General features: G+C 40.0%; 3 protein-coding genes across 5 annotated transcripts; all 3 read left to right on the forward strand.

Annotated features, from left to right (window-relative positions):
- Window positions 1–826: 826 nt before the first annotated feature.
- On the forward strand, window positions 827–26126 carry sh3bp2 (SH3-domain binding protein 2). Of its 2 annotated transcripts, none has more exons than XM_061734520.1 (13): window positions 827–1169; window positions 13742–13881; window positions 14029–14131; window positions 15596–15713; window positions 15985–16052; window positions 16851–16936; window positions 17025–17102; window positions 17673–18366; window positions 21242–21365; window positions 21780–21835; window positions 23091–23166; window positions 24732–24791; window positions 24918–26126. In XM_061734520.1, exons 1-13 carry the CDS (start codon window positions 1069–1071, stop codon window positions 25077–25079), a joined length of 1866 nt encoding a protein of 621 aa, XP_061590504.1. In that variant the 5' UTR covers window positions 827–1068; the 3' UTR covers window positions 25080–26126. The 2 variants fall into 2 exon arrangements, with proteins under 2 accessions (XP_061590504.1, XP_061590505.1); XM_061734521.1 differs by lacking the exon at window positions 827–1169 and adding an exon at window positions 12310–12491.
- Window positions 26127–41124: 14998 nt separating this feature from the next.
- Window positions 41125–96240, forward strand: vldlr (very low density lipoprotein receptor). Its single transcript, XM_061734522.1, has 19 exons — window positions 41125–41601; window positions 56857–56976; window positions 61410–61532; window positions 72157–72279; window positions 75200–75408; window positions 76058–76220; window positions 76728–76850; window positions 76945–77067; window positions 77935–78054; window positions 79080–79205; window positions 80448–80619; window positions 81460–81681; window positions 82702–82820; window positions 83212–83351; window positions 84870–85011; window positions 85521–85670; window positions 93312–93389; window positions 93565–93734; window positions 95218–96240. The coding sequence occupies exons 1-19, from the start codon at window positions 41349–41351 to the stop codon at window positions 95251–95253; spliced, it is 2712 nt and encodes a 903-aa protein (XP_061590506.1). The 5' UTR covers window positions 41125–41348; the 3' UTR covers window positions 95254–96240.
- A 1754-nt stretch (window positions 96241–97994) lies between these two features.
- kcnv2a (potassium channel, subfamily V, member 2a) lies at window positions 97995–107918 on the forward strand. 2 transcript variants are annotated; one of them, XM_061733495.1, is made up of 9 exons: window positions 97995–98366; window positions 99371–99508; window positions 100465–100643; window positions 100781–100952; window positions 102936–103127; window positions 103684–103938; window positions 105617–105733; window positions 105871–105996; window positions 106818–107918. In XM_061733495.1, the coding sequence occupies exons 1-9, from the start codon at window positions 98235–98237 to the stop codon at window positions 107091–107093; spliced, it is 1587 nt and encodes a 528-aa protein (XP_061589479.1). In that variant the 5' UTR covers window positions 97995–98234; the 3' UTR covers window positions 107094–107918. The 2 variants fall into 2 exon arrangements, with proteins under 2 accessions (XP_061589479.1, XP_061589480.1); XM_061733496.1 differs by lacking the exon at window positions 99371–99508.
- The last annotated feature ends 13864 nt before the right edge of the window (window positions 107919–121782 follow it).

Raw genomic sequence — 121782 nt, forward strand, 5'->3', positions numbered from 1 at the left:
TGTAAGAGTGCTAAGATACTCAAGCAAACTGTATTTTAATGTCTTCCCAAAATGGGAGTGGTCTTTATTTTCATTGTCTACTTGTACTATAATTTCTGTAACATAAAACGGAATTTTTATGAATGATGCTTTCATAAACGGGCATCACTAGTTCTCTTTCATCTCATATTCGGGGTGAGAGCTGACAAGACCTATTGACTCAGCAGGATCTTGGGTAGAAATGGTGTTAAACCAAATATTACACAATATATTACCCTTTTTTTTATCATGATCATAATTCTATATTATCATACTGTATATATAGTCATATGTGGTTCACTATGTCATGTTAAGGATGGATTGTCTTAAAGAGGTGTATCTTATTTCACTGCTGAAAAGTGAATCATGTATCATTTACTTCAAGGATTCTTTTTCCTCAATTGATGAATAATCCCTAAATTTAGGTATTTTATTGCATAGTAAATATATAAAATAAGCACACGCTGAAAGTAGCAAGAAAGTAAACCTATAAACTCACTTGGGAATGATATGTGTACGTGAGTGTGTGTCTGTGCTTGACCTCTTTATTCTTCCCCCGTTATAAAACGGAAAGTCCCCGACCAGTTTTACGGGTCTTTTTTGTCTTGCTGTGTGTGGATTTTGTGTGTAGTGGTGTGGGTTGTGTCCGCCAGCCAATTGCGTGCTATCACTGAGGAAGCAGGAAGGAGCATAACAAAGTCAGCCAGCCAATCGGAGACCAAACCGTAGAGGAGTAGATGACTTCAGGAAACGCCTGGTGGTGTACAGGGGGTTCAGAGCACCGGAGGCTTCAGAATCGACACAGCTGAAAGGGATATCACTTTGTCTTGCGTTCACATGTGTCTTTCGATTTTCATTCTCAATTAATCCTTTTAAACATCTGTTCTTCCGTCTCTAGTCTCTAGTGTATGACATGCTTCCATATCATACTGCTCTTTTGATTTGGAATCTGTGACTTGATCCATTTTACTCTCACCTACATCCGTTTGCCATCCTGCCACACGTTGGCTCACCAAGTATGGTGACACATTGCACTTTGCTGCTGCAGTCATGTCCGCTGGCACGTCCATTCATTCGATGAAGAAGAAACCATCTGCTCATAGCTGCAGGCCAAGCACCAAGATGTGTATTCGGGAACAACGGGGGTTCATGTAAGTTTTTACCTTTTATTTGGTTTCTGCTCAGCCTACCTTAGTTTGGCAATCGCTTCTAGCCCTTCTTTGAAGGAGTGAAGGGTTTCGGCTCGTTTGGGTTTTGAGTTGGTCTGGTCTTGGATTCCTGGAATATTTTGGTTCTTTGTTAACGAGGTGTCATCAAGTGTCACTGTACATGACTCAGCAGGAGGTTTACATCATTTATACTTGTTAGTGTGATTTAATAATTACTCAACCGTGACAAGTCAAAAACGTAACCGCGGGATTCCTCAGTCTCTTTCCAATGTTCTGGTTGCATCTTCATCATCATTTTCAGACACTCTGAATATTCTCTACAACTATACATATATTGCCCATTATCTTTCTGCAGTAGTGGGTGACGCGCTAGCTGCAGTAATAGTAATAGAAGTAATTTATGAAAAAATAAATAAAACATTTTCACATGTCGTATCAGGAGATTTATGGGGGGGGGACTAATCACTGGACACCAAAGCATGGAGCTTGCGACACTTTGTTGTGATCAGTTTCTTGGGTCTACTTAAAACAAGAATTAAAAGTACATAATCAAGGTGATAAATATGCATTAAAATGCATGTTATTGGAGAAGGCTTTGCCATGGTGACCTTGAGCCCAGAAGAACCTCTTCTTACCAAAGTTATGCTTTGGGATACAATACATATTCAAAACCAAATTCTTACTGGACTGGATCAAAAGTAGGAGGGGACAGGGAGGAACCGCTGGGCTGGAAGTCAGAAAGACAGTTATAAACATTTGCATTTCCACACAACACTCTTGAAATATTATTTTTTTTATACTTTTTGTCACCTTTCAGTGGGTGTAAAGCTGTTCTGAAAATAGCCATAGAGTCGGTCTATTTTAAGAAGCCTGAAGAAGCACACCTACACTACAGGTGGAAGTGAAAACACACCCACAAAGGCATTAGCAAGATCATTTAAACTCATACTTACTGTAATCAGTGTTTTGTGTGTAGTTATACATTATACAGTATATACAATACCAGTGAAGCAAGGGATATTGTGTATCTGGTTAGGCTTGGCCTTAATCTGGCTATAGATGTTGAATTTTGTGGAAAAAAATAAACTGTAGAGCCATCAATTCAGGCTTCTCTTCTCTCAAACACAAGAAAACATACTTGTTTTATAGGCCCCTCCAATAAACATGAAAATTACTACAATTACTACTCTTGCTGGAATATACTGTCACCAACAAGAATAAATAGTTTTTCAGACCTTTTTCAAGCAGATACACTTCAAATTTGTCCTATATACCTGACCTTTAGGATGCGTCACCCACTGCTCAACCACAGTCTGATGAGCGAGTTTTGGAGTGACCAGGGAGCAGCATGGCACAATGTGGACTATGATAGAATGTGTCATTATTTAATTTTTCTTTTATGTCTTTTTTTTATTTTCAATTTCTATGTGGTGTTGCGTAAAGTACTTGTGAGTGGTCATTGTCTTACCTGCAGTACTGTAGGTAGCGCTTTCAGTTTGGAGAACCAGGGCTGAATGAGAGCCAGTTTTCTTAAATAATTCACATCTCATTAAGGTCATTGCCGTTCCATCGAAAGCTGTGTTGTGGGGTTGTTTCACCGTGCCATTTTTGTCTTGTAACAAGTTTTGTGTTGCCACACTTTGTCACAAAGCGAATCATGGCTCTCCAACTTTCAAGAAAAAAAACTGTCCAGTACGAAGGTGACACATTTAAAGACGTCTTTCTTTCAAAGATTTTTTTGTGGCTCTAGTGGCCTTTATTAAAGGTAAATAGGAAGGGGGTAGAGAGAGAGAACGGAGACGACATGCAGCAAAAGATGGCAGGCCAGGACTCGAACCTGCAGCCGCTGCAGGAGGACTGTAGCCTCAGTACATGGGCTGCTTGCCTTAACGACTGTGCCACACAGCGGCCCGAAAGATTTCTAATAAAACATTTGCTCAAATAACAAGGAAACTTATGAAGTTTTACCTGTTTACATGGTAAAAATGTCCTTCTTGAGTATTCTCATTCTGAGTAACTGCTAGCCTTGCTTTCATTATAGTTCATCTTTGATTCTCCGCATTCCTGTTAATGGTGATTTAGTGAAATTAATTGATTGCTTCGTTGCCATGCGCTGTCCTGCTGCCTGCAGGTGCGATCTGTTCACCCACTCCTTGCAACAGTTATCCCACCTTGAATACAAACAAGTTAACCCTTCTAAATGGAATAAAAATACCTTTGTTTGGCAGAAACTCTGTTAATTAATCTTTACAGTTACATAAGCATTTTTCTTGTTTTGAAGCCAATGCATCGCTCAAGTACTCAAGTTATGCAAAATACTTTTGAAGGTCATTTTTTTATGATAATGACTTCAAATTCAAGGCAGTAAAGTACAAGCAGGGTTTCATATGGTGTCCAGATGGTGCAAACATTCAATTCTGTACCTTATCAAAGGTCTCATTTTCTTTGTTTTGGTTTTTTTCTTGGTGATAACACTGCTGACACAGGAATCAGAGGTGAATCGTAGTGTGGTGGCTTTTCCGGCTGGTCAGTTCCACTGTATTTTCCGGTAGAGGGACCCGATAATGTGAGAAGTTAGTTGTTGCCACGGTAATTCCTCTGCAGGGTTCGCAATGGAAACAGATCAGAGAAAAGGAGCCATTTACAGGAAATCTCTTCTCATTGCCGACCCCTGTTGTGGTGGGGAACGGAAGGCGGGCCTATAGCTAAAGAAGAGCTAAATCACAATACTCTCTTTTCCTGCCTTGCCGTATTTCATTATTATTTATTTTTTATCTTTGAGGTTGGTAATTGAAACCGTTAATACATGCACACTATGGATTTGACTTCTTTGATCAGTCTTAAAAGGATATATGTGTGTTTTGGGTGCATTAGTCTGAGAGGAATCCCTCCTCCAGCCCTTACGGACATGCAGCGATGATGCAGTTCCTGTTCAGTGGTTCTTCCATATTTAGACATAGGAACAAACACAGGTAGAGAAAGAGGACATGGTCTTCATGAGCCCACTAGTACAAGTTAAGTTTCTTTTTCTGTTCTGTTTTTAAATTTCTGTTTGTTTAACAGGAACCAAAGAATATTACGCTTTGTTGGTCATTTGTACGCTGCCTTAATCTCACACAACATGCATACATACTTTAAAAAAACCATATAAAACATTCAGATTTTTCTGATTTTCACAAAATGTGTAATTAAAGAGCAATTAGAGCATTCTTAAATTAATGTGTGATCTGTTTTGAGTCCCCACCAGAAGCTGACATAATTTGTGCGAACATGTAAAAGCTGGAACAGGAAGCAGTCTCTCTCCCTTTTTTCCCCCCTCAGACATGTTATGTAAAGAAACGAAAACTTCCCCTCATACAAACTTATCATTAGCTCATTTTCTTTTGTTTAAAAAGAATCAAAAGGAAATGTGGGCCTCGTCTCTGGAGCTTAACTTTATTACAGTTCCGCGGCATTAAGAGAAGCGCACAGACCCTAGGAAGATTACAACCCCTAAGTCTTGTTCCTGTGACAGTGGCAAATATTTTATTTTTTATTTTATTTGTATCAGAGTTTCGGTTTTAGCCGGTACTTGGACTATTTCACAGCCCTTACAGGAGATGGAATCTGTTATTATTTCACAAGCTGACACAATTTCCTGACGTGTTAATGACAAGTGATGCAATATAAGATCTTGGTTTTCAGCTCCTATTTATAAATCAGGCTTCCTGCTTGGAGCTATGAGAAGTAAATGCAGGATGATGTGAAATTTTGTGTCACCGTATCTTGCAGATTTGAATTAAATTGTTGTTTAGCAGTTGGTGTTCATTTAAGACAGGCGTGTCCTGACTCCAGTCCTCGAGGGCTGCTGTCCTGCATGTCCGTCAATGTCTGCAAAAGTCTGTCAACAACACCGTCATTTTTATTAATAAATACATTAAATCATCCAGTGTATTCACAGTGATACAAAAAAGTATTAAATACAAACTTGGGGGCGGTGTTAAATTTTAATTTATTGTATGTAGTATAGTAAAAATGTTGTGTTTTTTGTGTGTGTGTGTGTATGTGTGTGTGTGTGTATTATTGGCTTTGTAGGCTTAGCACACAGCTCCAGCAGCAAAGACCCTCATTATCAATATGAAAGAAACAACCTTTTTTCACATTGACACGTCAGTGGAAAAAAAATGCCATTCTTACAAATTCAACAGCCCCTTACAGCAGCTGGACAGAAGAGGAAAAGACAACCCACTCATTTAAGATGAAACTGTCTCACCCTGCTCACTTTAAGTTTCTATTTATGTGTTAACACCTGCACAGTGATGTCAAAGAACACAGAGTGAATACTTTCGGACAGTTGTGGTCAGATAGAGCAGAAAGTTGCTGCAGGTGCAAGTGTATCACTGTATGACTGTGTCTTTAAGCAGGGTTAGTGGTTAACCTATAACCTTTGCAATGCGCACTAGAGCCTAGAGCTACTAGGCTTCGTGATTAAGTCAGAGTTTCAAGCATGCATCTTCTCAGCGCATCGGTTAGCCACATTCCATTTGCTGCAGCAGACACCTGACAGCTGTGGAGATTTGTACCATGTCTTGCAGATACTGAGGTACTGCTTGTCATGTATGTTTAGAAAATGTAAAAGTGAATTTTTAAACTTGAAATTCAGTAGAAACTGAGGCTATTTCTGAATTTAAACCCACCACCAGGTCACTAAGAAAACCTTCTATTAAAGGCTTTCACAGTAACAGGAACAGGGGGGGGACACATCGAAGCACTGCACAAGGATACATTCAATCAAATAGCTAAATTAGGATAAATCAGGCCTTTAAGCACCACATACTGTTACTTGTCTGTAAAACCTTGTAGGCTGGGTGTAGTTATAGACCGTGATCTTAACTTCCACATGTTCACAAACCAGGTGCTTCCTGCTACAGCCGGACTGTGAAAACCTGCTTGATAGGTTCATCTCTAGAGCGACTTTGGTATACGCTTCTTTTCTCTTTTACACACTGTTCAAAGCTCATGTGGGTTTCAAGGTAGACCTCGTCATTCGTGTCCCTTAAAATAAAAGTTGTTAATTGTCCATCTTCTTCTGTTAACATGCACTGTGCAGGTGCAGGTGCAGGTGCAGGTGGGCAGCATATAAACAGATGTTTTAATGGTGACAAATCAAAGAACGGACCCTTTGATATATCTTATTGTTTTTATGAATGGCTTCAGCACTTCCCACACTGTAGGCTTGTTTCTCGAATGCATGCTGGAAAGATCCCTTAGATCAGTGGTTCCCAACCTTTTTTCCTTGTTCCCCCCCTACTTGTGTCTAAGACCAGCCGGGCCCCCCGACCCGTACGTACTAGCACCAAAAGAGTAAAGTGGTTCGTTAAAAATCTTTAATTGAAAAAAAATTTACATTAATTATGTTTTTTTGATACATTTCTCTTTGGTTTACCCTGTACTTTGTTTTGTCACTTTCCTTTTGTGTCACCAATGTATAAAATACGCACAAAAAATAATTGCAAGGACATAAGAATATTTCTGAAAAATGTCTCTTTTAATATGAGAGCAACATTTTTTAACATTTTTCCTTTAACAACCTGTCGGAGTAGTAGTATGATTAAATGTTGAATAATGATATAATAAGTTTTTACGTTTTTATCCTGATAAATAACTTAGTATTTTAAAATGACCAAAATATATTTCTAAGTGAGTTTATAAAGACTTGGATTACTGTATTCCATTACAGTAGGTGTGTTATTGTGATTTTTTATTTATTTAACATGTGCAAATATAATTTTTACAACTGCATATCCACAAAGCAGACAAAGTTTTGCGCCCCCCCCAGGGGGGGCCCGGACCCCAGGTTGGGAGACACTGCCTCAGATCATCAAGTGAAGTTCTCTTGCGATAGTGACTGTTAAACCAGCTTTTAGTGACTACAGTCATTGTAGTTCATCATAGTGGATTTAATCGCCATTAAACAAGGCTTATTACAACAATGTCCTTTAAAGAGTTTATTCCTCATAATGAATACTCTTTTATATTGTTAAACTGTTTCCTGAAGCATACTACTGTAAGTCTGCAACGGTTATGTATTCCGTTTGATCGGCTACAGTTATCTTATAGGCTACGGAGTTCATTTAACAGGAATCTTGTCCTGCGATGTAATTTTTGCAGGGTATCTCCATCTTATAGATTCTCTATAATAGCGGTGGGGCTGCTGCGATCTGTCTGCAGCTCTTCTTTATCGCAAATAACAGCTTTGGGGGGAAAAAAAATGTTTTTTTTCCTGAGATCTTGCACTCTGTTGTCTCTTTGATAGGGCGATTGCGATACGATCACACATGTTGTATACACTTGAACTGCTTTCTTTATCTGTTTTTCCTTTTGTGAAAGCCTGGTGATCATGAGTGGTCATTTATTTTTGCACACTCCGATTACCATGACCTATTTGGGTGGGGCATGCAACTGCAGGGAAAATACTTTGGACTCATAATGCATTCCTATTTAAAGCTCCATTTTCTGGAATTTTCTCCCTGAGATAACAAAATTCTTTGGAGCAGGACTTCGTTCTGCACTTGGTGAAATTCCTAGTAGTACTTATCAGTCTTCTTGATGTTGTGTTGCCTTAATATGCAGCCCTTTCTCATGTTTATCTCATTCGTTTAACAAGTGGCATTTAGACAGACATGTATTTGAACTGCTCAGACATGGTGCTGCTGTGTATCCTAAGAGGAAGTATGTTTGAGTGAGGCCGGTACGCAGGCAGCTTCTGTGCTTCCTTTCCTGTCAAACAGCAGTTCTCTCATTAGCATCTCTGGCTCATTAAGGCAGGATGGAAGGGAAAAAAAATCTGTACGTGAGGTGAAAGGGTTCAAAAGTAAAGAAACAACATCTCATACTGAAATCACGACATTTAACAGGAAAAAGTGACAAATGTTACGTCTGACTAGAAGTGTGTGCTGACTAATCTTAGAGCCAAATGACAGGAGAGGTAATACGATGGCCAGTTCTGATATGAGAGGTTTAATGAAAAAAAATTGTTTATTCTTATTAACAAAATGGAAAAAGCATTATAATTATATAATAAATGTATTGTAACTATTTTTATTCTGTAAAAGAGGGAAATATATTTTCAAAATATATTTTTTTAAACATGAAGATTTTTTGCAATAATAATAATAGTAATAAAAACAAATTACCTCTTATTTACTGTAGTCTTATCAAAGTATGATTCTCTTTTAAAAGCATTGTTTCAAAACATTTTTTATTAAAAATGTTGTTGTGCATCTATTGAGGAAAAGCTTTGGGATTACTTTTTCCAAGTATATTCAAGTGAAATGCATTTATGTAAAAACAAAGCTGTTGAAGTATAAGTACTTAAAGCGAGTAAACTATAAGTGATGCATTCAGAGACGAAAACAGCTGAATGTCAGATGAATGATTAACCAAAGGAAAGCAGAAGCTTTTGAAACATCCAATTTTATAGGATTTGGATAACTTGTTTCAGAGAACCTACTGGGTGAAATTACTAAAATGATATAAACGCTCAGCGATCCTCTTCAAATATGGATTGTTTATGTTTTTAATACCTTAATATATAAAAAAAATAAAACGGTTTCACTTGCAGCTCAGCATGCAGTAGACAGAAACTGTGGATTTGGTGCACAAAGCTAGAATAAAAGTCCGGATAACAGCCTTCTTTAGGCCATCTTTAAATAATTTTATACCAAAGAATGTCTGGTTTGAAGTGTGAGTTTGACAAATATTCAAAACCCAACTTGATCTCTTGATCTTGCCTCTGGTCAGACTGAGGGTAGTTTTAGCCACTTCCTATCATAAACATGAAAGTGCACGATGACAGCGCCATCGTGTTGTTTCAGTGTTGCCTGTTGGCTCTGTGCGTGTCATGCAGACGGAGACTTCAGGAAATCCTTATGCGGATGATAAGCAACTGCTGACCTCACTGAGGCTGAGATAAGTTAGTTACAACAGTATTGTCTGTGTTTTTCTGAGTATGTCTCTGCTGCTCATCAATAAACTCTACATGGGACACCAAGAGACCAAACCACATGACAGGCTTCAGATTCTTTCCTGATGTCCTCATTCACACTCAGCGTGGCTGGGTTACAGGTCAGAAATGGGTCACAGAACCACCCCAGTGATTTACTGTTGTAGCCTTCATGGTTTATCATCTTCTTGCTCTCCCTCCCTCTCTCTGTCAGGCCTGTTTCAAAACTCCTCTTTTCTTATTTTCATTCTGAAGATAAAATGTCATAATTTTTGCCAAAATGCCTTTAGGGTTTAAAAAAAAGCAACAACAAACGAACGGGCACACTTTGCACGCGCAAAGTAAATGCTCCCATGCTCAGACTCATGCTTAGATATGCTTATGGATTTCCCTTAAATGTTATTGATTTGCCTAAACATGATCATAAATAACTGATTGCTCTTAAGTTTCTTGTGAATATTAGTTGTCTCCAAAGTTTTGAAATACTTTACTAATTATTTATCAATGCTATGAAGCTTTTTTGTGGTTTTTAAAAATGTGTCACCTCTTATAAACCTTTGTTAAACTTAAATAATTTATTTAAACGTCCCTCTGTGAAGGATTGTCTGAGAGTTTCTTTCACTCAGACCATCCGTTGTTGCTGTCTATGTTGTTGGCATTAATGTTCTCACAAGAGCCCCTTATCCTGGAGATACAGGTGGACCTCTGAATCCTGATGAGCTGACCTTTTCTTTGTTGTGCCATGAGTTCGTAAAGCTGTTCCTTGGATTGTGCACCTCTCCCTGCACTGGACTGTGTAGAACGCAGAGTTCCTGTTTGAGGGTGTTGTTATGTTTGAAATGCACCAGGATGTTGTGTCTGGAGCAGAGCCGTCTGGGAGATTTGTGAGGCCCTGTGCGAAATGGCTGGGGGGGGGGGGCTCGAAATTTTTGGGTTTTTCGGGTCGGATCGGGTGTCTCTCCAATCAGCAAAATACTGGATACCTTCACCTGCCTCATCATCATTTGACTTGCCTCGACGCGGGGCCCCACGGCTGCTTGAGACCCGGTCGGATTGGTGATTTTTGTAACAAATTTATCAAACGAGCCTTTCAGAGAGGCATTAAACTCTTCCATTTTCTTTAGTTTTTTTCTTTTTCCATCCCCTGATGGAAATTTCCTGAATCTGTCTCGTTCTCTCGACATTGTGTGACAGTTTGTTCCAACTCCACCCGTCTGGATCAGAGCAGCTTGTGTCTGCGCTTGGTCTGATCAGTTGTATTGAACAACAGACACGCGTCATCATTGCACATATATTTATTGATATGCACAGACTAGTACACATTTAGGTCTGTAATGGAACGTGACTGTTGATATTTATAAGGGAAAGAAGGGAAAAAATTTTAAAAAATTAAAAAATTATTATTTTTTTTTCAAAAACGGTCCATAGCGCGAGGCCCCTTGGGGCGCGAGGCCCCGTGCGGTCGCACGGTTCGCACACCCCTTGCGGCAGTCCTGGTCTGGAGAGGATCCATCTAAGCTTCTTAGAAACTCCTCCCACATATGTTATGATGAATGAATCAGCCAAAAACAACGTATGAGCCTACCTATTCTCCCCCAAGCTAAAGAGGACACTTTTGCATTGATTCTTTTCTCTTCTAGTTTGTATTTTTACTTTTTATAAGTTTGTGTTAGCTCACTACATTTCCATTTGAAACGTCCTCTTCCTTGCTGTATTTTTTACGGCTGAACTGAGTTTACGCTCTGCCCGCCAGTATCACGGGTACAGGCTGTTTAGTGCTGAACCAAGAAACGTTCACAACGTGGCTGGTCTTTTACGTGAATGGACGCAAACATTTGGGAAAACTGCAAGTATATTCCAGCCCTTAGACGGTTGACATGGTAGGGAGGGAGATACAAATAGAAGCTTACGTACATCACTTTCTAGAGAAGAAAGAATTGGATGTTTTTCTCAGGTTTCTTTTTCCTCATTCCTCTAGTTCATTTAAATGTAATTTGGCTGAAACAAAATCCCTAAAGACAATTAAAAGACAGTACAGTTAACTGTACTGTCTTTTTTAACATACAAAAAACTTATATGTAATGCTACATACTCATATAGGTTTTTTTATACTGGTTTTAGTCATTTTAATTAGATGACATATAACAAACTTATATAAAACATTAAAAAAAGCATAATTCCCTTGCAAATTTTGTACACTTTACATACAGAAAACCTGCATATAATGTTATGTTTCCATATATGAAAAGCATATGTCTTGAAAACTGACATATAATTAAAAACTACAAAGATTATATGAAACATGTATGGAAAACATAATTTGCTGTTCAATTTCCTTATAGACCACATACATTATTTTAACTTGATTCATACTTAATTCTTTTTATTATCTTGTATGAAAAGAATGCAAAAGAGGCCACTTTCAAGAGTTTATCATAGTATGGGACTTATAAGTCTTATAAGACACACAATACATTTTATATTTAAATTGTATTTCAAAATGAACCAGTAAATCAGAAAATTATTCTTTCATCGGTGGGTAAGGGAATGCATTTTGGTCAAAAGTCCTACAAATTACACACACGTGCACACCCTTTCTGTCTGAGGTCAGATCTTGCTGATAGACTGGAAGTTGCACATAAACACATTAGAAGATGAAGAACTTTATTATGGGTGTTTACCTTTCTGTCTTGTGCACACATGGTTGCGCACACACACACACACACACACACACACACACACACACACACACACACACACACACACACACACACACACACACACACACACACACACACACACACACACACACACACACACACACACACACACACACACTTACGCTAAACCTTGAACTTATAAGCAAAAGGACTCAGGATGTTATGTGTTTCCTGTCTGAACCAAAATGTGTGATCATGCAGAAATCCATGCGTGCGTTTGTCGAGGTGTAGCCCACTATCTCAGTTTGAGTGTGTTTATGTGTGAGGGAGAGTGAGAGAGATCAAAATCAACAAGCGCAGCCCGAAAGAGAGCGAGACAGGGAGAGAGACATCAACAGAAACTCTTAAAAGAGCTCTGGAGATGGGCGTGAAAAACCAAGCTTGATCACAGAAGGAGGAAAGTCGGACGAGTAAATCCTTCTCAGTCTGGATCAGAAGAAATGTCGACTGACACCAGAGAGGATAGAAATAAAAGAAACAGTCCAGTCTCTTTTTTACGTCTATCATGGACTTCCTGCCTTCCACAGTGTTCTCCTCCACAGTCAGCCTGTTGAGGGAGAGCTCTGCTCTTCAGATCATTAACAAGAGGCTCAACAGGAGGTAGGAAGCATGTGAGCATGTTAAACCCAAACCATGATAGGTGGAAAAAAAAATTTATTTTTTAGTTTTTTTTTTATCTTATGCTAATAGAATGGCTGTTTGTGTAGTCTATCCAAATCAAAAGATTTTTTCTGAGCAGCTCAGCAGAAAAAAAAGGGCTCTAACACCAAATTAGACATGTTTTATTTCTGCTAGTTCAGAGATTGGTTTTAGTCTTTCATACTTCTCTCTCTCTCTCTCTTTTTAACCAATCAATGCAGCTGTCTATTATTTATACCCACTATTCAGGGTAGGGCTGGGCGATATATCAAGATTTTAATATATATCGATATATTTTCAAACACGATATGGTACGAGACAATATCGTTTATATTGATTATTAAAAAATATATATATATATATATATTTTTTTTTTTTTTTTTTTTTAATTTTGATATAGCTTATTTTGTGACAAATTGACTTGAATGTTTTATTTGAGATTTGCACAAATGTTTTGTTATTTGCACAACTGTCAACCTCAGTGGAAAAGTCTGCCTGTTACTGTCTACATTGTATTAATTGCACAGTGTATTTTAATTTAATTGTTATTCAGGAAAGGGATATTTGTTTTATTTTATTCAAGAAGCATTTTTATTCTATATATGCAGGCAGTTTATTTTTATTTCATTTGTTTTATACATTTTGATATTGTGCAGACCTCTGTTAATAAAGGTTCCTGTGTGACATTTGGCACGAGGCTTTGTATTAAAACTGACTGTTTTTTTAAGTGTTTGCCTCAGAAAAAAATGAAGCTAACAGAGATGCTATGCTATAATGCTTTGGGGGAAACCCCAATTACGGCACAGAAAAAATATCGATATATATCGAGTATCGCCATTCAGCTAGAAAATATCGAGATATGACTTTTGGTCCATATCGCCCAGCCGTAATTCAGGGTCACAGGGATCTGCTGGAGCACATCCCAGGGCTTTTTGGACAAAAGGCAGGCTATGCTCTGGACAGATCAATCACTCAAAAATAAAAATGTATATATAAATTACACAAGTTTTGGGGTAGTTTCTTTAATTTTTTTGATGCAAATTTGTTGATTTAATTTTCTCTGAATCCTCAAACGTTTTTTAAATAACAGTTATCCAACAAAACACTTTTTTGTTTACACTGACATGGATTTCTTCATTCCCACATTTTTCTTTGAGCTGATACTTTCACTCCGTTCCCACCTTCACTCTTCTGTCTTTGCTCTCCCATAGAACGATGTCGTCTGCAGAGGTAAGCTGGCCGGTTCCGATGCGAGCCATCGGGGCTCAGAACCTCCTCACCATGCCAGGAGGAGTTTCCATCGCAGGATACCTCCACAAGAAGGGAGGCAGCCAGTTCAGCCTCATGAAATGTGAGTTCAGAATAAACAGATTAAATGTGAATATCCATTAAAAAAGGAAAGAAAGAAACGAAAAATAGTCCGGTGCTGTAATATCCAGGTATACTGTGTGTATGGCTTCAAGAATAGAAAAGCACTAATGAGATATATGTCTTTCAGGGCCACTGAGGTACATCATTATCCACAAGGGCTGCGTGTACTACTTTAAAAGCAGTACCTCTGCTGCACCACAAGGAGCGTTCTCCCTCAACGGTTATAACAGGTCAGTTATAACAGCTCCGTCCTAATCTTTTACTCAACTTCATGGCTGATTCAAACCTTTTATTCATGAGCAGCTTCCTCATAAACACTCAACGCTCAAACCTGCGTCAGGTCCAACAGTTCTGTAAATACTGAACAGGCAGTACTGGAGTTGAGGGGGGATGAGGGGGGATGGAATCCCCCCTGAAATAAAAACGGTCCAAATCATCCCCCCTGTAAAACTGACATCCCCCTTTCCATCCCTTATGTCATTTCATCAATTAATGTGGTTTTACTGCTATTTCAACATTTAGAGTCATCACCAGAAAAATAACACCAGAAAAATGTGACAATTTTCACCTTTTTCAGGTAAATCTTCACTTGAAATAAGTAGGAAAATCTGCCAGTGGGACAAGATTTATCTTCTTATTACAAGCAAAAAAATCTTGTTCCACTGGCAGATTTTTCTACTTATTTCAAGTGAAAATCTACTTGAAACAGGTGAAAATTGTTGTTTTTTCCGGTGATAAGTCTTGTTTTAAGTGTAATGAGATGTTTTAACTAGAAATAAGACAAATATTCTTGTTAAGATTTTGAGTTTTTGCAGTGATCCATTTTACTTATCCTGTGAAGGACAGAGTCATATTGATAAGTTCAGAAAACTGTTTTTTATTGTTGTGTTTTGATGTATTAGATATAAGCCCAGTGGATATTTAAAGCTTACAGAAGGCTGCATTTAACTGCTGCTATGTCATTCCTGCAGTATTTCTGCAGGTGTTTTGGTCACTGCTATTATTTGTAATATATTATATTATTTGTAATCAGCACAAATTATCTGTCCCCATATGATCAAATCCACCATCCCCCCTGATTTTTTTTTACAACTCGAGTACTGTGAACAGGGTAGGTTTGTCCTCCAGCTGGACATTGGAATGACCTCTAGCTCTGCCAGATGTCAAGGTGTCTGTGGACCTGGACACAAAGTCACACTGGTCCTCAATTTGCCTACTGGAGGCATGATTGTGAAGATAACAGAAAAATATGGCTTGCTGTGCTGTTAATTGTACTGAAGGAGCTTCACGGCTAGTTCTGGGTCGGCCTGAAAGGGGCACGGTTGGGTTGTTCGCTGCTGCCACATCTACGCTGTCCAAAGAGCCTTTATTCACAGCTTTAGTCATACAGGAGGAAGAGGAGCTAAATAGAGTCAGGTGAATTAATACCAGGAATTATTGAAAAGTTCAAAACACAAATAAAATTTTTCTTTCTAATAACACGCAGTATGAACTTGGAATTTATAAACTACAATCATTCGTTTTCTTTTGCTAGCTCAGAAGGCTTAATATGTTCAGAATAGTCATTGTCTATCGGGCTTGAGAATATAGATTTATAAACAACAGACTCTTAAAATGACTTAAAATATCCTGCAAAGCAATATATTATTTACAGTATTTCAGAGCATGACTCTTACTCATATCAATGTCAACAGGGTGATGAGAGCAGCGGAGGAGACAACTTCCAGTAATGTTTTTCCTTTTAAGATCGTCCACTTCAGTAAGAAACACAGAACATGGTTCTTCTCTGGAGCCAGCGAGGACGAGAGGAGGGTGAGAACAGCACTGCTCACCCTGACTCATGCACAAACATTTTTATCTATTTTGACTACATATGCAGACTTGTATATTTATTTTTTAATGATATTTTGTATATATATATATATATATATATATATATATATATATATATATATATATATATATATATCCCTGTAGTAACTGTAATTTTAGTGCTATTTCATATAATTTTAAAAGGTTTTAGTTAAAAGTTTTAGAAGAGCCTATATCATTTATATTTTGTGTTTTACTCTTTGTCTTTCAGAAATGGATGCGATACCTGCGAAAGGAGATCAATTACTATAACGACAAAAAAGAATCTCACATTTCAAGGTAAACTCCACAAATGATATTATAGTCTGATAGTACAACTGTACAATAGCACAGTTAACTAAATGCATTGGTAGAAGTCTGAAGTATGCCTGGAAAATCACTTCCTGTCATTGTACAATACATGAGACTTCCTCACAGACAACCGGATGTCTTTATTGATGTGATATTGATGAACATGTGAGCAATAAATCTGTGCCAACTTGTGCAATGTTTCTCCTTTGTGGCTATATAAGCAGGGTTCATTCATGTATGACTGTATACATTTACAGTTGTATTTGATAAATAATTTAACAGTTTAACAGTTTTTCATTTAACAGTTTTAATTTGTATTATTCATACCAGGCCGTTATTGGGAAAGATAATATAAACGATGTAGTTAAAAATACACATTTTCAGTTAGCAAAGCGCACATTTCTTTCGATAGTGTGATGAAATGCATGGTCAAAATGTTATGTCCATCAGTGTTTGATAAATTGTTGGCTAGCTTGAAGACCAGCTTATTGCAGATAGTCTGGAAAGCAGTACAGAAACTGGACATACGGAAGTGTTCAGCTGTTCCAAACCCAGAGAAGTTTCTGTTTCTCTTTATCTGTGCATCCGTTTATTATTTTACTGTAGATAGATAACGTTAAGGAAAGGTCTCTAGGTAGGAAACCAGGTAGCTTAAAAAAGATTGTTAGCTACCGTAATAAGGGAATTTATGAGGGCTACCTTAGAGGATATTTGCAAACCTACAGTACCATACACAGTACACATATTATTGTCATATTAATGATAACATTTTCTTTGTCGCCACAGTGACAATGATTCTGATTCAGACAGCTTTTATGGCACGATTGAGAGGCCCATGGATATTAAACATTCTGCTGACACCACAGAAGATGGTAGGAGCACGATGACTGATGCATAAATGTAACATGCAGCTTATCTGTGGAACTTCTTTTTATTTTGAACTTCCTCTTTCATTGCAAGACTACGTTGAAGATGATGACGATGAAGATGAGGAAGACTATCTAAAGCCTGACGATGACTGTTCACCAACATCTACAGGTGACTGTGTGACATCACGCACAAATCCCACACAAACACACACATATACATACTTTATACAGCTGAATTAAAGGGAAAGTTTCGTTTTTTACAACCTGGACCTTATTTCTGGCATTTTTTATGGTTGTATACTCACCCAGAAAAGTTTGGTGTCATTTGGAGTCCTTCGGAAGATATTAGGAGTTTACAAACTGATTTCCTTGTTACACACACAGCCCCGGATGTAGACAACAGGTCCTGGAAGATGCCCAGAAGCAGATCTAGTGATTCATAAAAGAAATGAAAGAGTTTCGCGGCAATAATGTGTTATTTAGACGCTGCATTGTCTGTGTCCCGCTGTGCCTCCATTCGCTACCGTTATATGGAGAAGCGGCTCGCACAAAACTCCTAATATCTTCCGAAGGACTCCAAATTACACCAAACCTTTCAGGGTGAGTATACGACCATAAAAAATGCCAGAAATAAGATCCAGGTGGTAAAAAACAAAACTTTCCCTTTAAGTGGCATGAAGATAAGAGAGAAGAAAATATTTACTTAACAAATGGATGTTTCATTTATGCCCCTCTACAGGTAGACCAACAGCGCCACCCCCCTCCTATCCTCCTCCACCAGTGCCGGGAGTTTTCCACCCCCAACAAGACTGGAGCACAGGTTTCCATAAAGGCCCGCCTCCAGCTGTTCCACCACTCAACAGAATTCCAACCATATCTCTTCCCAAAAACCCACCCCCTCTTCTACCCCTTCCCCCGCTTAATAGGGACCTTGGCAAGGGTCAACTCCCTCCTCCACCATTTCCCCCTCCAGTGCACAAGTCCCCATCTCCTACTCGTCCTCCTAGTCTTCCTCCTGATCAAAGAAGAACTTCTCAATGCAGGACAACTTCCACAGCGGGGGGCAGGAATGACAGTAGAGACTGGAGGCCTCCTTCAGTGTCAGTGCAACTGCATTCCCCTGCCACTCTCCCCATCTGTGATCAGTTAGAGACCAGGATGTCTCTAAATGGTTCGGTCCACTGCCCCTTTAATTCTGTTGGGAGCCAGTCATTGGGAAGCAAACATCGCAAACCAAGTGTAACACCTCCACAAACTGCAAACATTGGAGGGTCTTCTCTGCCCCACAACCAGACATTCTCTAATCCATCAATGGGTGGACGACCTCCAGTCTCACTGCAACCTAAAACCGGAATGCACAATAAGCCAGTGATACCTATTCCATCGAAACCACCTTTGGTTGCAGCCAAGCCCAAGCCAGGAGCCCCCCTTCAGTAAGTTGTACTGTTGTTTCAAAGTTTATTTAGACGGGACAATGCATATTCATGAACACTACATTAAGCAGTGTAAATACACCAGGTTTTAGCAGAATTGCTAGTTTCCACCCGCAGTCCCCACAAACAACCAGACACACTCACACTCACACCTACGGGCAATTTAGAATGATCAATTTACAGTACCTAGCATGCATGTTTTTGGACTGTGGGAGGAAACCGGAGTACCCGGAGGAAAGCCACGCAAGCACGGGGAGAACATGCAAACTCCACACAGAAAGGTCCTGCTGTGCCTGGGAGTCGAACCGGGAACCTTCTTGCTGTGAGGCGACAGTGCTAACCACTAAGCCACCTTGCTGCCACCACCACTATGCCTGGGCAGGGTGAAACCAGAGGAAACTGGTGGAGGCCCGTAGCGGTCCTGACGTGCAAATCGGTCGTCCGACCTGGGTATAGGGGCGAAAGACTAATCGAACCATCCTACAATCGTACAATACAACGCAAAGTGCTTTACATAAAAATATTGTTTTAAATGGATTAAACGATATAAGAGTTTAAAAGCAGAAATTAAAGTCAGACCGACATAAGTAAAAAAATAATTAAACGAATGAGATGCAATAAAAAAGGATGTTGCAGTACATTATGGTGGATTACTGATGTAATGTACCAATAAATTAAAACGTGTTTAACCTTTACTGAGAGTCTCAGCAGTCCTGATGAATTCTGGGAGTTTGTTCCACTGGTAGGGAGCATAAAAGCTGAACGTTGCCTGATCGTTTTTGGTTCTAACTCTGGGTATAGAAAGTAGGCGTGACCCTGACGACCTGAGGGTTCTGGTTGGTTCATAATGGACCAGGAGATCAGAGATGTATTTTGGCCCGAGACCATTCAGATATTTATAAACCAACAGCAGGATTTTAACATCTATTCTGGGACAGACAGGAAGCCAGTGTAAAGATCTAAGAACTGGAGTTATGTGGTCCACTCTCCTGGTCGTAGTGAGGACCGGACCCGGGTCTCCAGGTCTTAGTTAGGACCGGGTCTCCTGGTCTTAAGCCGGGCATACACTGTGCGATTATCGGCTCGTTTTGAGCCGATTTTCCAGTCGTGCAACTTTTTTTTGATCGGGCCAGATTTCGACCCAATCGTTGGTCGTGCCTCGTGCAGTAAACGTGGGGTAACGACGAGAGATTAACACCTCACGACGAGCTCCCGATCAGGAATCGTGAGGTCACAAAAAAATCAAGCATGTTTGAAATCCTGGTCGCTTCTCGTGAAGGAATCACACAGTTGAAGCAGCTGCGACCCGATTTGCCTCATCCTTTCACAGAGAGCATGCACAATCTCTGATGTCACGTCAAAAACTATTATTTGTAGTTTAAGTGTTGCAAATTCATATTACAAATCATGTTTTAATAGCAAAAAAAAGACCGCATTTCCACGTACGGTGCGGGTTGCCGCGTACCCTACGCCGTAGGCTCTGCGTTGGTGTAACGCGGAACCATAAATCAGTCTTTAGTGTGTGCTCTGTCTGCTGTTCGGAACAACTCTTTTTTCTCTTCTCATTTTGCTGGGACGTCGGTCCCTCCACCGAGACACAACTTTTGCGGTATGCGTTCTTTGTTGTGTCTAAAAATGATGCGCAGTGCTCACCCAATCAGAAACGGTACAGATATTTTGGGATTTTTTTAATGTATATATATAAAAAAAAAAAATTATAAAAAAATAAAGGATCCCCATAACCTTTGATCGGGTGGGCAGGACGCACGTTTGGGTTGGAACAGCCCATCCCTGCCCCAAAACCAGCCTCGAGTTCCAGTAACAGAGGTCCGACGGGAGGATTATGATCGTATAGTGTGAGCAGACGGGTCGTACAGTGTGAGACCATAAATCGTGGGCTGTGAACTTTTGAACTCCGCGATCTAGTCGTGCAGTGTGAGATGGGGCAGTCTCATACGATTTAAAATATCGCACAGTGTATGCCCAGCTTTAGTGAGGACCCGGGCAGCAGCGTTCTGGACTAACTACAGCTGTTTGATGGACGTTTTAGGGAGACCCATGAGAACATCATTACAGTAGTCTGCTTGAAACTGAGTGCTGCCTTTTATTCTTTCTACCTTGAATCCACCACTTTTATTTCGTTTTTGTCTTCATTTAACTGAAGAAAAGTCTTATAGTCTCCTGGTGAAACATTTATATAGATTTGTGTATTATTTGCGTAGTGCATGGTAACACATCTTGGTTTTTCTTTTCATGTTTTGAGCGAGTGGGAGCATATACTGTAGATGTTAAACAACAGAGGCCCCAGAACTGAACTTTTGTAACCTATGTAGTTACCAGTTACCATGATGTTGTGGTCGACCGTGTCGAAGGCAGTGATGTGATGTGGCCAGAAACGTGACTGAAAGACATAACAGTCATTTACTGTTGAAAGGTTAAACAACTGTTGAAAATAAGCTTTTTCTACGATTTTGCTAAGAAAGGGGAGTTTGATACAGGCCTGTAGCTGTTCATAAGTGACCTGTCTAGACCATTCCTTTGTAAAAGTGGCTTAATGATGGCTGTGTTTCAGCACTTAGGAAGGAAACCTGAAATCAGAGACGTATTTACAGACATGTATGTTTACTTTAGCTTAACAGATTGGTTGAAAGGGAAAACTTGGCTCCATCCAAAGTGAAAACATTTAACTTAACAGTATTATTCCATTACTCCTTATTTAAACACCTCCATCCACTCCTTGTCTTGCTGACTAAGCAGGTATAGAGACAGACATGTGGAAACGTGGTTTGTACTGTTCTCCAGTACAAACCGCAGTGTATAAACATATTTCTTTAACACCTGAAGCTCCTGTGACTAATATGGGCTTTTTCGTCAGAAGAGCGTCTCCAGATGGCCAGAGTATCCGCTCACGGGGGGAAGAGACAGCCCCCGAGTTCAGGAGGAAACGAGACAGCGCCAGAAACAGCAGAGGAGAAGATGACGATGGCGACTATGAGAACGTAAGAGAAACTGAAATCATGTAACTTGATATTTACTTTCACTTCCGTTGCCCGAATGACTGTTATGTACAGTTATTTCTTCCGAATCAATCAAACCAAAATCAGCTTTCTGAATGCCTCATTCATTTCAAAAGCCTTATATTTGGTCATTTGATGGTCAGGATTCATTTAAAAGCCTGTGATTTTAAATCATAACACATGTAGTGGCACGAACATCAACACATAACTGAAACTCCTTTTCTCAGCTTTTAAAGCCAACTTGAATCTAAATATGAGTCTTCATAGAACCTTTGCAGAATCATATTTTGTTTATTCTAAATACATGTTTGCTTTACTATAATTAAAGTATACTATTGAATCTCAACAGATGTGAATTGTTTTATGTCTGGTATAATTAATTATTTGTTTCTGCAGATGCATCTGCCAGACTCTGTGTTCATCGATTCCACTGAAACCACCTTTGTAGAAAAGTATGCCACACACGCGCACACACACACACTAACACACACACACACACACACACACAGAGGTGGACAGAGTACTCGACCCCAGTACTTGAGTAAGAGTACAAATACTACTGGTCAAAATTTACTCCGTTACAAGTAAAAGTAGCTCAGTCAAAATATTATTCGAGTAAGAGTAGAAAAGTACTTGCTTTTAAAGGTACTTAAGTATCCAAAATTAAATGCCTTTAAATTTACTTTAAGTAAGAGTAAGAGTAAATTTCTTATTTTCCACATCAGTAAATTACTATATTTTTTCTAAATTAATTTAAGGATCTTTTAACTCTTGTTTCTGAGAATTAACTCTTTCAAACCAGCTGCACTGATGTGCTGCTTTTAGAACCACAATGTTATATAAAACCTGCAGAAACACCAAAAACAAATCAAATGAATGGGATCATAAGAGGACAGCAGATGATGCAGAGTTTATTAACAATCATGAACTGAAACCAAATGAACCTGCACCATCCAACTAAGTCTGGATCCCCCTCAAAGACCACTGCTTTACAAAAAACTACATCTCTGCTTTCAATAACTCAATGTTGTAGCCATTGTTGCGGCTATGTCTTGACTTGTTGCTCTGTCTTGACAAACGCAGGCTACTTTGGCGGTACCGTTTTGAGGAGGCTTGACGTATTTCCGCTTTACGTACATCCCAGTGGAGAGCGTGCACTGTGATAGGTCTCCTCCTTTGACAAAAACAGCTTGTGTCCAATAGGATTTTAGGGAAGAAGAAAAAAGAGCAGACCTGAAAGTAACGAGTACTTTTCAGCCTTCCTAGAAATTTACTTGAGTAAAAGTAAAAATATTTGTCTTGGAAATGTATTCAAGTAAGAGTAATAAGTACCAAATAAATCTAATACTCAAGTAAAGTACAAATCCTCTGGATATGTACTTAAGTACAGTACTCAAGTAAATTTACTCCGTTACTGTCCACCACTGCACACACACATTAGATATTGATAAGAGTGCTGAAAAATTGCTTGCTTCCTTTTGGAGGGTCCTGCCCCCTACTGGCAAAAAGAACACCCTCTGCAGAATTTCATTATGTTCTTAATGATATGAATTTACATCTAGATTCAGCACGTGATGCATTTGCTACACTAACCCTTCTTAAGGCTGGCTTAGATGTGTCATTTCATCACAGTTGCACCTTCACCATCAACTTTAAACTATGCCCACCTTAATGATCAAAACCTTACGGTGATGTTTGTGTTTGCAGGCTATTCAAAGAATGGGCCATTTCTCCACCAGATGGACTGTATGGCATCAGAAACTCAGGAACAAAAACATCAAAGGTAAAAAACAAATAAACTGCTGAGTCAGTAAATAATGAAATAATACTTTTGAAAATTGCTTGTTGCTCTTATTTAGGAATTTTATATCACAAGTTAGTTCTGAAATGCATCATATAACTAAATAAATCATGTGTCTCTATGGACACGTTGACAGTTTTAATGATCTTCCAAATTTCCATCTAGTGTTATCACCAGATCTCTACTTTGATCCCTCAGATACCTTTCCAAATATATGCATGGATATGAAATAACAGCACAGATTATAAACATCATACTGAATAATTTCATCAATATCCCATATTGATATTAATCAATATCCGCACAATCCCAATTGATACTGTGCAAATAACGATCAATAATGTACACATTGAAAGGGTGTATGAAAATACATTTCTGGGAGTGATACTGGATCACAAAATCTGCTGGAAACCCCATATAAATCATATAAGAACAAAACTGGCAAAGAGTGTAGCAATATTGGGGAGAACAAGATACATGCTGGATTATAAATCACTGTACATTCTGTATTCATCACTAGCATTACCATATCTGGATTATTGTGTGGAAGTGTGGGGCAAACTGCAAAAAAAAGCAATCAGGATATTTCACAATGTGGGATATAGGATCACACAAACACACTGTTTTTAAAGTCGCATGTGTTGAAATTCTGGGACATTGTCAAACTAAAAACTCTACAAATCATATTCATTAACTTCCAGGCAATTTACAGAAAATGTTTTGTGACAGGGAGGGGGGTTATAATTTAAGAGGAAAATATAATTCCAAAAAACAATGTTTTCATTCTAAAAGGAAAAGCATGTGTATCTCAGTTGTTGGAGTGGATCTATGGAATGGGTTGGGTGATGGGTTGAAGCAATGTACAAATATAAATCAATTTAAAAAACAGTACAAAAAGGAAGTTCAGGGAAGTTATTTGGTTGAGGAGGAGTTATGTTAAGGCAATATGGTGTTTGTTAGCTGGTTGGGTGCAAAGGCACAACCAATGGGAAAATCGGTAGCCTAATAGGTAAATTGCAGCCATTTATTATTAATATTTATGTTTAATTTATGATAGAGGGGCAAAGGGGCAGGGTTAAATAAGTTTTACTTTTGCCTGCTCCTTTTTGGACACTGTTTTTTTTCCCCTGTTTGTATTACGTTTTTGTTGTTGTTGCTTTTTTTTCCGTATGTTTTGAATTTGTTTTAAAATCTTATATTTTTTTCCTTATGTGTTCGAAATAAACAATTCAATCAATCAAATCAAATCAATATAGTGAACAGCAGCTTAATTCTGCCAGAGTGAAACCATTATCGTTTGTATATTTTTGTGTGCAACACAATGGCTGTATATGCAGTCTTTGTCAAAGTTTATTATTATTAAAGGTTATTAAGACGTCAAAACAAAATGGCATTTGCTTCATGTTACACCACATGTGGGAAAAGCATTCTCAAACTTTACAAGAGAAAGAATGTCTGGGGCATTTTTTATCAAATTCTAAGTAATGTTTTGGTGCCTTAATGTTGCCAAACTGCCAATAAAAAATAAATGTTGATGTGTTGTCCAGGTCCTGGTGGTTTGGGATGTCAGTATAAGCAAAGCCAGAAACTACAGACTGTTTGAAGAGGTAAGACACCAGGGACGTTTCTTGCATTTTGCTTACTAGAGTATTGAAATGTGTGTTTACTTTGCACAAACTAACTCTTTACATCACACTAATGATATCTCCTGTTGACTGTTGGGGGTTCAACAGGGGGATTGCATATATCTGGAAAGTGAAGCGACCTTCCCCAATCTGCCAGTTCTGATTGAACACTACTTCAGCCATCCTCTTCCTCACCATGGCTCACTCTGCCTGCAGCAGCCTTACACAAGGACGCCCAGCTCCCTAGTACACTCAAAAACAGCTTATTAAGACTCAAATGGCACCAACTGGACATGTAATAGATGCTTTAACAAAATATTTTACAAAAGAGTGTATCCCATATAGGTATTATGAAGTGTTAATTTATTTGTTCCCCTGTTTGTATTGGGTTCTGGATGGACATATCTAAGACTTCCATTTTTTCTGTATGCTTAGGAGTTATTATAACATCTTTCCTGCTCTCTGCTAACCATAAAGAATCAACCTGAAGCGAGAACAGAAAGGTCCCGTCTGGTCAGTTTGACGGGTGTATTGCACATGTCCACAGAGGGGCGCTGTGATACCACATTTCCAACAGTATACTTTAGCCAGATCAACCTTACAGCCTTATATTTCAGTATTTGTGCACCAAGCAAACATAGCATGTCATTATTTTGCATGGCATTTAAAAAAAATAAAATGACTCAATTCTTTTGATGCATAGATATGCACTGATGCAATCTGTCTCACCAAGATTAATATATTTCAGTTTCAGAGATAAAGATTAACGATGCCTTTTTGTGTTAATCAGTATATTCTTATATAACACACAATTACCTGGTTTGCACATTTACCTGGTGATGCATAAAAAGTATTTAGGTATGTTACACGTGCAGGAGCAAAGTAGAGGAGCAAATGAATGTATCTACTCGTCATATCCTCAGCGATCGTTACAACCAAATAAAACAATTATGTGTCACTCCAAGAGACAGAAATAATGAAAGAATGAATTAGAGGGCTGCAATATCATTATGTACTCTGTATACTCTTATTTCTTTATCGATTAACAGGCAATCTCTTGTTCGGGTGCTGAATCCAAAAAACAAAAGCGAGTGGTATTTAGCAATATTGGAAGATGTCATAAGGTCAATAACTTCCTGCTTATGAAGAAAAAAACTAAGTTTAATTTTTTACTTTTATGTCATTGTAAAATGTTAATAATAAATGTGTTGTTTTTTTAAGCGAAAAATTCTGCACAATTTGTTAATAATGGATTTTCTCATGTAAAAGTTTTGCTTATGTATTTATATTAAAAGTTTGTATGTATTGTACAAAAACACAACTGTAAAATTGTAAATATATTGTTTTCTATAGAAATATATGGGAGTTTGTGAGTCTTTGAGTAAGTTTTTTCTCTTGTTTTTAATGTCAGTTCTAAGTGCCTATCAAGTTGTTAAGAAACACATCACAAGCAGCTCTACTTTTAAATGACTGTGTGAGGGACCAAGTCGAAAAATCAGAGCTGCACAGAAGATTTAGAAAAAGATTCTTTAACATTTATTTGCAAAAAAAAAAAAAAAAACTTAAAAAGGGAACATAAAGGAACTTTTGGACTCATAAAAGAGGTCAACAAAATAAAACTTTAACCAAACCAACCATAGGAAACTGAAGCATACATTGACGCATGAGGAGACATATGTACTGGCTGATCAGGCCATTTTGACACAAAAGGGGGAAACAGAATATTTACTTAATAAATGACAACTAAAAACTATACTTCAATACAGTACAGTTCTAAACAGTAACTCATGGGGAAATTAATCTAAACAACCAAACTCCACAAATAAAGGAAAAAACACAAAACAACCAAAATAGGAAACCTAAACACTTATCTACAAATATAGTGGATTAGTCCAATTAGGCCTCAGCCCCATTTGAACAGATTTGTAGCAGCTGGGCTTCTTTTCAACAGGCCTGGCAACCTCCCCTTCACCGCAGCCTCTCCGGAACTGGCAATTCAAAGGAAGATGTATTACTATTAGAATTGCCAATCAACAAGGTGACAAAATAAATAAGTCAACTAAATGTGTGCACCCAATCAGTTAACTATTGCCAAAACCTATGAATAAAAAAGATGAAATATACAAAATAATTAACTGTATACCTAAAGTATTTGTGAATTTAAATTAAAAAAAATGTACCAGACTTTGTTTGGTGGATGCTTATACAGCCAATTTTTAACAGACTGGTTAAAAGTATCCAAGATTAGCTATTGAGTACTTTTTTTTAACCAATCAGGGATTTATGGTAGCTTCAGACAGTATTCAGATCCCTTAACTGTTTGACCACATTATAATATAGCAGGTGGAGGAGTGGATAGCATGAATGTTTCTCCTGATCAATAGTAATCAGTCATGACAAAGTAAAGACATTTTCTTTTTTTTTTTTAATGTGGCAGTAACTCAAATCTTTTTTGGATCATAGACAGGCTTGTTGTAAAATGTTGTATGAAGTTAGTCTTTTACTCAAGAACCCAGAAACATATCTAGATCCAAGTGTAGTATCATCTTGGTGGGAGTTCTGTCCTTGCTGCTCTACAGCAGTGGTTCCCAACCTTTTCCAACTCAGGGCCCACATTTTTGTCTCAAAAATGTTCGCAGCCCACCTCCGAACTTTTTAATTCCCCCTGTTGCTAGCCAGCTATCCATCTTTATACTCCAGTTTCAGGTATCAGCATCAAACGTAAATAAGTCAAGTGCAATGCAGTCCCGCTGCAAAGTGGTCCGACCGATAACAACAAAAGTTCCTATCGCTGATTTGCTTGTCACATGTCTAATACTTGAAGGAAAACAAAACAAAATAATGAAAATAATATTTAAAAAATTTTAATATCATTTTAAACATAACTGAGTTTTAACATTTAAAACATTATTCTGTATATTTTTATATAATTATATTCCCCCTCGAAAAAACAATACTTTTTTGGAAATGATTTGGCGGCCCACTTGCAATACCTCCGCAGCCCACCAGGGGGCCGCAGCCCACAGGTTGGGAATCACTGCTCTAAAGTACCCCCATACAGTAGTAGTATACTACAACCACAAGGGTTCACTGTGGGGAAGGTTTTGTTAGGTAAGGAACAGTTTCTAGTGTTTGCCAAATTTTAAATTTAGACTTAAACTAAAATAGTTTTTGACCAGTTAATACCTTCTTCTCTGCAGTCCAGCAAATTCTAAAGGCTGCTATTGGTCATTTGTCTAGTACTCTAGCTTTCATCAAGTTGTTCTTCTATGATAGCTTTGTTATCGTAGAAATAATACCAATGTGGTCATCCTGTGGATGTCCATCTCAGAGAAAACCCTTGTTTGGGATATCAAATAAATTCTACATTGAAAGATCCCAGGCCCAGGTGGTTGTTGAAAGAAACCATTTAGCTGTAAGGGCCACCTTGCTGCCACCATGGTGTTTATATCATTTTTCACATGTATACCATACTTTTACTGAGGCATCGAATAGGGACACAGGTTCTACTTTATTAAAAAAAGAATAAACAACAGTGACAGGTAATCTCACAAGCCCTTTCTCTTTATAAACTAGAATATGGTGTTTGGTAAGAATGCAGACAAATAATAAATCTTAGTTTGACTTGGCTTCTCCAAGTGAGTCTGGGCATATTTCTCCCTTAATTTTGATGTCCACAAGCTAGATTTCCTCAATCCCTGTCCCCTGTGGCTGCCTGATGTGAGCTACAGTAGAATTCAGTTTTGAAATGGAAATAAAGAACTGACATAAAACATGTGAAAGAGTGATGCTTTGTCCAAAGTCCCCGGTTGAAATAAAACCAGAGGTTTTGTAGTGTATGGTGGGTGTCTTCACTCATAATTTATAGAGAAACCCATATAGAAATCATTTTCATGTTTGTGAAGTCATTGCTGCTCTTCAGAGATTAATATGATAATAATAAATGTATATTACTTTTTTCAGGTCCATGTATCCTCAATGGTGTAATGTAAACAAAACATATTTTATAATAAAAAAATAACAAAAAATTATATATTTGAAATTTTAAATATTAAGTCATCAGCAACAGAGAAGGATGCACCATTCTGGTCTGTATTACCGCAGTGATTCTTACTCCAGCAGTTATCACTGCTACTATGTTAGAAAAAAAACCTAATTCCACTAATTGAGTGTGATTTTAATCAGTGGCATTCCTAACAGATATGCATATTTAAACTGATAGAATCAGATGAAAGAAGTGTTGCCATATAGCAGAAAAAGGTGTCAAGAAACTATAACTGATAAGTACCATAGGAGCTAACAGCTCGATCGCATCAGTTTCACTGGTCTCAACAAAACATAATTACATATGCTTGCATCATCATTTAACTACCATTCTCTTCTAGGTCTTTGACTACTAAAACTTTTGCCTCAAGTACTGGGATCTGATTAAAAAAGATATTGAATAATATAAATACTATTTATATGTCAAACTGTAATTTAAAATGTTGGGTAAGTGTAACCTGGGTTGTCTGTCGCTGTCTCTGGTCCTGAAGTTCATCCAGTCAGAGCTCACAGAGAATATGTTTCTAAAGTTATTATTTAACCATGTGTATGCTTTGTATTCTTTTTTCATAATACATTTTTTAAGATAGCTTTTCTTTTTTACTTCTCTTTCGTGGAGGTAAGGTCTTATCTGATTTAAAGCCAAGAAAGGATGCCTTTTGCTGCTGAGTTGTTGAAAGAATAACAAGTTTGGTAAAAAAAAGTTGTTTGATGTTGTTGGATGAATGCTTAGTTGTGCCATAAAATCACAACTGAACATTCTTTGTCCTCTCTGCTTCTTGTTCTAAGGGCCACATAGAGAGAAAACAATAACCGCTAAAGGTTATGCTCTACCCAGCTTTCCTCTGAAACTTAGATGAAAAAAAAAACTCCCCTCTCGGCATTGAGCATCTTCAGAAACTTGGCCCAGATCTAGGCATGATTAAGTATCTGCTGTCAGCCTGTGGTGAACTCCCACAGCTTTCTGGTGAGATGATAGAGCTGTTTAGCCTGAGAAAATATTGATATCTGTAGACTGCACGAAAGCATCTGATTTTTAAATGTGTCCTCTTTGTTAGAATTGAACACTCATTGCAGCTTCATAATTTTATTCAGAAAATACATTTTTTTAAATGCATTTTTTAAATGGGTTTTATGATTAATCTGAAGTTGAGTGCCTTCTGGGTTTTTTTTTTCAGTTTTTCAAAATTTGTTCTTGATCAATTTCAGCCAAATTTTCTCACTTCTATTTTGCTAAAATGGCTGTGTCAGACAGCTGCTGGATATTTACTATTCTCAGTTTAACTTAAATTATTTATAGTTGTCTTTGCTTTGAGAGTTTCAGTGCATTCAAGCATGATAAAAAGAAATCCAAGCAAGAGTCGAAGTGTTGCAGGGAAATGAGTCTTGAAACAAATGGTTTTAAATTGTTTTTGTTGCCCCTGATTGCGTGGATGTGGGGACTTTTATACGAGCAGAGTAAATAGCTGTTGCAGCAGCGCATCATAAGGACACACACTAGACTACAGCATTAAACGCATGACAATCTCAACAGAACAAACACACGCACATCCATATGCATCACGTTCACAACTGTAAAACCATGTCAAGCAAACAATGATCGTTTCCTACTTCATTGCTATTCTCAACCAGAAATGTCTGGCTTACGGTACCTTCAAAATTGGAAACAGAAAGAAAAGGATGAAAAAAAAACTGATGGATAAAATAAATAAATAAAAAATAAAGCCAGCACCTTAAGATGCGTTACTGAAAACAACTTTATTGTGCCTTTTATTTGAATAGCATCAATTTGGGAATACATAATGTGTAGTCCTGTCAATGATTTTGGAATGGAACAAGAAAACTATGGGTAGTACTGTATATAAAAACAGTCCCATATAATCAAGTAGATTTTAGAATAACTGTTGTATGACCAACCTTGACGACACAGAAGTTTATTAATTAGCATGGAATGATTTCAAATGTTTGCACACCAAGGCCAGAGCATTGTGCTGATATGGAGAGACAGTCCAGTCGGTGTAATTGTTCAAGTACATTGTACCTATTTAGTTGCAGAAGGATTCCACTAGGGGCACACTTGAGAACTCAGGTGTAAAACTCTTTACTGTAAGTAATAAACATGGTGTTGTCAAAGGATATTAATATTTGGTTAGTTTAAGTAGGGAGAAGCTTTATAACCTTGTATCTTTGTAATGCTGCTGAACATGTCACCCAAGACATCTAATCGCATTTCCCTCTTCACTGCTTGCATTAGTATCGTGCAAAATGTATCTTCATTTCTGACAAATGATGGAAATCCAAAGTTTAAAATAAATGCAAGACAGCCCAATGTCCAGACAAACATGTAGTTAAGAAAAATCATATATCTACAGTATATGAGCACTACTGAGAGTGGTTTTTCAGAGAATAGCAAATATGTGGCCAAAACCCTGAAATCTTAATTCATTGGTCAGTGATGAATAAACAAAAAGAGAGATAATTTGTGTTTGGTAGATTATTACTACTACTATTGTTGTAACAATACTTCTTGGCAATAAATCCTATAGCATTGGAAACTCTGTTTATTCCCCTTTTACATGGTGCCAGATTTGCAAGGAAAATGCATTTGTAGGACGAGCAGCAGAGCTGAGTATGTTGGCCGTTGCCCACTAAAACTGTGTAAAATCTTCTCTGCCAAACACCAAACAACTTTGACTGTTGTTTGATGCTTGGTGGATTGAAACAGCATATATTGGCAATTTAACAATTTATCTATTTAACAAAACAGAAAGCTCAGGAGCATGTGGAGGAACCATACACAGCCGCTACAGCCTGGCACCTCCTCTTCCTGCTTGTCACCAGCCTGGTCACACACTGCTGTGGGATGACATCCCATTCTTCAACCACCATTCGTAGGGGTGTGCAAACAAGGGTACCTCACGATTCGATTCGATTTCGGTTATTGGAGCTTCGATTCTTCGATTCTTCGATTCTAACGATTGTCGATTCGATTCGATTATTGGTGCCACGATTCTTGGATTATTGTGATTTTTAATGCTTTTTTCCATACAAGATTGATTTTGTCTTCATCTGTGGCTACATTTGTAAATAAATAGCCAATCAATTAACTCAGTTCCTCTAACAACACTCATTAAGTAAATAACAAGGTTTTTTGAACATTTGACATGTATTTTTCAAAGACACAAAATAATTTATTTTATGACTATGTAAACATTTGCTCTTTGACTTAACTTTGACCAGGGAAAGCTGCACTTGCATGAGAGCGCCCTCTATTGGTGGAAAACACTGAAAACGATCAAGCCCTGGATTTAATGAGTTCATTAATTCAAGTAAACAAGATATGTACTTCCATCAAATTTATTTAGTGTATTTCAAGTGAATAAGAAATGTGTATTCTTGAAAATGAAGTGATTCAGCAGCTTATTCAGTCTGGAATCTGGATAGGATAACTTAAAAAAAAAAATAAAAAATTAATTTATCGATTCCAAATCATCATGTGACGCATCGCGATGCATCGACACATCGATGAATTGCACCCACCTCTAATTTGTGGCAAGTCAGCCAACATGGTTGTGATGGTCAGTCTGACATGAACAGCACACCCAAGCTGATCCCACAAGTGTTCAGTGGGTCAGGACTGCTGGCAGGCCATTCCATCCTCTCCACTCCCAAATTCTGGAGGTGTCCTGGAGCATTTTCATCTTTGAGAAGAGTTCGTCCCAGACTGTGGAGATATGGGATTTCCACTGGCTGCAGAATCTCATCTTGATATCTTTCTGCATTGAGATCGCACTTCAATGATGGCAAGCCTCGTTTTTCCCGTGAGGCCAATACTGCCCTACATCATCACACTGCCTATATACAACCAAAGGATGTTACTCTATCAGTGCAGCAATTAGCATAGTGTTCTCCGTGCCTTCTCCACACTTCGATCCTACGATCCAACTACAGTAGACAGAATCTGGACTCATCGCTAAACATAACGTTCCATCACATGTTCAGTTTCCAGTGCTCATGTTGCCGACACCAACTCAAACGGGCCTGACAGTGAAGGGCAGTCCTGCCAGGCCATCTATCAGCCCCATAAGACCGGAGATTGGCTGCGTGCAGCCTCTTCCGGATTGTCTGGGCAGAGAGCCATCAGCCAAATCATCCTGCAAATCTTGACTGCAAATCTGTAGAAGTTTAGCCTATGGTACCGCTGAAAGGGTGAGGAAACTGGGGGTACCAAAAGCTCAAAACAAGAGTCAATAGCAACAGTAAAATGAGCTGTTTGGCACTGGCAGATCTGGCAAATTTTTCATGGGAACAACCCACACACTCAGCTCTGATGCTCATCCCACAAATGCATGTTCCTTTCAAATATGACACCATTTAAAAGGGAAATAAAGAGGCTATCCAATTGCCAAGAAGCATTGATACAACAAAGAAATAATCTACCAATACAAATTTCCTTAATTTTTGTACTAAATTTAGTTATGCCTGATAGTCTTGTCAACCATATGTCCTGGCATCCAGTGACAACTCAAGGACGACATTGATTTGTGTACCTCAAATGAACAACATATAACCTTTTTCACCGTGCCATTACTTATATAACTAAAATGGAGCTGAAATAACTCATTACTAGCTCTTGGTGAAGTGGTCATTTTTAGGTGAGCAGATTTCTAAAAAAAAAAAAGGCTGCAAGCACTTTACTGGTCTGGCGCATTCAATTATGTCTTAACAATATGCCAAGAGGTAAAGATATAACAATATATACAATATAAACTCTTAGAGACATTATTTTGCTGCACATCTACTTGGAAAGCGTTTTAAAACCATGTCCAAATAATCTGGAGTTCAACATTTTATAATAAGAAATATTATTCACTAACCGAAAGCATTCAAGACACTTTGGAGTGGACTTAACTTCAAATTTACCTCGAGACCTGATACTATTATTGGGTTCAATTTTTTGGTCTTAATAACGCAAATAACACAGCCTAGCAGGTTCTTGAAACTACCAGGCAAGGCAAGTTTATTTGTACTAGATGTAAAAGACAATTCAAAGGGCTTTACACAAAAACATTTAAAAAAATGCATTTACTAATAAGAATTTAAAGGCAGACATAAGTTCAAAAAGGATAAAACAGATGAAATGCAAGAGCTAAAGGCTTGACTCAGACACAGAGATTTATAAACCAACAGCAAGAATTTGAGATATATTCTGTGACAGACAGATAGCAGAATAGCTTTGCTATTTGAACAGAGTGCTGCCCTTTAATCTGACTTTGTTGGCTCCAAACACTATTATTTGTCTTTTGTCTCCTGGATTATAGTCTCCTGGTGAGATGGTTATATAGATGTCTGTGTCATATATATATATATATATATATATATATATATATATATATATATATATATAATATAATATAATTTGAGCAAGTGGAAGCATAAAGATGTTGAACAACAGAGGTTCCAAAATGGAACCTTGGGGAACTCCACACGTTATTTTTTTAAGCTCAGATTTGTAGTAACCTAAAGATACAAGGTAGATCTTGTCTTTTAATCAATACTTAAACCAAATAAGTGCTGTGCCAGAAACTCCCACCCACTTTTTCAACCTGTCTAGCAAGATGTTCTGTTCAGCCATCTTGAATGCAGCACTGACATCCAGAGCAAGACTAACATCTTGGCATTATCCATAATGGAGTGGATGTCATTAAAGATCTTCCTGAGAGCTGTCTCAGTGCTGTGGTGCAGAAACCAGACTGGAAGATATCAAAACAGTCATTTGGTGCCAGGAGGTTGCATAGCTGTTAAAAAACAACGTTTTCTATGATCTCACTATGAAAGGGGAGGTTTGATACGGGCCTATAGCTGTTCATGACGGACCTGTCTAAGGTTGTTCTTTTTTAAAAGTGGCTTAATAAGTGAGGGTTTTACAATCTCTAGAAGAAACAAGGCCATGAAACACTTTGAAAAACCCTGTTGGTATACTATCATGACAGCAAGTCATGGAATCCAGGTGGTCCATGATGTCATCCAGATTTTTATGAGTGAATGGACAAAATGATATACTGCACCTAACAAAGGTGCACTGAATGATTGTCTAATTAAATTGTCTAATCTAAATAAAGAGGCAAAATCATTGTAGGCGTGGTTGGACTGAAGTTCAGGGTCTACTGACTCAGGGGAATTTCCTGTCAACAGTAGTGAGCAAAGTGCATGCATTATTGTTCATAATCCACATGCTCATAAACTCACTGATAGTGAGGAGTGGAGTGCAGAGGAGAAGATTTGGATGAACATTTCACTGGTATTTGGACCTATTTTCACCACCAGCTTCTATTGAGATCAATAAAACTCTCAAAGAAAACACAAGAATGGTCAGACAAATCAACCCCTGTAACCATAACCTTAGAGATTTTCAGACCTTATTACAGTTTTTCTCGATTGCTTTGACACATTTTGCACATCATGAGTCAACTTTATCTAATGCTCACACCTTCTTTGCACAGCAAGAGTCCTCTCTGGCGAATCAGTTAACTATTTCTCATTGCTTTCACACAATTTTCTTGGACTTTTAATACACTTTTCAAAACAGTTAACACACTTCTCACAAAGAGACATACCTGATTTACCATTGGCAACACATTGCAGACACTTTGTAGCAGCTAATTGGAACTGCTCTCTCAATTCAAAAAATTATCAGCACCTGTGTGAACTCTTTGCAAAACAAAGCAAGTAGTCCTCAACCTATCAAAGAGGTCAATAGCTTGAAGTTGACACCAAGCATGGATCGAGGAGGACGTGGATGAGAACATGTGGATGAGAACATGTGGCCTGATCGTCAGGCCCGTGTCGACAATGCGTAATTTTCCTGTATTTTTATTTTTTTCATATTTACAGGGTTTCATTTCATTGTGTTTCATTTACAGTACTTTCTTTGAGAATTGACCTTTGTTGTACTGCATATTGAACCCTGTCATTTTGATTGCTTACAGTATGTGCATGTGACAAGTACTGCAATAAATATTTTTCTGTCAGAATCTTGCCATTTTGTACACAGTAGAACAAATGTAAATCAATGGTGTTGACAGGAACTTCAGCAATACAAAAACAGATCTACAATATTTTACTGTATACACATTTTCTGATTTTACTGTAAATACTCTGTGACAGTATAATTCAAGTTATATAACTAAGTTAGAGTGCTCAATACAAAACCCAAATTGTAGTATGTTGTCAGTTGTAAAATAGTCAATACTATGAGGGTGTTGAACAAAAGTTGATATTGATAGCTGTGGTTTCAATTTTGTTATCCATTGTTAAATAAATGAGAAAACACACATGTTCAATTGAGAAAAAATTGTAGGTTTGATGGAAAAGTTTGGTTTTGATGGATGTGTGACAAGTTTTGAGAAAGTGGTGTCATTCTGCAAACATCATAAAGTGTTTTGGTTATTTCAGCTTCTGTTAAGGGCTTTGTGTGAGCTGTTTTGAAAAAGTAAACTGTGAATGGAAAAATGGGCCAAAACGATCGAGAAAAACTGTAAGTTGATACAATGTCCTTTGTTATGTTGTTTCTTCCATCACATGTTGAGTCAGTCCAAAATGATCAAGAACACAACACAATTCCTTGGTCCACATGTCCTGAGGGTTGTCAACATGACAGGTAAAATCACCAACAACAATTACACAATCAAAATCAACACAGATGACAGACAGCAGTTCATAAAAATAAACAAAGAAGGTTGCATGGTAATTAGGTGGTCTGTAGACATTGAGAAACTACAAATGGGATGAGAATTTCCAATGAAGAGCCACATGTTCAAATGTAGCATAGTTGCCATGAGACATCTGTTTATGGGAGTCATTGAGCGGAATAGCTACTCTTTCCTTATTCTGTCTAGGTTATTCTGTCTACAACTGAGTGAAGAAATGTACAATGTATTACTCAGACATGGAAGGGTGGTGGTGAATTGTGGTCTTCAATGTAGACAGTTGGTGGGAGATAAATCTTGAATGATCTAAACAAGAGGTTCCTTCAAAATTGAGTGAACTCTAAAATGGGAAAAAGTGTTTCATAGTGAAAGTAAGCACATGTACAATGCCCATATATTAGTCACATATCACAACAGTGCTTTGCCAATAAGGCTCTTCCCTGTTTGCTTAGCCAAATGCTTTTATTTTTTCAATTGCCTTCAGCCTGGCAGTGGCATTATTTGTCATGACTGTTGCATTCATTCTTGGAAAGTAAAAACTCAACTTCTTTTCAGAATCCTTTTAAATTTTCAAATCACATTTACATTACAAAATGCAGGTGGTTATTGTTGCATATGTTGATTTTCTACAACTGTAGATGAAAAGGAAGGAATTAAGCCATTAAAGGACAGCCATTAAAAACAAACAGTTTATGTTGAGAGATGACTGCACGGAAAAGGCTGTTAGATAAGCAAGCAACCTCTTCCTCTTACATATTTATACAGGGGTTTGTGAGTTTGTGTGTATGAATGTTTTCAGGGTTTTTTTTAAATCTGGGACAGAATGAGCCTTGGGGTGTATTAGCAACCATCAGCCATCAGTGAAAATGAGGTCTGATAAGAACTATGAATGTCTATGAAACCCAGCAGCACACAGCCCTCTGGAAATTCTTCAATCCTCAGTCCTGATGATCAAAATGGAGGGAAATAGCATCTGGCAGATGCATGAAAGGAAAAATAGTAGATGAAGTTGTCTGAAAGATTTCATTTCCAGTGATTCAATTCGGCAAGTCAGGTTGTTTTCTTCTTTTCTTTTTTTTTTTTTACTTTGGCACATAAGCCTCAAATACTTTCGATAAAGACTGGATTCCCATTTGAAAAAAGTCAAGGAGGTGCGCTGCTTTTAGTTAAGTCATGGAATTTTTTTCTTTTCTTTGTCTTGTTAAAATTACAACTTGTGGCCAAGGTGGTCACTCCTGGACATTATCTGACATTTAAATATTACAGCCAGGTTGGAAAGCCCTCTGATGGGCTTCAAATGGTGGCCATTTCAATCCAGTGATGGACTTCATCTGATAAACCTGGACGTTTGCAGTTACATGCACTAAAGAACTGCCTTTTGCTGCTGTTTGGTAAAGACAGAGGGATTTCATTGCTTTGAAAAATGTCTCACAAATAATTGCCCCTCTCTTCTATTTTCTATTACACTGTAAAAAAAAAAAACTGCGAAATTTACGGTAAAATACTGGCAGCTGTGGTTGCCAGAATTTCACCGTAAAAAAATATGGTAACAATGTATATGACATTACGGTACGCTTTTCAGGCAACCATAAATTTCCATTAAACCATTAAACCATTCAATTTCAATTACTATGAAAAACAGACATATTGTAAACCTGTTTATGTAGAAATTACAGTATGTTTTTGCATAATGTTGAACAGTCTTATACTGTAAATTTAAATGTAAACATCAGATAAATCTGTAATTTAGACAGAATAATACAGTTAATTTTAAGGTAATTACATGCTTGTGATATTACGGTATTTTCACATTTTTTACCAAAAAATTATATTTTTACATTAAAATTGTGTGATTTCTACATATTATTACAGTAAAAGGTATATGTACTCTTTCTTGATTAAGGGTAATATAATGTATCTACTACAGTGATGTACTATTTTGGATTTTACGGTCTTTTACTGTTGCTATTTTACAGTTTTTCACTGTCATTTTTACGAACATTTCCTACAGTGTAGACAGTCAACTGAAGATCTATACCATATACTTGCTTATTGTGTATTGATGTGCCTATTATGTGCGTCTTTGAGTTTATGGTGTAATATTATGGTTATTTGCTTTATTGTCTTTAAAATAATTGTCATTATGTTTGGGAGGATTGGTAGTATCTTTGCTGATTGTTTTTGCAGCCATGTGGTCATTTGTGTTATTGTAATCACTTTGCGCATGTTTCCTCAATTTTGTTTAACTTTGTCGTGATTCTTGCTTGAATTGTTTTGCATTTGAGTTTGTTTTTCTGTGCATTTATTATTTTGTCTTTTTGAGTCTTTTTTCCCATTTATGATTTATATGATAATTTCTTGCTTGTTTAAGCGGATGTGTTTTGTTGTTGTATCTCGTACAATGGCTTAGTAGGGTTACCGGCTTTCTTTGGTTGACCACTTTAATACATTAATACTCAGAAGTTCTAATTAGTAAAGTCAAATTGAAAGTGCAAATATTTCAAGAAAGTTTGCAACTAGTTAAACCTCTACAAGAATGTGATTAACAGTATCCGTATCTGTTCTCATTTCTGTCAGATCCATACCCATTTAAAATAAAGAAACTATGTTTGGCAACCACAACAGGATGTAGAATAATCTTGAGACACTGGAAGTCATCTGCTATGTGTAGTTTTAAGGAATGCATTGAACTAATGTGAGTAATGGGGAGAGAGGATATCTGCAACCAAGTTTGGGGCTCGTTTTTGACATTAATAGAGGGGATGTCTGATTAATTATGTGGCACTTAATAGAAGGGATTGTTCAATATAAGGGTCAAATGTACATTAGATGCAAGGCACATGTTTTTTGTTTTGTTTGCTTTGCTTCTTCTTGTATGTTTTCATTTAAAAGACAGTGAACATGTATGTTTTATAATTTTGAGATGATATGTTTGTTCTGTCGCAAAAATATTAATAAAAAAATAAAGAAACTAAATTATAGGTGTGTCTTATTTTCAGAATTTATTAAGGAAAGCCCCTTGAGATTTGCCATCTCATTTTCAAGGGGGTCCCAAGAAAACATACAACATTACAATACATCACATTACAGTACAGACATACATGACATAAAACAAACACAGACATCTTGCTCACCCCCTCCCACACACAACCCCTACCCACATAAGTCTAGTTACAAAATAGACGAATTGAATTGTCATCTGGATCTGGTTTGTTGTGGTTCCCAAGAACCAGAACCAAGCAAGGTGAGGCAGCGTTCAGTTATTCTGCTCCTCACCGGTGGAACAAACTTCCTGTAGACCTGAGGTCTGCTGCAACTGTAGATCCTTTAAATCAGGATTAAAACATTACTGTTTAATTAAATACTTACCTGCTGTACTCTACTGCCCTTAGTTTTAACAACTTGTGCTTTTTATAATTTTACCTCTTTTCTTATCAGTTTATTTCATTTATTTGTTATTTAAGCGTACTCTTAAATTAAATACTTTCTGAAAACCGCGAATGAGATGTGTACCTGTGGTACTCTACTGCCCTTAGTTTTCAGCAACTTGTGCTTTTTATTATTTTACCTTCTTTTCTCATAATTTTATTTCATTTCATTTCATTTGTTATTTACTGTCTAATCATCAGAGGTGTCAAGTAACGAAGTACAAATACTTTGTTACCTTACTTAAGTAGAAATTTGGTTATCTATACTTCACTGGAGTAATTATTTTTCAGACGACTTTTTACTTTTACTCCTTACATTTTCACGCAATTATCTGTACTTTTTACTTCTTACATTTTAAAAACAGCCTTGTTAATCTATTTCATTTCAGCCTTAAAAAAAAACTTAAATTGCTCCATCCGGATAGAGTGAATTTGGTTGTGGTTGTTTCAGATGTTCTTGTCCAGTTTTGTTCTTACATCCGTTCCCTCAGATTCCTGCAACTAAACTTGGATGTACATTCCAATAAAGGTTAGGATAAATGATAACATGCCTCTGAAGTTTGACTTTTTGCACCATTACAATACTTATAGGCAACTAGTCATCATATCTCCTGCTCTCTGAAACACATGTTAATGCTCAATAGTACACATATATGGTTCATAATATATGTATATATATGTATTAATATATTTGCATTATACTAAGATGCATTCAGTTTCAATGGCTTTTGTCCTTAATGGCTTTTTTCCCCCTTTTACTTTTATACTTTAAGTAGTTTTTAAACCAGTACTTTTATACTTTAACTTGAGTAAAAAACTTGAGTTGATACTTCAACTTACAGGAGTATTTTTAAACTCTAGTATCTATACTTCTACCTGAGTAATGAATGTGAATACTTTTGACACCTCTGCTAATTATGTCTTGCCGCTTTTAATGTCGATGTAAAGCACTTTGAATTACCTTGTGTTGAATTGTGCTATATAAATAAACTTGCCTTGCCTTGCCTTGCCTGGAAAGGACAACGTAACACAAATCTACATAATAATAATTATCATTGCATGTGGGTAGTGAAGGGTTAATGTTTTTCCAGTACGTGCACCGAATGAGGAAAAAAAACAAAACACACAGCTGTGACAGGCTGTGTGTGGCACCGCTAACGAGCCAGCTGACCACTAGTTCACTAGTTGACGTTTAATTTTAGGAAATGGCGTGATTGAACCCGCAACACGGGCCGCACGAAGCGCGTGACGGACGGTGGGAGGTGATAAAAGCCTGCGGGGACTGCGCGTGCGACTCCAGTGGCGCTACTCGGTTCCTTCAGTCGGCAAGTGCGACGGCTCTGTCCTGCTCGGTGTGTATGTGTGTGTGTGCTACAGAGAGAGAGCAGCCGGTGCCCGTGTGTGTGTGTCTGTGTGTGTGTGTGTGTGTGTGTGTGAGAGAGAGAGAGAGTGAGTGTGTGTGTGTGTGTGTAGAGAGAGGCGGCTCTCTCTCGGCTCTCTCGGCTGTAGCAGCTGCACCAAACACGCTCCCAGAGATGGTCGCGTCCACGCTGGTGGGGATCCTGCTGCTGCCGGTGCTGGCGTGTCTCCTCCGCGGCCGGGACGTCCACGGTGAGTGTCGGACCAGGACCGGGTTCGTGTACGTGTATTTTGCGTTAGCGAAGCTAATAAAGGCTGAATTATGGTTCCGCGTTAAACGCGGAGCGGAGCGCCTACGCCGTAAGGTACGGCGTAGGGTACGCGGCGACGCGCAACGTAGGCTGCGTCGATTTAACGCGGAACCATGAATCAGCCTTGTGCACCTGTGCCTTGGCTGCACCCTTGGCTGGTCCGGCTCCAGCTCAGCGATAAAACACGAAACCTGGAGCGTTTGAATAAAACACTTGCTACTTTAATGTGGTTCAGTGTCATTTATTGGGTTTTTTTTTTTAAAGTTGTAACCTAATATCGGGTCGGGATTTTCAGTAAAGGAAGATGGAGAGAGAGGCCCCATTGGCTTGATCTGCTCCTATTGACGTTACATCCAGTATTTGTGGTAGATTTATTTTTTCCCTGCACGAATTAGTCCAATGGTCAATTAACAGCACCTTGAAAACAAAAAGCCCTCTATATCCCTGCTTCTGTGCCGTGCTTGCTTGCGTGGATGTCTAGCTGTGATTTGAGTCGCTTCCACTGTGGGATTCTCCCATTCTCCCATCATCACCACCCCCAGCCAGGTTCATTATTTATTTATTTATTCCTGAAGTGAAAGCCGAGAGAGACAGAGAGAGACATACCACAGAGACAAAAAAAAAACAAGGGAAAACCGTGCAGTAGCATGTTAAAAAAGGACTGAAATCGGGGGTAGCTTAGCAGCCCTGTAGTCTGGGCAGCAGCAGCTGAGGGAATAATGGCAAAGCGGTGACCAAGGCCAATTACTGACCACAGGGGATGTCAGTGGACGTCTAATTAAAGGCAGAATGACTGTGTTCAAATCATAATTACCTGCTGGTATTAACTGTGTATCAGTTTGCACTATGACTGTAGGTACTCATGTACTATATCATGGGCTTAAAAAAGGAAATTAAGTCACTTTAAAATGACACACACACACACACACACACACACACACACACACACACACACACACACTTTTCAAAAAAATAATATAAACATATGTGGGGGGGCATATAGGTGTATTAATTGACACAAGGAAAGCTTTGTAGGAGATGGGGGTCATAAATACTGGCGGACAATGTAGAGGTTAATTTAAGAACACAGATATGAACATTCTCTCAAGATTGATTATAAGGTGGCTCTTAGAAGCAGATGGCTCTTTCTCTGGTTGTGGTATGCATATATTTGTCTCCCCAAGCTCTTGAATTTCCCACTTGCAGTAAAAATGACCTATGGGGGAAGCAGTGACTTGAATGCTTATCATGTGCGCTTACTCCAAATGGTATACAGTCACCAGTAACACAGGCTCCTCATTCATTCCATTTCCAAAATCAACTTAAAACGCCTGTTGTTTGAGATTGTATATGACTATTTACACAAAATGCCATGCAAAGTGGCTAGCCACAAGAGCAGCAGGTACAATGCAAGGCTGATTAATTGTTTTTTTTTTTTTTTTAAGTCTCCTTCCCGTGGTTGCCATGCTAGACCTAGATCCTCAGCTATGGGAGGTGTGTGTGGTTCTTGAAGTAGGCGGAGTGGTGGGCAGGAGGGGGAGGAGGAGTGCACTGCAACTGTTTTGTTACTGGGGAAAATTATAGCACCATGACCTCCATTGTAGCAGCTTTTGTAAAGCACACAATGATTTACTATTTTGGATGGGAGATGGCATTTTTTTGCAGCTCGACATCTATGGAATTATTTTTCTTGGAAGAACCTGGAACTACTTGGATTATTTTTTATTTTTTACTTATTTTTAGATAGTGAGAATCACATTCATCCCTGTACTTCTTTTTTTAGGGATGTGTTAATGATTGGCTTTTCAAGCTGCTATTATCCCTTTTCGATTTTAAAAAAATTGGCCAAAGTAAATTTGGGTGGGAGGAAGGTGTAATTTGGCAGTATCATTTATAGGAATAAGGAAAAATGGTGACTGGTTTTCAAGGAGTCAGTAATGCTATAGCTGCATACACTTTACGATGGTAATTGAGCTGAATTGACTTAAACATCCTGTTGAAGGTGTTGCAACCTGTTCATTAGAAGCCCCACTGGATTCACAACATTCAGTTTGCATTTTCCATGTGGATGCTTGTAAACATGGGGAAAAACGCACTCCAATAATTTAAACTGAAATATTGTGTGCGTGCGTGTGTTCTAGAAAAAAGTGATCCAAATATATAGTATTCTCTGTTTTTGGTATACTTGTGCATTGTGTTTGTATGAACTTCATATATTGGTGGAAAATGTGAGTGATATCATGGTTTTTGAATATGAATTTTAGAGATGGCTGAGTTACTGCAATGGTCAGTAACTTTGTGTTCCAGATGAGAACTCATGTTTTCCCAGCACAGCAAAATTTGCTTAATTTGGGTATCATCTATTTGTCTCTCAGACCCAGAAAGAATGCAGCGTATGAATTCTTGCAAGGACTACTGAAATCTGGGATGCTATGCTCTTAAATGCTAAACACGGCATTTGAGACTTATACCTTACTGCCCTCCCCCTTTTTCTAAGTTGCATAAAGTTGTGAGTTACTTTTTTTCAATTTCACGATGGTTGGAAAATTAAGAAATTACTGGCCATCCCTCAGGCTTTTTGCACAATGTTGACTCTTAGGTGGGCAACGAAACCAGAAAAGCAGTTACACAAATGCATTTGGAAAGGCTTTTTCTTCTCAGAGTGCAGTCATATGAGGCAATCTGTACCATGCTCAAGTGCAATTGACTCTTTAATCTGGATTGGCTAGTGTGAGGCTACAACCTGTCTATACAACAGGATTTTTGGTCTCTGGCACATTAGAGGTGTGCTTAGTTGTATTAGTTGCATATGATAGCATAGTTTATTAGCACATTCTTGAGACTTGGATGCAATAGTTTCTTGGGACAACCATTAAACGTCACGGTATAGTTGAAATTTAAAAAAAAAAAAAAAAAATTGTACCATGACAAGTAGTGTCATGTGAGTTTCTGTCTGTTTACAGTGAAGTATGTAAAGGTGGCAATTGTCCTAAGGCAGGACGATAACTGGAGAAATGATAACCAGGGGAGCCTGGTCAGTTGCATGGTCAATGGGAGTGCACACTTGGATCCATACTTTCTCATGCATGAGAGGAATACTTCTTTGTTTGCTTGTTGGCAACTTCTAGCCTTTTTTTCCCATCCCATTTTTAAGCAACTTTTTAAAAATTAGTAATGTTAACTACTATCCCTTCCTTTGCAAAAATCATTTGTTGTGTTTCTGCTCAAAGGCTGTGTAACTGTAAAGTAACTTCCCATTTAAATACTTCTAGAGCACAACAGCTTACTGACATCAGGGATCTCTCCCAGCTCCAATATTTTGCTTAGTCATTGTATATTGATCTTTTATATAGTACATCACAAAACTACAGTGGGTAGGAATAATGGATTGCAGCCATGATGAGTTGATGAAAGCTTAAGCGGCTCTTGTATGCTGCCAGAGCACAGTCTCAAAGGTTTAGGCTTGGTGTTTGCTCAAAACTGACTCTGACGCTGCATGGGAAAGAATTTGCTCATGCAGGTTCGTATACTTGAGGTTGCCTTTGAACCCTTTTGTGCTGATTTTTGATTAAAATGCAGGGGATGCAATTTTCCAGGCAGTAGGTCGATGGGTGGCTTTAGCCTGCATAAAGACTGGAGTAGTAGTTCAGGGTAATGCATGTTGGCAAAAATAATCCACTTCTCAGCAACTTTGTGTGAGTGACTTCAGGTAAAAACTCAATTTGGTCATTTAAAATGGAAGTGAAGCACTGAAATAAATGCAAGTTTATAATAGGGCTGAATGATTAATCGCATTTGCAATAACATCACGATATCATCATAAAATGCAATTTTTATAATCGCAACATGTGCGACTACAAGGTTGTCACGGGACGCAAGAGTGAATAGAGTAGTGGATCAACTTTTGATGTTACGTTTAATCTGTTGCGGAATGGCCTTTGGCTTGACAGAACAGTCAAAAATTTGGATCAGTTGAAACTTATGTCTAGAAGAGCAACAGCACATGCACATTGTGGGATTATAAAAGATGCTGTGCAGTGTCATGTGTTTAGAGCATACCGCTTGCTACATCAGAGTAAAACTACAAACGTGTTCCAGCACTTAAAAAAAAAAAAAAGGAAAAACACGATACAGCCATGTACCACAGTTGTGCGGCCTAAATGTTGAGTGCTAGTGGGCCAGACAAGTCAACAAGCCAAAAGATCTGCTCATCCGGGTGGACGGCTGCACCATCACGCCATCCTCCGAGGTCCGTAATCTGGGCGTCATCTTGGACTCCACCCTCTCCTTCCAGTCACATATCAAGTCGGTCACCAAATCTGCATTCTACCACCTCAGAAACATCGCACGTCTCCGTCCCTCACTCTCTGACTCTGTGGCAGAAACACTCATCCATGTTTTCATCACCTCCCGACTGGATTATTGTAATGGAGTCCTGTCTGGGGTTCCAAGTAAAACCCTGGACAGGCTCCAGTATGTGCAGAATTCAGCTGCCAGGGTTCTCACCCACACCAAGCCCTGGCAGCACATCACCCCCACCCTCATCCACCTCCACTGGCTACCTGTTAAGTTCCGCATTCGGTACAAACTCCTCCTACTCACCTACAAATCCCTTCACACTCTGGCCCCCCAGTACCTGTCCGACCTCCTTCATCACCACACTCCCTCCCGGAACCTGCGGTCTTCAGACGCTGGTCTGCTCTCCATCCCCCGGACCAGACTGAAGACGTTTGGGGACAGAGCCTTCAGTGTTGCTGCCCCCACCCTTTGGAACTCTCTCCCTGCTGTAATCCGTGACTCCCCTTCTCTGGACAGTTTTAAAACACATCTCAAAACCCACCTTTTCACCCTGGCTTTTCCCCATTAGTGCCCCCCCCCCCCCCCCCCCCCTGTCGTTTTGTCCCGATGGTGTTTTGTTTGTTCTTCCTTGGTTTTCCTTTTTCAAGGCATCCCTTGAAAAGGCCTATGATCTGTTAAGCGACCTTGGGTTCTTTGAAAGGCGCTATATAAATGCAAGTTATTATTATTATTATTATTATTAAAAGCAGGCATTAATGCCTAAAGTGTTTGAAAGTGTCGCTCCATACGAGTAGAATTTAAGATGGCATGGGAAAATCACTCGGGCAATAACTGCGTCTTTAGCAAAAGATGTGGTGCCAGCGCGATAAGAAAGTCTGCGCTCATGACATTGGTAAACAGTACAGGAAGAGTTTAATTTGTCTTGGTGCATAACCGCTGCTGCGTCATGAGAAGGGCATTTTTAAAATCAGAATCAGAAATAAGTTTAATGCCAAGTTTGTTAAACACACACAAGGAATTTGTTGTGGTGATTGGTGCAATACAAAGAGCAATTAAAGCTGCAAGCAGCGATGAACGGGCCCTCGTACCCTTGTGCACGTTCAGGCTGCAGTGGAAGCACTTGTATGACTTGCATGTAGATTCTTCAGGCCTGGACATTTAGCGGATGACACCATCCACGACTCTCTATATCAAACCATTCAAAAGTTATGGCAGAAAGTAGAAACTATCAGATATCGACCAATCAGATGTAGGGGCGGGGCTAATTTGCAGCAATTATGTTCAAGAACTCAAAACTGAGTCCGATGACACCACCCACGAGTCTTTATGTCAAACAATTCAAAAGTTAATGCAGAAAATCAGAACTATCACATATCGAGCAATCGGAAGAAGGGGCGGGGCTTATTTGCAACAATTAATGTAAAGGAGTCAAAACCGAGTCCGATGACACCACCCACGACTCTGTATGTCAAACCATTCAAAAGTTATGGCAGAAAAAATTATTTATCAAATATGGACCAACCAGATGAAGTGGGGGCGCGCTTTTTGGCATCTAGTGTCGCCACGGTAACGCTTTAGACTGAGAAAAGTAATGCGCGTCGTCGCAGGATGGAGACGCACATTTTGATGTATAACACACCTGGGTGCACATTACGGTTCGGGCCATATTAACTGCTGAAGGAATGTCATAAATTGCGCCAAAATTACACGATTAATTGAAAATGGCCAACTTCTTGTTCGGTTTCGTCCAAGGCGCCAAGAGACTTTTCTTTAATTTGCGACATGATACAGGTGTGTACCGATTTTCGAGCATGTACGTCAAACCGTATTGTGGGGCTTGAGGCACAAAGTTTTCTAGGGGGCGCTGTCAAGCCATTTTGCCACACCCATTAATGCAAACCATTAAATATCACATTTTTCGCCAGGCCTGACTTGCATGCAAGATTTGGTGACTTTTGAGGCACCTTTAGGGGGGCAAAAAGGCCCTGCTTTTTGTCGGGAAAAAAAGAAAAAAAAATTCCTACAGATACGAATAGGGCCTTCGCACTGTAAGTGCTTGGGCCCTAAATATATAATGAAAAGAGAAAATGTACAACATGAGAGAAAATGTATGATATATATATATATATATATATATATATATATATATATATATATATATATATATATATATATACACTGTAGGTCTGTGCAAAAGTGACCTAGGATGTGCGTTAATATAATGCACAAGGTCAGGAATGGAGTCTTTTACGTTAATGTAATGTAGAGTGGGATGGGGGGGCAGTCCGTGGTGGATGGGGGAGACCGGGGCCTTGTTGAGGAGACCAGCTGCAGTCGGGAAAAAACTGTTTTTGTGGCGTGAGGTTTTGATCCTGATGAACCGCAGCCTCCTGCCAGAGGGAATAGTCTGGAACAGTTTGTGTCCGGGGTGGGAGGGGTCGGCTGCAATTTTTCCTGCACACTTCAGGGTCCTGGAGGCTGCAGGTCCTGGAGAGATTGGAGGTTGCAGCCAATCACCTTCTCTGCAGAGCGGATGATACGCTGCAGCTGCTCCTGTCCTTTACAGTGGCAGCAGCAACCAGATGGTGATGGAGGAGGTGAGGGTGGACTCGATGATGCTTAGAACTGCACCATCATTTTCTTTGGCAGGTTGAACTTCAGCTGCCGCAGGAAATACATCCTCTGCTGTGCTTTTTTGATGAGGGAGGTGATGTACAGTTCCCACTTGAGGTCCTGGGTTATGATGGTCCCCAGGAAGCAGAAGGAGTCCACAGTGTTTACTGGGGAGTCCCACAAGGTGATGGGGGCCGGTGGGGCTAATTTCCTCCTGTAGTCCACAATCATCTCCACTGTCTTTTGTGCGTTGAGCTCTAGGTTGTTCCGACCGCACCAGGTCACCAGCTGGTCCACCTCCCACCTGTAGGCGGACTCCTCATCATCAGAGATGAGTCTAATGAGGGTGGTGTCGTCCGCAAACTTCAGGAGCTTGACAGACTGATGACTGGAGGTGCAGCTGTTGGTGTACAGGAAGAAGAGTAGAGTAGAAAGAATGCAGCCTTGAGGGGATCCGGTGCTGATGGTCATGGGGTCAGAAACATGTTTTCCCAGCTTTAACCGCTGCTTCCTGTCAGACAGGAAGTCTGTGATCCACCTGCAGGTGGAGTCAGTCATGTTCAGCTGGGAGAGCTTGTCCTGGAGCAGAGATGGGATGATGGTATTGAAGGCAGAGCTGAAGTCCACAAACAGGATCCTGGCGTATGTTCCTGTGGAGTCCAGGTGCTGGAGGATGAAGTGCAGGGCCATATAGCATCATCTACAGACCTGTAGGCGAACTGCTGGGGATCCAGTAGTGGGTCTGTGATGTCCTTGAGGTGTGGCAGCACAATGCGCTCAAGACTAGTGATGCACCGATTGTTCGGTAACCGAAATTGTTCGGCCGAAAATGGCAAAAAAACACTTTCGGTGTTCGGTGGAATAAGTGGGGAAAAAAAACGAACAATTAATAACGGCGTTGTAATATAAGGAAATAGACTGGCCGCTCCGTAACTGTTGCACAACACATACATTGTTGGCCAACCAAAAACTAACCACATAACGCTCCCGTAATGGTTGCGCACCACATAAAACTAACCACATAAGAATTTTACCTAACATTCACCAGCAGGTGGAACCAAAACAAAATAAATCAATCGATCACAGGTGCGTTTAGATGACGAAATCAAACAGATAAAAGAGCGTGGAGTGAGGTGGTGTGGTGCAAACATGTCAGCAGTGTGGAAGTATTTTAGAGTGGCAAAGAATAATACAAGAATGGCTGTTTGCAATGAATGTTCTGCTCAAATATCTAGAGGGGGCACATCTGCAAAGTCTTTCAGCACTACAAGTTTGATTTATCATTTGAAATGATAAAAAACCCTGTGCGCTTTAATGCATTTTTATTGTTTTAAGGCCTATGTTACAATGTTCAGTCAGTTAAGCCTAACGTAAGCTCAAAGATGGCCAAAAAATTTATTTTGCTAATCTATTTATTTTAGGTTATTGTTCTTTGCTGGTATAATGTCTGCTGGAATATTTAAGAAATGCTGGGAAATTAAAAAATGTTCAGTTTTTTATGTTCAACAAATGTTTTCTACCTTGTAATTTTGTAAATGATTTTTTTCTTTTAAAAGCATGCCTAAATCAAATTTATTTGATTTATGCAATGGTGAAAAAAATTGGCAAAAAAAATGAAAAACTGCGAAGAACCATGTTCGGTATTCGGCCAAGTGTTTATTATTTTCGGTTTCGGCCACAAATTTTCATTTCGGTGCATCACTACTCAAGACTTAATTACCGCAGATGTCAGGGTGACGGGTCTGCAGTCGCTTGTTAAGTGTTTGTCAAGCGTTTATCATGATTTTTGTTTTTTAATAAAACAAATTTCAGCAATCAAGCCAATTAACCTCCCTGATGGTTCTGATGGTTAGTGTAATATTGGTTCTTTATCGTATCGAGACTATCCCTCCACTCCGTTAACATATTTCATATGTACAGGGAATAACCCCCCTGCTGTCATGGTACGTGGATACTTCTTTAAGACACACCGGCTTGCCCGGTCAAGCCCTCAGGTTTACCTATAAAGCACCTGTGCTGGCGTGTAACCAGTGATTGTTTGATCTTGACCTGAGTCAAGGTGCAGCGTGAGACAATCTGTGTTGCAGAAAAGTGTGTGTGTGGGTGTGTGCAGCGTGAATCCACTTACCTACTGTAGCTGTAGTTGGGCGTCTGTCTCCGGGCAGGCTCCCTGGATTGCTGTCTCCCTTCCTCTATCTTCTTCTCCCGAAACACAAAGAACCGGTTCCTAGTCCAGCATATGGCATGGTCGCGGTTCGTGAGCTAACGCGCTCGGTTGGATCCGTGCTGGGTGCAGTCTTCCGGTCACGGCGGCTGTAATTCCTCTCCGATGTATTGCTTACGGTTTTGTGAGTTGACGCGCTCGGTGGGGCCCGCGTGGTGTGCAGACTGTCGGTTTGAGGAGGACATGGAGGTTCGCCCTGTGCGGGTGCCCCCCCTACCTGACTTCGAAGAACTGGTGTGCAGACAGTTTACTTCACCGGCAGCCGTGCACAAGTGGTCTGCGTCATGTCGCAGGTTTTTGAACATGAATGACGGGGAGCGTGTTGCCTGTGGGCCGCTCCCCTCAGGTGGATCCAGCTCTCTCCTCTCATTTCTCCCTCCGACTACATTCTTGGCAAAGCCACCTGTCCCAGCGAGAATTGTAGAGTCATGGATGGCCTGCTTGCTAAGCTGCACAGAGCTATGGCTACTCAGACCCATCTGGCGAATACGGGGGCCATTATGTCCCTCTACCTTCGTGACAAGGAGGTGCAGGAGGGTCCTGGGGGTTCCAACATTGCGGGTGAGCTTCGGACAGCTTCCTCAGTCCTCTCTTCAATTATGAAGGAGCAGGTGGTGGCTACAGGCAGAGCCTTAGCATCCTTTTGGGTTGCTAGACGCCACTTATGGCTGTCCCAGTCTCAGCTCCAGCAAAGTGATGGGGACTGTTTGGTTAAGTTGCCGGTGGAACCTTCAGCCATGTTTGGTTCAAATGCAGCTCAGTTGTTGCAGAAGGCACGGGACAATCGCTGCGCACGAGAGGTGTCGACCCGCTCCAGGGGCTTCAGGCGGGCAAGAACAGCCGTCCGTCCTCCAACACTAGAGGCCCCAACATGGGGATCAGGCGACCTCAGGTCCTAGCTGGAGGCTTTTCGTCGGCTTAACTCTCGCCTTCGGGGGAAGAGAGGGGGACCGGCTCAGGGGTCCTCCAAGCGCCCACTCCCCTCCTGACTATTCCCAGACCTCAGCCTGCCAGCGGCCCCTGTCGGGGAGCCGTTACAGGGATGCGTGGTCAGCTTTGGGGGCGGACCCATGGGTGGTTTCCACCATGACCCGTGGCTACCGCTTACAGTTTTTCACACAGACCTTCTGTGGCGAGGTTGGCCACTTTCACTACTGTGACCAACCCTCAACATGCAGAGGTTCTGCGAGGGGAGTTGTCCACCATTTTGGAGAAACGCGCCATAAGGGAGGTGGATTGCAGGGATCACCAGGCTGGGTTTTTCTCCCGCTGCTTCTTGGTCCCCAAGCGGGACGGGGGACTTCCGATTCCGGACCTCAGGGGGCGAAGATATTTGTTGAGCCCCCTGAGGTCCAGAATCGGTGCAGGATGTTGACGATTCCCAGGGTGCGGCAAGCCATTACCATGGGGGACTGGTTTACCACTATAGACCTCAAGGATGCCTACTTCCAGATACCCATCTGGCAGGGGCACTGGCGTTTCCAGAGGTTTGGCTTTGAGGGCAGACGGTTCGAGTTTTGGGTCCTGCCTTTCGGCCATACCTGCCAACACTCCCGATTTAAGCGGGAGTCTCCCGATTTTCAACCATTTCTCCCGCCCTGCTCCCGATTTGTAATTTCTCCCGCTTATCTCCCGATTTTAAAGTGAAATGAGTCAATGGTGTTTCACGTGTCGGGGTTCCTGCATGGATGTATTATATTAACTGGTTCCTGACAAACCTGGCAACCCAACCCAAAAGCACTGACTACGTCCAAGCTCCGCCCCATGGAGCTGCTGCGATACGTCAACGTCGTTGACGTCGTCAACGTGGATGTGGCAAGACTGCGCTGTAAACTAATACAAGTAAATGGATTTATTTTCATAAAGCGCCTTTCTACAAAGAAATTTACGTTTTACGTCTCATTTATTCATTCACACACGCACTAATATACTTGGGAAACAGTTAGGCACCAAATATATTTAATTTTCTCAGATGGCAAAAATAAGAACTTTATTGATCCCACAGTAATTCATGTTATATCAGCGAGAACAGAGAATAGAGAACAAGGTAGTGCCGAAAAAAAATATATCCCCCCTCACAAAAACAAGAAAAATAGAGAAATATATTCTCTCATCAGCAAAGCATTACATAAACATATTTAAAAAATTTAAAGTTACAAAATAACATATTTGAACCATTTTTCAGATTTTTTCAGTTATTTTATTGTTTGGAAAATGGTTAAAATATGTTATTTTGTTATTTGAAAATTTGAAAATTTGTTTTGTTTGAGAAAATGCTTTGAAAAAAAGCTGAGGGAAGAGTTGGTGGAGAATCAAGTCATAGCAAGCAAGGATCTCCCACAGGAAGAGAGAGTTGAAGGTTCTGGGGCCTTCCTAGGGAAAGAGGAGAGCTTTACAAATCTGACATCACTGATGAAGGCAATGGTCTGCATCTCTCACAGCAATGAAGCTCAGAGAGGTCATTCAGCATGGTGAAAAAGATCCTCACAGGAAACACAATGAGTATGGATAATTCTACTCTTTGCGCACTCCTTTCTTGCAGGATAAACCATACCAGCCCTGGTCACAAGTATGTTCCCTCCAAGAAAGTGATTGAAACTGCAAAGTCTGACACTACAATTACAACAGGTCCTTGGGGGACAAAGGGAACCTGGAAAATTCTACAAATATTGTATTTTATTGTTATTAATACTAAACTTAATTGGCTCCAAGAAGGCTGTAGAATCATTTTGGGAGGTACATTTTAGCACATTTCATTGTAGCTATGGATTTAAAGCTCATTAAAAGTCGCCTTGTTTATATCAGGGTGGGGATGTTGTGAGTGGAGCATTCCAACCACTACCCCAGAAAATCTCCCTATTTTTCACAGCCCAATGTTGGCAGGTATGCTTTCGGCATATCCCTGGTTCCCCGGATATTTACCCGATGTATGGATGCGGTCCTCGCACCCATGAGGCTGCAGGGGCTCTGCATCCCCAATTATCTTGACAATTGGCTGGTCTGTGCGGTCTCGGAGGAGCTATGCCGCCACCACGTGGCCCTGCTTCTGGAGCACATTCAAACCCTGGGTCTGTGCTTGAATTACAAGAAGAGCAAGCTCCAGCCTTCCCAGGTGATTTCCTGGGCACAGTTCTGGACTCCAGGAGGGCAGTTATCATGCCAACTCTGGAGAGGCAGCAGGCCTTCACGGTCTGCCTCAGCCACTTTCAGCTGCACTCTTCAGTCCCTCCTTGGGACTCGGATACCGTCCTTGGTGCACTTCAGCATTCCCCCTTTGAGCCCCTTGGGGTTGCTGATTTGCAATGGCTTTCCCTTAAAACCGCGTTTCTGCTGGCTGTGACTTCTGCCAGGAAGGTGAGCGAGCTCCATGCACTGTCCGTTCACTGACTGCTGCAGGTTCCTGCCGGATGGCTCGGGGGTTGTCCTCCGCCCCAACCCAGCATTCCTGTCTACGGTTCTGTCTGAGTTCCATCTGTCCCAGACGGTCGAGCTGCGGTCACTGTCCTCTTCTGAGGTGGGACAGACAACTGAGCAGCTCCTGTCCATGCTGTGCCCTGTCAGGGCCTTGATGGAGTACATACGCCGCACGCAGGCCATCAGGAAGACCGATCAGCTTTTTGTTTGTTTCAACTCGAGCTGTTTGGGCAGACCCTTATCTAAGTCTCAACTGTCCCACTGGATTGTGGACACTTCAGAAGGCTTATGTGCTCTCAGGTGTGCCTGTCCCGTTCAGGCTTACTCGACACGTGGTGTGGCCCCCTCATGGGCCTTGTGGCGAGGGGCCTCTCCCGCTACCATCTGTGCAGCAGCCACATGGTCATCTCAGTCCACGTTTTCACGTTTCTACTGTCTGAATGTTGCAGCCAGCCCCTCCTTTGGAGTGTTTTTTCCTTTACTCCCTTTATTTTTGTTCCCCATGTCATTATTCCTCTCTCCTATAGCATCAGTTAATTGTATACAAATCTTAAAGCCAATAGCTACCTTCCTTATTGAGGAGTTGGCAATGCTCGTTGATGTAAATGCAGAGCACACTTTTAAGAGGGCTCCTTGGCATTTAAGCAATGTCTATTTGGAAATACTTCAAATTGGACAGGCAATGCAGTTCTACAGCAGCTTCTACCATTTGCAATTTGGAAATCTGTTTGCCAATTCAAAAATGATGTGAGAATTGGAACTTGGTTTTGGCTCATACTCAAAATCAAATGACAACTGAAATCACATGTCTTTCCTAGTGGAGTTTTGAGCAGTTTTTCACACATGCGTGCACATCCAGCATGGATTGTTGCCCACTGATTGTATGATTAGCGGTGCACTGTGGATGGAGATTTCCTCTGACATTGAGCTCAAATGCAGAGATGCAGATCTGCTTTCAAAATGGACTAGAGCAGATCGAGCTTTAGTTAATGTAGATTTTTTTTTTTTTTTGTACTTTACAGTTGCTGTATTATGCATCATCCCATCTCCACACACCTCAAGCTTGTTTATGTGACCCGTCTCAGCAGCAGAGACCAGCATCTTTCAAATTAACAAGGACTGCTTTGTCAGTATTCCCTCATTCCAGATATTGAAGTTGAAGACTGATGACGTGGTTTCTGCTGATTTTATTTGTTTTGTACTGCAGCCAGCAAACTTCCTTCCTTTTAATCATCAAAATATTTTATGTTCCATTGTAAGAACCAGTGACCAGTGGCTGGTGCAATTGTTTGAATTCAAGTGAATGGATCAAGCAGAGTGTGGAAAAAAGATAACTGAGCTGATGTTAAGGACATGATACCAAATTAACATGTGAACACACCTATGAAATCAAACTCTCATACTATACTGATAAGTTTGCACACATACACGAACTGAACTGGTCTCAAACACACTTTTTATTGGCTCGCATGTACAAATGATTGGTTTCATGTTTTTTATATTGAAGGGAAGTTTTCAACTTTGAGTTCATTTCACTAGGGTTTAGAGGTGGTTAGGGGTTTTTTTTTTGTGTTTTTTTCTTTTAAGACTTATTCTGGACAGATAAATCTGCTCAAGTTGCCTTGGCCAAATTGTATGCTACTTCGGGTGTTTGAGAGCAAAACAGTTCATTTATTTTTTTCCTTCATGCATGGACACAGGTATTTCCAGACAAATATGAGCTTTGATGTTTGAACACACCCATTACTTTCTTTGTACTAGGGCGCAGCTATGTTGCTCAAAGCCAACGAGAACACACCCACCACATGTCAATCACAATTACCTTGGCTCACAGCTCCTTCGGCTGAACCCCGCTAAAATATCTGTGGAGGTGCTGTACTTTATTTGTTTTTATTGTCTTTTGCTGTTGATTTGTTTGCCCTCATGTACAGCACTTTGTTTCAGCTGTAGTTGTTTTAAAGCGCTTTATAAATGGAGTTGAGTACAGAGGTACAGCAGAATATACCGTTTAACATGTTTTGTTTTTTTTTCCTTTACAAATCAAATACGGTGCATTCACACTAGATTAAAATCAGGCGTAGACTGTAATTAGAAATTACAGCAGGTCCCCCAGAGCATTTTATTCTGGTGTGAATGGGGCATTATTTTCTGATTTGCAATGTTACTTTAGTGTGATTTGTATTCGCTTTGGATAAAAGTGTCTACTTAATGTTATGTACAAAAGGTGCAAGCTTCAACTTTACAGAATTGGCCATTTAATAAGCGAAGCCTGGTGCCGTCGGATAGGCGGAGTTGCATCCTCAGTGGAAGATGGATGGAAGTTGATCTTCTTGCATTCAAACACGGAACAACTGTCTGCTCGTAAATTGATCCTGTGCACATTCAAATGTGTTTCCAGCCTCAGCAATTATGCTCTTTTTGCAAATATTATTGATATATCAATTTTGCTAAAATGCACCCACACTTTTGAACTAGGCGGCGTGCTTAATGGCCTTGACAGACAACACAACTCGTACGTGAACACTGTAAAAGAGCCGAAGTTCGGTACACAGCCCTATGAAGAAATGTGATACAAGGCTGTTTAGGTCTTGGCTATTGGGTCACATTTGGGACTTTCATCACTTAGTTCTCCTCCTTGCTTTATAGGCACAAAAGCGGAATGTGAAGCCGACCAGTTTCAGTGTGGAAATGGCCGCTGCATCCCATCCGTGTGGCAGTGCGATGGAGATGAGGACTGCACCGATGGCAGTGATGAAAAATCATGCGGTAAGTAATAGTGATGTGCTGTTAAGGTGATTGAGCACTGGCACAATGACACACAAATGCCATCACGCTGAGAGAAAATGGAAGACAGACTTCATGTGTCAATGGGAATATTAAGAGATTGTCAAATTATCAAAATGGCTAAAACTCAGTATATGTCAAATCTTGTTGCAAATAATTGTCACAAACCCCAGGGCTCTGAACGTTTTTAACAGAATTGTTAATACATCGGAACGCAATGCTGGTTCTCTATGTACAATGCTCCTCTGCCTGGCGAAGGTGCTGTTCGGAGGGTGGTGGGAGTTGTCCATGATGGAGAGTATTTGGTCCAGAGTCGTCATCTTCTCTGCTTTGTCACCAATGAGTCTAGCTCTGTACCCACCACAGAACCAGCCCTCCTCACCAGTGTGTCCAGCCGTGCGGCATTCCTCTTCTTGCAGCTTCCTCCCCAACACAGCTCCCATGTTTGGGACCAGTCCAACTTGTCATCCAACTGCAGTCCCAGATACCTGTAGGTCCTGACCACCTCCACGTCGACCTCCCCCAATGGAAACAGGTTGTAGATGTGGCTTGTTCCTTTGGAAGCCCACCACCATATCCTTGGTCTTGGAGGTGTTCAGCTGCAGATGGTTAACACTGCGCAACACAAAGTCCTCAATCAGGCTCCTGTACTCCTCCTGTCTACCCCTGACATAACCATCTATCAGTCTCGCCCCAGACTATTTCTGCATGTGGCAGAGCTTGGAGTTATACTGTAAGTCAGAGGTATACAAAATGAACATGAAGGGGGAGAGCACAGTTGCCTGTTGTGCTCCGGTGCTGACCACAGTTTCAGATGTGCAGTCCTTCTGTCTGATGTACTGTGGTCTCTTTGTGAGGTAGTCAGTGATCCATCTCACCAAAACACTGCCCTCAATTTTTTTTGCCCATCACAGAGCAAGGAAATTGATATATCAAATTGGTATAACTTTTTTCTACAATTTCGCTGCGTCGGCCTACACTGACACAAATTGAGTAGTATCAAACTTGAAAAGTGTCTATGCAGAGATTAAAGGAGCTTGAGGCAGGATTGAGGCAGGATTTATGAAAATAATTCGTAAATGTTTCAAGTTTTCTAGTAATAATGTCAGATGAAGCGTTCCAAACCAAAAAGAATGATCCCTCTAGTGTATCTCTCCGTTGCCTTGAACAGGCTGTGTGCTGCAAAATGTGCTGCAATTCCGGGCCGGAATTTCCCACGCTGGGCTGTGGATGTGACGTCACATGACGCTGCATGCACGTTCTCCCCGTTCTCCCGTGCCGGCTTCACTGTTGGCTGCAGTACCCCCGGCAGCCGTCGTGGTGAAGGGTGGCGCTAGAGTCTCATTTCTTAAAAGGAGCCTCAAGCTCCTTTAAATGATCATTTAATATTTGGGACCAGTCCTTTGAGCTAGTTTGAGTTAGTTGAGCTCTGTTAGACCCTAGTGTTTCAGTCATGTACATCTGTTTCTGTTGTTGAATTTCCTTTTATGATGATGCAAATATTTATTGACATAAAAAAATGAATAGATTACATTGAAATGTTTTTTTTATTTTCATCTACACATTGTACATTCATATAGACTGAATCTGTCAGTACATTAGTTAATTTATTTCATTTAGTTTACTGTTCTCAAACAGACTGAATGGCTCAAGCGTGTCTCTTTGTATTAATGTGCAGATCACTGAGATTCAGAAACCACCATGTTAGTGTAGCCCCACCACAAGCTTCCACAGAATCTCTTGGGGCACAGTGACCTGGTGATAGGAAGGTAGAAGCTAAAAATGGATCCAATGGTGTGTGTGCGTGCAACACTTTCATCTATCTGGGTCATCTGATATAGCAGGGAGTGAGAAAACAACAAGTGAGAAATGAATGAAAGAGAATATTGATGTCACGCATAGGACGAGGCTGTCTGTACAGCAAATTGATATGAAGGGGGGGAAAGAAGAATCCTAAAAATCTAATCCTTTAACATTTTTCTTTATGAAATGACTTGATTAAAATGGTTAGGAAAAATGAAGGTGTACATGCCAGCTAGTTAGTCATTGACGTAAGAGTTCTAACATTAAGCATGTGATTTAGATTACCTTTTTTAATGTTGTCAAAGACAGGAAAAGGAATTTATGAAGGGCCCCTGTTATAGTAAAGGTACTGCTGAATATATTAGATTTTTTCAAGGTGATGCATTCATATGCGTTATAAACAAGTATATTCCATTTCTGCCCAAATATCTTAGGAAATGAATCGTGTTTTAAAGGGAAATTTCTAAGAAACCAAGTTTCACTCGAAGCTGTCTGTGGTCGCTCAGTGTACATTTTTGGTGATGTCCAGTGTACCATACAGTACACCATCGAAAAAGTCTAATCTTTATACATTCTGAAATGTTAACATTTATGATTTGCACCAACCATTTAGGAATAACATTAGTAAGAAGCTAACTTTACGAATATGACCTTAGACTGTAAATACATGTGTGAAGCGCTGGTAAAACATGTTTATGTAAAAGGAAAGGATTTCAAATCTTAAGGTCATGTTCAATGCAAATGTTGGTCTAAATTGGCATTGCATAATGTACATAATGAGACAAGTAGAAATCTGGAACAATGGGCACATAAAGAACCATAACGCAAAAGGGAAGTTCCCCTGTCTTCCCTGCTTGTCATAAGTGCCACCCACCAAATAAGCATGGCACTATCCTCGCATTTCAAGTCATCTTAAAATAGTTGCCCTGAAGGGTACTTGCTTCCGCAGCTTAAATCAGACATACAGGCAGTAAGGTTACAGTGAGTGCGGGAACATGGACAGCAATAATCTAAGCCAATTCAGGCAGTACTCTGATTGGAGTTTGGAGAGATTGGAGATCTTATTCTCAATAAATTGAGTTAGCAATCTCATGTGGTTGCATTAAGGAATTTAATGCAACCAAAAAAGGCAGTGTCTTAAATGTGCCTTAAAACGGCACTCTGTTGGAGTTTTTCATAGTAGTTTGTGCCACAAGTATTGTCCACATACCGGTGTGAAATGTTTGAGGAAGACAACTTGTTTAGTTTTTTTGTTGTTTTTTGTTTACCCTCCAATTCTCCCCATACTGCAATACATAATGGTTTTAAAATGGGAAGTGTGCACGTTTGTGACTTGTGTGGGGGCTTAACACACAAGTCACAAACATGGCCTGTTGATGTGTCATTTTATCTAAAAGTTTAAGTTTAAATGTGTTGTGACTGTTTTTTTATAAACTTTTATTTTCTAACCTAATGGCTTGTATTATTATTTAGCATGCATTGTTTTTATTGTAGTTGTAAAATGTGTAGTAGAAATGGTAGTTGTCATTTGCTAACCTGGGATCGATAACTAGGGTCAGGATATTGTTGCCGAACCTTCTCTGAAGTATCCCCAACGATCCCAATTACAAGAAGAGGTTTCAAAACTGCTCTGGAAAAGAACTAACCAATTGATGAGAGACGCACTGGGAGAGAGAGGGGGAGAAAGATGGCAGGTCGCGCACCGAGTGACTTGGTGTCAAAAAAGAAAACGACCTCCAACTAACAAAGTCAATAAAAACTGCAATTCTAAAAAAAGCTGGAAGCCAAGTATGAATCTGATTCAGTGCGCAAAATAATGCGAAAGTGCACTTTCCTCGACCCTCGTTACCGCGGAGGATATGAGACTGATGAAACGCACTGGCTGAAATCAAGGCTGAATTCCAGGCTGAGATCGTGAGCTTAGAGGGGCAAGCACCAGCAGCAGTGGAATCAGAATCCTAGAGACAGAGGCACAACCTGAACCCCCACGAAAAAGGATGTCCCTGGGAATAAACCTCCTGAAGAAACCAGTCGGCACCGCAGAGGAGCGAGCCAGCGCTGAAATAACAGTGCCGGCTCGCTCAAATTGATTTGTGCGCGACTGGTGTATTTGCACTTTTTTTATAAGCTGCATTTGTTAATATTAAGCATGTTATGTTGTTATTGTTCAGTAATAGTGTTTGGTATTAAGTTTCTGAACGGTCTCAAGCCAACAGTTTGGTAATACCACTTGAGGCTTACGTCATCATTTTTAATTAGTTACGGTAATACCGTATAACAGGGTAAGATGTGGAGGAAGTTTGACGGTATCAAAATTTTGATACCGCCCAAGCTTCCATGTTATCACATTACTCTTGAATGTGTTCGCATTGCTTTCACATCAAGTGTGTGGCTTCACATATGCAGATGCATAAAACAGACTGGAATGGAATCTGTACCTAATCATTTCTCATCTGTGCATCTTTTTTTTTTTTTTTTTTTTTTTTTTTTTAAATTGGTCTCCATGAAGTGAGTTTGGTCTCTTCCTTGCCCCCCAATTTAAAATCTGTTTCATTAAAGCACATGAAAACTGAATCAAAAAATTAAAATCTTATTTGTCTCTCATGCTGCAGTTATAAAGACGTGCGCAGTGGAGGACTTCGTGTGTCGCAATGGCCAGTGTGTCCCGAAGCGGTGGCACTGTGATGGGGAGCCAGATTGTGAAGATGGGTCTGACGAGAGCTCAGAAATCTGCCGTAAGTAAAAGTTTTTTTTCTTCTCATTTGTTCATTTAATGTTTGATTCTGCCATGATCATAGTTGTTTTATTTGTTAAATTAAAATGGGGGTGGGTTAGCATCAGATGTTGCAATGGACATTTCACCTTATTGTGGAAAATGGGCTGTCATACCATAGGCACTAATGCAACCCCATACCTTCAGAGAGGCAAGCTTTTGAACTAAGCGCCCATAACGAGGTGGATGACTCCTCCCCTCTGTAGTCTGCAAGACATGGTGGCAATGGTTTCCAAAAAGCACTTTATAATTTGTATTAATCTGACCACAGAACAGTTTTCCACCTTGACTCAGACCATTCTACATTAGCTTTGGCCCAGAGAAGTCTGAAGGGTTTCTAGATTGTGTTCACATGAGGCCTTTTATCTACATGATGGAGCCATAAGCCCCATGTGTGGATCACACGATGTACTGTGTTCAGACGGTCACCCTTGGAAGTATTCCCAAGCCCATGCACTGAGTTATGCCTGTTTTTAATTCAGGGCCTGAAGATGACAAGCATCCAGTTTTGACCTTCGGCGTTTACCCATTTGCCTGGCAATCCCTCCTAATTCTCAGATTCTTATGATATTATGACTGTAGATGGTGGGAGTCTTAGTTTAGTTTATTTTCGGTCATGACACAAAAAAAAAGAAGAAAAATGACAACAAGAAAACGAAAACACTGTTCAAAGAAAACATTACAAAAAAGTTTCCAATATACAAATAAACGAATAACATCTAGACCGAAAAAGGTGTAGGCTGAAGCAAAGCTTATTATTTGCCTACCCTCAAAAAGATTAATTAAATTAATGAAATAAAAGCAAGAAGTAAGAGAAAGACTGCCAGTAAAACAAATTGCCTCCATGGGGATAAATACATTTCCTCAAGAAATAAAAAGATTTTTAAAATAAAGGTGCAGTTTACATGTTACCTTTATCCTTAAAAAATCAAATCACGGCTTCCGGTTGGTGAGCAGATGGAGTAGACGTGTTTCGTGAGTGCTCCCGTGAGTGCCAAACTTTTTAAACCACCAAGCCCTCAAACTTTCAAACTTTTTCCTTTAAAAAGGATTCCCTGTTGCTGTTTTTCTTTTTTTTTGTCTCGAACGAGCCCACTTACCTCGGAGATGGCTTCGAAGAGCGGCAAGTCGGGCAAGAAGGACGACGCTGGCGCTGTCTTAACCCTGGCGGCCATTACCACGTTGCTGGAGGAACACCGCGCTGCCCTGGCCGCCGAGTTCAAAAATACTTTCAGTCAGCTCGACTCCAAACTCGACCAAACGCGGCTCGCGGTCGAGGACCATGGCCAACGTGTTTCGTCCCTTGAACTCGCCACAGAAGACCTCAGCCAGCGAGTTACGGACCTTGAAGGCATCTGCTCGACTCTACGGGATGATAATGCTCGGCTGAAGGCCAAGGTGGTGGATTTGGAAAGCCGGAGCAGAAGGCAGAACATCCGTATCCTGGGCTTACCGGAGTCGACCGAGAGCGGGTCTCCGGCGGCTTTCTTCTCCAAGCTGCTGTGTGAGGTGTTCGGGAACGATACGCTGCCGTCACCGCCAGAGATAGACAGAGCGCACCGCTCGCTCGCCGCCAAGCCGGCCCCGGGACAGAGACCGCGTCCGGTCATCGTCCGCCTTCACCGGTACCAGACGAAAGATATCCTCGTGAGGGAAGCGCGCCGGAGAGGAAAGTTGGAATATCGCGGCCAGCCCATCCGGGTCCTGGAGGATTACAGCCCCGAAGTTGCCAGCCAACGAGCGGAATACAGCGGAGTCATGTCGGAGCTCTACCAGCTGGGTCTGAGGCCGGCTCTGCTCTTCCCCGCCCGGCTCCGGCTCACGCTGTCCGGGGGAGCCAGGAAGTGGATCGGCTCCGTGGATGAGGCGCGCAAATTCATCACGAGTCGCAGCAAAGCTTCAAACCCGCCGTAACGGGACTGTTGGAGGCTGTCGGGCTCCGCCTGCAGCCCGGTGCGGCTCACTGACGCTCACGGACTGACTTTTTTTTCTCTCTCTTTTTTTTTACGTGAGTCACATTATTCCTGAGGGGAGGGTGAGTAACCCCGCGACAACCAGTATTTTCTCTGTTGTTAGTTGGACTGCCCCTTTGCAAATATTATTAATTTGCAGTTATTTTTGGCTATTTGAGGGAAGGGGAAAAATAAGTGGTGAAGAGGGAGAGAAAAAAAAAAAAAAAAGCTTTTCCGATTTACCTATAAGTTTTGTAATAATTGTAAGCTGTTAACCTTACTTTTACGCTGCTTAAGTCGGATGTTTTATATTTTTGTACAAATATTTCTGGGCTCATATCGGGACTTACAGGTCAAGATTTGAGAGGGTATTTCTTTTTTTATTTATATCTACACGTTTTAAGGTGCTAATATGTATACACCCATGATACGGGAGCAAAAGCTATCAGTGTGTAGGACAGGAAGATGCGTTATTGCACTTTGTTTGTTTTGAAGAGCTTGCTGCTTTTTTTTTATTTTTCTATAGCAGCTGTCTTAGTTGGGGAGGGTGGGTCGGGGGGATATGTCACTGCCAGAAACTTTGCATTAACTCTTTTCAACTCATTACTTAATGTGGGTCACATTCAACCTCCTTTCCGTTTTCTTTTTTTTTGCCTAGGTCATTGTGCACACCTAATTTTTCTTCTTAGATATTATGAGTAGATACTTGAAGTTGGTGAGCTGGAATGTTAAGGGTCTGAATCACCCTGTTAAGAGGAAAAGGATCTTCTCACATCTAAAACACCTTAAAACAGAAATAGCCTTTCTACAAGAAACTCATATTCGCAGTTCTGATAATAGCCGCCTGTTCCCGAGGTGGTCAGGGCAGAGATTTCACTCCTCCTTTCAAGCTAAGGCCCGAGGAGTTTCAGTTCTGATCAGTCAGGATGTTTCATTTGAGCAGCACAATGTGATTTCTGACAAGTTTGGTCGCTACGTGATCGTTTCTGGGAAATTATTCAATACATTGGTCGTACTTGTGAACGTTTATGCCCCTAATTCAGATGATGCAGTCTTTTTTGAACGACTGTTTTCACTGCTCCCTGACCTTAATACATATTCTCTCATACTGGGTGGTGATTTTAATTGCTGGCTCGACCCAGTCCTAGACCGATCCTCTACCAACCCCGGCACAGCAAGTAAGTCAGCCCGTCTTATTCAGGCGTTCCTTTCTGACTACGGTGTTTGTGATGTGTGGCGTTCTTTACATCCATGTGACAGAGAATACTCCTTTTTCTCACAAGTGCACCACACATACTCGAGGATTGATTATTTTTTTATTGATAATCAACTGATTCCCCTGGTTCATTCCTGTGCTTATCAGAGCATTGTCATTTCCGACCACGCTCCTGTGGTTCTAACCATGTCCCTTCCTGACCTACCTCAGAGAGACAGACAGTGGCGATTCAATTCAACTCTGCTGTCGGACACAAATTTTGTTAAATCAATGGAAACGGAAATAGCCTTTTTCCTATCCACGAATATGACTCCAGGAATGTCTAGTCTAACTGTCTGGGATTCCCTCAAGGCTTATCTCCGGGGACAGATTATATCCTACACTGCTAGGGTGAGGCAAAAATCTTATAGGGAGCGATCAGACCTTGCCCGCCAAATCAAAGAGGTCGATGAAGAATATTCTCGGACTAAATCCCCAGATCTTTACAAAAAGCGGCTAGAACTTAAAACTAAATTTGACCTGCTTACCACTCACCCAATTGAACAGTCACTTCTGAAAAGTAAAACCAGGTTTTATGTTTATGGAGACAAATCTGACAAATTATTAGCCAACCAACTTAAAGGCTCTAAGGCTAAACAAAATATTTCTAAGATTCGATTACCAAATGGCCATGTAACTACAGACCACTTACTCATAAATGAAGCATTCAGGGACTTTTATACCCAGCTATACACCTCGGAATCTCAGACTGATCGAGATGAGATTGCAGACTTTTTAAATAGTCTTAGTATTCCCAGTCTTTCACCAGATCTAAGGAAGACATTAGAAGAACCGATATCCCTGATGGAAATTACTCGAGCCACTCTTCACTGCAGTCGGGTAAATGTCCTGGCCCTGATGGCTTCCCGGCGGAATTTCTAAAGAAATTTTCTACTCTGCTTTCCCCATTGCTATCTACAGTTCTTTCAGAATCCTCCAGCCACGGTTCCCTCCCTCCTTCTTTTTCGGAGGCCTGCATCACCCTCATAGCTAAAAAAGGGAAGGATCCTGCTGAATGCGCCTCCTACAGGCCCATCTCCCTCTTAAACACAGATGCTAAAATCCTAGCTAAAGTCCTAGCCCATAGGCTGGAGAATGCCCTCCCCACAATTATATCTGAAGACCAAACTGGCTTCATTAAAGGTAGGCAGTCTTACTTCAACACAAGGCGACTGTTCAATATTATCTACTCTGCCTCTGAGGCTATCCCTGAATGCGTTGTCTCTCTGGATGCGGAGAAAGCATTTGATCGCGTCCAATGGGATTATCTCTTTGCTGTGCTGGACAGGTTTGGTTTTGGTCCGAACTTTGCTCTGTGGATTAAACTTCTCTATTTACACCCAACAGCCTCAATTCGTACTAACTCTCAACGGTCAAAACCATTTAATCTGCATCGTGGAACCCGTCAGGGGTGCCCCCTTAGTCCCATGCTTTTTGACATGGCTATCAAACCGCTTGCCACAGCGCTCCGATCTTGTGAGGATGTGTCCGGTATCTGGAGAGGTGGCAGGGAACATAAGGTCTCGCTTTATGCCGATGACCTCTTGCTTTTCATCTCTCACCCTCTGGCCTCATTACCCCCTGCGCTGTCACTTCTCAGTCAGTTTGGGAAACTCTCAGGTTATAAACTGAATCTCAGCAAAAGTGAGCTTTTCCCTACCAATCTCGAATCGCATGCTTTAGACTTTTCCAATTTTCCCTTTAAAATCGTAAATGACAAATTCTCCTATTTAGGCATATCTGTGACAAGGAAACACAAAGACCTGCTCCAAGAGAATCTTATCTCATTGTTAAATGAGACCAAACAAACCCTTACACAATGGTCACCCCTGTCAATGTCTCTTGTGGGTCGCATCAATTCAGTTAAAATGACCATTTTACCTAAATTTTTGTACCTTTTCCAGACCTTACCACTCTTTATTCCTGGTTCTTTTTTTCAGTCCCTTGACTCAGTTATATCTTCATACCTATGGCGGGGTAAACGGCCACGTTTGAACAAAACTAATCTTCAAAAAATTAAGTCTGCAGGTGGTCTGGCCCTCCCAAACTTTCGTTATTATTATTGGGCTGCTAACCTGCGCTGCCTTGCATTCTGGTCCTTCTACTGCGACGGCGCTGACCGCCCTGACTGGGTGGCGATGGAGTTACATCCAACTGATGACCTGTCAATTCCTGCCCTACTCGGCTCCTCACTTCCACTTCCTTCTCTTAAATCAATCAAAAACCCAGTGGTTAAACATTCTCTTAGAATTTGGGCCCAATTTAGGAAGTTTTTTGGTTTTCACAGCTTCTCTCTTCTTAGCCCCATTGCATCAAATCACTCTTTCAAACCATCCCTTGAGGACCCCACCTTCCAGGAATGGCACAGGAGGGGTATGAATCGTTTTAGAGATATGTTCATAGACGGCACCGTGGCATCTTTTGAGCAGTTAAGTAGTAAATTCAGCCTTCCAAAATCACATTTCTTTAGGTATCTTCAGGCTAGACATTTTGTTCTTTCCCAGACACCCAGCCCTGGTGCATCGATAGGCTTGACCACAGTTGACAAAGTTCTTGCCACAGACCCATTCAAAAAGGGGCTCATTTCGTCTTTCTATGGCATGTTGCTGGATCTTAGGAGTGCCCCTACAGATAAACTCAAAGCAGCATGGGAGCAGGACTTAGGGCTTCCCTTATCAGAGGATACCTGGGAGTCCATACTCAAACTGGTTAATACAACCTCCCTGTGCGCACGTCACTGCTTAATTCAGTTTAAAGTGGTACACAGGGCTCATATTTCCAAAGCAAAGTTATCCTCCATGTACCCAGATATTAGTCCATACTGTGTAAGATGTAAAGTAGCAGAAGCCTCTCTCATCCACATGTACTGGTCCTGCCCATGTCTAAACAAATACTGGATGGAAGTCTTTCATACTCTCTCTCTGGTGCTTAAAATCAGATTAGAACCAAACCCACTGACTGCCCTGTTTGGGGTCATGGAGGGAGGAAGGAAGTTAACCACTGCACAGGGGCACACTTTGTCTTTTGCCTCCCTTTTGGCTCGTCGGGCAATTCTGTTCAGGTGGAAGGATCCCTTCCCTCCTACTCGTGCACAATGGCTGGAAGACATCATGTCCTGCTTAAAACTGGAGAAAATTAGATACTCGCTTCAGCAATCAAATAAGTTCCAGAAAGTGTGGGGACCTTTTCTAGAAGCATTCCAGACCCTGTGAACTATACTTCATATTTATTTTGTATTCCTAGTGCAGGCTTTTGATGTTAGAGTGACCTCATATTGTGATTAGTAATCTGGCAGTGACATGGGAGGGATTAGTTTGGTCTGTAGTTTGTTTTTGTTACTATTTTATATTTTTTCATACTGTTTAATTGTTTTTTATATTTTGTACACTGGTGTATGCTATGATTAACATGCCCATGCCTACTCAAAATATTTGTAATTGACATGCAGCATTTCACCTTTTTTACTTTGTGAAAATTTTAATAAAAAGATCTTGAATTAAAAAAAAAATCAAATCACCAATTAAATAAATACCCAAATCAACATAGCAAGCATCACCACTCATTAATTTTATATAAGGAAATCATCCTTCTTTTCAATGTTTTTTTAAATAAAGTTAAAGTTATACATAATTTCAAATCCCTATCCAACTTATTCCATACATCCACCGCTGCCACTGTAGCATCTCAGTTTGGTGTTGGTTCTGATTGTTGATTTCCTGTATATGCTCTCCCCTCTGAGGTTGTAATGGCTTTGTCTTAAATTGAACATATTTTGAATACAGTCTGGCAGCATGTTATTGTTGAGTAATTTTGTTTGACATTTTCCTAAAATTGTTGCATTTTCCTTTTCCTGCAGTTTGTCAAGGGTGTGAACCTCTGCTCATCTTTTGGACTGCATTTGCTTTTTGGGCTACTTTGCTTGGTATTGGGGAGTTTCTAAGAAGGTCAAAAACTGTGCATTAATGCTCAAGGCCTTCTTTTGTACCCATGTCCCTAATGGAAGTTGTACCTATGATGGACACTGCTTTCTTTGTACTCTGAGCCTGTGCTCTTTATTGTAAAGAAAAAGCCTAAGATAGTTGGTGTCTCTGCACTGTACTGCAGTTTAAAGTAGTTTAAAATCCCTGTCTAGTACATTGTTTGAATGTTTCCTAAACAAGCTTTAGTACTTCAAATGCTGTGATTTGAGGGCTCATTGAAATCAGAGATGGGTATTTAATTATTGCAGGTATATTTTTGTGTACTTTTGAGGGGTGCAGCATCTCCTTGAGCAAAGAAACCTACAATCACTGGGATTATAATGGCACTTCATAGCATTTGTTGGCTTAATATTCACTGCTTTTGGCTGAAAGTCAAAAGCATAATTGAAGCCGATACTTCATTGATGATGGGTACCAGAATGTATTGACATCTGTGTTACTGGAAGGTATATCTATATCAGGGATGAAGTCTGTTTTCTAACATCTAGCAAGAGTTTGCATTTTCTTTTTGTCAACTCACTCTTTTTCCAGAGCTCAAGTTTGAATTTGTGCCAGTGCATTGTTTTATTTATTGGCAGTAAACGTGTATAATGAAAACTCGGATGTTCAGATTACTGCCTGAAAGGACCACATTAACCTGGATTACTGACTAACAGACAAACAGTTGTTTGACCAGGTGGTTGGCAGCACAGGAGCATTATGGAACTATACTTTCTCCATTCCTTTTCACTCTGAACCTTTGAGACGTCCAGTACAAGTCAGAGGCCGGTCATCCACAGAATTACACCCCACAACTGCAGAGTCATCTGAGTAGCAGGGGTGGATCGGCTGAGTACAGAGAACTGCTGGACCACATTGTGGCATGGTCATTAATCTTGAATGTGAACAAGACGCAGGAGATAATTGTGTATTGTAGGAGGAGAAGGAATAAGTTAAACACTAGTTTCATCATTGTAAAAGTGATTGTCATGGAGGAGTATAAATACCTCCAGTATTCAGAGACCAAAGATTGGACTGGAGATGCAGCACTGGTGTTGTCTACAAGACGGGGCAGAGGAGACTGTTTCTTGAGGAATAGGGCTGGGCGATATGGACCAAAAGTCATATCTCGATATTTTCTAGCTGAATGGCGATACTCGATATATTTCGATATTTTTTCTGTGCCATAATTGGGGTTTCCCCCAAAGCATTATAGCATAGCATCTCTGTTAGCTTCATTTTTTTCTGAGGCAAACCCTTAGAAAAACAGTCAGTTTTAATACAAAGCCTTGTGCCAAATGTCACACAGGTTCCATTATTAACAGAGGTCTGCACAATATCAAAATGTATAAAACAAATGAAATAAAAATAAACTGCCTGCATATATAGAATAAAAATGCTTCTTGAATAAAATAAAACAAATATCCCTTTCCTGCATAACAATTAAATGAAAATACCCTGTGCATTTGTGCAAATCTCAAATAAAACATTCAAGTCAATTTTTCCCAAAATAAGCTATATCAAAATCATAAAAAAAAAATATATATATATATATATATATATATATATATATATTTATTATTTTTTTAAATAATCGATATAAACGATAGTCTGGTACCATATTGCGTTATATCGATATATATTATAATCTCGATATATCGCCCAGCCCTATTGAGGAAGCTTAGGTCTTTCAGTGTTTGCAGCAAGATGTTACACATATTCTGCAAGTCTGTGGCCAGTGAAATCCTACATTGGGCTAAGGCTTGCATTATTGGAGCTAGTGATTAAATGTATTTTTTTTTTTTTTATCAGAAAATAAACACATTTGAGGCCTCTTTAAATCTGCTGCAGTGCAGACTGCAACATATCATGTCTGCCCACTGCAGAAGACATAACTGTGTTTGACCACCCTTTGAAAAAAAATGTAGTCAAAACAATTGCAGTTACTGTAACATTTGCAACAGTAACATTGCACTTACTGAGTTTGATTAATTGGCTTTATTTAAGTAGACTTTATGTTGAAGCTCTGAATATGAAGTACAACCTGAGCGTTATGTTCCTTTTCTCAATGTTTGCTCATCATTTTCCAGGGCAAATTTTATGAAGTAGAGATCAAATAAGCATGACAGGGCTGTATTTAGCTGTTTTCACAAAGCAGTCATCTTTTGTCATCTCCTTGTCCTAATCCTTGTCCTAATCCCTGCAAAGTGATGAGACAAAAGAAAACAGGATAAGGAAAGACTTGTGTACAAGTACTGATACTATTGAGGGATGTGTTGGTCCAGTGTTGTTGTAGGTGTATCTTTCATAATTTTGCTGCAGATGGACAAACAAGGCTGAATATGTACATATGAACTCTGTATATAACTGGGGGATTATAACGTTCAAAGTAGGAACTTGGTGAGCAGAGCTGTGTGATGGATTCTGCAGCTCAGAATGGTAGAAAGTTGCTCTGTTATGGTTTTATTTTTTATAAGTTGTAAATCTCTGTCATAGAGAAAATGTTATCAGATTTCTATCCAGAAGTTGATAATTGAAGAGATGGTTAGATTGGGAGTGCATTTGAAAGCTATCTCGACTAGATAAACGGTTTAATTTGAATCTATTAGATGAGTGTTTTTTCCAAGATTCTCTTCTGAATCTTTAAAGTCACTCTTTTTATTCTGAATTTGTAAAAACGGCCTGGTAATATCTTGACTAAAACTGCTGCTATGCCATTTTTACATTTTCCACTTCAGATTTGGCAGCAGTTGGACATGGGTTGTGCTTGAGCAGTTTTAAAACTAAAGCTGTTTGTACAGTATGCGTGTTTCCATTCACACATGGTGTTGGTCATCTGAAGGTCTTGAACAGTATTCCTCATCATAGGCGTTTGGTTTGCAGTGCAAGCATTTGTGCTACGTTCCAGTCATAGCCACAGTGGCGTACGTGCCAGTCGGCCCGGCCACTGTAGGCCACATGTCTCTGTTCTGTTTGAGCAGCTGTTTCTCCTCACTTGGCAGTAAGAAGGGGCTTCTGAATGACAGTATTTACATGCTCAATTTTTCTTTTCAAGTTTGTGTGAAGAAGTTGTCACTTTTTGTATGATGGTAAATGATCTCAGTCAACGACAAAGGCATCAGATGGTTTTTAATTCTGTCTTTTTAAATGTGGGTGTTTTTTGCTGACAGGAGGGGCGCTGACAATGATTATAAAATGAGCAGTTTTTTCTCCAAATGAAAGGGTTTGTGGGGGTGGGGAGTTGTGAAGGGATCTCCTTTGTTCTGCTTTAAATGGAATATTACACATCTGGGCAATAGAAACCAAATTCAAAAGACAGAAACTAGCCACATTTGCATTTAAAAATACAAAATGTAAACAAATTGCTTACATTTCTTTGAAACCAAACTGTAATCAATGACCATGTGCTTGTCTTTGTAGACATGAGGACGTGCCGTGTAAACGAGTTCAGTTGTGGAGCAGGCACCACCCAGTGTATCCCCATCTCTTGGAAATGTGATGGAGAGAAGGACTGTGACAGTGGAGAGGATGAGGTCAACTGTGGTAGGTGGAAGTCTTGTTAATGCACATTTGTTTCCAAACTTTACTTGTAGTATAATATGTGAGTAAACATGGTTTGGATCAGCAATTTCCTGAATGAATTACTCCCTTTTTCCAAAAATAGGCCCAACTTAATTATTTCCCTCACATGACCCAGCAATTCAAGTCCTATTGGTCGTCCATTTACTGTTTTTGTACTAGTGATGGGTGATATAACCTTTAAATCCTTACGATTCATTGAACAGCTTACTTTGATAACGATTTGAGCAATTTTATTTTTGCCTTCACGGACCATTAATAAACTATTTGCAGTAAATATTCACTGCACCATAATATAGTCTGCAATTAAAGTTAGTGTGTGTGTGTGTGTGTGTGTGTGTGTGTGTGTGTGTGTGTGTGAGGAGGGGCGGTATTGCAAGATTACCCCTTTTGGGCCGTTTCCACTGAGTGGTATGGTATTTTGTGTGTTTCTCATTATAAATCGAACCATAACGTGCCATTTTTGGGACCCGTTTTTTGTAGGGCCATGGAAAAATGGTATGGTAAGGTCAGAGCTTACTGGCGTTACACGATACAATCCAGCGACAAAAGCAAGCGTGAAACCAGCACGGGAGTTTGAAAACACTCTTCGCTGCCCGCTATCTTCTCTCAAATATAGGAAGTACCAAAAGCCAAGCATAACAAAAACAAGCTGCTGGATGACCTCTGCTGCTGTTATTAGCGTCTCTATGGTATCTTCACTTTTGCTGTCATTGCACTACCATGACATCACGCTAGGCATTTGGTCTACAACCTGCATGGGCCGTGGCGGTCCTACTTGCTGTGGAAACGCTCACCTGAATTGATTGGACCACTGTAAACCGGACCAAACCGCTCAGTGGAAATGGGCCTTTATATGCTTACTAGGGCTGGGCGATATGGACCAAAAGTCATATCTCGATATTTTCTAGCTAAATGGCGATACTCGATATATTTCGATATTTTTTCTGTGCCATAATTGGGGTTTCCCCCAAAGCATTATAGCATAGCATCTCTGTTAGCTTCATTTTTTTCTGAGGCAAACCCTTAAAAAAACAGTCAGTTTTAATACAAAGCCTCGTGCCAAATGTCACACAGGTTCCTTTATTAACAGAGGTCTGCAAAATATCAAAATGTATAAAACAAATGAAATGAAATAAAAATAAACTGCCTGCATATATAGAATAAAAATGCTTCTTGAATAAAATAAAACAAATATCCCTTTCCTGCATAACAATTCAATTAAAATACACTGTGCAATTAATACAATGTAGACAGTAACAGGCAGACTTTTCCACTGAGGTTGACAGTTGTGCAAATAACAAAACATTTGTGCAAATCTCAAATAAAACATTCAAGTTAATTTGTCACAAAATAAGTTATATCAAAAACTTTTTTTTTACAAATCGATATAAACGATATTGTCTCGTACCATATCGCGTTTGAAAATATATCGATATATATTAAAATCTCGATATATCACCCAGCCCTAAAGCTTACAAATAAACTATTTGCCACTTATTGGAACTTTTGAGCAACTGAAACACAAGCACACGCTTAAAATACTACATTTACAATTAAGCTGTCATCATACCTACATTTAAATACCTATTTTCACCTGTACACGTCTGCCTCTCCTGATATGCTTTCTGTCTTTTTCATTGACCAACAGTCAAACTTTCAGCTTTCATCTTAATAGTTAGCAATGCCAGTGGTAATCATTAAGCTGGGCCCTAACTGATCCACTATGGAAATCAGCTTTGTGTGCTGCAAATTTGATTTGGCTTAGATTGGAGTACTGATTCAATAGTTGGTGTGTGTTTTGCCCAACCCCAAGAGTTGTGCTAGCAGGAATTCACCCTGTGTTTTTGAAGTTCAGAGTATTTGTCCAAAGTGATTTTATAGTTGCCAACATTTGAAGTGGATCATATCATTTCATCTGAGGCCACGTTTACATGTAGCCGGGTATTTACAAAAACGGATATTTCCCCCTCTACGTTTTCAAAAATATCCTCGTTTATACGAACCTACATGAAAACGCTGTTAAGGTGCTATGAGCATCGAAACCTGCAGGGGGCAGTACGGAGCGCGTCGCCGCGTACCCTACGCCGTAGGTTCTGCGTTGGTGTAACGCGGAACCATAAATCAGCCTTGACTGCCAGTTGCTTCCAAGACTGAACGAGAGTCTTTCGTTTGGAGTGACAGAGAAGTGGAGTTACTTTTTAAGTGTGACTTTAGAATATAAAATACAAGAAAATATTGACGGTGGCCAAACAAATTTGTAAACACAGGTCGCACAGATTATGCTGGTGACGTTCTGAGCCTAAATCTCCGTTTTCCTCCGTTTAGACACAAACGTGAAAACAGTTTTTGAAAATCTCCACTTTGGCCGGAGTTTTCAGAAATGATCGTTTGATCGGGCTTTGAGCTCCGTTTTCGTGTAAACAAACGGCCAAAACACATGAAAACGCCTCCGTTTTTGCTCCGTGTAAACGGGGCCTGAGTTGACCTAAAGACAAGTTTTTTTGTTTCTGATCATCTTGACACCAGGTGCTCCACTGCACCTTCCTGTAGTTGTTGCACACTGAGGACTCCAGTCCATGTGCTCTTTGGTGCATTGACACTGATCAGTGATGCTTCTCACATGAAGTAATCGGGTTACCCTGACCTCTGCTGCTGATCCAGCAAGTCTCATAATAAAAGTAAGAGGCTAAGTGCAACTTAATGTTATAAATCAGCTATTAAAAGTTGCTTGGTTTAATCCAGGGAATGTAAATTGGCACTTATGCACAAATAAAAATTGGTCAGGGTATATGATCTGAACCTTGTAGAATGAAAGTCTTGTGCAACTAAGATTTTTACAGCGTTTGTGGTGTTCTCACATGCTTACCCTCCTGTATTCCAGGTAACGTCACTTGTGCCCTCAACGAGTTCACATGTGCCAGTGGACGCTGCATTTCCCAAAACTTTGTGTGCAATGGCGAGGATGACTGTGGTGACGCCTCAGATGAGGTGGACTGTGCTCCATCCTCCTGTGGGCCCAGTGAGTTCCAGTGCGGGAACTCGTCTTGTATTCCAGCCAGCTGGGTGTGTGATGACGACGTTGACTGCCAGGTTAGACAAATGTCAAAGGAAATGCTGTACATTAACAGCACAGCTGAATGACACGCCTTCAGTTCAGTTTGGTTAAGCCCCCATATTTTCATAAGTTTAAGTGTGTGCATTATTTGGCTGTGTTAACTGCGCTGACATGTTTTAATGTTTACACCTATGTGATAAAATGCCATTTTCAAGGGGGGGGGGGGGGGGGGGGTTGTGACTGTTTGCTTCATACCCAAGTCTGCTTGTTTTAAAGAGCAGCAAACCCACAGTCTACACATTCTTGCACTTGTTTTGCTCCTACATGACTCAGTGACTTTTAAAGATGATGAAAATGTGAGAAACTTCTTTCTGCTCTGCCCTTTTTTTTAATCCCATTCTGAGCTAATTTGCTAGTTCTGATTTTTAAATTGATCAATCATATGTGATGCAAATGCCTGCAGCTTAGTCTTAAGGTCCATGTTGCCCACATCAGTTGTCATACATGCAAATCTAATGGAAAAACTGTTGATAAACCAGGCATCTATTTAAATAATCACATTTCAATATATCTTTGGTTTTTAAAGTACCTTTAGAGTACCTTAGAGTGGGAACTAACTATGAAATCAACTTTTCGGGTGAAACTTAAACATTTTTGTCAAATATTTATCCGTCTCCTGTAAAGGATCAGTCGGATGAGTCTCCTTTTCGTTGTGGCCGTCACCCGACGCCCCCAGCCAAGTGTTTGCCCAGTGAAATGCAGTGCGGCTCAGGAGAATGTATTCACAAAAAGTGGAGGTGTGATGGAGATCCAGATTGCAAGGACGGCAGTGACGAAGCCAATTGTCGTATGTACATACCAGCTGCTACTTGTTTTTTCTTATCCACCTTTTTTTTTTTTTTTTTAAACTACAAAAGTATATTTGTGGTAATATAAGCAGATTTTACCTTAATTTTTTTTTCTCCAAATCTTTTTCTTGTCTATTCATTCAATTCTGTTTTTTATACTCTATAGTGCCAAATCATGACTAATATCATATCAAGGCACTTCAATAATACAGTTTAACTCATTCCAAATGAGTCCAGTTAATAACAAAATTGTCTTAAGGGAACAACATACTTGGATTAAGTGTGTAATGACCAATAGATGTTAATATCTTAGCGTTGTTGATGTAAACCAGTTAAGTTTGGATATATCTGTTGATTCTAAATTAACCTGTAAATGTATCCAAGTCTTTGACATGCATTTGATAAACTATTTCAACAGGAAAATTGCTGCCTTTTAATTTAATGATGAATGTGCTAACAGCACTAACTAATTCTGTAAATGAGCTGTATATGCATCTCCTTGCCAGCTGTACGTACTTGTGGACCAGAGCAGTTCAAATGTGATGACGGAAACTGCATCATGGCCAGCAGACAGTGTAACGGCCACAGAGACTGCGCAGACGGATCAGATGAAGTCAACTGCAGAAACTGTATGTTGTCTGTTTGTGTGTGTGTACGTGGTGTTCATACTGTATAATAATAAAAAAAAAATATGTTGCATGTTGGCAAAATATGTATCTGCAGTGACTCAATGCATCGGGCCAGAGAAGTTCAAGTGTCGGAGCGGGGAATGCATTGAGATGAGCAAAGTGTGCAACAAGGCCCGAGACTGTCCCGATTGGAGCGATGAACCAATAAAGGAATGCAGTGAGTTTTGAGTTATAAATACACTTTTGCTAATATCAAGGAATGTGCATTTAATGCAATTTCTCTACAGTGAGATTCCAGAGTGGGGTTGAGTCTGTGACAAATGGTTAATTTTTTTTCTTCAGTTTTCTTAGTTTCATTTGTGATAATTTAGTTGCGTTGGATGACTGAAGTGAACTGATCAGGTGATTTCAAGCATTTCATAAACATTGGAGAATTTGGTGCTTGGTACTTAAGTATTTAGGTCTCAACTGAATGCTTAATTAGAGCTGCATGTGGGGGCGGGGTTGTTTTTTTTTTCTTTTTATATACACACACACAGTGGGGCAAAAAAGTATTTGGTCAGCCACCAATTGAGCAAATTCCCCCACTTAAAAAGATGAGGCCTGTAATTTTTTTATTATCTCATATATATATATATATATATATATATATATATATATATATATATATATATATATATATATATATATATGGGGCAAAAAGTGTGTATCTATGCATAGATGTTGCATGAGGAGGGGAATCTAACAAATACTGGGACATAGACAATACAGCTTCAATCCTAAATGGGTACCTAATACAGTACCTTACATGGTAAATGTCTGGAGAAACTGGCTTCAACCTCAGTGTCCTTGAATAAATGCTTCAGAGTAGACGGTTTAATGAATGAAAGGAGTGAACATGCATTGGTGTGAGAGCTAATGTACAGTGACAGGACCAGCGAAATGAGTTAGGATTGTAGTTTGAAACAGGAAGAATGTTAAACAACCTGAATTTGCACTTTTAAAATGCTGGGTTGTGGGATAATACTAAAGGGACTTGTTCCCTTGTTAACTGCAATTTTCCCCGCTGTTGAATGTGCTGCAGATCTGAACGAGTGTCTCATGAACAACGGTGGCTGCTCTCATATCTGCAAAGACATGGTGATTGGCTTTGAGTGTGACTGCACACCTGGGCTCCAGCTCATTGATCACAAGACTTGCGGAGGTATGTGATCTTGTTATTCCTAGAAGAATCTGACTCCATGCTGCTGGGCTGAAATATGAAAACTACACATGTATCACACGTTTGGGAATAAGAGACTTTGAGTGAACTAATGTCAAGTTTAATCCAGTACCGGGGTTCCACATAAGAGAGCAGGGTAAATAAAAGTGCTGCCTGCTGAGCAAACAATACGCATCACCTTCCTGTGAAGTTTTTATGATGGAGTGACGGAAGCAAGATTGTTCAGTCATCAGAGGCCTTTTGCTTTCCTTGATAAGCTAATGTATTTGTTTCTCAAAAGAAAGGAAGTCTTGTGGAAAATAAAGCTTCATTCTTTTTTTTTTTTTTTTAGTTATTCCACACAGTATACAACAGTTATAGCTGAAGTGTAAAGATGCAAATGTATTCTGTATAACATTTAGACCAGAATGCAACACATTATTGTAAATGAACGCAGCTCAATTTATTGATCATCTATTAAGACTGTGATGAGCTCTTTCACTTAATTTACTTCTTGTCTGACTAGTATTTATTTCTTGTTTTGAAATGTGGCTCTGGAGCAGATTGTTTGGTCATTTTTCTTTAATGCCAGCTCTTGGAGTCTGATACTTTTCTTTGGCTAAAAAACCTGCAGGGTATCTACTTTCATGAAGCACTGATGTGGCAGTTTTATTACTGATCCAATCTTGGACTCGAATACTGCTGGGAATTTTGTTAAATATGTGTAGTTCCATCTGGACATAACCCCACTGCTTGCAGAGAGACATTTGATCTACTCCAGATGTACACTCGACAAACTGTTGGAAAAATTATTCAAGCCGGAGTCACAGGGTGCATTTTTACGCATTCTGGCAAAATATCAGCAAATACGGTTTTAACTGCCATCTCTGTTATGTCATACCATAATTTTTTAATTCAAAGCAAGGCATCATTTCAGGAAATTTTAGATGCATTTGTTTGGAGAACTCTTGTTGCAATGTCCAATTACACAAATTGTATCAGTTGTGCATCTTTATTTCTGCAAACAGACATCAATGAGTGTTTGAACCCTGGCATCTGCAGTCAGATCTGCATTAATCTGAAAGGAGGTTACAAGTGTGAATGCCACAACGGCTACCAGATGGATCCAACTACCGGCGTCTGCAAGGCTGTTGGTGAGTTGTTAGCAGACACTGGGCTTCATGAGACATAACACATGGTTTATCAGTGTTTTTTAAATACTAGGAACAAAAGAACATTTTCAAATGAAAGGAAAACTCTGTACATCATAATTAAAGGATAGTCCATGGGTGAATTAAGCTTATAAGAAACTGGTAACTGAAATGTTATTTTAATATTCCTTTAAAATGACAAATGCACATAAATGGAAGAATGGATCAGCAGATTTAAGTATGCAACAAATTGCTGTTTGGCATGTGCAGTATTCTGTGATGATAGTAATGTATCCTGGCAGGTGGTAATACTGTATTTAGAGCAATTGAGCTTCCTTCCATCATAGGTACAATGGGCTTAGGTCTAAATTGGAGAGAGTATCCAGGATTATGTTCTTGAGTTTGAAGTAGAAATTCAACACTAAATTTGCATTTCCAGCAGCAATTAATAATAGAGATAACACATAGTTAATGTTGCTGGTCTTGTATTCTAAGTGATTTATTACACATTCCAACCTCTACATCTTCCTTCTCCAAGCTTGATGGCTGTCTGACAGGCAACCTGTTCTCTCTCTTTGACCCATAAAATATGATTACAATGATAACTGAAGTAACATGCAAACTGGCAGCAAAAGAAACATGTTTCTTTTGCACCCTTGTCAAGATGGGCCCATTTTTTTTCTGTACTTGCCCTGAGGTGTAAAATATTTAATTAGATGGGCGGTAATAATAAATGTACCATTTCCTTTACCGACTGGCGAGCTCATGTATGTGCAGAATGTATGTGCCCTCTCTGTTGGAGAGAGCAGCAGCTGTCGGTTCAGCTAGGACTAGTCTGCTGAAATTCCACTGAAATTGAACGCCGATTGCATAACTAAAGCTGATTTGTGATGCAGCGTATAAACTTCCAACATCCCACTTTTACCCTTATGAACAGAAAAAGTAATCACTGCAGACTTGTCACAGTGGCTTCCAAACGCTCAGCAACTGATTCTTGATCAGAAGGCTGTCAATTATAGACTCCATTAGTCTCATCTTTTGATAGTAACTCTCAGTATTACTGAACACTCAGTCACAAATGGCTACTTCAAATTAAAATGTGTGGTTTTTAAATACAGGAAACAGGAAGTGAGATGACTTTCAGCTATTATCTGAATGATTCAGGACATTGTTATGGCATATTTTTGTCTGATCAAATGGTAAATTTCTGCATAAAGATGCAATTGTGCTATCCCCTTTTTTAAGGTAAGGAACCCTGCCTGATCTTCACCAACCGCCGAGATATTCGTCGTCTTGGGCTGGAGAGGAAAGAGTACACTCAGATTGTGGAGCAGCAGAGAAACACAGTGGCTCTTGATGCTGATTTTAACCAGCAGATGATTTTCTGGGCTGACCTGGGCCGGAAAGCTATATTTAGGTAAATGGCTCCAAAGTGGCCCCAAAAATGAATTTGTTTCAATTTACCTATCAGTAAGACCTGCCTCTCAAATCCAGATCTTCCAATGAGCTGATTATCAGATGCACAAGAACAGAGCTCATTGGAAGTTCCTCACAACTGTTTTATGAAGTTAATGCCAAAGATATGATTTAAAATGAGTCTGGAGGAATTGTAATTCTGATTGTAGATATTTCAAGAGGATGGGTGATGGAATGTATTTTTTTTTCCAAATATAAACACAAAGAGGCTAAGTGGTCTGCTTTGGATTAATCTGCCAACTACAGTAACTGTTTAGAAGATCGAGGATCTCTAGATTTGTTAATGGTAAATCAGGAACAATCATTTTACATCTCTTACCTAAAGTATTTTTACTGCCGTCATTATATAGCAATACACCCTTTGAATCAGATAAGTTGGTTAGCCAGCTGTAATGCTTGCTTAACCTAACCCTCACTACCCTGGATACTTGAGATAATGGACCACCAGACACAAGCTCTGTCATTATTTAAGTCCTGTTTGACAGGTGGTCCTTGTGTGTCAAAACTGTCTAAAAAAACTGTCTAAAATCTTGATGAGGTTTTGACCTAGTCAGTTTAAGACTGAAAACAATGCTGATTGTTCGAGTGGTTGGCAGTAACTAACAGTGCCGGACTTGAATTTATACACTGAACCCATTTTAAAATGGGGTACTTTAACTCTCTTTTGGAGTCCCGGTCTCTAAATATCATTCAAGGAAAAATCTGGCAAATTGTGATTCAGGTATTCCAGTTTCATTCAATCCAATTTACATGTTTTTTTTTTTTATGTTTTCATCCTCAGCACAGTCCTCGATAAGCGTGGGGATGTTGGGGCCCACAAGAAAGTGATAAATGTTCAAACTCCAGTTGGAATCGCAGTTGATTGGATCTATAAGAACGTGTACTGGTCTGATCTCGGCACCAAGACAATTTCTGTAACCAACTTTAATGGAACCAAGCAAAAAGTTCTGTTAAACAAAGGCCTCAAAGAACCTGCTTCCATTGCTGTGGATCCACTGTCTGGGTAGGTGGAAATATTGTTTTTGATGCCTGTTGCAAAGCCTGTTACCACAGTAACAGACTTTGAAGTAAACCTGGTTAAGAGCAAGTTTACTTCAACATACCTTGAGTTACTTTCTGTCTCCTCCTCTTCATGAAGCTGAAACGAGTTTAATATAATCAGACGCTCACATTTTTAGAGATGTCTAAAGGGTGGCATGTTGCATTTGTGTCAGGAAAGTATATTAAGGATCCAAACAGGTTTTAATGTGGTCAAAACCAACTGTGATTGGACACTTAACAGCCACATACAACATGCCACTTCCATTGTTCACTTAACCAAACATGATCAACTTTCCTACAGATCGTCCTGATTACCACACCTCATTCTATGTTTTTGTGTTTAAAATAAATATTTAAGTATCTTGTGTACCTCCCTTGTGGGTGTCATTGCTTTTGAGCCAGGCCGTGACAGTAGATAATGTTTTAAAATAACTAGAATCCTGTTCCCACTTGAGTAAAGAAACTTTCCTTTTAGGATTTACCCGTTTGTCTGGATGTATTGACTGCACATTTATTTCCCATTTAGGCTGCGATTTTATATTCTGATAATTTTTTTTTTATTCATTTTTTTTCCTCACTGTTCATCTAAAATGTTTTGGGGGTTTTTGTGTGACTAGAATAGAGCATGTCACATTGGGATTACTTGTCTGAAATATTTTATAGCCTAAAAAAACAATCATTAAATGTTTTATTTCATCTAAATATTCCATCGTTATGCAATTTTCTCCATCAACTCTTTTCCTTTGCTGCAACAGCTGTGTTGCACTTTTGTTTGAATATGTGCATGCATTCATTATGAAGTTGCACCTACTGTATATGTTCAGTTCCCACAGACTAAAATGAGAAGCTCACTTGCACTTACTATGCGTTGCCATGGTGAATCTCGGTATCGGTCTCTATTGATGATTGCTTTTTATAGTCGCGTTTACTTAAGTCAACACACTCAGGAGTTTATTGAACTGTGTGTGTGGTTGTTTTGTAGGTTTCTGTACTGGTCTGACTGGGGGGAACCAGCCAAGATTGAGAAGTCAGGCATGAACGGAGTGGAGAGACAAGTTCTGGTGGCAACCGACATCCAATGGCCAAATGGAATCACACTAGGTACAAATATGCACAGATGCATATTCACTCTTTAGCAATGGTTGTACTAGCATTGGTACTCAGCTTTTTAATGGCTGCTTCTTCAACTGACACCTCAATGTTGGCAGCAGCAAAAGGCATCCAATTACTTTCACTTAATTACAGAACTTTTTTTTTTACACTGAGGAAACTGTTTCTGTGTTGTATTCTACTCCAATACTCTTCATTTCAGAAGGAAGCGTGTACTCTCCAGCTCTTATTTGTCAAAAGAATTAAGAGATCAAATGTGTTTGTATGCTGTGATTTCTTTCATCACTTTTGTTTCATTACTTATTTGGACAAGTTGACATCTTTCATTGAAACGTTAAAACGTAAATTTATTTTTTTGTATTTTAATTTCTTTTTCTTCCAGATCTGATTAAAGGTAGATTGTACTGGGTCGATTCTAAGTTGCACATGCTCTGTAGTGTTGATCTGAACGGGGACAACAGGAAAAAAGTCCTACAATCTCCAGACTACCTGGCTCATCCCTTTGCTCTCACCGTTTTTGAGGTACTGCAGTTCACACTTTTTTTCTTTTAATTTAATTTTAAGAGGATCATATCTCTTAACCTTAAATAATCATGGAGATAATCTGTTCAAATCAAATTAATGAATAAAACTGAGTTTTTAGATTTTGTCCCTCGTAAAAGGATTTGCAAAATTGAGGAGTTAAGTGTAGCTAGACTGTTTTAATCTAAATGATATTTGTTCAAGTGTACATCCTCTATAAGTCTTTTTCTATGACAGGGAAACTTGGTACCGAAAAAATTAAACTTGACAGTGGATGACTATTTGTTTATAGAGACTGTAGGAAATGGTCAGAAGAGAAGTTAAGGTCCAACTCATTGTCTATAGTTCAGTGATGTAATGTATATCCCAGAGTCATCATAGTATTATAATTTCAGCTCTCAAATGTATTTCTTAGCAGAGTAATGTTGTGCAGAGATTCTGTGATTTCAATGTTGCGCAGTGCTGCTAGTATGTTGACTCGAGTGGTCACTTAAGACACATGCAAACTCTGGTACTTTGACTGTCTGTCTGAAATGAAAATAACAAGTAAGGAGACCCAGCAAGCTGTTTATACCAGTTTCAAGCTCACTGAACACTTATAAACCAGGTATCCACGAAATGGAAATGAGCTTGCAGAGAGCTGGCACTTCACCACCTCTAAATGATGTACTGTTAGGATGGCACACCTGGATGTTGGCTAATTGATTAGCAGTGTTATCCGCTTCGATAACATGATTGTTTTTATTTCACCAGTACGTACATGCTAAATTTTAAGATGGCATTCTCGCATTTGGAAAAGAGCAATGAATGATGCTCCTGTAGATGCAGTCACAGTGGAAGCATCTCTTCCACCCCCCGCACAATACACTTTGCAGGTTTGGTGGCCTTCCTCCTTCAAGCTGTGTATGTCTAGGTATTTTAATAAGGATTTCACAGTGGAATCTGTTTTTTAAAAGCTTGCTTCATGAGACTTTTCACAAATGATTGGTCATCAGATTTCTGAGCATATATTGTTTGCCAACACCCACCCCCCCCTTACTTAACCAAAGCAGCTTGCAGCACAGGAATACGATCAAGCTACAGTAATAGTTGATCGCAAAGTACAACTGTACACTTACTATGATGCATGAGTAGATACAGACACTGGTTGAGGCACGCTTTCTGTCCAGACAATTTTGATGCAAAAGGGTTTATTCTTTGATATGAAACATTCTTTCAATCTTGATCCAAAAAAAGTCCTCATGCTTCCCAACTACGGTAATCTGGGAGGACTCTTTGTACTTTTCACTTGCAGATAAAGGTTAATGTTCTTAGTTTAAACCATTTAGAAGCTGCCAGCGATATCGATACAAAGTGCCTGCAAGATGATCACAAACTGTTTGTGACTGACTCCAACAGATTTGTTCTGACATTGTCGGTTTCTTCATACATTTGGTTATGTATTTTCAGTTCCTTTTTTTTTTTTCTTTTTAAATCATCTGGATAGGAAAGGATACAGTGTTTCTTTTCTCTCTGCAGGACAGAGTCTTTTGGACAGACGGTGAAAATGAAGCCATTTATGGTGCCAACAAGTTCAGTGGATCTGACGTGATGACATTGGCCAGTAACCTGAATGACCCTCAAGACATCATAGTTTACCATGAGCTGATTCAGCTTTCTGGTAAGAACTTTGGGGATGATAGAAGTGGAGAACGGAGGGACTGATGGTTATTGACATTTTGGGGAGATAATAATTCCTAATGCACAGTCACTGTAGAGACAATTTGATTTAAGACTGAAGATTTGCGAGCATTACACAGTTGAGGTATGAGAAGAAGATGACTAATTTTCATTCTAGCTGTAATCTTCCCTCCATAACTTTTTCCAAAGGGGAAGTTTCTTTCAAACAAGATGTTCTTTCTGTTCAGATGACTAACTTGTTTGTAATGTTTTTTGTTTTGTTTTTTAAATATTAAAATACAACTTAAATGAAAGGGTTCAGCGTTAGACTTTTGAGCAAATCCACTCCTGACAATAAATTGGTTCCATAACTTTACTCTTCAACTTATACAGCCCTCTGTTTATCTTGTTTCAGGTTTTAGCAGTAATACTGTTACTGATTATGTAAAATTATGTAATATGCATGTTTTCTGCATACTTGTTCAACTAATCAGAGCTGTTTGCTTGCAGGTACTAACTGGTGTGCAGAAAAGGGTGAAAACGGAGGTTGTAGCTACATGTGTCTGCCTGCACCACAAATCAACAAACACTCCCCCAAATACTCCTGCACGTGTCCAGATGGCCAAGAGCTGGCAGCTGACGGCTTTCGCTGCAGACCTGGTGAGTCATGGCATGCTGAAGTTGAGCGTCTGAAATGCGTGTAGAACATCTGTCTGAAATCGATTCAATACCCATCATGAATTTTGTAGGCTCATTTTGTCAAATAGAATAGTAGACAAGGGTGTCCACTGTTCACTTTTCTTCCTCCTCCTTCTCAGCTAATATCTTTTTTGACTCTTGCATGTTTGCTCTGCAGGTTTTGTCACCTGTTCTTTCCAGCAGCAAACCCGAGTACTTTTGTTTGCACTGGCAGTTTAACAGTAGCTTAGTCAGTTTGACTGTAAGTTGCAGCCTTCTCATGCTCACATTAAGGAACTGACAGTGTAGCTATCTGGATGAGACGCATAACAAAATCATAGTTGGTCAGACTGCTCCTAGTTAGTTCTGTCACGCACTGAGCAGACTATAGTTGACTGGACCATTTGAAATGCTGTTTAATAAGCTTTTCTGGAACTGCTCATTTTCTCTACAGCAGTAGCTGCAACCGCCTTGAATTCTGATCAATTGTATTATCTCCCTTTCACAAAATCCCTCATTAGGGCACTTACAGTGCAAAGGCCCTATTGTATCTTTAGGAATTACATTTTTTTTTTTCTCGTTTTTCTTCTGACGAAAGGAGGGCCTTTTTGCCCCCCTAAATGTGCCCTAAAAGTCACCAAATTTTGCACGCAAGCCAGGCCTGGCGAAAAATGTGATATTTAATGGTTTGCATTAATGGGCGTGGCCTAACGGCTCAACAGCACCCCCTAGAAAACTTTGTGCCTCAAGTCCCACAATACGGTTTGACGTACATGCACGAAAATCGGTACACACCTGTATCATGTCACAACTTAAAGAAAAGTCTCTTGGCGCCATGACCGAAACCGAACAGGAAGTCTGCCATTTTGAATTGTGTAATTTTGGTGCAATTTATGCCATTTCTTTGGCCGTTTCTTCACCCGAACCGTAATGTGCACCCAGGTGTGTTATACATCGAAATGTGCGTCTCGAATCTGCGACGATGGGCATTACTTTTCTCAGTCAAAAGCGTTACCGTGGCGACGATGGATGCCAAAAAGCGCGCTCCTCCTTCATCTGATTGGTCCATATTTCATAGTTCCTACTTTCTGCCATAACTTTTGAATGGTTTGATATAGAGAGTCGTGGGTGGTGTCATCCACTAAATGTCCAGGGGCCTCATTTATAAAGCTTGCGTGCGCACAAAAACAGAGCTTGAAAGATGCGCACGCCACCTTCTACGCAAAGGTTGGGATTTTAAAAAAGAAATAACGGAAAAATGTGCGCACACTTTGATCCTAGCGCACGAACATTTTGAAGATATGGGGAACTGGCCACGCAGACGGTGAGGTGGTGAAATGAAGCCAGATTCATGTCATACTTTTAATGTCATCACATATCAGAATTATAATATAATAGCGCTGATCGTGTCCCTCTGTGTTTGAAGCACAGCGTCAGTCAGTCAGACTTGATCTCATTCTTGAGCTTCATAATCTGAAAATCTGACGTTTTACACTCAACGGGCTGTTGTGCGCGCTCCCGCGGCCAGAAATCAGATTCTGGCAGGCAAACTCACTTGCTTTCTTTTTGTTAGTGATGCCACTACTGTGACCACCAAATAATGTGGTTTTCCTGGCCTCCACCTCATCCACAACATCTCCATCTCAGTCTCTGTGAAATTTAGTGGCACGGTTGCTCGACACGTCTCATTCATCCTGACGCGCAGCATGCTCAGCACGCTCATTTATATGCAAATACAGTCAAGTAGTTTGCATTGCCCATACATGGTAGAAAGTGGGTGTGTAGAGGGCGGAGTATGACGCAAATTCACCTGCGGTCCTTCCAGCTGGACTGTGATTTATAAAGCGAACATTGCGTGCAAGTGTGCGTGCACACGGTTTTATAAATCAGGATTTTTTTTGTGCGCACGCCATTTTCGGCTTTTGAGCGCACGTACACTTTTAGTATGAATCCTACGCACTCTTTTATAAATGAGGCCCCTGGCCTGAAGACATCTACATGCAAGTCATACAAGCTTCCACTGCAGCACGCCAGAACGTGCACAAGGGTGCGAGGGCCCGTTCATCGCTGCTTGCAGCTTTAATTTGGATGTTTTTGTAGCTGTTGTTTACCAACCAAGCGGTGGAAAATCTTAAATGCATTTGTTGGAACATTCTGCATAAAATATACGAGTTTGCATCAGTCCATATCAGGCTTTCTCAACCCTGGTCTTCGGGGCCTCCTGTCTTGCATGTTTTTAAATGTTTCCCTGCTTCAGGACACCCTGATACAAATGACTGTCATTAACAGACTTGTGCAGACTGTGATGAAAGCTGATGACCATTAATTTGAATCAGGTGTGTTGAGGCAGAGAAACATCTAAAACATGCAGGACAGTGGGGCCCGAGGACCAGGGCTGAGAAATGCCAGCTGATGTATTTATTTTTTATTTTAATAATTTTTAAATCAGTTGAGCATAATCGACTCAATGATAGACTCCTGGAATGCAACATTTATTTTGTAACTTTTGTAAGTCACATTTGTTCATAATTTTGTCTGCTAAAATTGGGTAACATCTCCATGGATACATTTAAGTCATTAAATTAAGCATGTGATAAAAACTTTACAACCCGAATGCAAAAATGTACTGTTTGAGATGTGAACTTGCTGCAATTGGTGTTGAGAATAACTGCTGCCCTGTCTTGCGGGGTTTTTCTTTTTCTTTTTCTCTCTCTCTGGAAAAAGGTTGCTTAGATACGCTGTCTGCTCTCCTTTGTTTTTGTCTTGAGCAGTCCAGCTCCTTTCTCTGCTCCCACGGATTAGCCTTTTCAAACTGAAGCGGTGTCGGATAGGAACCTGATGGCTGAATTCACTCCACAAACCTTCCTAATTGGGCTCAATGTAGACAGAGACCCCAATATTTGCAAAGTACTGAGAATCTCCTTGGCAACTCTGCACCACTATCCTCCTGGGTAAAATATGTCTAGCTGGCCTGGTTTTTGTCTTTCTTTTTTTCTTTTAAGATGGACTGAGTTTTTATGTCTGATTCCAGTGAGTCATTGGCCTTCTATGCAATGCATTTATATTGAAAATATATTTTGAAGATAACTTGAGAAATTATTTACCTTGAGCAGCACTATTTGTGAAAAGTTTACAAATTTAAAAAAAAAAAAAAAAAAAAAAAAAAAAAGGAATAAAATGTGACTGCAAGTGCTGCAAGCAGAATAATTGCTGAAGCTCCAAAGGCAATCTGCTGCAGGAGCTGGAATACAATATTGTGGTAAATACTGTACAAATGCACCTTTTAAGGTTTTGGCCACAAGAAAGTTACAATTCGCTTGTTTTTGCCCCACAGAAATTTTAACTGGCTTTATGTGAAATATTGCCAGGAAGTATCATAACCAGAGTGTATCTGGTTAACAAATGGGCATGCTTGATGTCATTTAGAGGCAGAAGAGTTTAGTTTGGAATAGCCATGCTTAAAGGCTTGATTTAAGGCCTTTAATCATCCTTTTTTAAATTGGATTATATTAATGCCTGCATAAGTGGCCAGTTGCTACCTTGTGTGGGCATTCTGGTCCCAGCTGCTATTTTAACACGTGACTTGTGTTAAGAGGGTGAGACCAGAAGACTATTCAGCAGTTTTGAAGTGAACTGCATTGAAACTATTGCATCTCGTTGGCACATTTAGTAGTTTTCCGTGTGTGTGTGGAAATGTAATGACCTTCATTTCAGCAGTATGCCTGCCCATTGTCTTGACGTGTATGAAGTAAAAAGCGATACAGCATAGGAAATCCTCACCACTTTGCCCAAAACTAAAGATATTGCCATTGTGTATTTGTGCGTCAGCTCTAGCCATCAGCTGTACCTGCTTAGGCTCATGGGGATTTGATGGAGTCTCTCCTCCTCTCTCTTTGCTTTTGGTAAAAGGCAGGGGTACACCCCAGACATTTCACCAGTCTGTCGCACCAGATCCAATCCCACATATGTTTTTTTTAATCAAGGGGCCATTTAATCTCGGAGCCAGCACATAACGTTGTGCAACACTGGCTTGTGGTTTCCTGTTTTTTAGTAGGCGGGTGGAGAAGCAGTGAGGACTGAGCCATCTATGTAACATTAGCAGTCCGTTGGCTACCATTGATTTAAACTGTAAAGTCTCAACCAAAACTGCAACATGTTCAAGGTTGTAGTTTCCAGAAGTGGTATGAATGTTGCTAAAATAACACAAGAAACCTAATTAAGCTTTCGATTAGCCAAAATGTAATGGACCAAATTGTCAAATGTTGTTCTAGTGGAAAATATCAATCTCATTGTTTCATGTAAGATTCATAGCCACAGTCATGGTATTTAAAGAGAAACTTTCAATATCAAATAGAGAAGATTTGTATCAGACCATGCTCCTTCGTCTCTCTTGTAGTTCAGACTTATTTGCCTCTTTTTTTAAACCACTAGTCAACATATTTTAACGCCTTGGATAGGAACTGGATGGGAACTGGGCAGCATTTATTGTGTGGTTGCAGCTTTGACCACCTTTTTAATCTATTAGTGAGAAAACGATGGGCAGGGCTCTTTATTTCAAGGTTGACTAACAACTAGCAAGGGAGTCTTGAAGTCCTGTCTCCCATAGAAACGCACAAAAAAAGGGTTCAGACAACAGGAAATCACTTCCCCTTTTTTTTTCATGGTTGTAGCTGACATTGGTTATGCTGATTCTGACTAACGTTAGTTGATGCAGCTCACTGGTCATTGCAGCTACTACTCCATTAAATGCCTTTGGAATTTTTTGCTCTTATTTTCTCAATTTGCATTGGAATCCTTTGTGAATATTAGTTGGGTATGTGGGTGGGGGGGTGGGGGGGGGTTGTTTTTACAACACAAGTTTGTTCTTGAAAGGAAAATGTAAAACCTTGTTCTGCACTTTCTTTCTTTTTTTCAAAATATGTGATTAAAAGCCTCTCTTGGCATTGCTTCTTTCCTGCATAAAAATGTTTCCTGATTTAATCTTTCACTTCACACTGACTTTCCAAGAAACCTCAGTGTTGGTAGTTTCCGAGTAGGGCAGCTTTTGATTTAGTTTCTGTTAGAAGCATCATTCTTGGTTGATTAAACCATTCTTCCAAAAGTCTTATGAAGCTCTAATACAGCTGCTACATGATAAAAATTATCAATTAACTAATTGGTTGTTGTTTTTTTCTGACTCTTTTTTTTTTATACTTTTTTTTTTGGCTTGATTGAGATGTTTTCATGTGTCTGGCAACGATGAACCAGATCAGGGCGTAGTATGACGCTTATTTCCTCTACTTCTTATTTCTGGATTTGTGGAAGATGAATTATTTGAAATGTGAGAGTTATTGTGAGAGTTGAATTAAGTTCGACTTGCCAGACTTTTTTTTTTGTTTCGCTTTTATACATGTTTTATCATGCACCTAATAACCCGGTGTGCCTTATGTATGAAAACAGACCCGTTCATTGATATTCCGCCTTATAATGCAATGCGCCTAATGGTCCGCAAAATACAGTAGTTTTAACTACATTTTCATTCACCTAGCAGAAGCTAGTCAAGACAAAGTGACTAAAATATTTCATTTAAAAATTAGTGTATTTTAATTCAACTGAATGATTTTGGTTGGAAGGTGAAAAGACATACACAAGCCACCTCCCTGAATGATTCATAAATTAGATTTAGGATCACATCCAGCTTTGCTTCAGAATGAACCAATTTGGAGAGGGTGGTTATTTTTTTTTTTTTTTTTTTGGGGGGGGGGGGGTTGTCCATCTCTGCTGAAATGAATGTATATAGCTTCTGAGTATATAGTATATATTACGCATTGCAGTGAGTATTGGGTCAATCGTTTTTAGACAGGCTGCAAGCTTAATAGAATAAGTGTGTGGTTGATTCTGTTACTTGATTCTAATCCTGTGAAAATGCTGTTGGTGAATGAAGTGCTTGCAGAGGCTCAAATTAGAAGCACAAGAGACACAGATCAAAATAGCTAACGGGTTCCTGTTTGTGTAGAGCAGTTGTTCATGTGACCTTTAGTTTGACATTTTGATTCTGCTTTCAAGCCATGAAACTACTTAAAGCAGTCTTTCTACTTTTTTTTTCCTCTATTGCACATTTTTATAAATATTGTAATCATGCTAACAAACTACTATAGAAGGTAAAGCAAGGTTTTAGTGTGTGCTGCTCAATCTACTTGTTCAGCACCAAGTCGGGTAAAGTGTGCACCCTAGTGGCAACTTAAACTGATGTTCAGCAGGATCAATACATGCGTTTCCATACTAGCTTTTAGATTTGTATATATTTGGACATTATATGAAATACTGTTCCTTCTAATTGTAACCCAGTGATTACAAACACATTTAAATGTATTTTTTTTGTATGTCTTAAATGTTGTCATGGCACACCTTTGATCATTAATTCATTCATGTTGACATCCTTGAGCCATTAGGCTGCAGAGTAAACTTGCAAAAACACTTTGGGGGGGAAATGAAACCAGGGGACTTCCTTTGTGCCGGTCTGTTTTAGCTTTCAGCTGAGCTGTTTGTCAGTCGTGTCACTCACCCGTTGCTGACATAAACCCCTCTGGCCTCCTTAACAAACAGCCCAAAAGTGGATGATGTAGAGCTTGGAAATTCACAGGCCTCTGTGCTCCTCCGTCCCCCTAAAGCCTTGCATCTGATGCATTTCAAGTCAACTATTTTTAATTAGCGTACTCTTTCAAATATGTTCAACGTGAAATAATTGTCTTATCCATAAGGTAATGGTTTGGGAAATTACATTTTACATCTGTTTTTTTTTTTTTTTTTTTGTCACATTGTTTTTATTGGATTTTCAGGTTATTACAACTGCACATTTTTTCCAGATTACAAAGATTATCTGTATATTCACCGTGCAACAAACAAAAAAAAAAATTAGAAAAGCATGAACATAAAATTGTGTGTTAGCACATTAATAATCTATCAAAAAAAAGAAAAGGGAAAAGAAAAAAGAGGTCCACATCATTATACTTTCTCTAAATAAAATGTCCACTTTTGCCATCTCTTCTCAAAATAAAATGTCCACTTTTGCCTCAAAATAAAATGTCCACTTGCCATCTCTTCTCAAACAGCCCTTCCCTCAAACCCAGGATATGGGTCAGTCTTTCCATCATCCATATTTCGTTCAAAATATCCAGCCACTGTTTTAGAGTAGGCGATTCAGGTTTCTACCAGCTTCTAGTGATGGTTTTCCTAGTAGCTGTAAGGAGAGTCTTAACCTACCAGCGATCCTCTGTCTGCACCACCGTTGTAATGTGACACAAGTATAAGACAGTACACGTCAATGGAATCTCATACCCAAAGTACTTTTGTCAGAACTGAATGTACATCTTTCCAGAAAGATTTAACTTTTTCGCAATTCCAAAAAATATGTGCATTTAAAGAACCACATTGTCTCCAGCAAGGATGAGATGTTGACGATTTTTTACTTTGGATGTGAGGCGTTATAAAATACTGAATTAAATTTTTCCAATTAAACACTCTCCATTGGTGTGAGCTTGTGGACGTATGTTGGAATATACACACGTCATACCATTCTTCTGATGAAATTTCCACATCAGGCTTTGGGGTTTGAAGCATTAATCCATCCGTGTTCACTTTCAGAGGCCAACGTTAGCACATCAATTCAGGTGGACTCCACAACCAGAGGGTCTTCTGGAGCCTGGGCCATACTCCCAGTCTGTGAGTGCTTGTTAAACATGTATTTGCACGGATACACACATTCAGTCTGACTGTTCTCTATGAAATATATTTGTTTTAGAAGCCAAATTTAGGTCTTAGCATGTCTTGGGGGATCTGAAAATTCAGTGGCTCAACTCAACATGACCTGGCGGTGTCTGATCCTCCATGTCTGCAGTGCTGCTGGTGATGGCGGGAGCAGGAGGTTATCTGATGTGGAGGAACTGGCAGCTTAAGAACCAGAAGAGCATGAACTTTGACAACCCTGTCTACCTGAAGACCACAGACGAAGACCTCAACATTGACATTACCCGGCACGGTGCTAATGTGGGACACACCTACCCAGCGGTGAGTTAGCAACCCTAAACAAAGCTGCTCTAAACTGCATGAACTCTGCATTTAAGATGAAAGCTTCATGTAAAGCAGGGATATTCAACTGGCGGCCCGCGGGCCAGTTGCGGCCCGCCAGGAACTTTTATATGGCCCCTGGTCATATTTAAAAAAGGGGGGGGGGGAGTTTAAGATGCTTGGTAGCCTTTTCAGTTGGTTAATGATTCATTGGACAGTGTTTGTACATGTTAATCTCTGTTGGAGATGTTTTTTACTACTTCAGATTTTTTGCCAGTGTTGCAGTGATAATGTTTGTCACATTATTTGTTATTAACCTCCGTTTATAGAGGACTTGTTTACATCATTAGGCTTCTAGGATTGGCCTGAAATATTTTCATTTGAATCTCTAAATGAGGATATGCATTTCAGATGGAACTTCTAAGCCTCCTATAATTTCATGCGATTGTTTTGTTGATATAATGCACAGATGTGTCATAAATAAAGGAGCGTATGGTTAATATTTTGGTTCCTTATGTATAACATCAAACTGGCTACTATGGACTGAAATGCTTGTGCTCAATGCTTAATATAATATTCAAATAAGGAAATCTTGGTGGAAAGTGGTGCTTTGTCATTATGGCGTGTTTTATTAAAAGTAGGTCAATATCAACTTCATTAAGTTTGCACAATGCATGGTTTCTAAATGAACTTGCATTTAAAATATTTCTTTATCTGAATATTATATTTACCGGTAACATTCACAATAACTAAATCTGGAGACAATTAATACATAATTCATATGTAAACTAAACAGATAATCTCCTGCTCTTCCCTGTGCACAAATGTATTATATATACATAAATCTTTGTCTTTGAGTGCAAAATACATTTTGAAAACCCCCAAATTTTCCGCGTGCGTGCATAAAGCGCGCACACAGTGTGGCCCTCTCCATGCAGTCTTTTTGCAGATGTGGCCCCCTGCCTAATCTAGTTGAATACCCCTGGTGTAAAGAAATGAAGTAGAAAGTATGAGGCATGGACTCAGAACTTCTTAGCTGCTTTTCACCTTAATTTCACCCAGTCACATAATCTGGACAAGTCATGCTGATGACCTCCAATTTATCCCCCGACTTGGGGTGGTAGTAATCTTTACTGCATTGTTTGCTGTCCAGAGCGTATCTTTCAGATTAAGCAGATTAACCTAAGCGGGTTTAGAGCCACAAACCTCTGCCAGCCCCCTCACAGCTGCACCAGACATCCCTCTCCCCGTTCAAGCTGTGATGCACCTCCTTTTTCATGTAACAAATTGTGTATTTATTTATTCATTAATTTAATCCAGTGCATTAAAGTTACAGAACTCTAAATGTATGTTCACCGTGGGTGGGGGACATACAGGTTCCTCCCCACACCCTCCATTATGCCAACATGACTCTTCTGTTGGACCAGTGAACAAGCTAAAGCTTTCTCCTCCCTCTCTCCCCCCTCCTTCTGTCTGTTCGCAGATTTCGATAGTGAGCACAGAAGACGATATATCCTGATCGTTTTGGGGTCTGTTTTTTTTTACACCCCCCCTCACAGCAGCCTGTAGTGTTGCATGGTGCCTCCTCGTTACCATGCCAACAGTTGTCCATAGCAGCAGCCCTTACAGTACGACTACATGCCTCCTGAAGTGCATTATGTCATGATCTGTGGTGAAGAATTATTTATGTGAATACTTAATGGACATGTCACAACAACTGATTGTTTTTCGGTTTGTTTTTTTCTTCTTTTTTTTTTTGGTGGGGGGGGGGGGCTAATAATGGCTTCTGTCATTTCTTAGCCCTGCGTTCGTATTGAGTCATTATTTCCAAATGTTTCAGCAAGATTGATTTCTCAATGTGACAGCCTCTGATTTCAGACTGAAATGTAAAACTGGAGAATGTGACATCTCTCTACTGAACAGGGATTCAAGTTCTCAGGACCCAGCATGGAAAGTGACACTAAGGGGTATGAAGATGAGGCTTTAACTGGAAACATTTGGTCCAAAACTTTTCTTAAACGCCATAAATCTAACACGGGCTGAAATGGGAATATTTATGTACGCTTCTGTTTAATGGTTAATATCTTGTTTAAGTTTAGTTGTTTTTCTTACCTGCACATTCTGGTGTGTATTTGTACAGGCATTATTATTATTATTAGTATTATTATTATTATTATTATTGCTGTTTAAAAGAAGACCACAGTACAGCATTTGTAAACAATGTAAATATTTATCCTTCATCCCTCAAAGACATGACTGTCAAATCAGGACTCTTTAAAGCACTTTGATCACCGTTTTCTTCTGTAAATAAGATTGTATACATTGACTTGAAATCAATTTTTGCTATGGCGGCTTCTCTTACCCAAGTTCATATGTATTTAAGAAGAAAGGAGAAATGGCTGAATTTGGTATAACTATTTTGTATGTTTGTGTGCTGTTGCTGTGAACTTTTTATAGACCTGTACAGTGAGGGGGATCATTAAGATTAAAAAGTTCTATCTGTGAAGACGCTCCAAATCACTTTGGAATTAAAATTAATGTAATACTGTTTATAAAAAAGACCAGGTTTCCTTGTGTCTGTGTACACTCCACGAGGTCAGAAAATACACAAAATCCCTGGCTGCAAGCCTTCTGGGTACAGAAAGAACTCGTGGCTATAAGTTGGATGTGGCGAAATATCCATTAGCCATAGAAAATTGCTTTAGTGTGGATGTGGAGTTTGGCCGCACTTAAGCTGCACAAAACTTCAGGGATGAACTAGCGCACTGCCTGAAAGCCAGGTCTTTGGATGTGTGGTGCATCATGTTCCATTTATGGTATACTGTAATTGCAGTTTATTTATGCCCAAATTTTAGGCGTGGCTTTCATTAAGTTAGAGTCAAAGTACCGTATTGTCCCGAATATAAGACCACCCCGATTATAAGACGACCCCCTCTTTTTCAAGACTCAAGTTTGAAGAAAGACTTTTTGAACACCAAATTCAATTTTTATACAGAAAATAATTACAGTACATCTGAAACAAATGATTATAACAATATATTTGAGATAAAAAGCATGTTATTTTGCCTCATTGAAATCATTATCTTGAAGTTTGCATCATAACTTCTCCTCAGCTGCCGGTTTACCTGCCGAACTTCCACCCACTTTTCTCCAGATTGTCGCTACGTTTCTCCACTTTCTGTTATCTCTTCTCTTATTTTCTTCTTTCTTATACTATTTTTTATTTTTCTTCTTCGTGACAGGGGTTCGCTTTGGCCTGGGGAGTTAAGTTCAGCATTCGCTTTAAAGATATCTAGCGCCATCTAGCGTTGTGAATGGGTATAACGTCTAGACCCCGAATGTAAGACGACGCCCACTTTTTCAGTCTTATTTCAATGCAAAAAACACCGTCTTATATTCAGGCCAATACGATAATAAAGAAATGGTTATGAAAACCTTTCCATTTATTTGAGGGTGGTTTTAACCCAAATTTGTTTGTTTTTCTCATCCTTCTATAATTTTGCGCATGTAGACTAATTGAAAAATTTATAATCGACCAAGTGGATTTACCTTTACATGTTTTTGTTGTGGCGTTTAAAGCAAAGGGGGTGTGGGCTCCATCCTCTCAATCTACTAGGTTTAATCTCTGCAGGACTTCTGTGATTGTCTTAGCTGGATCAGGGTGATTTGGAGGCAAACAGGACACCACATCTTTAAGTTAAGGAAAAGAGAGAGGTGATGGGTGTCTCTCCATCCATTATGCATGTTTAAATGCAGCCAGGATTAATCTTATGACTTGAGATATGGGGACAAAATGTCACGGTTGGATTAAGGGAGAGATGCTAAAGCTCTGTCACATTAGAAAAGAGTTTCAGGTTTGAGGGTTGTTTTTTAAATCAAACCTACTTTTGCTGCTAATTATAACAAATATACATGACATTAATATGCATGACTATAGCAGGTATCTACACTCAAATAAGAAACATTGGGCAACTACTTGCCAGGAGACACGCATGTTTGTTTGCTCAGCAGAGCTCAGCAGAGCACATCAACGCGTGGAAAAATGTTACTTTAACTTGAATGTGGGATAATGACTGTTGGAGGACTTAATCCTTCATCTGAAAAACATTTTATCGCATTTCATGTAGTGTGACGGTTCAGCATGGATAAAGATTTCCATCTTTTGAGCCCACGGTATCACTTTTGGCACTATCACATTGTAAACCTAATTTAGCCGATTTGTGATGGTAGAGAGAAAGGGGGGGGGGGGCAGAAGAGGATAATAGTATTTAAAACTTTAAGCACCCATATCCGCTCAGCCAGCTGCTTTTAACGAGACTCATGCTCTACCTCATCACTGCAGGATTCGTCTCTTGCCGACTGTGAGCATGTTTTGTTTGAATGTGATCAAGGTGTGCATGATGCTGGCTGTGTGTGAGAGGGGGGGGCCCAGAAGGTGCAAGGATTGTTCTCCTCGCAGATGAATTGTTTCTCGTTGGAATATATACACGCTGAGCCACCATGTTGACCCACCTCAGAGCCCGTAGCAGGAGCTTGTTCCCCAGCTACAAGCCCAGCAGCCAGACTCAGGAAGGACCGGCTGAGCACCTGGACTTGATCACAACCTTTGTTAAACCATGGAACTCCATGCAGGTGAGACGCTTGATTCATTTGTACACAACTCTCATGCACATGCTTTATTTGAACCTATTGGAGGAGAACATCTAAACAGGACTAATGGCTGACTGGATAAAACGATGCTGTAAACACAATATATTCTTGCTATTTGTTTTGAAGCTCCTTGGATTGTTTTTAATCTTGGACTTGTTTTCAAATGTTTCCACAACAGGAAAAAGTGGAGGCGTCAAATCTTGAATGCAAAACCTTTTTATGATCTTGTGCATTTTTATTTTTTTTAATTTATTTATTTTTATCTAGGGCTGGGCGATATATCGAGATTTTAATATATATCGATATATTTTCAAACGCGATATGGTACGAGACTATCGTTTATATCGATTATTTAAAAAAAAAACCTTTTTTTTTTTTTTCAATTATTTTGATATAGCTTTGTGACAAATTGACTTGAATGTTTTATTTGAGATTTGCACAAATGTTTTGTTATTTGCACAACTGTCAACCTCGGTGGAAAAGTCTGCCTGTTACTGTCTACATTGTATTAATTGCACAGTGTATTTTAATTTAATTGTTATGCAGGAAAGGGATATTTGTTTTATTTTATTCAAGAAGCATTTTTATTCTATATATGCAGGCAGTTTATTTTTATTTCATTTGTTTTATACATGTTGATATTGTGCAGACCTCTGTTAATAAAGGAACCTGTGTGACATTTGGCACAAGGCTTTGTATTAAAACTGTTTTTTTAAGGGTTTGCCTCAGAAAAAAATGAAGCTAACAGAGATGCTAACAGAGATGCTATGCTATAATGCTTTGGGGGAAACCCCAATTATGGCACAGAAAAAATATCGAGTATCGACATTCAGCTACAAAATATCGAGAATATGACTTTTGGTCCATATCGCCCAGCCCTATTTCAATCTCCAATTTATTTCCTCCTTTTCATTTGGCATTCAGTTTCAGTAAATTGTAGAAAGTCTAAAACTGCTGATGTGATCCCAAATGTTTTATTTGTGAAGGATCTGAGCAGAGATATCTATGATCTTTACGCTGAGTATGAACGTGAAGAGGTGGAGGACCGGCTACCAGGGTCACCTTCACGCATCCTGCGCTCTCCTACCAGACACCTAACCCTCAACATCAATGTTGGTGGAATGGTAACTTTTCTCCAAATGCTCCAAACATACTGCATGAATGTGAAGATCCAATTCAACTTGCCACTGTAGCGAGAGTGATAAATGAGCAGTTTAGAGCGCCTGAGAACCTCCAGAAATAGATTTTAGTGCAATTTGAACTGATGCTTGTCACATCTGCAAGTTTACATCTGCTGTTTGCAAAAAAATAACTTTTACATCTCATAGATTTTTGTTTCCTTTTGGAAACTTCTAATAACTAGGAGATATAGATTAAAATTGGGGATATGTGGTGGATAGTTTGATTTAGAAATGTACTTTAAAGCAGTGGTTCCCAACCTTTTTTCCTTGTTCCCCCCCTACTTGTGTCTAAGACCAGCCAGGCCCCCGACCCGTACGTACTAGCACCAAAATAGTCTGTAATTGAAAAAATGAACATTAATTATGTTTTTTTTGATACATTTCTCTTTGGTTTACTCTGTATACATACAACTTTGTTTTTCTCCAATGTCACCAATGCATAAAATACACACAAAAGGACATACAAATATTTCTGAAAAATGTCTCTTTTAATATGAGACCAACATTTTTTAACATTTTTCCTTTAACAACCTGTCGGAGTAGATTAAATGTTGAGTAATGATATAATAATAATAAGGAATGGAATCATTTCCTGTGTTTGTCACCAGTGTAAAAAAAACACAAAAAATATTCAAGACATTCATAAATTATTCCTAACAATGTTTTATGAATGACTAATTTGCAAATATAATTTTTACAACTGCATAATTTCAAAGCAGAAAAGTTTTGCACCCCCCAGAGATCTCTGGCGCCCCCCTGGGGGGGGGGGGCGGACCCCAGGTTGGGAGACACTGCTTTAAAGAATTAGCAGATGGATGGATATATAAGACCTAAAATTTTAAGCTTTAAGAGATAAACTAGTGCCTGAGTTTTTTTGTTTTTTTTTCCCCCTATCCCAGGTGTACCTCCTGCCCTATAGGTTGGCCGCCAGATATCCGACGACACGGATCGGTCGGTTGGCCACGTACACGGACCACAGCAGGAAACTGGACCTGTGTGATGACTATGTTGTTCACAGCAACGAATTCTTCTTTGACCGAGATCCAAAAATCTTCCACAGCGTTTTTAACTTCTACAGGTGCAATGAATTAAGATAAAAAACATTTATTAATAAAGCAATAAGCTTTAGTTATGGCCACATGGTTTTTTTTTTTATGTTTTTTTCTTCCTTTTTTAAACATGAACTCTAATACTTGGTCCTGTTTTTTGTGGCAGAACTGGGGTGTTGTGCATTAAAGATGAGCTTTGTCCTCACAACTTCTTGGAGGAGATACACTACTGGGGTGTCAGAATCAAATACAGCCAACGCTGCTGCCGCATCTCCTTCGAAGAGCGGCAGGACGAGCTGAATGAACAGCTCAAAGTGCAGAAAGAGCTGCTTGAAGAGGTTGGTATGATACTGCGCCTTTACATTTTTGATGCACTCTTCCTGCAACTTTAAAACAATTCAGAAGGGAAAGATGCAGCCAACTGCTCTATTTCCAGGTTTTATTTTTTAGAGTAACTAATAAAATAGATTACGGTCAAATGGATGTTCTCCTGCTTGTGACTTCTTACAAAATTAAACTCATAACAAACACTAAGAAATGAACTGGTGTGATCCAGGTGGAATTATGAGAATAGTATAATAGCTCGTGACTGTAAAGATAATCAGACTTGTAGTTGTATTTGCACTGCAGATCTAGTTGTGCCTTTTTTTTTTTTTTTTCCCCCCATGTTATAGTGGTGATATTGTAACCGTACACTTGTCTGATGGAACATAAGTGCACGATGTAACTGTGGGACAGCATTGGTTAAAAGTGTGATCTTTTTTCCCCCTCAGTCATATTGTGACTTTTAAGGCAAATGATCACTGTCTTGAATCTAATTAAATGTCTGTTTTTAGAAGCTAACACTTACCCCATCTTGAGCCCACGTTATTGTGAAAAAATTTTATTCTCAGTTTAACAGGCGTAAATAATTCGTATATTGAGCGATCGGCTCTGGCTGCTTGAATTCATGTCGGTAGTTTTGGTTTCATTTCTACTTTCAGATATGACAAAATCATTATATACAAATCTAAGTTTTATTTCATTGTCCTACACTGACAGTATGTATTAAAGGTATTGTGACATCCTTTTTAACATGCTTTTAACACTATTAAAAGTCTTGGCCAACATCCCTCAAATGTGTCTAAAAGAGTGTAACAAGAAAAACTTCACTCTAGTACTCTTTTCCTGGCTTTTTATTACAGTGTTTTTTTGCGCCGTGAAAAATGCTTCCTTTCCCCCCTTTCCTGTCAATCATTGCTCCGCTCCTCCTCCAAACCTCCTCCTCCTCCAGCCATACGCTCACAGCGGCGTCGGAGAGTTAAGCCGGGAGCGACAGGCGAAGCATGCACGGAAAAGCAGCAGGGCGAACCACAGCAAACAATCATAAAAATAAAGGCATGCAAGCAGCACTGTCCCCTTATTTTAAGTCCAGTCAGTGGCCGCGGGTCTTCTTAGCAGTTTTCCTCCGGTGATTAGAACAAAAGAGGCTCTAACAGCTCCGTGTTAAGCCTGATTTATGGTTCCGCGTTAAATCGACGCAGAGCCTACGCCGTAGGGTTCAGCGTACGGTGCGCGTCGCCGCGTAACCTTACGCCGTAGGCTCTGCGTCGGTGTAACGCGGAACCATAAATCAGCCTTTATGGTGCGCTGGAGAGGAGAGGAGGCAGGAGCTGGGTGGAGGGGGCGGTGATTTAGCGGATCGTTACGTAACGATCCGCCACCAAACCACATGCGCCGTTTTTGCACAGTTATGCAGAAAATCCCAGAAAGCACACAATACACTGAATGTTAAAAGTTTGTTGTTTTTTGGGTGTAATTGATGTCAAGACACCCAACAAAACACAAAAAATCAAGAAAAATGTGTTTTTCATGTCACAATCCCTTTAATAAAGTTCCCGTGCATGGAGCAGTATGCAGTGAATTCATCACCTGCACGACTCGTGATGTTTGGTGCACAGAAAAAAAGGAAATGTTCCGAAGTGATGACCTACCGCAGCTTAATTTATTCAGCTGTGCATGTTTTTCTTTCCTCCACCTGAGATTTCATCAGTAATCTGCTGGCTGACTCTGCGTCTGCCTGACCCACATTATAAATCGCACTGTCGTCTTGACAGATGTGGAGAGGGGAGAGAGCTTTTTCTTGGCACAGATTTGGACAGATGTTTCCATCACCCATTCAGTCAGTCTGTTGGACCAGTTGTCTTTTGCTTTGACATTAAGTTTTTAGTGCGTATTACAGCTCTGAGTGTTAAGCTTTTGGGTTTTTTTAATTTCGTTTTCATTAAAAATGTACCACTTCTCCTGTTCTCTCTGGTGCTCTTGTGATCCCCACCTTGCAGCTGGAGCTGGAGGAGAACGAGGCTGTGTATGACCACATGGCCTTCGGTTTGACTCGTAGGAGAATCTGGAATCTGATGGAGAAGCCATTTTCCTCAATCACTGCCAAGCTGATGGCGGTGGCGTCCTCTCTCTTTGTGCTCGTGTCACTGGTTGCCATGACGCTCAACACCGTGGAGGAGATGCAGTACAAGGTGTGGAGGTTTTCATGGCACAGCAGTTGTAGTAACTGGATTTGCAACAGTCAGTGGTAAAACTTTAGTTTTAGTTTAGTTTTATTTGGTCCATTAGTAAATCAAAACATGCACCACAGTAAAGCTGGATATATAAATAAATGAACCAAAAAAGGTGTAGACTGAAGCCGTAGCTTATATGATGCCTACCCTTTTTTACATCACAACAAATCAAAATAAAAAGTATTACACAGATCAATTACAACAAAGCATGTGATATAGAGGATTTACAGGAGAAGCTGCTCTTGGTCATAGTTTATATTTATCAATTGCCCTAAGTTTAATTTTTTTTTTGAATTTTCAGAGAGAACTACACATTTTTAGCTCATCACAGAGACTATTCCACAAGTTTACCCCTTTAACAGAAACACATCTACTTCTAAAGTTTGTCCTTACCTTTATTTTTTTTTTTTAAAAGTGCCGCTGAGTTCATACCAACTTTCTCTGGGTGAAAACATTTCCTGAATGCAGTAAGGAAACTTTCAAAGGCAGAACTTCTACCCGTCCTCTGTTCTAGACACCATCCGGTCAGCCCAGTGGCAGGTTCTATGGAGAGAGTGTCGAGGCGTTCTGCATCACCTTCTTCACCCTGGAGTACCTGCTGCGCCTGATTTCTACCCCTGACCTTAAGTGTTTTGGTCGTAGTGTGCTGAACACTGTGGATCTCATCGCCATCCTGCCACATTACTTGCAAATGATGCTGGAGTGCTTTGAAGATGAGGATATGCACCTACACTCTGGAGACATTACGACTGTAGCACGTGTCGGAAAGGTGAGGTGGAGAGTGGGTATCTGACTGAAGAGATGATTTGAATGTGGGTGTAATTATAGATGAAAACCTCACATGGAAATCTCAGGTAAATTATGTTAAAACTAAGGTATCAAAGAATATTTTTGTTTTGAACAAAGTGAAACGTGTTCTAGATTATAAGACAATGCGAATTTTGTATTGCTCACTTATTTTGCCTTATTTTAGTTATTGTGTCGAAGTTTGGGGGAATACATACACAACAAATATCCAGCCTTTGGTTATTTTACAGAAGAGAGCAGTACGGATCATACATAAAAAGGAGGCAAGAGAACACACCAATGGACTCTTTATCAGTGCAGGATTAATTAAACTTAAAGATATTGTTGAGTTACAGACTTTATTAGTTATGTTCAAGGCAAAAGGCAGAATATTGCCTGAAAATATAAGTTTTTTTGTGTTTAGTTCAGAAAATAAGGACCATAGGAGGAAATTTGATTTTAAACATCCGTTTGCACAAACTACTTTAAAACAAATATGTATTTCAGTATGTGGTGTAAAATTATGGAACTCCTTAACAATTGATTTAAAGGATTGTAAAAATATTCACCAGTTCAAGAAATTGTATAAAGACAACACAATTAGACAATATGAACTTAAAGGAGCCGTCTGTAAGAAATGTCCAAAACTGGTACTGCAGTCACTTTCAAAATATTGTTGAGCGGCGTGTACCCTCCCCCTCCTCCCCCCGACCAGAGGTTGCCAGGTAGGCTGCAGAATGCAGCAGGAACGTAGGCTGCCATGGCTGCGATAATTAAAGCCGAGCTGGCAACCCGGATGCCGAAACAATACTGACTTGGTGATTGGGAGATAGGTGGAGGGTGGAGCTTCAGAAACAATACTGACTTGGTGATTGGGAGATAGGTGGAGGGTGGAGCTTCAGAAACAATACTGACTTGGTGATTGGGAGATAGGTGGAGGGTGGAGCTTCAGAAACAATACTGACTTGGTGATTGGGAGATAGGTGGAGGGTGGAGCTTCAGAAACAATACTGACTTGGTGATTGGGAGATAGGTGGAGGGTGGAGCTTCAGAAACAATACTGACTTGGTGATTGGGAGATAGGTGGAGGGTGGAGCTTCAGAAACAATACTGACTTGGTGATTGGGAGATAGGTGGAGGGTGGAGCTTCAGGCCAAAACAAAAAATGACAACATAAACATCAGTTGAGGGCTGCAACTCCTCTTTTTAAACTGGAATATCCTGGCTTGAGTGCTGTTGTCAGTGACATAAGTATTTGAAATGAACATGATTTTTAAATGTCTGTTGACATATCGGGGTCATTTTATGATTCGTTTTATTATTGCTCTTACATACAGCTCCTTTAACGGGTAAAATATCTTTTGTTTTTTTTTTTTGTTTTTGGTGTTGTTGGTGAGTTAGTGTGTATGTTTTCTTATTTTTTGTTTTGTTTTTTTCATTATTTTTTTTTGTATTATATAAGCAGTGACTGTTGAACAGATGGACAGACCGTCTTCATATTGTTTTATTTTTTGAGAAAGGGGCTTGTAATATAAGGCTTTCTTCTTCTTGCCCCTTTTCGATCATGGAATGGAACATGTATGTGAACTACCATTTCCATGATACGGAATAAATAAAATTGAAATGAAATAACAGAAAATATAAACTCACCTTTTTTGTAGGTAGGTCAGGTTCTGAGGATCATGCGTCTGATGAGAATCTTCAGGATCTTGAAGCTGGCTCGTCACTCAACAGGTCTCAGAGCCTTCGGCTTCACGCTGAGACAATGCTACCAGCAGGTCAGACTCTGCAGCTCATCCAGTCAGTTGAACATGTTTTGCTTTTCTCCCTGGATTCATCTGCATTAAGTAAACTTTAGAGAAGCAGAGAAGAGTGTATAGCTAATCGTTCAAAGTGCTGGCAAATGTCTTTGCAGGTGGGCTGTTTACTGCTTTTCATTGGCATGGGGATTTTCATGTTTTCAGCCATGGTTTACAGTGTGGAGCATGACGTTTACAACACCAACTTCACCTCCATGCCACAGGCATGGTGGTGGGCTACTGTGAGTCGGAGAGCACACAAACATTCGGAGAGACAACACATTCTGTTCTTATTCATTACCAATATACAAGAAAGCCTCAGAAATGTTGATGGGCTCAGCATCTTTATCTGCTGTATTAGGGCTGGGCGATATGGACCAAAAGTCATATCTCGATATTTTCTAGCTGAATGGCGATACTCGATATATATCTATTTTTTCTGTGCCATAATTGGGGTTTCCCCCAAAGCATTATAGCATAGCATCTCTGTTAGCTTCATTTTTTTCTGAGGCAAACCCTTAAAAAAACAGTCAGTTTTAATACAAAGCCTCGTGCCAAATGTCACACAGGTTCCTTTATTAACAGAGGTCTGCACAATATCAAAATGTATAAAACAAATGAAATAAAAATAAACTGCCTGCATATATAGAATAGAAATGCTTCTTGAATAAAATAAAACAAATATCCCTTTCCTGCATAACAATTAAATTAAAATAAACTGTGCAATTAATACAATGTAGACAGTAACAGGCAGACTTTTCCACTGAGGTTGACAGTTGTGCAAATAACAAAACATTTGTGCAAATCTCAAATAAAACATTCAAGTCAATTTGTCACAAAATAAGCTATATCAAAATCCTTTAAAAAAAAAAAATATATATATATATATATATATATATATATATATATATATATATTTTTCAAATCGATATAAACGATATTGTCTTGTACCATATCGCGTTTGAAAATATATCGATATATATTAAAATCTCGATATATCGCCCAGCACTATGCTGTATCCTTGTCTCCTCCCCTTTTTTTAATCGTGCCTTTGATTCCTCAGGTGAGTATTTCTACTGTGGGCTACGGCGACATGCTCCCAGAGACCAACCTCGGACGCATATTCGCCTTTGGCTGCATCTCTTTTGGCGTCATCCTCAACGGCATGCCAATCTCCATGCTTTACAACAAGTTCTCCGACTACTACATCCAACTCAAGACCCATGAGTACGCCATGGCCGACAATGCCCGTGGTAAGGTCCGCTTCATTAAGAGGGTGGCAAAGAAGCTTACAGAAGTCTGTGATCGGAGGTCAAAACCTGGACCACCTGGGTTCTGAAATCACTGATTCTGCAAAACCTGACAGTTTATGTAATTAAAGTAAAATTCATGTTGAGCTTCGACTGGACACTGGATTGTGCTTAACTGTCAGAAAAACTCCATCCTCCACATCTAAAACCAGATGGATAGGTTTCTCTGCAAATTTTTTTGTCAGTTGAACTGCAGGAGTGGAGTCTGTCCTAATGCAAATATCTTAAATAAATAAGTTGTTTTGTCAGCAATTGTTGGACTTATTGTTTTTTTTTTGTTTGTTTTTTACTGGCTGTACTGTTTTCAAAATGGTCTGATGCAACATTTCACTTGGAGCCTTCATATGAGGTGAGCCCAGTTATTTTAGCATAAAGCAAGGGTGGAAAGTAACAAATTACATTTACTCACGTTACTGTAATTGAGTACTTTTTATGAGTAATTTGTAATTTTCTAAGTAGTTTTTGAAATATGTCATTTTTACTTTTACTCAAGTACATTTTGACCCAAGTATTTTACTTCGCTACATTTGAACCCCCTCACGTTACTGAGTACAAAATGTATGGTGAAAATCTTGTGGGCATTTTATTTTGGTTTATTGTGAATAGCAGGATCCTGCGGGCATTGGGCACTTTATTTTGTGTTTGAATACTTTGATTCTGGTTTTAGTGTTGTCGGTTGGACAATATGACTGAAAATAGTTTGCACTTTACAGTACAGGTTGTGACTGTCCTTTTTGTCCTGTTCTGCGGAAGTAAGAGGATCATGTTACTGAGCTCAGCTGAGCTTTTACAAGTGTGGATGTGTACTTTAATATGCCTCGAAGTTAATTAAAACAACTTGTGCTGGATTTGATTCGTGACTCATCCTTTTTTGCATTAAATAACAAAGTAACTTTTACTCAAATTACATTTTAAATGAAGTACTTTTTTACTTTTACTCGAGTAAAATTTTAGATGAGTACTTTTACTTTTACTTTGAGTAGGATTTGAGTAGCAAAGTAAAGATACTTTTACTCAATTACAATTTTTCAGTACTTTTTCCACCTCTGGCATAAAGATACAGTCACTAAAAGATCATCACATACAGGATGAGACGTGCAGTTATCTACTGCCTTGGTAACATCTCAGCTGTCGTCATCCCACATAGATGGACGAAAGCAGCTTGACTGTTACACCGACAGGAAGTGTAACGACACTGCAATCAAATACACCAAACTTTAATGTGACATTTGTTCCCACTTTGCTTTTTTTGTGTTTTGTTGGGAAGTTTTCCATATTTCGTGGGCATTTTGAGCCCATTCATTCTGCACAGTGTTTGAGATTCGCCACTGATGTTAGACGACGACTGACTTGCGATCTTCATTCACATTCATCCCAAAGGTGCTCCACAGGGTTGAGGCTCTGTGACGCCCAGTAATGCTGGTGTTCCACACCAAACTCTGCAAACCATGTCTTTGTGGCACAGAGTCATCAGTAGGATGATATACCTACATTTATATTATTTACATGTTTAATTTACATTTCATTTAGTACAGCTCATGTGCTATTTTCTGAACTTTTTCTGTTAAGGTAAGAGGTTGTTTTTTGTTGAAAAATGTAGTATCATCTGGCAGTACGCCATCTCTAAATCTTACCAGCAGAGGGCGCATTCGCCACACTGTGTGTGCAGGGACAACAAAAAGATGAGTGTACACTTGAGTGTGAAGTTACTGTGTAGTGAACTGTGATGATTAATATGACATACATTTGCTCTTTGCAGGTGAGCAGTAGGCTAAGCGTTAGTTAGATAATATGATGGATGAATATGTTATGTGACAGTTCATGATCCCGGTCGGACTTAATGGGATCTTGTAAAATGTTATGAATGTTATTTGTTTGACTAAAGTGATGTACTGAAACTGCTAGCCGGTGTTCTGCCAATTTCTGCTACCTGCCGAGAAATGCTACTTTGTGGTTCTGCGCATGCGCACAGTCGATTTTCAAAGTTTGATTGGCACATCCATGATTTCTTGAACGATGTAAAATTGATATAGGATGTATTTGATCCTTCAAAATACACTACCCATGCCCATGAACATTATACAATAAAGAGAAAAAACCCCAATAATTCTATTGCGTTATTTGATATTCATTCAGTCATTCGCCTTTATTTAACCAGGCAGGTCATTAAGAACATTCTTATTTACAATGACGGACGGGCAAGAGACAAGGACCACTTGGGGGGGAAAGGAAGTGTGCTAGGGAGTAAAACACAGTAAAATTGTATCTCTGCGAAGGTAGAAAACCATTAGGGAGCATTTTTTGGCAAAGCAGCAATAAATGGCAGAACACCGGTCATTGGTTGCCGAGAGCAAGGGCGGAGGTGGGAAGTAAAACAATAAGCCAGGCTTAAAAGTTCACGCTGCTCGCTTATAATCCATAAATTTGGTAAATTTGCCCTTTGCAGACCAAATTAAGACACTTAACACTGGCTTTGTGCACTGGGGCACAGTTGTTGGAACTGAAAAGGGCTCTCCCCAAAACTGTTGCTACCAAGTTGGAAGAATAGCACAGTACCACACTTGCAGCTACCAAGATCTTCAGAATTAGCGATTTGGTGTTGCAAATGTCTCTGAAACTTCTAAATTCAACAATTAGCTGGTATACATGTCTTCATAATGTGTGCATGTCAGGCTAAAGGGCAGATGTGAGTTTACCTGCCACTCTTCAGAAATGTTATCTCGGAGCACTAAGATCAGAGAGGATTCGAATGTGACTGAAAGCGGTGGAAGAGGAGGAGCTTGACTTGGATGATGAAGTACTTCTCTTTTTTTTTCTTCTTCTTTTTATTGCACGGTTAAAGAAGTGTTAAAATCCTGTGTTTCCCAAGAAGTAAAAAGTTGCAAAAACACATCAGCTCTGTCGCTGACTCTTTTCTTTGTCTATTTCACCTATGTTTCAGTTTTTACTCAGTTATTGGTGCTGCTTGTCATGCACATCTAAAGTAAAACAATATGAATTTCGCATTCAAACTATTTTCAATTTAATTTACATTCTGGCAGTCAGACCTCCATGAGTTGCTAAATTTAATTAATTCCGATCTAGGTGTGTGTGTGTGTGTGTGTGTGTGTGTGTGTGTGTGTGTGTCGGGTATAAGAATAACTTTTGTTTTGTTGAAATTCCTGCTGAAATATGGTTGTATAATAAGTTGTTTATATGTCGTCCTGCAATGACGACTCCATCAGCGCTTTCTGCTGGTACTCAAAGTTAAGTTCAGATCTCTGTTTTCATGACCGGTAACTGGATGTTGTTAGCAGTTTCCATCGTACTGTTAATGGTAAGCCACAATCTTTTGTTGCTCCACAAAAAGCTTAACTGCATTAAAACTAACGAGATTATTCTTGTAGAATACACAGTCATGTAACGGACGTTGCCATGCTATTTCAGTGTATTGTAACGTCTCGTACAAACTCGCCCTTTGCAGTATCCTTCCATGCAGCTACAGGACTTCAAACATCGACCAGATTCCCTTAGTGGCGCGAGAACACATACCTTTGCCATGAGTGGGTCTGTGTTGTGTTGCCAACCGTGTAAGTACCGGTCTGGTGTCGCTGTCCTCCTCCTGTTTGTGTCCCCACTGCCTCCACAGTTGTCAGACCCCTCTGGTCCCCCTGCTGCACATTTGACCTCAGCTTGCAGCCGCCCGTCCTCCCGGGTTTCCCTTTTTTCTCACAGTAGTGGCAGCCATTGGCGATGCAGGGCCGGCGAGAAAGCGCGTCTGCATTAGGGATGGGCGGTATGGACTAAAAAATGTATCACGATAATTTCTGGCATTTATCCCGATAACGATAAAAAAAATACCAATTCAACTCCACCTTTGTAACTATAAATCTATCACCACATTCAGTCTTTGGAGCCCCCAAAACACTTCTAAAAGATACTAAATGCTACTAAACTACACCAATTAAATTGAATTGATAAAAACCAATTAAATGAGTTACACCTGTACTGCAAAACTGGAATGAATCAGATCCGCCATGTTTGTTACAAAAAACCTCCAACCGGAATTTATCTTTCTTTCTTGCTTTCTTGCTTTCCTGCTCATTTATTTCTTTCTTTCTTGCTTGCTCATTTCTTTCTTTCTTGCTCATTTCTTTCCTTCCTTCCTTCCTTTCTTCCTTCCATAAATCAGCTTTACACAAAAACGTCATCAACGGGAATTTATCGTTTTTACCGCGAGATGACAAATTATTACCGTGGAGAATTTTTTTGACGGTATATCGTGAACGGTAAAATATCGCCCATTCCTAGTCTGCATTTCCATGCTGTGTGCCTGGCCTGTGGACCACGGTGAAGTCATACACCTGTAGTTCCTCAATCCAGCGTGTCAGCTGGCCCTCCGGCTCTTTAAAGGTCCTGAGCCACTGCAAGGCCAAGTGGTCCGTCCTGACTGTGAAATGGAAGCCACCGAGGTTGAAGTGTTGGATGGCACTAGACCACGGCGAGTAGCTCCCACCGTGTGACACAGTATTGGCGTTCAGCTCTGTTGAATTTCCTGCTGTGATAATGCCACAATCTCTCTCCTCCAGGTGTCCCCTGTGACAGCACAGCCCCCGATCCAACACATGGCATCAAGGATGAATGGTAAGGCAGGGTCAGATGCGGCAAGAACTGGGGCTTCCACCAGGGCTCTCTGCAGCGAGGTGAATGCTGTATGACAGTCCTCTGTCCAAACAAAGGCCTCCCCCTTCTGCAGTAGCTGAACAGAGGTGCAGCAATGCAGGAGAACCCCTTCACAAACCTCTTGTAATAGGACAGTCCCAGGATTGTATTGTCGATGCTATTTTCCTCCGTAGCTCTTGAATGGCAGTGGAGGTGCTAACCACATCGTGTGTGTGTGTGTTGTGTCCCTCGTTGCAGGTAAATTGTTATTATACAAAATGCTCAATTTTAAATGATATTGAGTCACGGTTATAGGCTCATACTGTTTATTGTCTGTCATTATTCATGTAGCCTATTATATATTGCTGGTTTAAAGCAATTTTGTTATTTATTTTGACCACTCTTTTGTTGTTGTATTTTTCCATTTTCATAAATTTAAGAAAAAAAGGGATGATGTTGGTTAAAATGAATTCAAAAATATGTTGAGTTGAATTCATTGTAAAAATGAAAGCCAGCTGTTACCGTATCATGTTAAAACCGATTGTAATGGTTTATCTTTTAAAATACACTTATGGGAAAGCAGCGTGCTGCTAATGCTACCAAATAAAAAGCCTCATCACCCAGTCCAGCCTGTGTGTGGATTCTTGGTGGCGTGTGTGTGTGTGTGTGTGTGTGTGTGTGTGTGTGTGTGTGTGTGTGTGTGTGTGTGTGTGTGTGTGTGTGTGTGTGTGTGTGTGTGTGTGTGTGTGTGTGTGTGTGTGTGTGTGTGTGTGTGTGTGTGTGTGTGTGTCTGGAGAAAATAATCAGACGGCACAGATATGCGTTGTATTAAGCCCTGAACTCGACACTGCCCGCTAGTGGATGAATTGACTTATCAACAAGGGCAACGTAACAGACGCATGGAGGTATGAGGGCGGCGACACGCGACAAGGGCAATTTATATTTTCAGTGTTTAATGAACACAGAGGCCCACCTACTGACCTATTCTAAGTACTCATTTCCAGAAGATCCTAAAGAGCTTTGTTGAATCAGATGCAGTTTTCTCTGCTGAAAATCCCCCACTCACACATGGATGCTTAAAGCTGAATATTTCTTCCACTTTTTAACATTCATAGTTTTAAGGTTAACTGGTGTAGAGTCGTGGAGAAGACCTGATTCTTAGTTTTAGGGAATTAGGGCACAATTTAAAATGACACCAATTATAAGCTTTTAACTAGGCCTTAAATTAATGCTAATACACAAGTCCTTTTAAAACAAATAAAACAAGCTAAGATGGAGAATCAGTGCATGTGGAGAGATATACAGGTGCTTTCAGGGGAATGTCAAAGGTATGTGAATTATGATTAACTCAGTGACTCTCTTAAAGCGGTAGCTTTGGGTTATTTAATTGTCCATACATCATTTATGATCTGAGAGAAACAACTGCTGCCTTTCATCAATCTGGGGAGGGTTATAACACCATTCCCAAATAACATGGAATCCATCATTCACAAACAGAAAAATACAGTTTTGGCCATAGAGCACCATAACATGGCATATAATGTAGCAAAATAAAATAGTGACATACAAGTCATCTGTATGTAAAATGTTTTCTTTAGATGAGTGAAATCTCTTTTTCTACATTTTAAAATGTGCCTGGATCCTTCAGTTTCTAAAGTGATTGATCTTGTCATTCACCTATTCACACGAAGAATGGTCAAAGACGCTTCAACACGAGACGGGGCTGGGGGTCAAACCTTCTCGCAAGAGGACAACTGACGCAACCACCTGCTTCAGAACCGCCTGTTGTGCTTTTCCAAGAAATTACTGTTTCTTGTTAGCATTTAATCATTTGAAATGATAAAAAGAAAGACTGAACCTGTCACGAATGCAGTGGATAGGACCCAGATGCAGGAGAGCGGGAGCCAGGATTTCCAAAAAACGTGTTTTATTAACTTAAACCGAGACCGGAAACATGGAGGGAGGAAACAGTACGGACCAGCAGGGAGCAAGGGAAAGACGAGACCAGATATACACAGAAGGGTTGACGAGACACCGGGGCAGACAATCAGGGCCGATCGGAAACAGGGAAGTCAAAACAGAACTGAAACACAAAGACACAGGTTTCAAAATGAAACAGGAACTAAATAACCAAACCGTGACTTAATCCCTTCCTTAAAGGAGCTTGAGGCAGGATTTATGAAAAAAATTCATTTACGTTTTAAGTTTTCTAGTAATAATGTCAGATGAAGCGTTCCAAACCCAAAAGAATGTTTCCTCTAGTGTATCGCTCTGTTGCCTTGAACAGGCTGTGTGCTGCAAAATGTACTGCAATTCGGTCCCGAATTTCCCGCGCTGTCCTGCGGATGTGACGTCACATGACGCTGCATGCACGTTCTCCCCGTTCTCCTGTGCCGGCTTCGCTGTTGGCTGCAGTACCCCCAACGGCCGTCGTGGTGAAGGGTGGCGCTAGAGAGTCTCATTTCTTAAAAGGAGCCTCATGCTCCTTTAAGGAACAGCTTCCAGATGTTCCAACACACAAAGAAACCAAGAACAGGGTGGGCGGAGGGGGCCCGGAAGAGGGCCAAGCCCAACACACAGTCCAGTTCAGGGGGCCCGGGCACTGGGGAGGGTCGAATGGCGAGACAGACCAGGAGGCCGCCTTCGGGCCAGGCAGACCGGTGAGACAGTTCAGGGGGCCACCTTTAGGACCGGGCAGACAGAGTCCTGGGCAGGTGTCTGGGTGCCGGCTGAGGTGCGTCCAGAACAGCCACTGGAACAGGATGGGGCTGTCTGAAGGCTCTTGGGCCCACTTAGAGCTAGGCGCGTTCCCAGGAAGGTCAATCCCGCTCCTGCCAACACGGCCTTGTCTTTTTCACCTCCTAGTAGAAGAACTCCCATGAAGCAAAAGTCTCTCCTGCTGGGTCCATACTGGCTGATCCCATCTGTCACGAATGCGGTGGATAGGACCCAGATGCAGGAGAGAAGGGGCCAGGAGTTCCAAAAAATTTGTTTTTACAGAAGGGTTGACGGGACACAGGTCCAGACAATCAGGGCAGATGAGAACCAGGGAAGTAAAGACAGAACTGAAACACAGGTTTCAAAATAAAACAGGAACTAAATAGCCAAACCGTGACAGAACCGCTTTCCAATCTTTTCTTTTTCTCCATTTGATTCACGAAAGAACAATTTAACGATCAACTTTGCATCGTTTTACCAAAATATGTTTTCCAGTCTTGACCCCAAACAAGTCAACCCACCCATCTGCACTCATTCATGCAGCACTGGGTTTACAGAGCTCCGTCATGCTGTGCTTTATCAATCATACGTCGATGCACGCTCTGGAGGAAACATGGGGTTCAGTGTGTTGCTCAAGGACATGCTGCAAGGCCAGGAATCAAACCATCAAACCTTCAGATTGGCAGATTGAAATCATGAGCCACAACTGGCTAAAGTGCTGCTTTGAATTACTCTGAAAGTTCCATTTTGACAACTGTTTGTAGTTCTACGATATGAAGCTAGAACACTCTCAATAGTCACAAATGCACAGACCGATTCACACGTGCATAGGACAAGATACACAAATGCATTTCTGATACACACACAAATATAACCTCGGTCGGTGGTCTGTGGACTTCACTGCATTAGTGTGTGAATATTGAGACTCCCCTGACTTGCCTAAAACCACAAATGTCTTTTTTTAAACAAGGAATTACCTTCAACCAATCAGATATCCTCCTTGTTTCAGCTAATCATAAAAATGCAAACCCGGAACAGTGGATAAAACAGAGTGGCGACACTTCCATAGGACTCCGTTGGAAAACATGGCGGACAGCACTTCCGTCATGGAGCCCTCAACAGTTCCACAAGTGGCGTTGATCCCGTTGGATCCCGTTGATTACAGTCGCCACACGTCGACGAACTCCTGAGGTAAGGCAATGAAATATCGACCAATTTTAAGTCATTATGTGTAGTTATTATATCGGAGGCCCTTTTTATGTTAGATATGAATTTTTTTCAATTTTTAAATTCATACATTTAATAGACCAAAACATTGCACAGTGGTTTAAACACTGTGGCAGTAAATCACCTGTTACCACTGAATTAATTATATTGTTAACCTCTGATCGAAAAAAAAATATTACATGTTTATATGGGATGTTGAGTTTAATTATTTTAAAGGTAATCCTGAAAGAGCCTTGTGAAGTTTCTCCTGTCATTAGACTCCACAAGTGGGGTAGCTATAAATTATTGCCGCTTTTGCACTAGTATCACCTAAGCTCGGTTCTACCCGTTTTGCGCTTTTGCATTAGGGCTGAGACGGGTAAAGCCGCTCCAAGCCGATACCTTTTTCTGTAACCATTTCAGCGAGGTTCTATAGCGGGCTGAGCCGGGACTATTTCTGAGGTCACCACCCTCCGCGCCTCTGATTGGTCGGGGGGCGGGGCCGTCAGACGTTTGAATCAGGAAGCGGGAGCCAGCGCGAGGCGACTCGCGGCTCGCGGCCATTTTATTATAAAGCGCAAACGTCTGTTTGGTGATCCAACTCTGAGGTGCAGATGTTCATAAACCTGGTGGCTGTCGAGAAAAAATTAAAAAAGCGATGTAGACGGGCTGTTTTTTTCTCAGCCGCTCCCGGCTCCAGCTGATTTCTCATCAGCGCCGACACAAACAAAGGTGTTGCGCAATCGAGTACGTCACAGCCGCTTCACCCCACCCCCCCCACTTCTCCCCTGGCAGTGCGAAAACACACGTGTGGAGCCGTGTAAAGCCGCGCCGCGCCGAGTCGGGCCAAGTAAGTCCTAGTGCAAAAGTGCCATATATGAGCAGCAGGGTGGTGGGTGGTCTGGGCGGGGTTGCAGGGAGGGGGGTTGGTAAGGGGGTTGGTAGGTTCGGTGGAGTTGAGAGTGGGCTGATTGTGGAGGGGGAGTAACAGGGTGCGGGGTTGAGGTGTGAGTCCTTGGAGCAGCGGGGGCTCCAGTCAGGGGAAGTTGCAGCAGGGTTGGTTGGGTGGGGGGAGGGAGGGGTGGCTGGTTGTTCAAACCATAGACATATATACGTCGACGCCTCATAGACTGACGCTGCCGTTCAGCACGGCCGCCATCTTGGATGGGTCTCCAATGCAGCCCCAGTGCATTTATTTCTACTGAGGAAGGTTTTATCCCCGACTACAGTCATCCATAACCATCCATTTGTTACAAACGGCAGAGATTTAGTTATGATACAGGATGCTGTCACACATTAAAAATACCTACTTTTATGCTGAAAGACTTTTTATTATGCTCTTTAACAAAGACATATGAATTTATTTATACATACATATATATATATATATATATATATATATATATATATATATAGCAAAGCTTTGCTATCTGCCTTGAGGAAGGCCTACATGGCCGAAACATGTTGGCATTTTAACTTTTTCTAAGCCATGATTTAATAAAGGCCAACTTCTTGAGTGCCTCGGCTTTTTCTTGTTTTTGACACATATATATATGTATATACACATATATATATATATATATATATATATATATATATATATATATATATATATATATGTATGTGTATATACATATATATATATATGTGTGTATATATATATATATATATATATATATATATATATATATATATATGTGTGTGTGTATATACATATATATAGTTTCATGTTTACAAGGAGGGGAGAAAGCGTAATGTCAAACCGTAAATTAACCGACTGTGCAGCTCATGTCTGTCATTGTTTCATGTTTTCAGTGCTTGTTTGTGCTGCTGTCACAGCTTTATGTGATATTTACATGTGCTTTTAGCTGCATTGTTTAGTCTGCATGCCAGTGCTGCTCTGTGTCACCTGCAGTCATGAGCTGTCATTAGGCCATTATATGAAAGTTTTTATACATGTAATTTCATTCTGTAACACATACAAGCTCCCATATATACTGTACAAGCTCAGTACATTTTCAAAGGCCTGGAAAAGTAAGCATTATAAATCCAGGTCGTACTGCGACAAAAAAAATTATTTAAAAAAAACTAGAAATCAGAAAACCCCCCAGCACCCAAACAGTGGATCATCAATGAACTTACATCATATAGCATTCCAGAAAAAATACTGTATTCTGTTAGAAAAAAACCGAGACTTTGACCTTATTTGGGGACCCTTTGGGGATTTTTTGCCTTTATTGGACTAGCTAATGATCTTAATCATCTACTGCATTAATGAATGTGTTTTTGCAGGACTTGATTATTTACTTTATTATTCATTTGCTCCAATATTTTTATGCATATGTGAAAAGAAGGTAAATGATTTTGAATGATGTTTTACATTTATTTTTTCTTTCTTTCTTATTAATATAATTTATTTATTTTTGTTTAATTATTGTTATGACAAGTTAAAAAATATTGGTATTTCTATTGTTATTGTAAATCTCTTTTTTTTTCCTCTTATTGCCCTCAATAAATATATCTATAAAAAAAATAATAAATAAATCCAGGTCATTCTAGGGCAGGGGTAGGCAAGTCCGGTCCTCGAGGGCCGGTGTCCTGCATGTTTTAGATGTTTCCCTGCTTTAACACACCTGATTCTAATTAATCATCGTCATCAGCTTGTCATCCAGGGCTGCACAATTCTGTTAATGACACAGGTACTTTTATCACGGTGTGCTGAAGCAGGGTAACATCTAAAACATGCAGGACACCGGCCCTCGAGGACCGGAATTGCCTACCCCTGTTCTAGGGTCTTATACTACCCTGTTAGGTTTGAAACTGGGGCTGGGGAGCTAAAAACCTTGAAAAAGAACTGTTTTGAACAGCTTCTTGTGTGTACTGGCACTCTGTAACTCCAGTGTTTTTGCCTGGAGTGAGGAGACCCATCCAATATGGTGGCCACGCTGGATTATGTTCCAGCGTGTCATGAGGTGTCTACGTATATGTCTATGTTTCAAACCGGTTGAAAAACCTGTTCAGGTCATTCACCCACTCCTGATCCCTGTCCAGAGCAGGTCTGGAGTTGCTACGGCCTGAGATGGTGTTCAAGCTGCAGTTGTTCTTCCATCCTCCTCCTGTAGCTGCTCTTCCCCTCCTTGATCCTCTTCCTCAGGTCCCTCTGCACCATCTTCAGCAGGTCCCTGTCTCCTGATTTAAAGACCCTCCTTTTCTCCCTGAGCAGGTCTTTAATCTCAGGGGTGATCCATGGTTTGCTGTTTGCAAACACTCTGACTGTCTTGGTGGGTATGGTGGAGTCTACACAGAAGTTTATGTAGTCTGTGTCACAGCTGGTGAGACTGTCGATGTCGTCCCCGTAGTCCTCACAGTACATCCCACACCGTAGTCTCAAAACAGTCCTGAAGAGTCTCCAGCGACTCTTCAGACCAGATCCGTCTGGTGTGGGTGACTGCTGGTTGTCTGTGTACCAGAGAGGCTGATACAGGGGGAGGAGGTGAATCAGGTCATGATCAGATCTTCCCGGGGGGGAGAGGGGATGATGTATATGCCTCCTTGAGGTTGGCATATAAAAGGTCCAGTGCTGTGTTTGCAGCCTGCTTGCACTGGAGTGTAGGACATCGCGGGCTGCGTCGGCATTAGCAGAAGGGGGGGGGGCGTACGCAGCTATCGCGATAACATGCGAGAGATGTTTATATATTATTACATTATGATGTATTTATATTATGACATCATAACATGTGTATATGTGTACATTATAACATGTGTGTGTGTGTGTGTGTGTATGTATGTATGTATATATATATATATATATATATATATATATATATATATATATATATATATATATATATATATATATTATAAGGTAATAATATATGTATATATGTTATAATGTAAATATAAATATTACTAAGAATACTATAGAAATATTCATTTAATATAAATACCATGTCATAGCTATCTGTTTCTTGTTATTTTCATACAATAGTACGTTTTTCAATGTTTATAATTATTCACAAGTATGCAGTGTCATAACTACATCTCTGACGTTCATAACAAACCAACCTGTTTGAAAATCTGTCTAGAATTGAGCATGTTAAGGTTGTTTAAGCAGTACATGCTCCATTACAATGTTATGAGTGAGCGAGCTCTCCTGTGGCAAGATGGCCGCCGGTGAACAACGCTGGAGCGTTATATAATACATCCATGCGCTGGAGACTCCGCCTTGAGTCATCTAGCTTTATATATATCTATGTTTCCTTCACTAACTGTGGTTTTATGTGTGTTTTATAGGTGTGGTTTTGTTTTCTATTATTGTTGTTTGGTCTCCCAGTTGCGATAGCATTTGCAATTATATTTGACTAGTAGTATCTAAATAAAGTTTTGAGTCGGTAGGAGGAGCCTATCAACTCACATCAGTCCGCTGTCTCGGTCTGAATGAAGCAGTGAAGCTTCCTACGTCATCAGTTACGACTCATGAAGCTCCGCCCACTGCTTCACCTCCCCGTCCAGCTCCGTTTGAGCTTCGAAGCATCGGTTTGGAGGAAACATCATTCCTGTTTCTCTCTCCTGAACCTGGAGGAATCTTCTCTTCTGTTTCTCTCTCCTGAACCTGGAGGAATCTTCTCTTCTGTTTCTCTCTTCTGTTTCTCTCTCCTGAACCTGGAGGAATCTTCTCTTCTGTTTCTCTCTCCTGAACCTGGAGGAATCTTCTCTTCTGTTTCTCTCTCCTGAACCTGGAGGAATCTTCTCTTCTGTTTCTCAGCTGCTGCCTGGACTCAGGGCGACTCTGTCAGTCTTCATGCACAAGACATTCATCTTTACACATCTATAACACCAGCAGAGCCTAATGCAGGGGGGCGGGCCTTCCTGGTCCTCGAGGGCTGCTGTCCTACAGGTTTTAGATGTTTCCCTGCTTCATTGCACCATGATACAAGTGACTCTGTCGTTAACACAATTGTGCAGAGCTTGATGACGATGATTAATTAGAATCCGGTGTGTTAAAGCAGGGAAACATCTAAAACAGGGGTGTCGGACTCCAGTCCTCGAGGGCCGCAGTCTTGCATGTTTTAGTTTCCCTGCATCAACACACAGACTAGAAAACTTTATTTAAATTCTACAAGTCAAACTTTATTGACAATTGAAGCAAAAACAACACCACAGAGGTATCATTAGCTGCTAGCTCATCTCACTCACTGTGTACCAGCAACCAGAATACCTGTGAAAACTATCGCAACTGGGAGAACAAACAATAATAAAAAACAAAACGGCAAAACCACACATAGAAAACATAAAACCACAGTTAGTGAAGGAAATCTCCAAAGTAAAATGGCATCCCATGAGTCCCTGGGCCATCCCACCTAAGAATTTGTTCTTAAATTGCTTGCCCGGGTAAATAAAGGACCTGACAGAGCTTCAGCATTGACAGCAGCCACCACAATATGTGGCTTGTATTGAGAGTTACACAATTAAAGCGATTGAGATTAATTAAACACTTCTCATATCAAACAAGGTGGTTAAATGGCCAACATATTAAATTAGATGTTTGAGTTATCCATCCACTGTCCTTGCAAGAAGCCATTTTGAAGCGACTGAAATTCACATCATATAGTGGTTTGAATGGCGCAATGTAATTGGCTAATGTGCGTTTTTATAATTGACGGAAACGAGGATATCTGATTGGTTGCAGATCATTCTGAATTTAAAAAAGACTTTTTGGATTGAGGAGTCATGGGAGTCTCAAAATTCCCACACAAATGCAGCGAAGTCCACCGACCATGAACCGTTTGTAGAGGTTATATTTGTGGGTGTATCAGAAATACATTTGTGTATCTTGTCTTACGCACGTGTGCATTTGAGAATCATATCGGGCATTTGTGACTATTGGGACTGTTCTAGCTCCACAATACGATGCCATACACACTACACACCGAAACTTATTTACATAGACAATCATTTATGGCGACAAAATCTTTTTTTAGGGGTAGAGGGAGCAAGAACAGTGCACAATTATTAAAAATCTGTTTTCAAATAAATACATACAAATCCAGCTTTATCATTTAGTCTTTTTTTATCTTATTAAATTTTACTCACTGCATGTGAAATATTACGACTACATGACCACACAGTATTCCCTGACTGTACTGCTTTGGG

This window comes from Cololabis saira, chromosome 11 (assembly GCF_033807715.1).
Source record: "Cololabis saira isolate AMF1-May2022 chromosome 11, fColSai1.1, whole genome shotgun sequence".
NCBI lineage: Eukaryota > Metazoa > Chordata > Actinopteri > Beloniformes > Belonidae > Cololabis > Cololabis saira.

Excerpts from the sequence above, each read along its gene's own strand:
- kcnv2a (XM_061733495.1), top strand. The coding sequence starts at position 98,235 with ATGTTGACCCACCTCAGAGCCCGTAGCAGGAGCTTGTTCCCCAGCTAC. Across the intron at positions 100,644-100,780 it reads AGCGTTTTTAACTTCTACAG|AACTGGGGTGTTGTGCATTA; the intron begins GTGCAATGAATT and ends TTTTTGTGGCAG. Across the intron at positions 100,953-102,935 it reads AGAAAGAGCTGCTTGAAGAG|CTGGAGCTGGAGGAGAACGA; the intron begins GTTGGTATGATA and ends CCCACCTTGCAG.
- sh3bp2 (XM_061734520.1), top strand. The coding sequence starts at position 1,069 with ATGTCCGCTGGCACGTCCATTCATTCGATGAAGAAGAAACCATCTGCT. Across the intron at positions 14,132-15,595 it reads TCCCTCAACGGTTATAACAG|GGTGATGAGAGCAGCGGAGG; the intron begins GTCAGTTATAAC and ends CAATGTCAACAG. Across the intron at positions 23,167-24,731 it reads CAGGAACAAAAACATCAAAG|GTCCTGGTGGTTTGGGATGT; the intron begins GTAAAAAACAAA and ends TGTGTTGTCCAG.
- vldlr (XM_061734522.1), top strand. The coding sequence starts at position 41,349 with ATGTGTGTGTGTGCTACAGAGAGAGAGCAGCCGGTGCCCGTGTGTGTG. Across the intron at positions 76,221-76,727 it reads CAGTGACGAAGCCAATTGTC|CTGTACGTACTTGTGGACCA; the intron begins GTATGTACATAC and ends TCTCCTTGCCAG. Across the intron at positions 80,620-81,459 it reads GGCCGGAAAGCTATATTTAG|CACAGTCCTCGATAAGCGTG; the intron begins GTAAATGGCTCC and ends TTTCATCCTCAG.